This window comes from Taurulus bubalis (assembly GCF_910589615.1).
Source record: "Taurulus bubalis genome assembly, chromosome: 11".
Taxonomy (NCBI): domain Eukaryota; kingdom Metazoa; phylum Chordata; class Actinopteri; order Perciformes; family Cottidae; genus Taurulus; species Taurulus bubalis.
The window spans coordinates 24843374-24987552 of NC_136599.1; the positions used below are offsets into that span (position 1 = coordinate 24843374).

The following is a 144179-nucleotide window of genomic DNA, read 5'->3' on the forward strand; positions in this document are numbered from 1 at the left end:
CAGCATGTGTGTGTGTGGGGAGGATGGCGAGGGGGGTCGGGATGGGGGGAGATCAAACGGAATCAAACCCGATAGAAGGTGTGAAAAAAATAAAAAACGGAGAACAGGTTTTCAACGGGAGCCCTCTGTCAAATTTCAACAGTCCTTGCTCGTAAATCCGACATCCTCCACCGCCTCGACTCCATTATCAGCATGTTTCTCTTTTTTGTCGTAGCCGTATCCAGTATGTCTCCTCTCGCTCCCTCTCTCCACCTCTCTCTCTCTTTCTCCCCCCTTTCCCTCTCCTCCGGAAGATGCTGATGTTGTACTGATGACAGCGATGGAGCGCGTTCTCGTACGCGCAGGCGCAGCAGTATAAAACAAATGGGGGGTCAAAGTGCGTCTCCGCCCCCTGTTCACCACGAATCATTTGAGCAAATGATTCCCTCATGTTCGGATGGAACGGATGAGGCGTTTTCGTGACGGAGACGCGCGTGAGATCATGTGCGCGTTTAGACTCGGGGACCCCCAACGAGAGAATATGCGCGTTCACTGTGCGAGATGGGAGCCAATCATGGAATCAAGATGCGTGTGGTCCTATTACATCATATCTCCTGTTTAGCGAACGCAGTGTTGCTAAAACTGCTTGAATGCAAAAATGTGGAATGTCAAAAGTTTTGATCTTTTATTTGGGTCATTTTATTTGCATGCATTAAAAATCTTATGCAATACGTATCATATGCTTACTATCAGAAGTAAATGTACTGTGCCAGTGTCATATATTGTATATGTATACTATTGGATGATTATAACTGATGCATTAGTGTGTAAGTAGCATTTTTGCGTTATAGCTGGTGGATGTGAAGATACTCTTTTTATACTTGTCGTTAGCTTTATCTAAACAACGTATCATGTTTTATACATTTATTTTAACGTTTTTTTATTTAAAACCTGAATCGGCAACGTAACTATAACCCTTGCCTGTTAGATGAATGCAGTTCAGTAAAAAGTACAATATGGTCTTAGTTGTAGTGGAGTAGATAAATAAAACTGAAATACTCAGGGAAGATATAATTGCACTCATTAAATTCCACCACTGCATTTGTAATGTTACACGTGAGTTACTGTGGACCACATCTGCCTATAGTTCATATGAATTTGATATTTCAGGTGTGAAATATAATTCATTTTCAAACCTGACCTAATTTTTAAACGTGACAAACAAAAGGTAATTTGTCACACATGCAACAAAGGTGAGTGGTGTGCACATCCAGTTGGGTTCAGGTCGTATCAAAGTAGAAAAGGAGTAGAATGGACATTCAAATCAACAGTGCTGGATGATCAGAGCGGCGGCCATTTTATTGTGCGACATTTGCAGCGGGCTAACGTCGTTATGAACCAAACTGCCGTACATTGAGTTGCAGACTCACCAGGGTCAGGTTTTGTGGTAAATGAGTACAATTGAACAACTCAATGCTTCACCAACACATTCTTGTCCCATCCAATGTCCTGTAACAAATGCAGCATTACAGTGTGGTACAATAGCATGTTAAATAGCTAGCTTAGCTCATTTTCTGTAACCACTTCAACGCTAACATGTAGTGTAGCTTTAATGCTACACTGGTTACAGAAAAAAGCTAACTAGCCAGCCGTCCTTCTCCAGGGCTGCATCCGCTCTCTCCGCGTGGTGAGATAACACCATATCGCCCCCACGGACATTTAAAGTCACCATGACTAGCCAACAACAATCTCCATTTGATTTTGTCCAACTCTTAATGTTCACGGGAAATAGTTTGATGTACAGGTGCAGGACAAAAACAGCAAACGAAGGAAGAATAAGGATGTTTCTGTTAATGCAATGTTTCAAAGTTGCAATGGTACATTAATAAATGAATCAGGCTATATGCATATCTATGGCGTTCTATGTGATAAACTGGACTCCTTTTCCCAGGCACATTCAATGTCCCACAGCATTGAACACAAATTACAGCTTAGTTTTGCGAGTATTTGGTAATTCACCAAAGTAAGGGGCGAATCCAAATGTTTACCTCATGACAAAGTTTGACAAAAAAGTTTGGGATTTACTAAAGTTGTTAAGATAAAGTGTCTTAAAACCTGCATTCTCTGTACTGACCAGCAGGGAGGTTTAAGTTAAGGAGTAGACAGGACATAAAGGTTTAAGTTAAGCAGTAGACTGGACATAAAGGACATTCTCGTAGCAGAGAAACAAGCTCAGGGCTGCCACTAATTCGGCGTAATGGTAAGTTGTATCTTTATGCACTTTATAATTGTCTTTATGCCGGTCGTATCATTTTATTACGTCATATTTATCGCCCACATGCCGGTCCGTGAAAATATTGTCTTAGACGATACCGGTCCGTGGTGCGAAAAAGGTTAGGGACCTAAATGAACATCATGCTGTTTTGAAAAAGACTTGAAACTAGAGATTGAGACATAAACTCATGTTTACAATGAGGGAATAAATCAAGAGAGAAGTAGAGTCATTTTCTCATAGACTTCTATACAACTAGACGTCTTTTTGGAACCAGAGGAGTCGCCACCCGATGGCCATTGGAGATAATGCAAATTCAAGGCGCTTTGGCATGGCTTCACTTTTCCGACCCGGAGGTTGCAGACTGGTGTTCTGTTATCACCAGATGTTGCAATAGCTGTCGAAGCCGTCATTCTCTGTCCATTAAAAGCTCTGTTGCTCACTCTGAAACGCATCTGCACCTCAAGCTAGCACATTCATGTAAAACTAGGCCAAGACAGTGGTCCGCAAGGCAGTGTATCCTTTAGAGGTGGAACATACCGAGACGTTAGCGTTAGATTATCACTATGGAGCCTAAATGTGGGTCCTCAAATTTGAGTTTGACAAAATCAAACAAAGTCAGCGGAGATCTCCGAGGACCAAAAGCACATCCCCTCACGTCTCCACTCGCATTGCTTAACAATTCATACAGATATCCGATTACTGATGCACAAGCTCAATTCTTCTTGTCGTTCCTTCCTCTCGCCCCGAACACACGTAACACATCTGGATGCGGTCCAAACAAACATGTATTTTTCGCCTTCTTACTTTCACTGCACTCAGACTATCTTTCTTCGACCTCGGGGACCTCCTGTCATCTGTTAGCAGCAGCAGCAGCGGGGGAGTTGACAAGCTGTGTTAGTGTGTTCCTGTGTGCCTGTAGTAGCATGTGGGGATTCATGTGTGTGAGCGTGTGTGTGTGTGTGTGTGTGGTAGTGTGTGCTAAAATTGACAGAGTGAGGGCAAAAAGGTAAGCGTGGCTGCTGAAGTGAGGACATGTCAGTGGAAAGAAAATAGACATGTAGACGGCGAAGAGATGCCTCTTGGGGAATGAGAGGTGTTTTCAGAGTCAATGTCTGCATGACTGACTGCATTCGTGTGTGTAAAAATTGTCAGAGGCAGGCCACCCTTAGATTATATCAATTGTGCATTTTTTTTGACAGTATGTATGTTTAACACAGTATTTCAGAGCATGTTTCCATTGTGGTCGTTCACATGATCTTGTGTTGCCATCTGTTGGCAAAACAGTGAACTGCCAAGTGCGAAAAAAAAGTCCACAGCTGTTTCCCAGAAATGATCCATTTCAGAGCGCCTAAAACAGATCAGGAGATAAGGCTCACAATATCTTGTGAGTCCATTATTGTCAATAATTGTATAATAACAAATATTGTCCAATGAAAACACCGGTGTCTTTCAATACTTCTACTCCCTGTCCATTCATTCCTGTTATAATTATTAAAGGTATTACAAATTAGGTACTATTTTCAGCAGCTGAGGAATATTTTCAGACAAATAACTGCTGACAATACTTGTTAATGGGGTCAATTCATTGTTCATAGTTTTTTTTCTTTCCTCCCTGTGTTTGAAACAGGCCTCTTTAAGACCCCATCCTGAACAAGCAGAGTCTGCTATGATTGTCGTGATAGAAGAATATGGTGTATCCTTAAAATGTCATCAAAGGCACTGCATCCATTATTCTAAAAGGCCTTAAGTGGTATTAAAATGTCTGAAATAAATCTTTCAAAATTCTTCAAAAATGCTCAGACAGGTTTTTCTGACATTCAAATTAAAAACTCATGCGCAGTTCTGGTTCTGGTTCTCCCGTGCCTCCCTTCCGTCCAGAACGCTTGGTTCTCCAGCAGCGTGGTGTCGGTGTTGGCTCCCTTTGGGGACCAGCGGAGTCCAGAGCTTCCGACTGCATGTCGAAGGCAGCAGCGGAAACCGGATCTGGGCCGGTTCCTATAGCGGGCTGGTTGCTGACATAGAATGGGGGAACCAAATCTGAAGGACTCGTTGAATCACATGTTTTTGGAACCAGGCAGCCCATAAATAACTGACTGGGTTGTCTTCGTTGTCAGTTTGTGGGTTCACAGGCAGTCCACAAACCCAAAAGTCCCCTTTAAGAGCACCTAGCTGTCCACTGTCCGTGGTGCTGAAAGAGGTGGACGAGTACACGTTTAAGCAGTGGCGGGCGGTCGATTTGGTCGACTACGGACAAAAAAAAAAGAGTGTCCCGTGAGTTATTGTCCCGGACCAACCCACTTAATATACACGGCGAGTTCATACAGTCCACCATGTGTGGACAGCAGACACCCACTCCGCCACACGGCACCACCACGAGCATAGAGGGAGGTGTGGACAGAGGTGTGGCGGAGCTCCGCCACAGAGGACGTGCGCTTTTACGGTGCGCCATTCTGGGCTCGGGGAGGGCTCACGGGTCCGCTGGTGGTCCACCCCGGGGACCAACCCACAAAGCCACCTCAACCACCAGCGGACACCCCGCCAAGCTACGCAAAGTTACACAGCAGAGCCTCTCAGTCCGACGCCTCCAACCTCGCCTCGGCGATGTTGTGCGTCCTGACTGACAGACCTGACCAGCCCAACCCCTTAAAACCGCACCATAGACACATCAACACAACGCCACCACAGATGTAAAAACACAAAAAGCAGGAAACTTACCAGACGCTGTTCATTAAAGACAAAGTCCATCCGCTCTCCTTAAAAAAAGGTTCAGTGACGCGGCTGTACAGTTTATCAGTGTGCTTCAGGTGGCCATGTACTCCCACTGAGTGTGTACTGACACACTGACCAATCACAGCGCACGTTAATGGTCACGCGGGCCCTGTGGAGAAACAAATGTCCAGAACCCTCAAAAGACTTCTAATATAGTTTAATCAGCTCTCGATTCAATAGAGAAACAGAAGTGAAATGTGATTGGACGAGGAGATTCATCATGCAGCAGGCTGAAGGCTGGAAGCAGAGCAACAGAGGAAGACAGGAGACGTGCAATGACAAAATTATCTAATAGTAGGCGTGGGAGTCACCAGAGGTCCTACGATTCGATTTATCACGATACTTGGGTCCCGATTCGATACTATCACGATTCTGCGATATATTGACTATTGCGATTTTATTCCCTTTTTTTCCCCGCAAATTGTCCCCAAAGGAAAACTTTGTCAACATATTGTATCTAAGAAGATAATGTTTTCAGTGTGTTCATCTCACTGCATAGTCGCGTCATTCGAGCTGGACGCGCCAGAGAGGGGGCGGGGCTTTTTTAAAGAACATTCACTTGGTGTAACTGACTGATTCAGATGCTCAAAGCAGAAGATGTATCTATGAAGAAAGATTAAGGCAATGAATAACAACTCACTATTTGAACCGAGGCTTATTGTGTGCATCATCAACAGCTGTATGTGATGCCTTTAACTTTCTCTTATCAGACGTCCGTCAGCAAATGGAACATACTGCTGTTCGGGAGCAGTGGGGCCCCCTCCCTTAAGAACAGCACACACAGCAGATTAAAGGCTGCATGGCAGTGATAATATAAATCGTTATATTCTGTAGATATTCTGCATTTCATTACTCTTATGTCTATTAGAGTTCAGGTTGTGCGAGGTCAGTTTAACAGATACTGTCTGAGAAGTTTCTGTGAGAAACGTTCCTCAAGGTTCCTCAAGGTTCCTCAAGGTTCCACGCCTTGCACCACAACACTCACACCTGTTTATCAGTATGTCGACATTAGAGAAGCAGACTGGTCGTTGCACGTTCCAGTCTTGTGAGAAAAGATGAGGACACGATTCTCCTCCTCTTAGACAAGTTAGAGCCAATAGAAATGTTAGATGTTCATGACGGAAAACCGTGTGTTAAAGAGCCGACCTTCCGGCTGTTCGGGGTGTTTTTTGGACGGTCAACCTGCGTGTTGACTGGACGACTCCCTGCTATCGCGATTCCAGCGCTTGTTACTTCACTGGTGATCAAGGAATTTACAGTCCATTGTGGACTGTAAATTCCTTGAACGAGAGAAGTTGTTTGACTGAGTTCTTCCGGAGGCTACACCAGACATCCAATAATTAGCACGCACTAACAGCAGTCACATTGGGTGTGCTTCCAATCAATTGGCCGAAACATTTTAAGTAAACTCTTGAAATGTCGCAAAAAATAAATCCAAATTAGGCGCATGCATCAACTGGTTTTGAGCGAATACACTCGGCTACAGCGAAGCTTTATCAGAAGTTGTCACTATAAGATCCACGTGAGGTTAATCCAGTTAACAGAGTAGAAAAAGCAAAGCAAGTCAGCCATGTACGGGGTCTCCACAGGAGTTTCTTTCAATCGGGCAACTTGAAAAAGATCTTTCATGTTAGTTAGTACTGGGTGTGTTTCAGGCTGTCAGGATACAAAGACAATATATATATATATATATATATATATATATATATATATATATATATATATATATATATATATATATACATATATATATAATCTATCTATCTAAATATCAAAGTATCATACGTGTAAATGTGTGTGTATATGAGGCACCAATTAAAAATTTAATTTTCTTCTCCAGCTCCCCTGTCTAAGCCGATGCAGGGCTGTTTATTTGTGTTCGTACATATCCTCCCTTGCGTCTCATACACAAAGAGCTTCAGTGATCACGAGCAGGTAAACTAAAATAAATGAATGGCTTTGAATAAAACATGCAGTTTGGGGTGATTCCCGTAGGTAATTCTTTCCCGATAACGCTCGTAAACCTCTGCCAGTCAGATTGAGGCGAGAAACAACTTGAGAGTTGAGACTAGGACATTGTGTTGGCGCAATACACTGTTAAACTACACTCAACTAAAACACAGTTTTTCTTAAGTTTGCCCTAAAGAATGAGCAATTCTAGATACATTGCTCTGGTTCATGTTCATGCTTCCAGTCTTGCATATATAGACAAATATATCAATAAATGTTTCTCTCTGTCTCTAAATGAAATGGATGTTGGATGACGAACTGAAGCGAATATCCTCGTGGATGAGAAGACGCGACAAAAGCATTCCACAGGCCAATATCTGAGGCAGAACCAAATTCCATACAACATACTGTATTTGAGTTGCAGTGTGCTGCACTGAACACCAGAGGGAAGCATTTCATCAAGCCTGGCACAGTTAAAGCTCAGACTGCTCCTCATTTCAATGCATGTTTTCTCTTTAATACAGTTGCAAACACTTTGTTACAGCTTTCTGCTCTTCATATTATGTCACAGTCAGACCCAGAAACACACCCAGAAACTATACGTTTCGGAGTTCTGCGATGCTGTTCCAGTTGTCTCTTGTGCTGAATCCTCGTGCTTAGTCTGGGGCCATTCGAACACACAAGCCTTGCGAATCAAATATGCTGTCACATGATCAAAGGCCGTTTCAAACTGGGATCTGAGGCGAAAATGTGCAAATGGCAACGAGTTGCGAGGCTCGACACGGTCAGAAACACGGTAAGAAACTTCAACTGAAAGCCGTTTCTCAATGCTGCGAAGCCCCAAAATGTGGAAAATCCACATGGAAATGTCATCACATAAATATCCCTTATTTTACATAGTGCCCATGTCCACACAGGAAAAACCTATATGTACAGAGAATGTCTTGCGAAAATGAATTTTTTTCATATGTCCCGCAGGGTTGTGCACACTTAAAATCAACAAAATCTGTTTTTATGAATATGCGTCCATGCACATAGACTGTATATAAGAAGTGGACCTAACTAACTATTACATGATTTAAAATTTATTAAATGAACATCATGCTGTGATTGAAGAAGACTTGAAACTAGAGATTGAGACAAAAACTCATGTTTACAATGTTTACTGAGGGGATAAATCAAGAGAGAAGTCATTTTCTCACAGACTTCTGGTCAGTAGAGATAATGTAAGTTTAAGGCTCTTCAGCATTGGCTCTAAAGCAGAGGTCAGTTCATTCCCCTACCTTTTCACTGAAGACATTTTTGAGGAGCACCACATGGCTCTTACCCGGGTTGGCTTCTACCACATCTCCTATGTACTCCTTTTTTTAAATTCTCTATACTTTTTAAATTCTCCAGCTACCTGCATCCCCATCTCAACTCCTTCTAGACTGAATCACAGTCAAATTGTATGTGCTTGCCTTGCTATAATTAGCATGTGCTTGAGCTTATTAGTGGGTAGATCTGTGTGTTTGAACCATGAGGCATCTCACTTAGCACACTCAGACTGGGTTATCACATCCTAATCAGGGAGGATTGGGATTGTGGCGAGACTTCCTGGCTGCAGGTCTGCTTCATTAAAAGGCGTTGAAATGTTGTTGCATTATGTATATACATCTTGAGCAAGCTTATGACGAATTGTTAAAACATTAAATAAAAAGAAAATCTGTTTTCTTGTCACATTCATATTGCTTGTTTTTTTTCGACCAATACATGGGAGCAAAACTCTTTTGCTTATTAGTCTGACTCAGTATGTATCACGACTTTCCACCTTTCACGTTTCAGAGCGCAGTGACCTGCAACGGGACACAGAGGTAATGAGGAATGGAAAAAGGGAAAAAAACACCTGAAGAACTTCAACAAATTCATTTTTCCAAATACTTTATTTTTCTCTCCATTATTGCTGGAGGTTTTCTGCATTTGGACGGCTGCCTTTTTTCTGCTGTGAAATGGAAAAACTAAACAGGAGTTCTTCCTCCTTGAATTATTAGCTGTGGCTCTGCTCACACACACACACACACACACACACACACACACACACACACACACACACACACACACACACAGTTTAAATAAGTACTTTCCTCTCTCTCTCTCTTTCTCTCTCTCTCACTTCCTTTATCTCTTTCCTATTCTGCATCCATCCTTGCTCCATTTCTGGCTCACCCCCCACTCCCCTCGCTGCTATTTTTCCTCAGCCCATGAAAAGTTTAAATTTCTGTCTGATCAAATGCAAACTTGAGTGGACACACACACACACACACACACACACACACACACACACACACACACACACACACACACACACACACAAATATACACATGTACACAAAAACATGAACTTTTTTACAGTACATATATTTGTATATATACAAATAAATATATATATATATATATATATATATATATATATATATATATATATATATTTGTGATTTTGGGCTATACAAATTAAATGTAATTGAATATATATAAATAAACTGAGTCAAATATAATTAATTAAATAAATAATGAAAGAAAGTGATAGCGTTTGTATCAGAGCAGGATTAGTTACAGATGAGCATAGCAGTACTACTAATACCTGTAGTACATCACTACCTCGGTACTAGGTAGCAGGTCCACCTTCGTATGAAAGGTTCCATCTTCAGCTGTCAGTTTGCAGTCATTTCTTCCCATTACATGAACCCGTTTCAGTCTCTGACTTATGGTTGGTGCTTTGGCATCCTTCCAGTTCACAGAACCCATACACAGATTGACTGATGAATCAACCTACAGCAGATCGAGCTGCATCGCCTTGCCTTTGTCTTTGTTTTGAACACACGCCTTCCTTCCTCTTGTCTGATTCCCAAACACCTTTTGCAGCTTTGTTTTCCAAAAATACAATATTTCAAAACAACTTCACAGCTTCTTTTCTTTTTTTCCGGAGCTCGGAAATGTAATTCTGGTGATTGGGTCACCGTGGGAGGCTTTAAAAGAGTGTGTCATGATGCTTTCAGGAGAGCTGATTAATGGGAAATTACAGAGAGGTCCCTCTCCAAATTTAGAAGCGCAGCCGTCTCATTAGAATATGACAGCTTTGGCTGCTTCTGTGAGGGTAAGTGACCGCGTGTGTGCGAGCCTTGCTGTTTGATTTCCTGCTCCAGTATATGCAGTATACGATGCAACCGTTTGCTTTTACAAGGTGAGCATGGAGTGCAGCTCGGGTGTTAGAAGGGGAGAGGAGGGAAAGCAGGATGGTGTGTCCTGTTCGGGGTTTTTTGTTTGGTAAACTTCTATAGCTTTATGTGTGTGATACACATGCGGCAGCCGGCGGTTCTGCTGAGTGAGGCCGATACAGAAGTGTCTTAAAAACCTGCATTCTCTCTACTGACCAGCAGGGGACGGCTGTAGAAGTTTATGAGAAAATGACTCTACTTCTCTATTGATTTATTCCCTCAGTCAACATTGTAAAGATGAGCTTATGTCTCAATCTCTACTTTCAAGTCTTCTTCAATACAGCATGATGTTCATTTAGTGAATTATGGTCTATTTAGAGTCAAACAGACTATAAAGCAGGGGATGCTTTAGGGCGGGCTACAAGATGATTGTAGTCAGCAAAGTAAATATTGGAGCCTCATATTTTACAAACATTCTGACACAAAAATATGTTTCGTGTGTATATATAATAACACAAAAGTTCACATTATATATACAAACGTGAACACTGCCCACTTATAAAAACATAAGATTGACAAATATATCTGATGCACACACAAATCACATGAACGTATCACTAATTATAATACGGGTAGATCAAATCAAGCATTCTGATTGGTTAAGAGTGAGTCACGGGGTGTATTTTATTCAGCCATAAAGTACTGTACAGCCTGTACGTTGTGTATCGCATTTCAGTGACAGAGAAAATAGTCCCGTATGTGTATGGTGGTTGCCGCGTTCCGTTTGAGCTAACGTTACTGTTAGCGAAGAGCCCCGTTGCAATACTGTGAACACTCAAGCAATACACCTGCAAGTTAAGGAAACCAACGTATGCGAGTCGTTACTGCGGACGTTACAATATCAAAGTTTACACGAACATTTTTGGTAACTGTCAAGCTTGAAATGACAACTAATGGTCGCGCAATTTAAATCTACCTGTTATTTTAAGTGCGCACTGATATGGAACGCTCTACATGTAAACAGGCTGTACAGTACTTTATGGCTGAATACAGTACACCCCGTGACTCACTCTCAACCAATTAGAATGCCTGATTTGATCTACCCGTATTATAATGAAAAACAACCTCCCCTCAATGGTGTGTTTGCCTTCCAGTGAAACCGGGGTAAAAGACCTGGAGAAGAGGAAGCCCACTCCTGCACTGAGGTCTGTGTTGTGACTCAGGAGAACTTCCCCTTCCCACTCTCTCCTCCAGTGGGCCTTGCTGGTGCTGTCGCTGTGTGTTTCCTGTAAGAAGAGAACATCTATACCTTTCATTCTGTTAAATTCATAGATAGATGTTCTCTTCTTTACCTCTCTGGCTCCATTCACATTCAAACTCCCCAATCTCAAATTATTCATTGCGAGTAAGAGATTTAAAAAAATAAAAATAAAAACCAATAAATTAATTTAAACACACATTGGAGCTTTCCAAACTACCCAAAAATACACAACAAAACTAAGGTGAAACCCAACCAATAAACCACATTAAATTATACTAAGGTGGAAAAATAAATCGAAAGAAACGTTCACTCAGCGACTCACTCACACACTCACTACCAGCATGCACCAGAGAGAGAGAGAACTGAGAGAGAGAGAGAACTGAGAGAGAGAGAGAGAGAGAGAGAGAGAGAGAGAGAGAGCACTGAGCCGTTGCCGGTGCCTCCGGTTGGTTGCGCTCTCCTCCTCCTCCTCTTCCTCTTCTTCAGCGCCGGACAGAGAGACACCGGGGAGCGCACCGTGGACGCGTGAATGATGAATTCACTTTAAATCTGGCTCACAACTTTCACTGCCTCTCTCTCTCTCTCTCTCTCTCCCTCCTCCGCGAAACACCACAAGAACATTTCTCCGACAATGGATTAACCGCAATCACGACCCTATTGTGAATGAACGCACCTTCTTCTTCATCATCTCCTGCTTCTTCTTCTTCCTCTTCTTCTTCTTCTTCTCTGCGGATGCTCATTAGCGTCGCGAGTCGCGATGATGGCATCGATAGGGGAATTCGATCCTCTCAACACCAGAGTCCCTGCAACTAAAATAGAAGTTACCGTCTCGTGCCGGTAAGGTCGAACCCCCACGCAAATACACGCACGTGGATGTGAATGTGTAGATGTGAGATTAAAAGTGTGCATGGTGGGGAAAAAAGATGCAAAAAGATGTCAGATATGGAACCCAGATGCAGGCGCGCGACATCAAAGTGATATAAGTTAATTACATGTATGTGTGTGTGTGTGTGTGTGTGTGTGTGTGTGTGTGTGGCAGATGTGAATGTTGCTTTTCTTCTTCTGTTGAAACTAATGTGCACCTTTTAACATGATTATTGTTTTAACGTTCAAGATGTACATGTTAAGTGGCTGTCTGACACAAATACACAAGACACAAATATCTAAAAAATATTGATATGCATCCGTCCATCTATTCCATGCGCGAGTCCCTGATGTCAGGTATAAATTATATAAATACATTTATACATCAATGCCTTTTAAAAGCCTTGGTTTCTGCGGCAGGTGCAGCTGATGACCCGCTGATAGACACAGACGCACTTGCAGGTTGTTCATTGTTGCTGAGAATCAGTGTCACAGCTTTAACATGATGCAATGTTATACATTTAAAAAATGCTGTCAGTAAAATCATCATCATTAAAAAAGAAGAAGAAAAAAAACACCATATTGATGTCATCTCCCCTGTGACTAAACATCACACCTGCTCCTCTGCTCCGGGTTGAGCTGACCGGAGCAGGAACTCAGTCACGGGTTCCTCAGCCTGTCAGCCCGCTCACCGGTCCGCCTCCTGAATAAATGAATAGCAGGCTGCTCCCGTGTGGTCCTTCCTCAGATCCGCCAGGCACCTGAGTCAGAGACGGCCCCAACCTGGGAGAGGGCGTGGGCTTCCGATGCATGGGTGACGGGGTTCTTTTGAGTCTGTAGATTTCTAGACATTCCCCAAAAGCTACCATTAGATATTGCATATTTAAAAATGAAATAGCAAACTTGTAATAGAACATATGTAATCAACTGCAAAGGCTTCATGGTGACATCAATTAGTATTTCTCAAACACGTTCTGTTGACACTCTCTAAACTGTTTGGGGCGTTACAATTCTGCTGGAATTCAAATATGTAGTGAACAACCAAGTAATTGTTCAGAGATTTGTACTTATTGTGTTGTAAAAAAGAACCGAAAAGAAATCTCATTCAACCCAAAGCAAATGATAAAGACTGTGATGTTTTCCCTGATGTTTTCCCTGTGATCATACATTTTATCTCAGACTCTGAGGCAGAGCATCTCTTACACCCACCAAACTTTCCAGTTTGATTCCTCTCTATACTGAGCAGGTTTTTACAGAGGGGTTTGTTCATATATCATTCACAGCCTGATTTATACTATGGGGACGGGACGGGACAGTGAGCCTGGTTGTGTCCAAAAGTAACACAATCCTTTACAGCTCACCTATTAACATTTCTTCATCTTCATCAGACCACTACTAGTGACCGAGTGTATACTATATTACGTGGCTTACTGTGGCTCGTGTGTCAGGGTAAAGGGTTGGCAGCACGGTATTTTTAGATGTTGGTTCCACACAATTACCAAGGGAGCAATTTAAATTGGCCCATGACCTAACTTATCCGGGGCTGAGCTGAGATTGAAACACTCTGGGGAATGAAATACAAAAGGCATACAAAAATGGAGTTGAGGAAATGTAAATGAATGAATACATTGTCTCAAAACTATTTAAAAAAAGGACTGGAAGGATCCATTCTTACCTGAACTTTTGCTGTTTCTACAGGAGTCTGCTGGATGTGGACACGTTCTCCAAGTCAGATCCAGGTATGTATGTCTCGCTGTCTGAGAGGGCTTAATAATAGAATAATGTTTGTTTTTCGGCAATGCTTGTTTAAGCAAATCAGTTATTGTATTACCAAATTGGATATTTAACTGAATATCTCTGAAAAAAAACCTGGGAAATACATTTGTATTTATTTGTTGACACGTTTAGTGTCCACCGTGTATTATTTCTTACTGCGAGAATAGCAGCACTATTTAATGGATGATGCACTCTTGCACTGGTAAATAACCCAGAAGGTCAGAGCTATTGATGGGCGATACGTCTGCTGAAAGAAGGGGAGGAGGAGGAGGAGGAGGAGGATATGTCACTCTCACCTGTCTTAAAAACTTGAGAGCCCTGTGCTAACTATGACGGCCCTGACCCAAAGCATGAAGGAGAAAATGACTGGCCTCGAGGAGAGGTCGAGGAGGAATAATATACACATTTTTGGCGTACCGGAGGGCACGGAGGAGAATTCAACAGGCAAGTACCTGGAGCGCTTCCTAACCACCGAACTCGAATTGCCTAGAGACATTCCACTCCAGATACAGAGAGCGCACAGGGCCCTGGCGCAGAAGCCACCTCCGAACGCACCCCCCAGATCAATTGTAGTTAATTTCCTTCAATTCAAGACCAAGGAAATTGTGCTAAGCGATGCATGGAAGAGGAAGATTCACGTGGGAGAGAAGACGATTTTTTTCGACCATGATTATGCAACTGAAGTGGTTCAGAAGAGAAAGGCATACAGGGCCATAAAGAAAATACTGAAGGAAGAAAAGATACGCTTCCAGACCCCGCTGGCGAAGATGCACATTCACTGGCCAAGCGGAGCCAAGACCTACGACAGCGCAGAGGAAGTGGCGAGAGACATGGAGGAGAGAGGATACGAGGTGGGTCTCACGGGAGAAAGCGCCGCAACCGCAGAGAGGGAAAAGATACGAGACCGGGCAGGATGGCAACAGGTGACCCGAAGCAAGATGGGGAGGACGGCGGCGGCTGTTGCCAGGGAGAAGCTGAAGGGCTTTCAAAGAGGGAAATGAATCTGGCGCGCTGACCTGAAGGGATGTTTTAAGGGGCATGGAACCCAGCTGGACGGACTATGGGGCATGTTAACGGACCTCTACTAAATGCAATGTAACTGATGCCGAGCGAGAGAGACTGAAACGACAGAGTTGGACATATCTAGACAGAGAGGAACCCTACAGAATGGGTTTGATTTCGGTTCTAGGGAAGGGCCCTTTCTGAGAGGAAGGATTCCCCCTCAACCTACCAACGGGACTTGGGGGAGACGACTTCCCCCCCTTTTGGAATAAGGTTGTATTTTGTTTTATTGCTTATTATAATTTCATGTTATGTTTTATTGCACGTTATGCAATGGTAAATGTTCATTGTTTACTCAACCTACTGTTATACAGGTCACTTAATAGGGTTATTGACTTAGGACAAGATGGGTACGACTGTTAGTCTGGTGTCACTTAATGTTAATGACTGAATACCCCCAAGAAGAGAGACAAAGCTATGACGAAATTAAAGAAGGAAAGAGCCCAAATTATATATCTGCAGGAGACTCACCTTAACAAAGTTGAACATAGAAAGCTAAAGAGATACGGTTATAGAAATCTGTACAGTAGTTCTTTTAAGGGAGGCCCCAGAAGGGGTGTGGCGATCATGATAACAAATCAGATGCAATTCGAATACGAAAAAGAGATAAGGGATAGGGAGGGAAGATATATTATTGTAAAAGGGAAGCTCGACAATGTGAAGGTTACTCTGGTGAATGTATATGCCCCCCCAGACTGTGATAAACATTTTTTTAGATTGCTATTCGATGTTATCGCAGCAGAAAAAGAAGGGATTCTAATTTGGGGGGGGACCTGAATGTAGTTTTAAATTATAACATGGACACCAACATGGATAACGAGCCTCAAAAAATCGAAAATACAAATATCTAAATACATTATTGGAGGAGATGGGATAGGTCGATATATGGAGGTATCTTCACCCGCTAGAGAAGGATTTCACACACTATTCGGCGGTGCATAAAGTACATTCTAGAATAGATTATTTGTTTGTGGATTCAGGAAATGTACACAGGGTGAAAGATTGCCACATAGGGGGTGCAGATGTGTCCGATCATAACTCTTTGTGCCTTGACATAGGCATCAGTAACTGAAGAAGGATAACTAATTGGAGATTGAATGTGGGTCTACTGAATAATGAACAAAGGAAGGACAAATTCAAATTGGAAATACAGAACTATGTTATGGAAAACGACAATGGGATGGTGGAGCCAACGATGGTTTGGGACACCTTGAAGGCAGTTATGAGAGGCAGATTAATCTCGGAATCGACCTACGCAAAAAAAAATGAAATTAGAAACGTACACAAAAAATATAGAACAACTGAGAGAATTGGAAAGAGACTAACAGAACTCGGCGGACTTGGACACACAAAAGAAAATTAAACTCATAAAACTAGAGATAGATAAACATCTAACAGAGGAGATGGAGCGGAAGATTCTGTTCTGTAAGCAAAATTATTATGAGATAGGCCTGAGAGCCACTAAATTATTGGCGAGACGGACCCGTAAGCAACTCGCGACTAGTCAAATCCATAAAATTAGGGACCCTCTTACGAACCAATTGATCAGCAGAGCCGGAGGATATAGAAAGAATATTCCAGAGATATTATGAGGAGTTATATACACAGCCAAAATCTGCACAAAGAGAGGAGATTAAGTCTTTTTTAAACACACTAGACCTACCAAAGATAGGACAGACACAGAATGATACCCTAACAAGGGATATTTCAATATAGGAGGTAGTGGAGGCAATAAACAGATACAAAAATGGGAAATCTCCTGGGAGTGATGGATAACCGGCAGAATGGTATAAAACATTCAAAGACGAACTCTTTCCGCTGTTAGTTAAATCAATTAATTGGACATTACAAAAAGGCAAATTGCCACCAACATGGACAGAAGCAATAATAACAGTCATACCTAAACCGGGGAAAGATAGGGAATTATGCGGAAATAATCGACCAATATCATTACTAAATATGGACTACAAGGTTTATACATCTATTATTGCTAGACAATTACACAACTTTACACGGGATTTGATTAACGAGGACCAAACAGGATTTGTGAGCGGGCGACAGACGCACGATAATATTAGGAGGACTCTGCACATTATAGACCAGGCAAACAAAGAGAAAAAAGACACGATTCTGGTTAGCGTAGATGCCGAAAAGGCGTTTGACAGTGTAAATTGGACTTTCCTATTCACAGTGTTAGAGAAGTTTGGATTCAACGATAAATCAATACAGATTGTCCGGACTCTATATCAACGACCTACAGCTAGAATCAAAATAAATGGAAGCCTATCTAACAAGTTCGAGCTACAGAGATCAACCAGACGGGGATGCTGTTTGTCACCAACCCTGTTTGCATACTTTATTGAACCACTGGCCCAAGCCATATGCGAAAATAGACAAATCCAAGGGGTGACAGTGGGCGGAGTGGAACATAAGGTCGGCCTCTTCGCAGATGACGTCATTGCATTCCTTGAACGGCCTAGTGAATCATTGCCTGAATTGTTAAACATCTTGAACGCATATGGGCAGCTATCAGGATATAAGATAAATATAACTAAAACCCAAGTGCTCACTATCAATTATTCACCACCAAAGGAGATCAGGGGAAAAAAAAAAATTAAATTGGAATCTAAAGAAAATTAACTATTTAGGGGTAGAAGTGACTAGGAATTTATCAGGACTATATAGGGCAAATTATGATAGGATTAACCGAGAATTATTAAAAGATATACATAGATGGACCACACTAACATTGGATTTTAGCTCAAGGATTGAATTAATGAGAATGAATGTATTACCCAAGAAGAATACTTCCACGCGGCCCAGCTGAGATATGTGCATAATTGGTGTAAACTGGATTAGGAAGCAAAATGGAAAGAAATGGAAAAATCATTTGGAATGTATCCGATACAGAGTATAATAGGAGATAAGGAAACATTTAAGAATGTTAGAAATCAAATGGATTCGATCACAAAATTCACCTTGGAATTATGGTTCAAATTACTTAGACATAATAAGGCGTAGAAGAATGCAAATATATTGAAATGGGTGGCTTTAGATAGCAGTTTTAAACCAGCTGGACGCGGTGGGGGATTCGGACGGTGGGCGGAGAAGGGCATTACGGCATGGTGCACACTGGTGGAAAAAGGGAGGATAAGGAGTTTTCAAGATTTGAAAACGAAATATGACCTGGATTGGCGGGAATTTTACAAATATTTACAGGTACGGGATTATTATGGGAAACGGATTGAACAGGAGCTCTCTCTCAAAGTGAACAAGGTGGTGTAAGTAATGATTGATGCATATAAAGGGAATCGGGTTAGAACTATAACTACATTATATAAGGCATTGTTGGATGACAAAAACGCAACAGGGTATATAAAAGAAAAATGGGAAAGAGAATTTGACATGGAAATATCTGAAGATGAATGGGATAAGATGTGGGATAAACATAAAACAACAACCTGTTTGCGAGCCTGGAGAGAGTTTATTTGAAATTTAAAATATCAAATAATTTTTCTGAAACAAGAAAATCACGTTGGAGAAATTGTGGGTCATCTGAAGCCAACCATGCACATATATTCTGGAATTGTCACAAAATAATAGGGTTTTGGGGAATGGTCCATAGGATAACACAAGATATTCTGGGATACGAATTCCAAATTAATCATAAACTGATGTATCTGTGTATGTACACAGAGAGTGATGTACATGTTGGGGACTTGTATCTATTCAAGATACTCATGGTTGCAGGTAAAAAGGCCATTACAAGAAAATGGGGGACGGAGGATCTACCCACTCAGACCCATTGGGTGGACACAGTGGGGGAAATAAACATTATGGAAAGACTGACACAGGCTACGGCTGACAGGATCACGGATGGACAGTAAATGTAGGAAGTGGACTCTATGGCAGTTGACACAGACTTGATATGACAGCAGGTTTTTCATTTTTATTCTGGTTGTCGATGTTGTTGATGACTTGTATTGGTGTACTTATTGTTGAATAAAAAGAAAATGGTAAAAAAAAAAGTTATAGCTATTTTATAATTTAATTTTAAAATCTTTAAATGTGATTATAATATAATTTTTACAGATGCAGCTCAGTGATTGATGGCATGTAGGACAGACATGGCTGCAAACTGTAACACGACAAAGTATCGGTGGCATTCAACTGCAAGACCGTTATTCTTTTTTTTTTTTTAAATCCTTGATTCTGGTCTTTGAATTGCCGACTAATGCTTTGGAGGCCAACCGACTCTCTGCAGGAAGTGGTCTGGTTGTCACTCCGCCAGCAACTTACAAGAAGCTCTCAAATATTTATTTGATTTCAAAGCACGGCATTTTTCCAATCGAAGAAAATAAGGGAATAAAACATGAAGAGAGACAAAAAGGGCTGGATGGCATTAAATAATCGCAAAGAGCATGGTACACGCTGTGGAAGTGTTAGTTAGAGAGTGAAAGTAGGGCGGAGGATCTAAGTGCGGCGCGACAGTCATTCGGTGCAACTGTAAAACCTTACTAATCAAACTTGACTGCCTGTTACAAGAGATCAATTGATGCAGTTTTCAAGAATTGTCATTAGCGAGAACTACCTTCATCTCCAGCTGTCCATAATTTAATAATTTTTAGCTTCACAGATGTCCCAGAACAACAATGATCACAGCAAAAACTGTGGCAGGCAAGGCGGCAGAAGAGTGCCAAAAAAGTGCTTTAGTCAGAAAACTAAAGTGTGTTTGTCGAAAAACACCTCAAAGAGCCGAGGGGCCGTTTTAAAGAAAATTACAACTTCTCTTCACCTGGCAATCCAAATTGCTCTTTTACAAGTTATAGGTGTTTATCCACTCTTGCCCTCCTGACCCTCAAGCTTTCTACCGACTGAAAGTCTGGCTGCAGCAACAGAACAGCAGCGCGGTGCCTTTGAGAGACCCTCAGGTGCAGCTTTCTCAGACAAATGTTACCCCAATCAGCCAGGCAGTTGGGCCTTTTGAATGAGTTACACAAGTCACAGCTGGAGAGCACAGCTGTCTTACTCCTCGCCCGTTCTGGTCTCGAGGCTCGGGTCATAATGCCCCGTGACTGGCCGCAGATGTGAGGGGCAGCTGGAGTAGCTACTGGGCTCCAACCAGTATAGACAAGGAGAAGTGGTGCATGAGCTTTTCCTTCAGTCCACAACATAAGCCAACGGGGTGAACAGTTCCCTGAGCTGCCTGGACGGATTTAATAAGATAGACGCTGTTAACCTAAGTAACGAGGATGGCACAGGCAAGAGGGAAGAGATTCAAGACACAGCGGAGGTGCAGACCAGGCGGCAACCTCCGCTTCTGAAAAGTGAAGTCGATGCTGAAGTGCCTTAAACATGCATTCTCTCTGCTGACCATCAGGGGGCGACTCCTCCGGTTGTATAGAAGTCTATGAGAAAGTTACTCTACTTCTCACTTGATTTATTCCCTCAGTAAACATTGTAAACATGAGTTCAAGTTTATAGGAGGAGCAAGATGCTGCTACGTTTCGGTTATCTGCAAGAAAAGCTTTACTATTTTCAAAACAATGGCAAAGACGTGTTCTATCTGTGAGCCTCCGCGTCGGCAACAGTTGGATGAACTGATTAGATGTTGGTCGTCAAATGTCAAAGATGAAAGTCAAGGTGGCCTGACGTCCAACCCATTCTTATGAACACAACATCTCACCTGGAGGAGAATTCTTTGAATTTGGCAGAAATGTCCCCTTGCTGATGAACTGATTAGATTATGGTGGTCAAAGGTCGAGGTGACCTCACACAGTTTTTGACCCCAAAAAAATCAGGTCACATTCATTTCCATTTTCATAAACACACACATAATAAATGAAGCAAAGGTGTGGAGTTATGTCAAAGCAAATTCAAGGCATGAAAAAACAAACAATAATGTAATTCTAATGAACAGAAATTCATTTTAAGGAGTTCAATGCCTGGAAAGGATCTTTAACTTATCATGTTTTCTATCCTCTCTGGTTTAAACCCATTGAAACATATAACTGTATGTTTGCTAAAATGTGTGTAACACAAAGTCTGTTCAGTTCATTTACGTGTGTATTGGTACAGTAGATTGGATGTGCAATATTAAGTTAAGCATGCACATTAGAGTGTAAAGGATAACAATCACATCATCATTATGTATAGTTATGTAATTTTGGCATTCATATGCACACAAATTAGGGTGACACTTGATAATGATTATTATTATTATTATTATGACTATTAGTATTCCAGTGGTTTACGTGGGATTTGAGTGGCCCAGATAATCTACAAGGAACCAAGGACCAGCCCGGAAATGTGAACGTAACATAACTCATAAACCGCGGCTGTCATAGAAGCTTCAGTGACTTAACAACCTGCTCTCTGTTCACTTGTGTCCTGTAAATCTCAGTAGCTGCGCTGCTCAATTGATAATCCCTATTATTTCGAACTGAACTACCTTTTCTGACCTGTCCATTGCCGGATCACATAACATGCTGTTATTTCGACATGTATCTGAATACATTTGTCCACGAGTGGTTTCGTAAGCTGGACGACGGTCACAGCTGCTCCCAGCTGCTGGCGTCCAGTCTTTACGACCGCCGAGTCTCAGCCGTCGGTGATTTGGCAGCAAAGTAACACAGGAGCAAAGCATGCCGGCAGTGCTGTGACTGCAGTTTATGACAGGAAGGAAGTAATTAACAGTGTGGGTGCCGTACAGGAGAGAGGAGATTGACCCACTCAATCAGACGCTCTCTTTCCACCTCCCATGTCAACGTTTTAAATAAATTATGCTCGCTAACTCAGAGCTTCTCATATGGGAGGAACCACTGTCGAGGCTGATCGTGGAAATGCTAAATATAGTAACATCACAGGACAGAAAAGACAAAAATACACAATATAAAATCAGGCTGAAAAGAGCTGCTTGACATCACACAGCTGAAGGTGAGTTAATCACTTCATTCTTATGTTAATATTATTCAGCACTAAAAAAGTGCTGAATAATACTTGGGGTGGTTATATACAGCTGACCCAGTAAATGGGTCAGCTGTATATAACCACCCCAAGTTGGTCCATGGTAGAAGGGGTGAGGAATATGAGGAGTTGGCTTTATTAAAATATGTTATCTTGAATGGAATTTCATGGAGAGCCCTGACCGAAATAAAATCACCCTTATTAACAAACTTCCCTGATGAGGATGATGAAGCTGATGGATCTGATAAAGATTGGGCGGGGATGGGGAGGTCGAGGGGTGCGTAACGGCAACATGAATGAACTGAAGGTGGAGAGAGTCATATTTAAAAGAGACAAGATGACAGGCTAACACTGTCATTGTTTTGTTTGATTTAAACAACTGATTTCATGATTGACAGCCCCGAACAATGACAGCAAGTAAATAATGAGTGAGCATGCGCGAGGAGTGATTGGCAGATGTATGATAAATAAATGACGGGCTAAGGCATACAAGAGTATGGTCTTCCTAATTGAATTTACGCTATAGCTTCAGGAGGAGGAAAGTAACAACAATGGCTGCTCTACTTCATGTGACTACTTGGCAAGGAATCAAAGGTGATGAGGCACCACAGAAGGTCTCATCAGATAATCAAGTCACAGTGGAGGACATATTTCTATTATCTGATCACAAGGACTCTATTAGACAGAGGTCACCTGGACCGATTTTTTATATTCTATTTAGTTACACATTCGATTGATATATCATGTCAGTTGACACGTGGGAAAGTTAAATGTTACAATTTGATCGCCTACAAATATCTTATTGAGCATTCAGTTGCACTTAGCTCCACCTTCTCGTGGCAACGGCCAAAACCCGAGGCTTTCAAATGGCAGTCCATGTTGGCTTTGTTGAACCTGTTAAGGCGGGACAAACCGTGATCATTTTTATTGGTGGGTGTAGATTTGTGACCTAATAAATTCCCATCAAAGCTCCGGCGGTCCTTCAACCAGAGACTCATTTTCATGTATTTCTGTCCAGTGTTTCTGCAATTCTAAAAGTGAAAACAGGTGTGCATCATCTCTCCTTGCAATGAGTGACTGAGCTTTCCTCATGCGGTTTGCGGAAGGGTACAGCTTTCACAATGGCTGTAATAAAAAAAACGATGGGATGAATCTTGACTTAAGGTTCCACTTACTAACTAGTGGCGTCCCTAGGCTAAAACATCCTTTAGCCCCGGATGTTTTTTAATTAGCCCCGAATATTAATTAAAAAAAATAAAAAATCTTTTTTTTATTTTTATTTTGGTGATGTCATTAAATTAAACTATTGTTTCTCACATGGACAACTTATTTATAACTCTAACATGCTACATATGTGCGTGTGTTCTGGTTTGTATGTTTTCTCCCCTTAAAATTACAATCCAATAGCCTATCATCATACTTAACCTTAGGGCACTAGGACCTTGGGGAGGCTGCTGCGCTGGCTTTCTCACTCTGTAATGTCTCTCATCAACCACAGCAGGATTACACCAAGGAGTTTATCTCATAGTAAACTATACCGAGGAGTTTAGCTCAACGTAAACTACACCAAGGAGTTTAGCTCAACGTAAACTACACCAAGGAGTTTAGCTCAACGTAAACTATACCAAGGAGTACCATCATACAATATTTATCATTCGATAATTAAGATGTACTTGAAATGTTTTTATTTTTTATTTTTGTTATTCATGTTTTTTTTTTACTATTGAATGGTATGTTTGACACTGAACTAGTTCATCTTTATCTCAGTGAGATCCAAATTAGCATAAAATATCATTGGTTTGTAAAAACTACACAGACAACAAAATAGATCAAAAATCTTATTCCTTTCTGCTCAAAATAAAATAAGTAAACAACTCAAAAGTTGACACTGTCAGGTCCATTCTCCATCCATTGGATTTGGGAGTGACGTGGATATGAAAGCTAGTTTATCCGTCTTTCCTTTACAAGCAGGAAAAGTATTTCTCTCTCGTTATTTGAGAAAAGTTCATATTTATGTTCACTATGACCCTGACATTCTGTCTCTTCTATTATCATATACTGAATGAATGCAAGCAAAACTACAGAGCAAAATCACACTCTTTCTGATTGAACCAATCTATGAACTGTCTGAAACAATGGATAAATTAAACACAATGAAAAAAATTGCCGCATGAAGCGCGCGCACACATGCCAGTTCTCTAGGGGCTAAGCCCCCCCTTTCCTTGAATCCTAGAAACGCCCCTGTTACTAACTTCCTTTTTGGAGCTTTCAACCATTTGTCGTAGTTTTAATCTGGCACGGTCGCTTCCTTAACTCCAGAATGAACTTTCACACTCCAAAAGACCAAACCACAGAGAAGCCCACTGCAAGCGAAGAGTCAGAAAAAGCCAGCAAGAGCCTCGGAGGCCACGCTGATGTGAGTGCAAATTACCAATGCGCGGCTCCAAGGGATCAAAGTTAGTGATCAATGACGGAATCCACAGTGCAGAGAGATAACAACACCGACATGAAAGACGGAAGCACATGATTGCACATTTGGGACACGTACAAAAATAGAAGGAGAGAGCAAATTAGAGATGGGAACCCCCCCCCTCACCCCTCCAAAAAAGCTTCCACACTTTGATGGTACTCAGAAGATGCTCTGCAATACCCAGTGATTGATATTCACTCTCATTCCGGAGCAGTGTCGAATCACCGCCTTGTGTGTTACACCTGAGGTAGTCAGAGCGTCGTTGCCCTGATTAGATTCTCCTCGAGGATGCGATGGGGAAAATCATACATGTTTTTTTTCTTCTTCTTTCTGTGGTTTTGTGTTGCAGCTCTGTACAAGAATGCACCGAGATGCCAGAGCAAAGACTCTGAAGCACTTCTCCTTATCTAATTTATCGATGACTCAGTGTTTGCCCTTGGGGACGTTGTATCACGCTGCCTGGTCATTGTCTAAATTACATTTATTTCTCTTACTTCGCCATCAAATTACCCAATGCCTCTTGGTATCTGCCCACACGCTCCGGATGTATAACAATCAATGCGTATCCAGAGGGAGCATCCAGGAGGCTGGCTTGCAAAAAAATTCGTATTGCCGTTTCATGTTGGATGTTTGGCAAACGTACTGAATGAGAGGTGGGATACAGAGGTGGGCAATAAAGCTTCCAGTTATTTTCACTTTTCTTTCTACTCACAATTTCTTTGTGCTGCGTCACATTGCAAGTGTTTTTAGTTTTTACTCTGACGGTTTAATCTAATATGCTTTACAAAGACCATGAACTCCAGGCATGCAGTGTCCAGGGTTGCAGCGCTGAAATTGTTTCTTGGTCTCGATTATTTCTTCTTTCTCTCTTATCTCAGCCCGTCTCATTCTTTAGCCTCTGGTCTCGCCTACTACTACTGTCTGTGATCTTGCCTCTCCTGCTCAATGATGTTGCTGGGTGATTTCTCATAGAATGTAATGTGTAATTGTTACAACCCAACAGAGATTCATCACCAGCTCGGCAGCTCCAAGCACAGTTTTAGCGTCTTCAAAGCTCATTGTTTGTTTTGTTTTACGGCCGGCGGCTTGTTTTTGGTTGAGTCTCATCTACTGAGCCTACTCACCGCTCTCTTTGGCAACATAGAGGCTGTCTTACCTACTTCATAGAGGCTGCTGGGATCGTAAGCAGCCTAAAAGAAACCAACGTAGTTCGGCGTGACATTTTTACTTGACAGATTACAAACATGGCATATGCTCACGGGATCAAGATCAAAGACAACCTTCTTAATAAAAATGACGAGAAGTCCCCAGGTCACGTAACTTCATGCCGCAACAATAGGAAAAGAATGTAACGTTTAGGCACAACTAGGTTAGGTTTTGTTATGTTTTGGGTGAAATTAAAGTTTGTTACTGAACTTCAAATGAATTCTATGTACTTTTAAATAAGTTATTTTTATTTTAAAGAGACAGATATTTCCCTCAATTGAGACCAAAACAGAGCTAAAAAGAGGGGACACATAAGTCATAATGAATGCTAACTCATTATACAGATCAACTTAATAACCAGATTAAACACGTCTCGGCAACAGCCTCGACACCAACACGTGGCGTAATAATGGAATCAATCACGTGTTAACACTAATATTTTGCTCACCCAGGATTAAGGTTATGTAAGCCCTTTTTTGGAAAGCGCTCATTCATGCTGTGTACTAATTTATACTGTCAGTCAGTGTTTCAGAGTAGCTGTTGTTTTAGATGATGGATGGTTTCATTTTGAAACAAGGCTCCGTTCATAAACCATGCTCTGCCTTGCTGGATATACTCACACGGCTGTAGTCGGTCCAGTCTCAGGCCGGGTTTTAACGTATTCTGAGCATGTGTGACCTCAGACACACTGGTGTCGCCCTTGGGGAGACGTAAACGGCTCTGGTGCAAGTAAAGATCCTCTCCATTTGAACTGAAGAATTTAGATGATGGGCTAGCCAAGGGGGAGCGAAAGAAGTTCTAAGAAATTTTTGTCAGAGACAAACTAATCATTTCATTCTTTGCGAGACAGATTAAAATAATGTAATTCATGAGATATTTTCCTTCCTGTTCCCAACCTCTTAGATTTACTTCTTCTTTTTGTTTCCCTCTCACTGAATCCAACCTTTTGCGCTTCAAAAAGCGTCACTTCTGGCTCCTATTACATCACATTGATATCATTTTAGTACTGAAAAAAAAGAAAAACTGACGCTGGCTCGTTAAAACTTGAAAGTGCGAGAGTGAACACTGAGGCGATCTTTCAGCCGCTCCATGTGCTCAGTGTGCAGCTCCCGGAGCTACGCACCACTTGTATTTCTATCCAACCACCATCTAAAGCTCCACCGGGCTCCCATATGAAACATCCCACTTCTCTTATGTAACATCATTTGCCAGTGGAGTGCTGGCAGTTTTCATCCACATGCGTGAACGTCTCACTCCAATAAAACTCTGTATTGGAGAAAACGGCCTCCCCGCTCCCACCGGTCTGGTAGTTCAGATTAAATACAATTAAATGTGTAGTGAAATCAATGAAGATTATTATTCTTCCACCATTGCCAAGTCACATTTGTTATATTTCCTCCACTGCGTGATACTCCATGAACATTTCATTTTGTTGCATCTGCTTTAGGATTGTGACTCACTAGTAGGTAGGAGTTATGGTATATTATTAGTTATAGCACAGCAGGTGTGGTTTCAGCTCGGAGTTTGTTCCCTGTGCTGCTGTGGTTTTACAATGACTCACCTTGGAAGACCATATTCTGAGACATGAACTATATGATTTAGGCTGCCTTTATGTGACACACAAAGTCTTTGTCATCACGTCTGCGGTACAGCTGCGATTTTCTATACGTGCTGTGAAGTATTTGAGTATGAACTTTGTGAAAATTGCTTTTAAACAGTGGTTAAGTCGCAGAAAGTCTGTCACGGAACTCGATAACAGACCGAAGAAATGATGATCGTATTTTCCGTTCACAACACTTCCTCATCCATTGTATACAAGTTACGTTGACAAGTTCCACTTCCACAAGCAAGGTCAATTATATTTCGATAAATGCTCAGTGGCGGAGAATGAAGGCTCGAGTCATATCCATCTCAACAAAGGTCAATGGTCTCTAATTACCCTCGAGGTCTCCTGATGAGATCTGAGGACAGAGTGAGCAGCCCCCCCACCCCTGTTGATTCAGACGTCCATGGTCGTCTGTCTCACATCCGAGGCATTTAGAGGCCATATTCATCTCAAAACGTATCCCCTCTCGGTCAGGAAGGTGTTGATACACTTCACAGAGATATTACAAAGCAACATTCAGCCGTTAAATGCTTAGCTAAATTTGAACTTAATATTTCAGCTTCACAAAAAAACAAATAATGATGAACAAATGTGTGAAATAAAAGCGGGGGCTGCAGTTCACCTTTAGCTGGTGGTTGTTTTGGATGCCCTGGTGTTAAACACAGAGCCGGACAAGCTTAATTTGCTAAAAACAAAAAATAGTTGCAAGAAACAGTTGTATTTTTGTGTGTGTGTTTTTCTCTCCATCAGTCACCCACTCAAACCCATTCATACACTGATAATAAGGGCTTATATGCAAGGTGGCTCCTGCCCATCAGGGCTCTAACTAACATTCACACCCATTCATACATTTCACATAATTTGGATTTGGTTAAGTGTGTTGCCCAAGGACAAATAGACAAAGACTAGCGGAGGCATAGATTGAACCACCAATCCTCTAAATGAAGGACGACCCTGCTCTACCACTGAACCACAGTCGCCACAGATAAAGAGCCGGGCTAGCTACGCTAAGCTAGGCTAATTGACGCCACATTAGCTCTGTACTTAAGAGTTACTCCAAGGAACTTCCATTTCGTGTTGATTTTGGTCGGTCCTTCTGGGCTCCTTTCAGTCAGCTAATCCGTCACAGTGGAAGTCTTCATATTTACTATACTATACTATACTATATTTACTAGTGTTGGACACGTGGAGGCATGCGTATTTAATTGAGACAGTTCCATTGTCAGTAAAAAAGTTCCCCACAGTAACTTACTTTTCTCTCTCCCGCTCTTAACAAAAGCAAAAATGTTGTTCTCATCTTAAAGGTCGACTCCATCTGTGTGACGTAGGTTGAAGTGCTGATGCAAAGAAGCTATGCAACGTAGCCCACTGTTGTGGAAGGGGCAATACATTTTGGACCTGCCCTTTAACAATGTACCCACACAGAATTACACAGACTACAGTTCCTATCGGCGCGACAGAGCTTTCAGTTTTTTTAGTTTACTTTTGGCGTTTGTTCCAGCCTGAAGCTGTACTTTTTGAATTTCTTCTTCTTCTTTTTTTATTATTGATTAATTGTATTATTCTTTTGGGCAAAGACAAATTCCCACCCAACATCAGAACTTGATTTTGAGAATCACGATCTATGCAGCGTTACTTTCAGAAAGAAAAAAAGAAAAACCTTCAGGTTCCCTCTATATATTCGCTCCCAGCTGAGCAGCTTTTGTCATAGCTGCTCTCCTGAGGTTTAAGAACGGGTCTCAGGGTTTTGGGGCTCTTTGGCCTTATCCCTGTCTTGGCAGTAGATCAATACATCAGTGGGTGTTTGTGTGCCCACTGCGCCTCACCTGAAATGGCTGCGTGAGAGGTGGATGTGTGCGGGATTTCTGACAGACGAGCCATTCTTCTCCATCTGAAATGTGCCACCGTCTGACAGTGGATTTCCCCCCAACGTTCATCCATCTCATCACTTTACCTCCATGTCCCCTCCTTCTATGCCCCTCATCTATTTCCATATTCCTTCTCCCACCCAACTTGTCTTGTCATTCTTATTCCACCTCCCTCCCCTGCCCTTCCCTTGTTTATTATTCCATTCCTGCCACCTCTCTGTTTCACCTCACGGCGGGCAGTTTGTGCCCCCCAGGCTGTAAGTAAACCTGTGGCATCCTGTCTATGTCTGCCTACTCTCTGATTATACTCTCCTGCAGTGCAAATCCAAGAGGCAGGCTGCCAGAAATCCCCAGTCGAAAAAAGAAAAAAAAGAAAAACCTCACACAGGTTGTTTGCTGTCAGCTCGTTCGGCATTAGCCTGATGAGTCCGAAGGTGCACTCTGCCATTTTCAGTTACGCTTAACACACTGACGGGATGGGCACTTTAATACCGGCAGGGTGGAAACGTTTCTCTCTGTGTGCATGCTGGAGATTACATTGTTCTATGCATTGTCGCAGTCTGTAGAAAATATGAATTAGCTGTAACACTCATCGTGTTCAAATTCATTGATATGAATAGATTACAACTGTGGTTGTTGCAGAGATCTGCGGTGTATTGAGTGCACCTTTTCTTATTATTAATAAAATGATTGTTGTTGTCTCTGCTGCAGCACCTATTTCTGGTTATTACCACACCGTTACAACAAATACAATGCTGGTGACATCCAAAAGCTACATTAACAGAGACAGTGTCATGTGTTTGACAAGCCAGGCCGAAGTAGCCAGAAAAAGAATCCTTCACACCGCAAAATTCGGTCATCCTCTTGTCATATTACAGTGAGACAAAATGTATAGCTGGGAAGTAGACTTGTCATCACTGATTCATATCTTGACCAAAGTCGTAGAACACACAGTGTTCACAAGTATTTTCTTCTTTTGCGGTCCTACTCATTGCCTGCTGCCATGGCCTTGCTGATGCCGCCCCCCACCTACCTACTTCTGCTTCATGGATCGGGGCTATCTGGATCATGGACCATGCCTACTACTCATTATATGAATATGTTCTGTCATATTCATTGAATGTGCTGTAACGGACCACCGTTACGTTGTTCATTCTGGTCACATGACATCTATTGCTTCTGCCCATCCGGGGAGAGGAATCCTCCTCTGTTGCTCTCCCTCAGGTTTCTTCCCCTTTTTTCCCTGTTAAAGGGTTTTTACTATCTTCATTGGGGGAGTTTTTCCTGATCCGATGTGAGGTCCCGGGACAGGGATGTCATGTGTACAGATTTTAAAGCCCTCCGAGGCAAACTTGTATTTGTGATGTTGGGCTATACAAAATAAACTGAATTGAATATTTGTGGCTTTATGAGCAATTGGTGAAGAAAATTAGAATAGCATCTTTTATATTAAATTGCTACATTGCTGGCAGGCATACATTACTGACTTATATGACAATCACAAATATCCTCATCGTAATGCTTACCTGGGAAATTCTTGCTAGCTCTAGCTTTAGGCAACATGTCCTCACTCCCGCCTCGTCACAAAACGCTGCATCTGTATGAGACGCACCAGGCTTTCAACTACATCGAATATAAACCATCTGTATCTTTATTAGACGGTCAGAGCAACTGATGTAGGATAAAGAAAAGTCTGCATGGTGTTTGTTGGAATTTTAGGTTGTACGGGTGGAACAAACAAAGGACTTTCACCCAGTCGACTGCATTCCTTGTCCTGTGTGAAACCAAGTCAACATGGACTGTTTTTACTTTTAAAAATGTTTAGTAATTTCTTTTTTGAAACCTGACCAAGTACTATTTTGCGTGAGTAAACCTAAAACTAAGTCTACATTGTAAGTTTATCTTGAAAAGAGACCCTATTCATATAGCGATTGAAAACTCTTAAGTTTTTTACATTTTGATATTTACCTGTATACTTACAGTATGTAATGTTGCGCATCACATGCGCCAACGTAGAGAGGTGACAGAGGTAGAACAAGTTTCTCTTCTTTACTTTGAAGTTTGCAATTAAAGACGAGATGCATTCAACAGGAGGAACATCTTTTTTTCAAACAAAATGCCCCCAGTGCCCTGCAAAATGTCTGTGCACGACCCAGGAGATACATCTTTTTTCTGTCACCTCGGAACTTTCTTATTTTGTGTAAATAGGATCCACGTAAGAAGTTAATATGATTTTAGCTCAATTCCAAGTCATCCGTGTTCAGAGTTGCTTGGGTGGCCGCCCAACTGTTGTCAGGAGTTGGATTGGGAATCGGAGAGACAACAAATTGTCTTGTGATTCGGCCGCTTTGTGGCCGACCAGACGGGCTCTTTCCTTTCTCAGTCACTTCCCATAAAGAACGCAATCAGTCAGGTTCTCAGGACACGGCCCCACACCGCGGATTAGTCTGAGCCCACTGTCGGGCTGTGGTGCTGTTACTCTACAACCTTGGGGAAACATCAAAGTGCCATGACTTTGATGTCTGTTAAAGACACATAGTCTCTGCATCAATTCAGCTGTTTGGCCAAAGAGAGCATTGGGATGTGACCTTGAGGAAAGCTGATTTATTCCCTGGAGTGTGTTTGCCTTTGTTGTTTTCTGTTCTGTGATCTAATTGAAAGTCTAACACGTTATTCACAAACTGATTACCTTGTATTACCATTTTAAGCAGCACTTTATGCCTTCCCATGTGGTTAACAATCTGACAAAGTGCAGATTGTTTTCCTCTAAAGACGCAATGCCCAAAAGGATTGCTGCCTGCTGCCCTTTCTCTGATCGCCCCTCTGTTAATTGCTCATTAGGAGGGAAAATGTGCTTTTAATTGTCTGATGGTCCAGACAATCTGAAGTTCGTTAGAGCTAATGTCCAAACTTCACAGAGGGGTACAGTGGCTGATGGCGCACCCGTCTAGACACAAACAGCAACACTCGACCAATGAACACATCCCATAAGAGCCTTTAGTGAGTGTTGTTTATTTGCTTTAGCAAGAACTTATAAATCCAAACAAGACAACATGATGAATTTGTGGGTTATAATTGCACTGCCTATTTATGTACTTGTACTCAAAATAAAAATGTGTCCTCGGAAGACAAATGTACGGTATGGTGAACAAACCCCAGCAGGCCTTTGTAAACAGTAGAGCACAAGTAATGACTAGTCAGGGGACCCTTTCTTTAATTTAGGCTTAGAGTGAGGCAGTGGCGGGCCATGCGTTTTCAAGCTAGGCCTTCAGTGCCTTATAGTCCACATCAGGGGCGGACTGGGGGAAAAAAGTGTCCCGGGAGTTACTGTCACAGACCAACCCACTCAATACGGCGCACTGCTCAATACACGGCACATTCATACAGACCACCATGTGTGGACAGCAGACACCCACTCTGCCACACGAAACCACCACAAGCATGGAGGGAGGTCACACGGGACGTGGGGACCGACCCGCGGAGCTCCATCATTTTGAGTGAGAAAAAAAGAGACAGCCGCCGCTTTTACGGAGCGCCATTCTGGGCTCGGGGAGTGCTCATACGGGCCGCGTGGACCGACCCATGAAGCCACTTCAACCACCAGCGGACACCCCCGCCGAGCAACGCACAGTATTGCAGCGCCTCTCGGTCGGACGCCTCCAACCTCGCCTGACCTCGCCTGACCAGCCCAACCAGTAAAAACAGCTCCATAGACACATCAACACAACGCCACCACAGATGAAAAAACACAAAAAGCAGGAAACTTACCAGATGCTGTTCATTAAAGACAAAGTCCATCCGCTCTCCTTAAAAAAAGGTTCAGTGGTGCGGTTGTACAGTTTATCAGTGTGCTTCAGGTGGCCATGTACTCCCACTGAGTGTGTACTGACACACTGACCAATCACAGCGTACGTTTATGGTCACGCGTGCCCTGTGGCGAAACAAACGTCCAGAACCCTAGAAGGCCTTCTAATATAGTTTAATCAGCACTCGATTCAATAGAGAAACAGAAGTGAAATGTGATTGGATGAGGAGATCCTTAAACAGCGGCCACCGCATCATGCAGCAGGCTGAAGGCTGGAAGCAGAGCAACAGAGGAGGCTTAGCAGTTTGTTAAATGTTTTGCACCTCCCGCCAGGACAAATTCCTTGTATGTGTAAACTTACTTGGCAATAAATGGTTCTGATTCTGATTCTGAATGACTGAGGCTGATATTTTTTGGGATCACGTTTGATTGTGCCATGAATTACCCCCAATGGTATTTCGTCAATTTAAAAGATAATTGCAAGTCAAGAAAGTAGTACCATTTAGTTTTGTGTGAAACCGCTCAGTGAACTAAATCAACCGTCTCGCACAACATCCGTCATCAACACTAGCTCGCTAGGTACCGTGGCTTTGTGTCACGCACAAACATAACGTTGTCTCACCTGTCGTCTTTCATCCAGCGACTACTGATCGTTTTAGCAGTCGAGAAGCGAAAAGACGAGCCTGTTGCTACCACAAAGAAAACTAAATTGTTCGGTAGACAAACGCTTGTTTTCCGTCTCGAACTGTTGTGGTAAATGTGTATTGATGTAATAATACAAAATAAGAAAGATACAATAACTAATATTGTTCAGGCCATATGCTTCTTGATCTAAGCCTTCAAAAGTAAATCCATTTTCTTTATTTATTTTTTTGTGAATCATTCTTACAGTTATTACTTTAAAAATATAGCCTATAAATATAGCCTATTGTTGTCTATGTTGAAATCTACTTTTTTGACAATGTCTGGAAAAAAATGTTCTGGCAATCCAACGGTTGAGATATTTTGCAAAGTCATGCTGCTCCAAAAGTCCTACAAAATATGTAATTTGTGACCCTTAAGAGTGAATCATGAAGGTGTTTTCTGATCGGACACCATGACTGGATCATTTGTCTGTGCCTTCAAGAAATCTGTAAAACCACTGTTAAACCGTAAACCGTTATATGAAGTGACAGCACTGTGGTTAAGGTTTGTTGAGGTTTAGGGAATGATCATGGTCTGGGTTAAGAGGCACCAAAGTTGATGCGAGGAAAAGCACAATGATTGTCGCCGTTGTCTATAATGATGTAGCTCAAATTCTTTCGTTTCTCATTCAAACATTTTGCTTTTTATTCTCGACTTTGCTGTTAGCTTTGATAGATCCAATGAAAATAGACGTGGGTCTCATGGATTTTTCTTCCCCGAGTGTTTTAATATCAGGCCAATCACTAAAATTGAACTTTGTCTTCATTACTTTCTTTTTTTTTCCATTTTCCTCACGGTTCCCCTTCTTTCCCTTCTTCTTCCTTCCAGTGGTCGTGTTGTATTTGCAGGCCGGGGGAACCAAAGAATGGAGGGAGGTAAGTCGAGCAACCAATACCTGTCTGCCATATATGTTTATTTTTTCTTCTTTCGGGAATGCTAAATTGTCGCCTTTAAGAATTTTCCTTGGCGCTAGTTACCTTCAGCCAGGTATTAAAGAGGTGGTTTGGGGGGTGAGTTATTAAGATAAAGTCCGAAGGCAACTCACTGCAAACCCCTGAGAACAATGCTGTAGAAAATCGAAAGTGTCAACCTCATCGCTTGCCGACAGAAGTGTAACAACTGTCTGAAAAAAACCTGTTTTATACCTGACCGAAACTGATTAATTAATAGTAAAGGTTAAGGAATAAATAAATAAAAAAGGACCTCATTCATTCTAGTTTCTGATGCTTGACAAAAGGAATTTAATCATTGATATTCCTTTTTTCAGTCTCATCAAATATGCACCGTCAGCTCTTCACGACTTCTTTCCGTCTCGCCCATCTGCCGCTCTTTTTTTTTTCTTTTTTTTAAGACGGGAACGGTGACTTTACATTCAATACTGCTTCTTTGAATTTCTTCCCTTTTTTCCTTCTTTTGCTATGTCTCCCCAGCACAGATTTCCTTGTCATCTCTTATCCTCATTTCCCCTCTCATTGTATTTGCCTATGACTTTCTGTCTTTAGTCTCTGTATTTACCCATTTGCAAATTCAAAGTCAACACCGATGTGTCGGTGCGAGCTTTGCCACCACTGATCCGCTCACTTCCAGACACCTCACACCTTTTTATTCCTCGTGGCGGGGCTTTGTCAAAAAACACGGCATGAATTGCACAGCAATCATCAGAGTAAACATTGCGCTCTCAGCCCTGCACGCCGTCAGCAGATAATTGTGCTTGAATGTTTTGAGTTGGTCTTTTTTGCATCGTGGCAGTACAATATCATCTGTAAATTACATTTTGTCCTTTGAGGGACAAACCGTGCATTTGCATTCCAAAAACAAATCACTCGGCCCAAGTAGAATTTGTTTGATCAAATCGATATATCCAAACAGGATGTCTCCAGCGAGTCCATCTTCCATCCTCCATTGTGCAGTGATTATGGTTAGCGGGAAGTTATTGTTATTTTGTGCTTCTTGCACCAGGCTGTGCACTAAATTGTGTTCTGATCACAGGAGATTACATTCTTCCCAGCCAATGGATATGAGCCTCCACTCACTAGCACCCCCACATCATCTGTGGTGGCCCATGGCACTACAGACAACAACTTAAACACTTATATTCGCGATATCATTCATTTGTAAACCGATCAAACTTGATACTGCTGACCTTCAACCCCATCTGGCCGAGTATGAAGTGCTCCACTAAATCAAATAATTTGTGAACACTGTCAGCATGTTTGTACTAAATTAAAACATTTACAATCCCCAGAATAAGATGCCACAAGTTAGTAAACGGTATGGAGAAAAAAGAAAGAAGATCAGCGGAGCGATTGGGACTGTTAGCACATCTGGACTGGCTAGCATGTTTAACCATTTGCTCGCCAGCTGCAGGCGTTCACAAATAGACCGTGTGTCACCAGGCTCCTCGATCCAAACATATTGCTATCCGATTACTATACCATGCATCATTGATATTATAGGACGGCTGTGCAGCAGTAATTCTAACTGTGATACCTCGTAAACAAACTTACAAAACAAACATACCTTGTCTGACACACCTAGTTGCCAGACTGGTTGGACTGCGGTCTGCATGAACTCCATTCAAGTTACCCGAACACAAAGAATTAAGTCTTTTACAAGTCAGCACAAAACAACTGTGCACATGGGGGGATCAAACTTAAATCACAAATCCTCCTTTTGTGCACTGCTACCTTTGTTATTTAAATACATATTTATCCTCAGAGGTTAGCTGAGAAACAGCAAATCAACCCCCCTCCCTCCCCACACACACACACACCCAGTTAAAAAGTATTCACCCAACCTTCACACATGCCCCCCAGCACCTATTAACCAATGAGTGGGATTAAAAAAACAACATCCCCAGCCCCGAAATTAGAAACACTAAGGGGAAATATCATGGGATTTTCCCCGTCGAGTTGATACTCCCAGTCGGCTGCGTGGTCCACTATGGTCCCCTTGGTAATGGCCGGGCTCGGGGACGCAGTTGATAGCCTGGATTATGTGCGCTGGGCACTAAAGAAGTAAGTCGAGGTATTGAGGCAGTGCCAAGATCAATAGCTCATTACACAGTGCTGTCGAGACCGGGCTTGAAGGTGAGGCTGCCAGTCCAAAGGGAGGGGTGGGGGGATTACCGGTGTGATTGTCAGGGAGATGGAGAGACGGACCCGGACCCGGAGGGAGGCTGGACCTGGGACCCTGCGGGCTTGCAGGGTGGAGAGGTGGGTCAATTGAGCTACAATTGAGCTTTCTGATTTCTCCTGAGACAAAGGGGTTAGCACATAGCACAATGAAGCTCAGTGCGGTACAGTGTGGTCTAACCCTTTCCAAAACGAGATTCATATTCATATATTCCAAACCCTGAAACGGTCCGATGGTAATTTGGGTTGCTGCTGAATCTCATTCATTTGATTCACTTCTTTCTCTGGTGTATTCTTCTTGATGGGCGCTTAATGACATACATCGACTGGTGAATCAATGCTGTCATTACCACCAATTATCACTTTACCTTTGTAGTTTGGCAGGACAGAGGTAATCGATAACACTCGGAATCCGGATTTCGTCAGGAAGTTCGTCCTGGATTTCTTCTTTGAAGAGAAGCAAAATCTACGGTTTGATGTGTAAGTAGTCTTGACAGTATTTCATTAACTCTTAGCTGAATAAATCTCCACTCATTTCAATTTGGATTCATTCTGCTGTGCTGTGGATTCAGAGTAACCACACAAAAATAGCAACGCCTGTGATTGCATTTGAATAATTTCTCTCTCTGCAGGTCCTTCAGTTTGGTTAAAAGGTAATTTTGCCTGATCAGGATAAGTGAACGGGCTAATCACAGATTAGATTAAGTGCTGGGATGTCCAATCATGAAAGGAGTTTTTTTTTTAAAAGAGGTCACTTGCCAAGGTTGTCTGATTGCCCAACTGATTAAATAAGTGTCTGTATACCTGTTCTCCTTAATCAAAAGCAGGGAGAGATCACCTACAGGCCTCTGGGGCTGTAATCAAGGCACTGAAATGTGTTTTTATTGCTCAGTGGGGTCTGTGTGGCAGACGCCTGTATAGAGTCTGAACATTAAAATGGAACAGGGACATTGTTTGTGATGACAGCATTATACTGGTGTTGTGTACATAATTTAACCCCCCGCTGCTTTGCAGGGTACTTTCTTATTTTCAATCAAATAGGCTCTGTGAAACAACCCAGATACTACAGGAGACCTTCAAGATACTTTCACATGTTCTTTTATTCTTGGCTCTTTTGAGGCACGACACCCCAGGCCAAAAACATAATTATTTATGCATTGGCCAATTTTGAGATGTTGTGCTATTCTACCTGAATAACTAGACATCCTAAATTCACCACAAGTTAGATTGTTAACTGTCTTAGTGAATGAAATCAAGAGGGGAAGTTGTTTTGGTCATATCTATGAGTTACATTTTCAACCTACCTGTAGTGTCTTCAAAATGTATGGAATTTGCAGCGGAAAGTTAAAACAGTATACATTTTGGAAAAAAGCAACATCACGCTACAGTGGCCGACCACGTAACAGGCGTAACGTAACCATATCTGTACTACGTGAGGGACCAACCTGGACCTTTTCAGCCACTTCGCTGAATGCCGCTCATTTTCTGTGACCAATGTAGCATGAAATTATGGAATAAGCAAACTAGCTAGCTAAGTAGCCAGCCGCATAAATAGTAAAATGTAAGAACGTCTTCCACACATTCTTGTCAATATTTACAGAAAGACACGCTCGTAGGAAGCACATTGCTATTGCAATATAATCTGCCAATCGCAGCACATTACTAGCCAATCACAGCACAGTAGGGTGGGACTAGGCGAACACCATACAGAGACAACATTTATATTGACCCATTCAACTAAATGATAAAATATACTGATCAGAATCAGCTTTAATGGCCCTGTGTGTTTACACATACATGGGATTTGACTCCGGTTTCACTTAGCTCTTCGTGCTTGTACACAACATACAATAAACAAGATAAATATAAAAAAGACAAAAAAATACATTAAAGACAGTAGTAAAAAAAAGTGCAGATAGTGCAGATGGAGGAGTCTGATTAACTGTTCATCAGAGTGACGCCCAGTGGGAAGAAGCTGTTCCTGTGCCTGGTGGTTTTGGCGCACAGAGCTCTGTAGCGCCTACCAGAGGGGAGGAGGTGAACAGCTTGTGTCCAGTGAGGGGTCTGCAGGGTGTGAGGGGTCTGCAGGGTGTGAGGGTCTGCAGGGTGTGAGGGGTCTGCAGGGTGTGAGGGTCTGCAGGGTGTGAGGGTCTGCAGGGTGTGAGGGTCTGCAGGGTGTGAGGGTCTGCAGTGATCTTTTCAGCCCGCTTCCTGACTCTGGAGGCGTACAAGTCCAGGATGGAGGGCAGGCTGGAACCAATAGTTCTCTCTACAGACTTGACTATTCGAGGTGCAGTATATGGTGCAGTCCCATATTAATTGCATCATCCACCGACCTGTTTGCGCAGTGGGCAAACTGCAGGGGGTCCAGCAGGGGCCCCCCATGTTGAGGTAATATAGCATTACTGAGATTAGTAACTGCAATATAGTTAGCAGGCAATAGTTACAATATAGAGTTTTGACTGCCAAACAGGAGAAAATAAATGAAGCAAATCATTATTTCTTTTGGAAGTAAACCGTTTAGTTTTTTAAAGACTAATATAATCTCTTGAAATGCAATGTCACACGTTCTTCCAATCTTACTGCTCTATTGGGTTCCTGTAGGTACAATGTGGACTCCAGGAGCTGCAACATATCCAAACACGTAAGCACAATTTGTTCAACTCAAATGACTCAGTGCTAAATTTCCATTAGCCCTGCAAATGTATCGCATTGTATTCAGCGTTACTCACAACCGCTAAAGCTCATTTACAGGGAATGAGGTCAGCGGCTGACGATAATTTGTCATGAATGAATCTATTTGGTATTTAGAGGGCCTGTAATATAAATCCATCTTGTGACTAAGCTGTTTTTCCCCCTTTCTCAACAAATGCACTCATGTGGGAGAGCAGAAGGTGAGTGGTGAATATGCAGATTGCATTATCCTCATCAGTCCCGGCATTTTAATGGCCTATTTTTCGTCTCCTTTTTATTTTGTATTTTACATTATATATTCCAGTGACCCCAAAAGAGACTTGTGTATCATCCGCTTGAATCTTCATCGTATTTCTTTCTCCCATTCTTTCATTTCATCAAGGACGAACACCAGCGGAAAGCTTCCCACGTAGTCTCGTTCTTCCTTTTGTCTGTCTGCGTTCCATCGCTCGCTCAGGTACAGCAACTTTCAGAACTCGACTTCAAAGTGAGAGCAGGAGCCGTTGCTGAGCAGGAGCGTAATTGTGTCGCGTCATCTCTGCTTTTTTTTCTCTCCATGCTGCAATGTGTCGTTCATCTGTAGTTTTGTTGTCTGCAAACTCTGTTGTTCAATGAAAAATGCTGCTTTAAGTTATTTTTCTACCGTGAGGACTGGCCTCATGCGCAGTGTGGTGCTTTCAAGAGCAATCAGTCATCAAGCAACCTGAATACCGAACCCCACTAGGACTTCCAGGGCTTGACCTAGTTGGGTTTAATGCATGCTTGTATAAAAGACAGAATTAAACCCTAAATTGTATGTTTAATTTAAAGTGACACTTCAGTAAAATGGTATCACACTTTGATGGGACTTTAATAACTTTAATATCTGTATTGCTATCCCCATTGAGTTTGCTTCAGTTTATGAAAAGCACACCAGGTACAGAAATGTGTAGAGTAATTAGTTTAATGTTCATGTATTTTAATGAGTTGGTTCCCCCATGCTAACAACTCATGAACTCATATGTTGAAAAAAAAGTTAAAGAGCTCCTGAAATGAATGGGAATCTGTAGCAAACTAAGCACACTGCGGTGTCTAAGAGATGCATTATTCATTGCACCATGGCTGCGTTAATTAATTATCACATTCTTTCAAGTTCATTTTAAAACAATGGTCAGGTGCGCATATGAAGATTGAGACAGGTTTAACTTGCTGTAATTACTCGTTCTGTCAATCCAGGGCGTTTTTCTGTGGATATATTTCAAAGTTAGGGTCTTTTTCATACTAAATTCCCTCTATGTGTTGCCACGGCTCAGCATGAAAACCCTGTCCAGGGATCCAAAAAGATGTAATTTGGTACTAAAAAGGCTGTATAGGTGGAAGATATCATTATTTGTCTAAAACAGAGTGCTGACATACTCCCACCTGCCTGAGTTTTTTCTCAAGCTTTTTAAACTACGAAGGTTGCATTGACCGTCTAATAATTCTAAAGATGGGTTTAAGTTTAGTCAGCTGAAAGCCCGATGCGTCTCATACAGGCGGTAAAGGGTGCCTTGGTGCCACGGTGTCAGAGGTCCATGCAAGCTCCAAGATGGCGAACTCGAGGCTTCAAAACAGTCCACAAACCAATGGGTGACCTCACAATGTCTATGTCTACTTCTTAAACACAGTCTATGGTTGGGAGTGATAACCCTCCACCCCAACACCATTGTGCCAGAGTACCAGGGGAGATACCAGGAATTGTGCCATGCCACTTCTCCTGTATTGGGGCACAGGGGCACACAAACCTGAAAACTCTGCCCAATGTTTTCTGAGCCAATTTTCAAAGCTGCTATTGCTTCTGATTTCGTATGCCTCATTTATATATGCCCCTGCAAATGAGCGGGGAGCTTCGGGCGATTGCAACACAGAGGGAGGTTGAACATTGTTCATTTGCATTGTAGTGATACAAAGCCAGTGTAAATTGGCAATGTTTCCCTTTGAGGGCCATCATGTACCGGAGGAATGATTACAGCAACCCTAAACTGTTCTTTAAGTTTCTCACGTTGTATTCACCGTTCTGTAAATAACTGGACTACATCTGGGTCCTGTCATGCAATTAAATTACGGTCTCTTCTATCTTTCATCCCACCCACCCACAAGGACTTTCTGGGCCAGACCTTCTGTACCCTCGGAGAAATCATCGGCTCCACTGGAGGGCGGCTGGAGAGGACCCTCTCGTAAGTCCCCCAATAACATCCTTCCTGTCTTTTGTATCAATGAGACAGTTCTGTCCTCCTTTTTGTCTTTTCAGGTTGTTGAATCGTATTCATGAAAGAAATTATGTGCATAAATTATTTCTCGACACGAGCAAAGTGAGAATAATGCGAGTCCCCCTATCCGTCTCTTGTTCCATATTTATTGATGGCTAAGGTGGAAAATAACGCCGCATGAGTCATCTCACTAAAGCAGTGTGTACAGACTCACCACGTTTAAATGGCCTCATCTATTATGTTGTTACACCAGAGTGTGAGCGGTCAGATCAGCGTCACTGCACACTGAGCTCTCGTCACTGAAGTAGTATTGAGTTTTTCATGTCACACACAGCCGACTGGATTTTACATAATAAAAGGAGAGACTGCACTGAATCTTGGCACAAACACATATTTTGTATTGTATCTCTGCAGTGGGGAATAACACACTGTATTCTGGGGAGTGAAAAGAATGCTGGGAGACAGAGAGATGGCAGGTCAGAGAAGTTAGGAGCAACATTTGAACCTGTTTAATTGCAAGGAGAGCATCACCGGTGGAGCTCATCAGACGGGCTGCAGGGAAGCGGTTCCTCACAGCAACGCATGCTTCGGAAGCTGCGGCTGCAGCACAATCGCCTGCATGAGTAAAAGAAGGTCCTCCATAACGTCAGCTTTTTCACCTAACCAAACAACAACAGGGCTCAGTGGTGAGCAGGGTCGTCCTTCAATCAGAGGATTGGCGGATCGATCCCCGGCTTCGCTAGTCCATGACGATGGGTCCTTGGGCCCAAATTGCTCCCGCAGGCGGTTCCTGCATGGGTATGACTGGTTAGTTAGAGTCCTGATTGGCAGGTGGCACCTTGCATGTAGCGCCTGTCATGTGAACGGGTGGATGATGACATGTAGTGTAAAAGACCTTTGAGTGGTCAGAAGACTAGAAAACGTCCGTTTGCCAATGGCTATCAGGGCTGGGCAGTATACCGGTTTCAAATTTCCATACGGTATGAATTTTTCATATACCGTCATATATAGCCGTAACAACTGTTGTCGCTCTTCGGCAGGCAGCAAAATGTATTGTTCACCGCTCACGGAGCTACTTGTCTTACGTGTCATGGTTATAACTTTAGTCATAGTTATAACTTTAGTCATGGTTATAACTTCATGACAACAATTAATAACCGACAGCTAACGCATTAATGTCCTCTTTCAGGAAAGTTTAACACGCCACACAAACAGCTGAACGATGAACGAGGAGCGGTGAACAGCTGTTCCGTTGGCCGGCAGTCCTTTTCGGCGTCAATGAATGAATGTTTACTCGAAAAAAAATTATGTACCATGATGTTTCATGATGTACCATGAAACCACCAGAATCTTACAAAATACTGTGATATGAATTTTTGCCCATACCGCCCAGTCCTAATGGCTTTATAATGAATAAAGTTGAGAGAGAAAGATCAGTGTGCAGCATCACAGGCTCAGGAGACATGGTTGGTACCGAGGGAGTCATCAGGTTGTCTAGTTTCATGACACCAGTGTCTTCACTGGCTGTAAGATTGATCCGGCCACAGCCTCTTAAAGATCCAACTGAGCTTTCTCCATGACAACTGACCAAAGAGCACCCAGTCAGGCCGTGGGAGGTGTCTGGAAGCTCTGGGGGGAAAAAACTAGTGAGTGAACATTGAGTTAAGCTTTTCTTTTCACTCACAAAGTGATTGAGAGTTTTTCAGACTCTAAATTATTTAGCACTTTGTTTTCTATTCATATTTTTATCTCGCTACCGTCAACTGACCGTCAGTTAATTTGCTCGAGCTTCTCTGGCGTTTATTCAGCTCGACCAAAGGAGACAGCTCTGCCGGTAAACACATAGCAATAAGACCTCTGTCTAAGACTGGCAAAGTCAGTCTTAGTTTAGAGAGGTTTTTTTCTTTAGTTTTTTGGGGAATGGTTCAGGGTAAATGAATCGCTGCCACTGACTTCAGCTGAACCCGGTGGTGAGTCCGGTCTGCGAGGGGCCAGTTCGCGGTCCCCTGCAGCTGTCCCCTGCCAGCAGCACTATTGACATGTTTTAGAGAGCTTATCGTTCTCAGACAGACCAAACAATCGGCCGAGGTTATGGTCCGACAGCCCAAATGCCTCACAGCTGGGCTGCCTCACAGGGATGGAGAGAGACAAAAGGGGCAGTGGAGAGAGGGGGGTAAAGTATTTTACATTTTGGCATCACTGGATTGCCAAAGTAAATGTGATGCCATTGTCTGTCGACACATACACGACAGTTGCAAAAAATAGATGTCCACCCCCCCACCTTTAAAAATAAATAAGACATTGAATGGACATTTAAAGACGTAGCCAATTACTCACACTTATCACAAACCTGCCAACAGTTCCAGGCGATTAATCATCTTTGCACCGTATCCATTAATGGGATTCACCTTGAGGAGAGAAATGAGAAAAGCGACAGGTTACATACAAAAAGACCTCTGTCTGAAGGATTTTTATAATGACTCACTCTGTGATTAATGGGGGACGATGGAGCTTAAAGACACTGACAAGGGGGGATTCTCTCGGCTCAGACAACGGCCCGATCGATGGGAAAAAATTACTCGCGACATTGGAATGAAACAAGTGAACGTGCGAGTCGAAATTTGCAAAACATGTGACAGAACGTGTCAGTTTTTGAAATATTTGTTGTGTGTTTCTTTTAAATGAACAAGTACGTGCTTCTCTAGCCCAGCTCGCTCTCTCGTCTTCAACGTCACGACCGAAGTCCGCGGCTCTCGAGGTTGGCGTTGCAGGAAACACTTTGCGGATCTTATTGCACGACCATGAAACTTAATCTCAGCTCCATGACTCTTCATGTTGACTCTTCATGTTTCCTGATGATGGATTTGTTAAGCTCCCCCAAAGGATTTGCTATCTGATATTTCGGTGGGATTTGCAAAGCTTACAAGATGACATTTTATCCTCTGTGAGTAAACAAACACACCGGCTCCTGCTTTTGAAAAATAGGACTCATTAGCTTGCTGAAAGCTTCTCCATGTTCCCTCAGCTAACTAGGAGCCATTTGGTGCCGTGCAGGAAGCGTGCAGCGGGTTTATCAACATTACACGCATTCATTTGTTCCGTTTAATTCATGGAGGAATATTGATTGGTGCAGCGTTAAAATTATACCTGAACTCAAACATACATCTTAACACACTGCAGTCTACTCTGAATGTGGTGTGCCGTGCTGAAAGGAATGAACAGCAAACTCAAGCTGACATTTTATTTCCCATCACAACCAACAAAATGAAATGTATCTCGTTTCTTTTTTGTTATCGCAAATGTTCTCTACCATGCATCCAAAAATAACCAAGACAAAAATACCTGCTGGCCTCAATTCCCTTTAAAAGACAACATTTTGAGTATAAACAGCCGGAACAATACAGCCAAGATGCGCAACTGTCCCTAATGATCCCTCGACACACACCTTGTGTACGTGGCTTTGTCACAAAAAGACCTGCCCCACCCCCCTTCCTTAGCCCCTCCCCCTACCCAACACAAACAGAGCAGTTTGGCTCTCAACGGCCTGCAAGATTCAGCGAGTAGCAAAAAGTAAAGCAACCGAAAGGAACGCATACAAGAAGTGTTTCTGTGAAAATGTGCTTAGAAAAGGAAGGAAGGAGGAAACAACACTATAAGGGACCCCCCCCGCCCCCCCCATATGGTCATGGTCTCTGATGGCCCGTCTGCAGGGAATAGACAGCTGTCTAGAGCTTCTGATAGATCAGACACAGCAGAGCCCAGAGGGGAGAAACAAGGGAGGATGAAGGGAGAGTGGGGAGGTAAAGGGGTGACAAAGTGTGAAGGGTGAGTGACAATTTGGCAGACAAAAGGAGAGAGGGATGATGGGGACGAAGAACGGGAACCTAATTCAGCAAAAAAGGCAATGCAATATGCGAAGATGGAGGAGACGGGGTGAGGGGAGGGAGAGATGAAGTTGGGAAAAGGGAGTTGGTGCAATAGACGCAGGAAGATGGATCCAGGGTAGGAGACATTTCCTGAGAGAGACCCAAACAGACAGATTTGTGTTTACTTCCCAAACTGCAGAGTCAGTTATATGCAGTAGGTGCTGTCATTTAGAAGACTGTGTTTCACAGTTTGCTCCACAGGTACACACACACACACACACACACACACACACACACACACACAAAGGCAACACAGGCCCTGTGTGTGTGTGTGTGTACAAATAAATATATATATATATATATATATATAAAAATTTAACTATTGATTTTTCTTTCTGCTTTTGCTGTCTTCACACGGAGTCCAACACACATATGTCTCTGGTAGCCTCCTCGTGTTGGTGGGTGTATGCTTTTATAGGTCAACGGTTTTAGAAATGGGCTTCATGCTGCGTGGCGAACTGAGCACTCCTTTCCACTTACCTGCTTGTTGGCACGGCAACCGAGAGGGGGTCTATTAACCGAGGAGGTAAAAGTATAACAATGATCAAAAATACAATTTTGAAAAAAGAAGAAAGTGGGGAGCGCTCTGCGGGATGTATTATATGGACGCCCATACGACCACACAGCGAAGGTATTTATGGACATGAAGTGATTTTCTATGGAGAGAAACATAACTTGTTATACACACAGACACAGTATAAATAATGTATGAATGAATCTATACACAGTTGGAGGCAAAGCAGTTCTGAGCATGAGCTAAAACATTTTACTTTACAACAGACAAATCATCCATTTGTAAGTGCAATCTGCAAAAAGAAAACAAGGCCGATCTATTAACAAACCCACATGTTGCCAGTCGCCCAGATGTAGATTGATGAGGCGGACGGCGGACTGAATGAGCTGTCGTCAGAGGGACAGGGGTGTTGCTGTCCGTACGGCGATGATTACCAGCCTGTCATGAAATTACACCTGGACTTCACTGCGATGCGCTGGTCACTGTGTCAGAGGGCAGGGTGTGTAATTGGGGCCAGTCGGTGGGATGGCAGGCTGCTCTGTGAGGCCGATGCACAAAAGACCAGCACACACATATAGTCCCAAAAAAACTTGTGAGCACAAACACACAAAGTAAGAGATGTTACTGCTCTGTGAGATGAAGCAACAGCCGGTGTTGTGCTACGGAGCTGGAGGAGGCATCTGCAGACGCCATCTCATCCTGTTGCAACACACTTGTGATACAAACAGACAGGTAGGAACACACTATTCCAAAAGTGGGTCCGGCTGTATTTGGGTCTCAGTTTTTCTTTGGTCAGCTCAGTGACTTGATTGAAGGGAGATGTCCACTCGAAAATGTATTATATAAATAACTGTGGTGGGGCGATGTGATGATGTGTACTGTTGTCAGAAAGGTTGCCATATCCCTTGGCTGAATGAGGCTATTGTGGGCAATGTTGCAAATCAAGGACGGCATTGGATTTGCCACGCTAGTGGCATGGTTGTAAAGATGTCTGTCTATCTTTCAGGAGGTCCATCCACCACTGTGGCCCAGACCTTTGGTTGGAAATCATTCAAATGTGGTACAGTTATTCGAGGTGGCAAGGTGATGACTTTGGTGATCCAGACTTCCTTTAGCATCTAAGTGAACCAGCAAAAAAAAATCTGCTCAACTTGGTGGCGATATTCAGACTCCCCCATGAGGTCGACATTTGGACCACTGTTTGGATGGATCGCCGTGGAATTTGATGTGCACATTCATGTTTCCCTCAGGATGACTTGTAATAACTTCAGTGATACCATAACCTCTTCTCCAGCGCCACCATCAAGTTGAATTATTTATTCAGCCAATACTTTTGTTTATGACCAAAAATCTGCAAAACTAATGACATCCCAATCGTTCTTGATTAATTAGCACATGTAAACATGCCAACAAACTGAACTAAGATGTGTTAGCATTTACCTCAAAGCTCTGCTGTGCCCGTCTTGTTACATTATTTTTGCCTTGATTTTTCAAGCATTTCATTTGCTGATGTCGTGAATTTTTTTAATTTAATCCGTAAACATTTTCTCAATTGTTTTCCAGAAACTTTACTTTAGAGACAATTTCTAAATCTTGGTGGCAAATCACAAGTACTGAATCCATCCAAATCTTGCAGTCCAAAATATCTAATGCCCAAGTGTTCTGTTACACTGCATGGCACCCTCCAGGAGGGCATTCTCAACAGCTGGCTTTTTTTTGGCCGTCTTTTCAAGTTTGCAACTCTAAATACTCACATGGTTCGACAATACGTTGTATGAACTGGTTGCATTTCGGGCCTTCAGCAGCAAACATCAGAGGTCATGGTTGAATTAAACCAAATCCCTGAATATTATCTCAGGGAACACGGTAGCAGATGCTCCATAGATTTATCAAACATACAATCAAGATTTCCAGGACCCCTTAACTATCTGTGACAGGGTAAAAGCTGGTCCACTGGTGGAAGCAGATATTGTGAGGCATGGCGCTCTTGTTACAAACGGTAACTAGGTCAGGGTTGCTAGAGGTCCACTTTCCACAGTGTCGGGTCCAGAAATCATGGATTCATTGACTGAGATACATATTTTAAAAGCCCTAGAACTATGTTCACAAAACCAACACATTCTCACTCTCAACCTGTCAAATATGGACGTTTGGTCAGTGGCACTACACATTAAACTACGACGTTCTAGGTTCCCCTTGAGTGTCAGGGATGGCGTGTCAGTTTTTGCTTGTTACATGCACAGTCTTTCAAAATAAACTTCCAACGTGGGTTTATTTAATTTTTAGACTTTGTTGCTGTTTATACTCACTTTCTAATGATTCCATGGTTGGGTTTGCATTGGAGTTAGTTGAAAACCTGGCCTGTCTCATATGCTCAGATGCCAAAGGGTGCTAAAGGGTGCTAAAGGGTGCCACGGTGCGTTGGTGTCAGATGCCGACTGACAAAATGGTGTTATAAGAAGAGTTGGGAGTGAGGATAGAACATATTTCTGTATTAATGAGACAAGTGGCATCTTAATTGCGTAATCAAGTCTTTATACATGGGCAAAAAAGCTGTGACGGCCAAGCAGAGATGCTGATCAAAGGGTTTATTATTGAGTTCTCTGCAGGTGCGTTTTCACTGCATTCCCATTTCTTTATCAGCTGCTGTTGTGTCATTCATTATACAAGTATGTGAAGTTGTCAAGGTCATAGAGTTAGCTGAGCTGGATGTCAAGCTTAAAACACATTGCCTATAGCCTATAGAAGCTAGTTGGACAACCTACTGATCTTTAATTAAAGGTCATGGATTTCGTGCTCACCAATTAACATTTACCGTATGTTTCATTTATAATTAAGTTGTTTTCAGTCGCCTGCAGGCGTACCAGATACCCTGTAAAAGAAAAGACTCAATTGGGTTTATTATGTGACATTGTAAGTTTGGAATTTTAGTCTGAAATATAAACTCCAGTCTCAACAGTAGAAGTCATGTTGAATCTCTCTCTATTCCTAACTCGATCTGCCTCTTTCCTTCACACAGACACACTAACCAGTGTCGTCGCTGTCTGTCCCCTGTGATCTGCGTCCCACAGAATCGTCACCTGCCATCTGGTATGGCGGTTCAAGTCTCATCTGGATTGCTCTGCTGTGACAAAACACTTCTGCCGCTGCTGCTGCTCTTCTTCTGTGGGGAACTGTATATTTTCTCAGACTGGAAGTCAAAGATATGACATTTAATCTTCCCGTGCTGCAAATGTGATTAAAATATAGGTATCCTTGGCACCTTTTGGAGTTCAGTCTTGGCAAATACCACCCGTAACCAGTGATTCTCGCAGTGTGAGAAAAAATGTGTAAAGAATATGTTTGCAGTTCCAATGTCGCCATTGAAAAAAAAAATCAACCTTCACGACACAGCAGATGAATAAGCGCAGAGATTTAGAAACGTGTCTCTTCCGACTGGGCAAGAATTAGCTGTTACTTTATCTTGCAAACCAAAGATATGTTTGCAATTGGCTCTGTTTGGGAAGCTCAGAGCTTGTTTCATGCTTGCCAGGTTCGAGCATCTTGGCAAATAACACAACAACATTGTTAGGAACACTCACAGATATAGACAACACCAATCTGTTAGCAACGCCACTTGTTGCGACAACAAAGGATATGGAGTAGAAAGACAGAGTTTTTAGGATCCTTAGAATGGACATTGGGAGACAACCTTTGCAAAGAGAGTGTATTACATTTGGCCGTTGGATATAAATTATTCTCTTAAGTGCTTTTCTAATTATTTCATAATGCCATTATTTACCCAGGTATGTGATAAGTTGCAGTATTATCTTTGGACTGTCCCTATCTGCAATTTAAAGTGTCAAATCAAAATGAATCATCATTTTGAATCATCATAGCCACAATAAAAATAAATAATAGTAACGATGCAAAGCACTTAAAGCGCTGCCTCTGGCTCAGACAATGTTCAATAGAAGCACCTGTTTTTCAGCAGCCACATTTATACATTTCTTTTCAGTTTTACAAGCTTAAACACACACGTGCAGCTAATCTAGATGTTGTAACCGATGCCTTTTGCCTTCATCGAATGACAACTTTTTGTTTCTTCTAACCTTCTCGGTCATTATAAAATGTAATGAAAGCCGATCCCAGCTGCTGTCATTGACTTTCAGTTGTTTCTATTTTGTTCAACATGTCGTGGCAGTTAAATAACGACTTTATCACCAGCAGCTTGGTAATTATTGCTGGTCGGCATGGTATTTATAGGCTGTAGTCAAATTTCATACTTTCATTTCAGTTTTCTGACAACAGACACAAAACAATATGCCAACGTGTTTCCATCGGTGCACATTTACAGCAGCGGCACCACAAGTGGTCCCTGGCATGGGGCAGCTCAGCACCACTATCCTTTACTACATCTAGTAAAATGAAACATGAAGTCCACATGGTCTCACTCTTGGAAGTCGAAAGAATATTTTTCCCTAGAGATTAGCAATCTTCATTTCGAGGTTGTCGTCCTTTGTGGCTACTAACTTTTACACTAGCAATCAGAAACTACTGCAGGTACTTTGAATGGTTAAGGTTGGGCATTGACCTTGAATGGTTAAGGTTGGGCATTGACCTTGAATGGTTAAGGTTGGGCATTGACCTTGAATGGTTATGGTTGGGCATTGACCTTGGATTGTTATGGTTGGGTTGGATGTAGGGTGCAGCCTTTTGTGTGGTATCTTGACAGAGAAGGTTTGTCCATGGTTCACATGGTTAACGTTGTGAAATAAGAAACTTAATACGTGAAACACACATAATAAAGACATCTTTGTTGACTCCTGAGAGAACTTTCAGTTTCAGTGGGGTGCATTGGAGCGGGAGAATTGCAGCACATTTAAAGATCTGATAATGAGGATGTAGTGCTTCTACTTTTTGGCAAGGAGTTCATAATTGGTTCAAGAGAGGCCTTGGAAACAGAGCTACAAACAAACAACTGAGTGACAGAGATAGAGGGGAGTTGCACTGACTGAATAAAATGCATAATAAATGAGTTTAGTGGTTAGGGGCTGAGCACAGGGAGAATGTGGAATAAGCTGTTTTTAAAAGAGAAGTCCAAGGTGAGCTGACCTTCCCTGTTGATCTTTTGCTCTAGCTTCATTAGTGAGACTGGTAGGAGCAGTAAAGTCAGCCAACCATAACATTTATTTGCAATTTGAAGCCGGAGATGATCACTGAATAACTAAACTCTTATCTTAAAGGATCTGGTAATGGTGTTTGGTCAGCTACAGATATTGTGTGAGGATTTTCCATGCATATGTGGGGCGGACACAGGGACATGACCTCTCCGTCGCGATAATTATACACACTTCCTGTTTGTTAAAATTCTACTTCTCTGATCCCTTATTATAATTAATTATTATTAAAACATTGTTTAATACTTTGTATGTTTCTTGTAGTTGTACCTTTCCATCCTTAACATTGGAGGAATCTTTATTGTATTATTTTCCCATAACGAGCTTTGTAACTTTGTAACAAAAAAATGTTATTTTAAAGTGCGTTATTATGATATACAGTCCAGTGTTATGGCAGGTTGAGAAAAAATGGATGGGTCTTACAAACCCAGGACTTTGAACCACGTCTCGTGGTTGTGGTTTTGGTTTAGCCGTAACCTGTACGTAGTTATTTCAAGCCCAACCATAATGTTTTTACTCAACCTAACTCAGTGGTTTTGTAGCTGTAACGATCCCTGTTAACCCGCGAGTATCGGGCAGGACAAAGAGGGCAACACACGGTAGTTTGCAGGTACGTAATGAACTTTATTTCCGACAGGTAAGATGCAGGCATTGCTTTATGGGAGACACAGCGGCCCCCCCACACACACACACACACAATTGCACCCAGCTGAGGCTGATCACACCTCATCCCGGCACCTGTTCCCTGAGTCGCTTCTCCCCTCCCTCTCTGCAGCTGAGCTAACCACGCCCCTGCCACCACAGTAGCCTATACGCTAACTTTCATTAGTGATAGTGAAGTTTGATTGTTACCTAAAATAACTGTTTCCTACATAACTGATTCAGTTATGTATGTACGTTTTGTAACAGAAACAAGCCATGGAAATAATCTCTCACAACACCAAGCTCATCAGTGAAATCGCATTCTGCATTGTTTGGTCAGGATGAAATATTTGCACACTGAATCTTCCATGTTTGATCACCATGTTGAGTCACAGAGCCTGGACTGAGAAATTACTGTTGGGTAGCTTCCAAGAAAGAAAGAATAAAGAGGTCAGGACGCCCACGCATGGCAGTCTGTGAACCTTTCAAATGGTAGCTGTGACCCCGATGTTAACCAGTGTTCTGTCAAGAGACTACACTTCATTTCACTTCATTGATAGCAGATGGCGGCGCAGCCTGTTGTGTTTCCCGTGAGCCGTTTACGGTTCAGGATATCGCTCACAGCTGCCTGCACTTTGATGGTGTTTCGCATTGTTATTGTGGAAGATTTGGACAGAATATTCAAAAGCGATACCTTAAGACTGGCTGCTGTTTCTTTGAGATCCTACAACTCAAGCTCACAGCGATGTAAAAAAAAATCTTAAAGTGAGCTCTAACAAGTCTCTGCGGCCCCCGTATGCATTTCCTAATGAGAAACAGAACAGGCTAAATACTCTCAATATTTATCAGAGGAGCAGCATGCCAATATTATTCTGTAGTCAGTGTCCAGGCAGTTCTTGTACCCGGTGGGATGGCTGGCGGGCCTGCACTTGGACACACTGAAGATAAATTCATAAATAATTGGCCCGCTGTAGCTGCTCTGCCACAGCTGGCGGGCAGCGTGAACGAGAGAATCCATCGATTTAAAATAAACTACGTCACGGAAGACGAGGTGAGAGCGGCGGACAGACTCTTTTCTCCCCTCTCTTTCTCTTGCCTCAGTGTCCTTGAATCAATTTCACATACATGATGGCTTTTGTTTCCCCCCTCTCCCCCTCTGTCAGTTGTCTTTCTCCTTCTGCTCCTTCTCTTGTGTCAAAGCTAAATCAGCCGGTGCCAGCGGTCCCGCGGTGGGGCTGTGATTCTGCATTCTGCTTCATCGTGACTAAGACGCGGCTGAAATATTCCGGGTTAGCGTACGACGGCTCTGCCTCCTGGCTTTGCCTCAGGCACCCCCCTTTCTAAAAAGTTGAATTTGGGCACAAAGCGGCAGATGAAAATGAGACAAAATGACTCCACAAAAAGCACAAAGAGGGCCGCTATGAAAGAGAATAATTACTTATAATGAAAATTGCAAAGGCGCAGGACTTTTTTTCGGTCTTACTCTCGTACTCGTGACATTATTCAAATCAAGCTGAACTGAATTACAAATCAACTTTGAGACGCCGTGCTATGCACCATTATTTAATGCAGCAACGTGTGCTGTGGCCATGAACTCAATGCAAATAGTACTATTTTACCGACACTTGCACATGCACATTCATGTATGATGTGTGCATATATGGATATCAAGGACGAAACACATTGTGATCGTGCTGTACAATTTGACTCAGCTGTCACTGTGGAAACAAATGGATGTCTCACAATTTCCTTTTAAAAAGCAGAGATGCTTCTAGTTTGTCCTCTGTTCTTTGAGCTTCAGTTTTGATGGCAGATGTTGTGCCTGCTGAGTAAAAAAACAAATGGTGATGGAAAGCACAACAGTTCAGGGACACAAACGACTAGTTCATGATGACAAGACGCTGTTGTCGCGCCGTTACATAAAACTGCTTTAGATCCGTGTCAATTCACAGACCTGATCCACATTGTCAAAAGCATCTAACTATTCAGCCTTGACATTGAGAAGCCTGAGATAACACTGAGCTACGCCTTCTGGGATATTAACAAAACTAACTCTGCCCAGCTGGCAGTTATATTTCCATTGTTATCTCAGCGAGACTCTTTCCATAATGTTGTCCGGCTCAGATTTTTATTATGGGTTTAGTGTCTTTCAGCGTCAAAAACAAGCACTTGTCTAATTGACATACGATGACAGTGCTAAATAGCACCGATACGATTACGGTGCATATATTACTGAGTATGTAATTACTGGGTATCAATATAACACAGTCTGGTAAATTTGGAGAAAAAAAGTGTTGATATTGCATTAAAATTGGGTTGGGGAATTTAAATACCAAAAACTTGAAGTGTCCAGATGGTAATGTATAGTTAAGGACTTTAAAGCTTTGTTTTCCTCTTAAATGCTAACTAACCAAAGTAGTCAAAGTATGCATGATTAGCTGACCTCACGGAAGGATTCAATAAAATAATAACCACTGGAATGATTATGTACGGTTGTTGGTGCTATATTTATTGCTGCACTGTCCAGTTTTAACTATAATCTTACGCTTATGATGCAGTTAGCATAGAGAGAGTGGAACGTAGTAGTAAAAACACCTGCACAATGTAATACAAAATATCTGTTACCTTACTTACTAAAAGTCAGTTGTTAAACTTATTTTCAGAAGGATTTTTTAAATGTAATGTTCAGGTTAATGGTGATCCGGAGCTTTGTTTGGAATTTATATCTCACAAATCTTCACCGACCAATAAGAACTATAAACCTGTCAGCCGCGCCCTCTGCTGCTACTCCGTGAAGCTATCAGAGCTACGCTACCATTGAGCCCATACTGTCACTAACTGCACTTCCCGAAGAATATTTGACATTTTTTGAAATATCTAAAAAGCAATTCCAGAGACAAGTATTTGTTTGAAGGATAAATATGGATGTCAAACTGATTTAGCAGTAAAAAAAAATGGATATACATATATAGAAGCTAATGATCACAGTGTAAAAAAGTGAACCACCACATCACCTGGCGATGGAGATGAAATTAACGGAACAACACTGATCATGTAGGTCTCTATTCAATGTTACAATCATAAAAATTCATCCAGTCAACCTTCAGTAGCTAGCGTAGCATAGAAGCGTTAACTGATGTCTAAAGGTTTTAAGAAAATTAGTATCACTATTACAACGTTTAACCATGACAATGGCTCCAAGTCCACAAAACAAAGCTGGCCGATGTTAAGTTATGATTGGCCGGTCTGCGTTTGAGTCTGCGCTCGCCCACGCAGTCCTGACAAGGGGTCTGATCAGCCAGATTAACTGAAAACACCCTAATATAAACTGGTGGCTGTGAGTCTGTCAATCACTAGTCTCAGAAGCATTCATTTAAGAAATCAAAGATATCTTATTTTAGATACTCAGTGCTCAGATGTCAGAGCCTGGCACCAGCACATGAAAGCCCCACATGTGCTGGTGCCAGGCTCTGTTCTAGTGCTAAGTTTCTATTTTCATTCCAGCCTATCTTATGGAAACCCATCTAATATATGCATATTATTGTCAGTAACCTATTGTCTGTGTAGTGTGCAACTGTTGCTAGCATCAAAGGCAAATGGCTGCCTTTCCCATCACTCATCTGTCTGTCAAGCCTCTTTTTCATTCTCACCCCTTCCCCTCATCCTCCTGCATGTCTTTAACCTCCTTTTGTGATTCAGGAAGGTATGATGAGGCAGCAGCAACGCTTGGCCCCAACTGTCACAAGGTTCCCCTCTCGTTTTTCTTCTCTCGCTCCCAATCCGTTCCTCTCTTCCTTTTCCGCTCAGTCTACTCTTTAGGCCATCCACTTTTTCTGTTCAATTCCTCCCACTTTTGTCACGGTTCAGTGAATTTTTCTTTCACCGCAGTCAGTTCCGTCTCAAGACATACAATTCGTTTGAGTTCAAATGGGAGGGAAACAAAAGAAAAAGAAGACAAAAAAAGACCACCTTGAATACATTGTCAAAAAAAACTGAGGGTGTGATGGAAGGGATGTATACATTTGTGTTCTTGTGTGAGTCATTCCTCGGGTTTGGAACATTAGGAATACTGAATATTACACACCAAAATTATATGGTCTAATAAGATTTAAAGCGGTTCTACATAAACAATAAAAACACGCTTTAACTCGTCCCTTTATTACATCACACATTTTATAAGATTGTATACTGCTCAATAAAGCAATTGATTTGATTAAAACCAAATCCTTCCCTTTGTTTTTTTTTATTAAACCTCCAATAGAGGTGAAACTCTGCCTGAATCCCTGGAGTAAATATGTGATTGCCTTATTTGTTTCCTTTTCATGTCTCATTAAAACTACCTAGAGTTTTTGTGCATGGAGGTTTTGTAAGCCGTTCCCGTTTTGTTTAGCACGAAGGCAACACATTCCTGCTTCCTTGATGCAATAGGCCCTTTTACATCAGACATGTCACCTTGTTCTAGTGCTGTGTTCACACCAGACGCAAAGTCTCGAGCGAGTGACGCAAATAAACCCCAACGATACCGCGGTCAAGCTAACTCCAGAGAGCGGGAGGAGCTTACCTCCATGTAGATACGGTCACAGACCTTTAATACTTTGGGCAATTTCTTTCCATCATTTATTATGGTTGATATAACCACTATTGCTGCTTTGAAGTCCCAGATACATCGGAAACATAGAATTACATATTTGGGTCTCCATTTTGGTTGTCCCATTCCACTGCACAACAGAGGAAAAGGCATGTTCATAGTGGGCTTTGCACCCAGAACCCGATATGGCAGCGCCAAACAGTAAACAAACGTTTGGCGGCGTCAGCTGCAAGAATATCTAATCTATAAAAATATTGCCGCAAACATTACATAGGGTGGCTTTTAAATTAATTACTCTAGCTTATAAATATCCCATGTCTAACACCATGCAGGCAGCACACCATCTGTCTCAGCTGTCGGCTTGATTAGCTGGACTGGAAGGATTCAAATCTGTACACAAGGTGCCCCTCCATTGTTACCACCTCTGAGATGCCCTTAAGCAAGGCACTATACCTCCATCTGCTACAGTGGAGCTCCTCAGTGGCCAAATTAGATTGTTCATGGGTAGCTGCCAGCATTTGTGCTCTGAGCAATTACCCTGGTAGAAATTGAGTCATTTTATTAAGTAACTAATGCTTTACAGGCTGGAGATGTTTGATTTTCATTATCACAGTAGCCGTTTAAGCACACACTGAAAGCCCTTTCAATCCACGGTGTGATTGAGGCATCAGGCCTGATGGGTGTTTGCAAGGGTGTGTCCAAAATGTGCTTAATTTGCACATTTATGTAATGTGCCAGTTTTTTTCTGGTTGTTAAATGTGAATGTTAAAAACAAGTTAGGAAATGAATGCTTTGAAATTGAACAGACTTCACTTTGCTCAAAAGCTGCCGGGCTGCAAATTGTAAATATGACAATCTGCATGTTGGGCTGCTGTCACCTATTTCAATAACAGCTTGTAGTTAGTTGTGAATGACATCTGCTTGCCGATTGTATTATTTATGACATGCCACAATTACCTGCTTTCTCAGTCTGTCTCTACTCTCGCCCTCAGTGGGATTCCAGGAAAGAAGTGTGGAGTCATTATCTTCGCTGCAGAGGAGCTCAGTAACTGCAGGGTCAGTACACACACACACACACACACACACACACACACACACACACACACACACACACACACACACACACACACACACACACACACACTTGAACATGCATATAATAAGTATATAGTCTGCATGTTTTATTTGCCCTGATGCTGTAGTTGTGCTACGGCACACACACACACACACACACACACACACACACACACCAATACAAAAAGTGTTTCAATGGTGGGGCAATCTTTCAACGACGAAATGTAACAAAAGTTTAACCCATTAAATCCCGTCATTGGGACCCTCACTTTCAAGTTAAGCTTCTCAGTGTTGTTCAGCGCTGATAAATGCTGTATGTTGAGTTTTTCAGACTCTAAATTTATTAAAATGAACTGTCAAGATGGTTTCCAGCTATAAACAAAGTGGTTTCCTGTTCCAATTTGTCTATTCTCCTGCCACAATAATACATTACTATCAATCAGGCAGTCAGATACAGACAGAGATTTTCGTGTGTGTGTGTGTGTGTACGAGTGACAGAGGTACTTGTACATATTGGAGGCTTAAACCTTACAAATTTGAATTTTTTTAGGAAATAAGGACATCTTGGTCGGAGACGGACCCTCAAAGGCCTGTTTGAGGGTTCAGACCTTGTTTTAAGGTTACGTTTATGGTTAGGGTAAAGGTTGGGGTCAGGCATTAAGTTGTGGTGGTTAAGGTTAGGGTACTGGGCCAGGAAATGCATGGTGTCAATGATGGTCCTCAAAAGTTAGAAGTACAAGGTTGTGTGTGTGCGCCCCAGAGACCATTAACAGGCTTATCCTGGTTATGTTTTCCATCATTTCTCTGGGAGATTTTGCTCTTGACAAGATCCAAATGCTCTTCAGAAATGTTGACAAGTGCAAGTATGTGTGTGCGTGTGCATGTCTAGGCTGACAAACCCTATCTGTCAATGACAAGCATAGGTTTCCCGAGATGCCTTCCTACTGGAGGCAATGACTAAAGTGCCTCATTAAGGGCAATCCATCCATCCATCCATCTACCCTTCCATCCTTTCCCATTCACTGCAGTCTGTATGCATCGGTTATACTATCCGAACGCTCTTGTTTGGGATTCTGACGCACGGTTGCATTGCCGTTAAGCGTGAGCTTTCACCAATGACTTTGCATTCTAAAAGGAGTCTCCGTTCCACGACAAGAAATTAGTTTACGAAGAAGACAAATCGCTGACTTTTTTAATTGATGTTCCACTAAAAAGTGCTTGTCTTCTCTCTCAGGATATTGCCACCATGCAGCTGTGTGCCAACAAGCTGGACAAAAAAGACTTTTTCGGCAAGTCGGACCCCTTCCTGGTTTTCTACCGGAGTAATGAGGACGGAACGTGAGTCTGAGCACTCGTCAGATATGACCAGAAAAGGCACTCTGAACAGACGGGAACAGATTGCATGTTGAAATAAACATTGAAGCCCTGTTTAAGGGCCGTCTAAAAAGAAAACATTACAGAGCTTTTCACAGTGTTGTCAAGAGTTTTAAACCAATATCTATTTAACTATTTTAAGAAGAGAAATATCATGAAAAATCACTTACTTTTATTTTGACTCACTTTTTCATCTTTCAAAAGGTGGATTTGAGAAAAACATCATGCTTTAGATGGACAGATCGTACTTTATTGATCCCTAAAGTAAACCACAGGAAGTTGAAACCTTTAAAAAATATATTTTCAAAACAACCTGGCAACTGCCATATATTTCTTTTTGTTTAAAACATATATTTTTTAAAGGTTTCAGCTTCCTGTGGTCGTTTATCCCTGACATGTTTATGCATGCCGTGTTGATGTTGCTGGACTTCAAGAACAGCCTGAAAGCAATGTATTGGACAATGAATTCTGAGCATTTCGAAGGTGACGAATACATATCTTCATGCAAGTCATATAAAATGTCTCATCTGGTTTCCTATACAAATTTTCTCCACCCTGAAGATTGTTACCACCTTCTGCCGTTTCTTTTTTGTAGTAGTAGTAATAAAACTCTCTGCAATTCTGTCATGTCCGCCAGATATACTTGAACAGATGTACAAAATAAAAGAAAAAGAACGTAAAACATGACACTAAAATGACACAACAACCTGCAAAGGAAGCTGCAGATAAGTGATGTGGGATTATCTTCACAGGCAATATGAACGTGCTTTCCCTTTAGTGGCCCTGTGTGTGTTATTGTGCTGGCAGGTTTACCATCTGCCACAAGACGGAGGTGATCAAGAACACACTGAATCCGGTGTGGCAGCCCTTCACCATCCCCGTTAGAGCTCTCTGCAACGGCGACTATGACAGGTCAGAGAACTTTTAGCACAACTCTATTATGTAAAGAAATGAATAGTTCATGAAATGTCATGATGAGATATTCAATTGCTATTAAGACGATGATGAAGTGTACCTGTACTGCCTTGTATCTGTACAAAGTTTGTCACTAGAGCGGTGTTTTCTCATTCCCCTACTGACACGCTGGTCTCATAAATATGAAATGCTCATGCAACAAAACTGCATCATCAATTACATTTCATGGGAATCTATTTTCGCCCTAATTATGTTTGTATCTGATAAAACTTGTACATGTCCATGTAGGGACGAAGTTGGGGTGGATGGATGGGTTAAACATGGGACTTTCAGTCAGGAGACCGGTGTTTGTGTCGTGTGAAACCAAAAGTAACCCAAAAATGATGTTTTACTGAACCTAAACAGGTGTTGTTGCCTAAACCTAACCGTTATTAATAATGCAGTTCTTTAGCAGCCACATAGTTTTGGTTCATATCAACTGGTAGGAGACCCCGGGAAGACCCAGAACACGCTGGAGGGATTATATCTCCCTGAGCTGACTCATCCGGATCAAACATGTATGATTGTATCTCTCCAATATTTTCTCGAACGAAAAAAACAAACAGATCAAGGCTGAAACTATCACTGCAGAGTGGGAGCCGGTCTGGAGCTCTGCGCCGTCACCTTGATGCATGCTGTTTAACCTAGCATGACCAGCCGTGTTGGGCAGCTCGAGGCCAGATTCCCAATTTCTCAATAAGGGAGAAAGAGTAGTGGTAGTCGTAGATCTTTTACTTTTTGTGGAAAAAAACATGTTAAATAACATATTAATCATAGCAGAGTATTTGAACGTACTAAAACATGTCTGGAGGGGAAGGGCACAAGCGGACTTCTATGAGGATGACCTGTTGCTGGGGCGGTCAGAATAATGCCAGCAGTCGGTCACGGTGTCCCAGGGACCAGCACTGGTGTTATTGAGATTGACTCAGTTTTCACACAGCACTCTGTTATGATGGTGCTGAGCCATTTGGACTGTGCTCAGCCATTTGCTGCCAGATGCACGCTCCATGCAGAAGTGCATATAGTGCCACTTTTGCAAAAACTAAGGAGCAATTATCCTCTACTTCTCCTTGCTTTTTGTTAATTATCGTAGGGTCGCACTATTCAAAATGGCCTCCTTAACCCGTGTGCCATGAACCGTGTGCCATGACCCGTGTGACACGTCACTGTGACATTAAAGCTCAAAGGTTGGAAAGTTTGAGTTAGAATGGTTTGCAAGCGCAAAAATGTCCACACTTCAATTGAATAGAATTTCAAGTTCTCGTTTTATTGAAAGTATGTGATCTGATATTGAGAAAACCTTCGGGATTAAAATACCCTCTGTCTATTTCAGGACCGTGAAGGTAGATGTCTTTGACTGGGATCGGGACGGAAGGTAAAATCATCTGTGGGTAACCACTCACTGTGGCCCCATGATTCTGTCATATTCATTAAATGTGCTGTAACTCCGTTACATTATTCATTCTGGTCACATGACATCTATTGCTTCTGTGCATCCGGGGAGAGGGATCCTCCTCTGTTGCTCTCCCTCAGGTTTCTTCCCCTTTTTTCTCTGTGAAGGGTTTTTACTATCTTTATTGGGGGAGTTTTTCCTGATCCGATGTGAGGTCCCGAGACAGGATGTTATGTGTACAGATTGTAAAGACCTCTGAGGCAATTGTGATGTTGGGCTGTATAAAATAAACTGAATTGAATGATTCATATTGATGTCTTTCAAATGGCAGAGAAAAAGGAAATGTCTTGTGTACATATATTAGAAGATACTGAGAAATTGACAGAAACAAAGAATGACAATTCTCTCTCCGATTATGTAATCTGCGTTCATGCTCGCCTGTCTTTGTGGGTGTTTTGCAGCCATGACTTCATCGGCGAGTTCACCACCAGCTACAGAGAGCTGTCTCGGGGGCAGAACCAGTTCAATGTCTATGAGGTGAAACGTGACATGGGGGTGGTTTGTTGTTTATCGCTGCTTTTGTTACCTTTTTCTTTGAGGATACAAGGTGAGGTGCCAACCACTCAGTCAAATATATATTTTTTGGGACAAATCTGGTCAGGATACACCCTATCCAGATTCACATCACCTGCATTATCCTTTTTTCCTCAGTAGTAGCTGGAGTAGGTTTAACATTTTCAACACAAAACAACTATTATATATAGGAACACCTAATATGTCTTATTTTGTGTACAGTTGAAACCAAATAAGCACATAAGTCAATACAAACACCAATACTATATAAATGGTCAAACTGCTCCCCTACACTGTTTGTGGCTAAAACATACAGAAAGTAATACAGTATAATTGTTATATAACCCACGTAATCAATTAAGAGGTAATTCACATAATGGACTGTTAAAGTAGAATAAAAAGCGACAAAAAGTTGAGATATTTGTTTGCATCCTCTCTCCTGACCACCAGGGGGCAACTCCTCTGAGTGTATAGAAGTCTATGAGAAAATGACTCTACTTCTCTCATGATGTATCCCCTCAGTAAACATTGTAAACATGAGTTTATGTCTCAATCTCTAGTTTCAAGTCTTCTTCAATACAGCATGATGTTCATTTAGTAAATGATGGTCATTTAGAGTCAAACAGACCATATATGGCGTCACTACGGCCAAACACGGCAACTTCTACTCATTGGTTACAAAAATACAAGATGCAAGATGGCAACGACAAAATCGCCAAACTGAAGGCTTGGAAATGCCAGTCCACGAACAAATGGGTGACGTCACGATGACTAGGTCCACTTCTTATATACAGTCTATGGTTATATTATCTTTTCTGAGACCTAACCAAGTACTTTTGTTGCCTGAACAGGTTCTGCTCTGCCAAGGGCAGTGTAGGTGTACTGATCGCTCACGTTGCTGGACATTCGTAGGATAGCACACACACAAAATGACAGAAAAACGTTTCTTAAGACATCATACGTATGAGGATATTAAAATGCAATGTACCCTTTCACACTGTAGAATTTTATTTGACTTCAACGAGGCCAGGCAATTAGGACCAAGAACTTTTCTGATGCGGAAGTTTGAATATGTGGTAATTTTGAATAAAACTGTCCAACAAAACCATTACTTGACAAGAACTATTGATTAGTTGTGCCCATCAAAAAGCCCATCAATGCCCACAGCTTATTAAAACCGGCTCAAACGAAGAATACTTAAATTTGCTCCAAGCTAACCAATTAATGATACTGCAGCATAATGAATGAAGAAAAACCTTATTGAAATCTGTAATCTAAAGGAGAAGAAAAAGTTAAGTCGGATTTGTAAAGGATGGATGGTTTAATCTCTTCACCTCCCGTCTCTACTCTCTATACTCTATATAAACACAGTTAAACATAACATCAGTCTCCATTCGTGGCCTCTTATTATCAGGAATCTGTTGAATTATTCATGCAAACATTGTTCCAGGGTATGAAGTACCCGCCCAGTCACTAACTCACTTTCCACCATCGCTGGCAGGTTTTGAATCCCAAGAAGAAAGGCAAAAAGAAGAAATATGTCAATTCTGGAACTGTGAGTAGGCCCACAGCTTTGATGTCCCATTTCATGTTTTACATATTTCCATAGGTAGCATCACCTCTTCCATCCGCTTCTCTCTTGCCGACTCCGCTGCTGTATGGTCACCTGTTTGTCTTATTCCGTCCCTTCTCTGTTTGTCACTTGGTATGTGTGTGTGTGTGTGTTTTTGCCAGGTCACTCTGCTGTCCTTCAAAGTGGAGTCCGAGTATACCTTTGTGGATTTCATCCGAGGAGGGTGAGTGGAATAACAATAAGCCTGCTCTCGCGAGGAGTGTCAACAGCCTTTGCCGTTGTTTGTTGCGGCGACAAATCTGTTAACAGCATCATATTGTCTGGACTCGCCCTGCTTATGGCACAAAATGCAAGGTCCCCATGACGTAAATCATTACATTTGAGGGTGATGACTTGGTTTAAGGTTCGGGTAAGGGTTGGGCTAATAGCGGTTGCGGGAGGTGTGAGTCATCAGAAAATGAATGTAAGTTAATGTAATGTCCTCTAAAGGGATTTGTTTGTGTAGAGACACTTGATTGAATTTCCCAATAGCCCCTTTGTGAGTATCACTCTAAATTCATATTAGCTATGAGTTTTGGGGTAAATTTGCATTTGTTAAGAACTAATTTATTCAGTTCAATCCCTTTTAATTACTGGTTACATTTGTTTTACCTAATTAGGCCTTCGAGATAGCGGAGGCAATATTGTCCTGACCCACAAATTTTTCGGTGAACCAGTAAACTGATTGCTTTGCTCTTAATTGTATGCATTGGAGTTACAGTGTGTATTAAGTGTTCTGAAGTGTGTGATCTTTGCTGTTTTTTTCCCCTCTTTGATTCCCATTGTCTTTGCAACAGAACACAACTCAACTTCACAGTGGCAATAGACTTCACGGCATCCAATGGTACGTCCCGTACTGTTGTGTTATAGATGAATGCCTTTGTCTTTTGCATGTATTTTCAGTCATTATGGCGAGCATGTGTGTTTTATAATGCAGCGTTCACACGACGAGTGACACAGCATCAGGCTCAGGCATTGTTACTGTGGCTCAGTGGTGAGCAGGGTCATCCTTCAATCAGTGGATCGGCGGTTCGAGCCCCGGCTCTGCTAGTCCATGTCCATGTGTCCTTGAGCAAAATTGCTCCCGTAGATGTGCCTACGGTGTATGAATGTTAGTTTCTCCTGATGGCATGTGGAACCTGCCATCAATGGGTGAATGATGACAAGTAATATGAAAGAGCTTTGATTGGTCGGAAGACTAAGTACAGGTCCATTTAACATTTCTGTGGAAGCTGGCGTTGTGGAGTCACAAACTGACACTAGAAGTGTGGAGCACATTCTGGCCAATCGTAGTGTAGCACTGTCCCGATCTGACGAGTATCCTGCTTTGCTTTCATGCAATTGTTTCAAATTTTCTGAATTAATACGCAATGTTTAACCATAAATATTGTAGTGTCACGGGTTGTCCCTACGGCAGGCTAGAGTGAGGCAGTGCAACAGAGAGCTGAAAACGGGCACAACCAGACGGTATAAATAAAAGTGAAGGTTTATTTTCCGTCCCAGCAGCAAGGTCATTTCCATAAATAAAATAAATAAATAAAAAAGTCCATTAACAAAGAAACAAAGCGTCATGGAGGAGAAAGTGGTTATTGAACCAAAACAAAACTCAACACTGCAAAGTCCTGGGTACAAGGTCCTCCTCCTCCTCCTCCTCCTTCGTAGTCCTGTAGTCCTTTTCTCCTTTTCTCCTCTTCCACCTCTTGCACCTCTTGCACCTTCTGCACCTTCTGCTTGTCCAACTCCTTCCAGCTCCTTCCTCCTCTGTGCTCTCCGCTCTGCCCTCTATTAAGCTTCCCAGCCCTGCCTCAATTAGGTGCCCTAAGTACCTGCAGCTGGGTGAGTGATGAGGCAGTCTGGCAGATGTAGTGTCGACCCTGGCGGCCATTTTGTAGTGTGGGCGCTGATCATGAGTTGGAATGGAGCGCCTCTCCACCACCTGTCCCCTTGTGATGCCACAATATTCAGAACATTTGATAGTCGTTAGCCGGAGAGGTTGGAAGGAGATATATGTATATACATAAGCACCTCTATACATAAGCACCTCTATTCCACGCTAGCTACTGCTTTAATGATTGCAACTGAATAATAATACATGGCTTTATAGGAACAGTGATCCTTAATTTAATTGTATTCTGTCTTTAATTACCAGGTTATGTGGGTGGTTCATTTCTTCACTGATCTGTAGGATTTAGCTTCTATCTTTTTTGATTTCTCTTCCAAGATAATCATGCAATCGCTCGTTTCTGCGCGTTGCCGTGATTGAGTGTGCACCTTGGTGTCCGTCCATGGCTAATCTTGCAATCTGCCTGAGGAAACTGTGTTATATTTTGGTTGCCCATTTATGGCTTGTGTTCGCCGTGACTCACTTTCTGAAAACCCCTTTCTAGTCTTTTGAACTGATTTTCTTTGCTGAATCAATTTGAACTCCAGAGTATATCCTTCAAACACATATTGTAGATCCTTCTGTCTGCTTATCTTTCACTTCTTCAGGAAGTGCATTTAGTGACAGTGTGGGCTCCATGGATCACTGACAGCAAGGGGCGGAGCTGTTTGTGTACAGGTGGAACAAACAAGATGTAACGCCCACATTTAGAAAGCTTTAGAGGGTTTTGTAAGTGTATTTTGTATGTGTTATTTCTTGGCACCACCAGGTTTGGGGTTTCCCCTGCTTCCAGTCTTAATGCTAAGCTACTCATCTAGCTAGAGTCATGCATGAAGTTAAACAACCAGGTATTTTTTGCTGAAGAGATAGGGACCTCCAACATGACTGCCAGGCAGTGTGCAATGCACCATATGGAGTGTGCCCTCCACTTGCTATATACATGTGGGAAAAACTTGGGTTTTGTGTTTTTTAATTATTACATAGTAAAATATAACAATTCAGTGTGAAAAGCACTTGTCCCTTTCCCCCTCTGTAATGTAACATGACTTTTTCTCCATTTGTCATGGCAGATACGTGATGTGAGCCCACTGCCCTTTTGGAATAGATTGTTACAATTAGACTCTTATTTTCACATGATGGAAAGGGCAGTCGACCGTGCACGGGGCGTGGCGAATGTGTCGGTACACCTGCGGAGCAGTTTGGAAGCGAGATGGGATGAAGGGGAATACATTATCGGTAGATGCGTTTGGGTTTGGCAACGATCGCGGCTGATCATGCCCTCTCCTTTCATTCCCTTGAAAGTAGGCCGATTGTTTCAGAATGGAGGAGGGATCTGGAGAACTGCTCATCTCAAGGGGAGAAGTCAGAGTTGGCTATGTTCCATGTGTGTAACACTATTTATACTGCTTCAGGTGTTGAAATAACTGCGTCAGACATTTACATGACGGCGTAAACCGATAACTCCCCCATAATAATTATGTTAACGACTTTTTTATTTTATTTTTATTTATTTTTCTCTACCCATAAGTATCAAATTTGACCGTCATGCAGTTAATCGCAGACACAACCTGTCTCTGATTCCAAAATGCTCGACGCGACTTTTGTGAGAACCTGTTTGAAAGTAGGAGGTGAAACCCACGGTTAGCGTGACACTTTGTATTTTGCAGGTGAAAGAGAGTGAAAAAGAGACGTATTATCATTCACTTCATTTTGTTTGTGTGTCTTCCTCCAAGGTAACCCCTCCCAGCCCACTTCCCTCCACTACATGAGTCCCTACCAGATGAATGCATATGCCATGGCCCTGAAAGCGGTAGGAGAGATAATCCAGGACTACGACAGTGACAAGCTCTTTCCTGCCTATGGTTTTGGAGCTAAGCTGCCCCCCGACGGCAAAATCTCCCACGGCTTCCCACTGGTAAGACACGCGTGTGAGCGCACAAACACACACACACACACACACACACACACACACGCGGAAAACGCATGAATTCACACATACAAAGGCACACACGCCGTCCGCCCGTATAGCAGGGCGTGTGTCTTGGACCAGCAGTTGTCGCCGCGACGACAGCTGGCCGCAGAAGTTGAGGAGTCGGCTCATCTGGCTGCCAGCGGGAACCTCCCAGCATTCCCCCAACACTTCCTCCTCGCATCCTCCTGAGGGATCAGGGCGACCAGTTAGGAGCCGCTGGAAGCCGAGCTGAAGGGAAAGCCAAGTCTGGCTCTTAAGACGCGAGCATGGCCTCTGCTGCTTTGCTCCAGATTTTTTTTTGTGTGTTGAAACTCATGAGTCCCTGTGCAACACTAAATGGCAACACTAAATCACAGAAGTGACTCTTTAAAAACTCCATCTTAAAACTGTGTAGCATTATAGATGAATTGAGTCCTGTCAGCTGGCCAGTAAACCAAGGTCAAGACACATCTCTGTGTTCATTTCATTGTGTGAATTGGATGAGTTTTTGTTGGACATGATGCTATCCTTGGCTCGGTGGATAGCAGCTGCCCTTCCTCTCTCATCCCCATCGCCTTCTCTTTTTCTCTCCGCCCTCCTCATCCTGTCCCCCGTATCTATTCCTTCTCCCAAAGCTGAGTTTTGATTGACAGAGCCGTTTGATTGATGTCTCTCTCAGCCTGCATAGGAGCTATCCGTCAAAGGATGACGGTCCGCGGATGGGTGGCATTGATCTATAGAAGCAGTCTACTCGTAAAGCCGACTAATTATCTGAATCACACCATGTAGGGACTTAGCTGCCCATCAGGTTCCCTCCCGTTGTTGGTAGAACGCACACACACACACACACACACACACACACACACACACACACACACACACACACACACACACACACACACACACACACACACACACACACACAAGCAATGGCAAGACTCAGATAAGCAAGTCAGTAATCTTCTTGGCATCATATCTGCACCAAAGTATTTTTAGCCAATTATTTCACAATTTTGAATATAGACACCTGAGTAAAAACAAAATGGCGGACCCCCGGTGATCTCACTGATTGGGTCTGTACTTGTGTGAACTTGACAGTTGAAGTGAGAACATGCAAGCTCACAGAAACTCACCCAGGATTTTTTTCCTGAGATGCTGAAGAGAGACACATTTATTTGTGGCTCGCCTCTTGAGTTTTCTGGATGTGTTCTTTTTCATGGCGGGGGCCAACTCTTTCCTTCTTTACAGTGTACCACATAGCGCTACGTTAAATTAGATAGACCGCGTGCCAAAGCAGCATATATGAGATACATTTAATTATCTTTAATTGGAAGAACTATGTCAATATGTACTCCGGAGGGAGTGATGCCCCTTGTTTATCACACCGCCCCATTAATTATACTGTCTGTACACGGGATGTGTGACTATACTCTTCATTAGCGTTGTGTGTGCTGTCTGTTGCAGAGCGGCGACGCTGAGAACCCAAACTGTGTGGGCATAGAGGGGGTTCTGGAGGCCTACTTCCAGAGCCTGAGGACGGTGCAGCTGTACGGACCCACAAACTTTGCACCTGTTATCAACAAAGTGGCAAAGTAAGTTTGTGTGTGTCTGTGTGTGTGTGTGTGTCAGAGTGCAAATATACCTTTTTAGATGAAGAGGACAATTCTGGCATTTTTGTTTTCCGTCAGCAAGTACTGAGGTGGTTTTTGTTTTTTTGTATTTATAACCCTTGATCAAAGCTTATTAGTGACATGACTCATAAGAAGCTTTTCCACCAGATTAGAGATTTTATTTTATTTATGAACAGTGGGGGGCACGTCAACATGTGCAAGATTAAAGCAGGTTACAGCATCCCGTCAGCCAAGTTTCCATTTTTTTTATCCCTCAAAGTGTGACATAAGAAGAAGAAAATACATCTATCTATCAATTCAATATTGTTTGAAAAGTCTTAAAACACAGAACAATTTAACAATTCAACAGTGAAATTGCTGATGTGGGACTTTCACATTTCTGTCTGTGGCCCTTAAAAAACATTTTTCTAAAACACATTTTACAACTTTTAATTATATATCCGTTATTAATTGATGGGAGAATCCCTTTACGTGTAAATATAAAGCCTTTTTGTGTAGAATTTTTTTTTTTTCAAAAGAGTTTCTTCTGCACCTTTATTGCATTGTAGGTTCCCAAAAGCTTTATACTTTGTTAAATTGACAAAATGATGTATCAGACACAATACAATGATGTATCAAAGGAAACATGCTCATGGGATAAAGGCCTTTTTCAAAAGTGCTAAACGAAAGCTAAAATGAATACATAGAACGTTAACCTGGAGTCCAAAGATACCCCATATCTCATATTTACAATTAAACACAGAGATTAATCAAGCATACGCTCCAATCCATGCCTATGCTGTGCAGTGTATCACCATATTCAAGAACAGATACAAATGTGGACTAAACTATATATTTATTTCTGCTGCGAAGGAAACTAATTTCTTAAATATGAATGACATGCTTAATCAAGGAATAATTTCCTTTACAACGTCATCGATTTCAATATTGAAATTTAATTTGTCATTCAGCAATATTCCAAAAACATTTGTATGAAGATACCTTTTTAATACATTTGCAGCTCTTGAAGAGTAACGTCATATTCGTTTAGTATACGTTGGACATGATCTCTAAATTATGCAAATTAAAGATTAGCTTTTTATGTTCATTACCACAAGTTATTTTGAATTGGTAAAAGGATAACTGTGGAGGACAGTGATTTAGACAATTGGATGGATACTTCACATGGAGGATTGTTCTTTCTTCATTGTTTTGTAAAATGGAAAACAGGACAGGTGCTATGTTGCGTGTGGTACAGCTGTTTTACCTGAAGCATCAGATGGTTACAGAAGCATCTGAGAAGCCGTCTTTGGAAACGGTTTGGAAAAGGGCAGGATATTTCAAAAGACACTTGGCAAGTGATTGATTGAACCATCTGTCAATCAAAATATTGCAGAAGGCAGTCAGGAGTAGAGCGAAAAACATCCTTTCCTCTTTCAGTGAAGAAATACTCTCCAGTTCTGATATAATTGATTTTGCAGAATTTGCGCTCACCTCTTCGGGAGCTGCCATTGTTGTTCTGATTGAAGGAACAGTCATCTCCGGCAGCCTAACATAATTGCTTGTCAGCGCACACACACACACACACACACACACACACGCACACACACACACACCAGACAAATAGCAAAGCAGACAATTGCTATGCCACCATGGAGAGGCTTAGACTGTCTGTAAGAAGTGGACCTAGTCATCGTGACGTCACCCAATGGTTTGTGGACTGCTGCTTTGACGCCTCTAGATCAGCGATTTCATCGTCACCATCTTTGATTACGGCCGTCGCCATGTTGTTGTTGTTCCAATATTTGGAACGCGATGGAGTGACGTAGAGATTTGTCAATCAGTAGCCCCGCCCTAAAGCATCCCCTGCTTTATGGTCTGTTTGACTCTAAATTACCATAATTTACTAAATGAACATCATGCTGTATTGAAGAAGACTTGAAACTAGAGATTGAGACATAAACTCATGTTTACAATGTTTACTGAGGGAATAAATCAAGAGAGAAGTAGAGTAATTTTCTCATCGGCAAAGATAATGCAAGTTTTAAGACACTTCTGCATTGGGTTCACTGCTGCCTGGGGTTACCATGCAACTCCTATCCTGCAAACCAGCCTTTGATCAAAGTCTCGAACAACACTGCTCCAGAACCGTGTCCTCTTCTATCGGAATGTCCTGCTAAGCATTCGTACATGGCGTTTTGAGCGGAACTTTTATCAGACACCCTATTTCTATTCAGATTTGGCCACAAAATAGACCTTCTGAGTTACGATTGAAATGACATGATGAGGAAAAAAAGCTTGTCCTCCTCAACCTCTATGGCACTGGTGTCAAACTTCGCGGACCCGTTTTCAGTGAATCGCGGACCTTTGCATGGGTAAAAAAAAATCTGTGCTTTTATTTTGAAGGGGATTTTTCATGCAACGGAGTGCCGTGCATTCACACTCCTCAATGCTGTGTTCACAACACGCTTTACTTGCCTGAGTTTACACGTTGGACTATTTGTGATAGTTAGCTTCATTACTGACTTTTTTATTTCATGTTTGTGCATGAAAACACTGAGTCTGTTAAAAAAGGCTGTAATGTGGGTTTCTTAACCCTAAATTAAATGGTGCCACGAGCAATTCCATGTTTTTGCTGTGAAAACACGGATTAACCTGCTTGCTAGACCAGAACGGTGTTGGACATTTTACCCCGAGTGTCACTGCGCAGAATAATGAGTTCTTCGGGTTTTTTTAATCCCACCCCGTGTTTGACACCACTGTGTCAGGCGGCGAGAGGCGTAGAGGTGGCATAGGTCACGCACTGAAAAAACACACATGCTCATCCTACTATAACGCAAGGCTAAAATCCCCCCTCCACACACACACACACACACACACACACACACACACACAGAAATATAGACTAACAGATCGATGTGATGTTCAGCCAGGTGGAACAGCTAAGTCACTGGCATGGGACACTGTCTCCTTGCAATAAACACACTAACAGCAGGTGAAGGACACACACACACACACACACACACACACACACACACACACACACACACACACACACACCTACGTGTTGAAACACTCAACACTCAGGTGCCAAATATCAGTTCAGTTTGGAGATGTGGATATTTCTGTTTGTTTTTCTCATCGAGCCCCATGTTGGAAAGGGAATGAAAAACAAGAAGCAGGGTCATCGCGGTTTCCTTCATGCCGGGGTTTTCGGTGCTTGTTATTTTTTTGAAGGGTCTCTCTTGTTGCTGAAGGTTGTGTTTTTAGGTGGTAAACAACTCTGTGAACCAAGGGGTTGCCATGGTGTTTGTAAGGAGATCAAATCCGTTTTAAATGAGTTTTTAATGTCACTTTCAATAAAATGTACTTATAAATAAAAAAACATCTGCGGTATAATACTGTTTTTTGTTTTCATTTTATATTTTTTTAATAACCAATTAACAATGTGTTTACTCTTTGTCCTTGTGCATTTGCACAGTATGAATATATATGTGAATGTATTGTTTCACAGACAACGTTGTCTCAAAACAATCATTTCAAAATAAAAATATATTTTTCACATGGAGAATGGAAAATGTACGTCGAATATGAAAACCATCACGTTGTACAGTAGTTGCACCTTTACTAAATTTGCATTTTTAAATGTGAATTGCGGAATAGCTATTTAACCTTAGTGTAGTGGACGCTATTATAAAAAATGTTTGGCCTATAGGTTTACTGTCCAGTAGAGAACACATGATAAAGAGCCATTCTGGATGCCCTTTCAGTGAAAATAGATGTGACTAGGTGGCCTCTATGGAGAACAACTCAATGCAGTGTACATGCTGTACATTGGTGCCCCACCGCCTTTTTCTGCCCTTGTCCCTCAGACAGCCTGAGTCTGCCACTGTTGTTGCTCAGTACAGTACATATTACAGTCATTTTGGTGCCATATAGTTTGGGAAAATTGAAAACAAATTTTGAATAGTGATGTCCTCATGGGACCAGAGTATTCTCGTAGTCTGCAGGTGCTCAGGTAGAATGTGGGTTCTAACCTGGGTTCATTTGTGTCTCTGTGTGTGTGTGTGTGTGTGTGTGTGTGTGTGTGCGTGTGTGTGTGTGTGTGTGTGTGTGTGTGTGTGTGTGTGCACGTTTCCCAGCTGCGCCACAGAGATTACAGATGGCTCTCAGTACTTTGTCCTACTGATGATCACAGATGGAGTGATATCCGACATGGTCCAGACCAAAGAGGCTGTGGTCAATGTGAGTAAACAAAGCACACACACACACACACGCACACACACACACACACACACACACACACACACACACACACACACACACACACACAAACACACGTAGTCTGATGGATGTTCACCTCAGTATCCTCTCTGGTATTTAGTGTGGAGGGCAAAAGCTCCATTATATTTCTGAAGAATGCTTTATATGATGTTTGGATAAAAGCAGCTTCTCAGTATTCTGTGATAAGTTCAAGACAGAAGGAAAGGAAAAGTACCAAAGTCAAATTCAGGGAGAACAAAATATATATTTCCTCTAATTGTGACTGATCTATTTCACTTCTGTGGAGAGATCAATAGTTCTTTCAATAGCATGTCAAATTCATATTTGAGAGGTGCCTGATCCAATTAGCTGGGTTCTGAGTGATTTATTTTGTGGCAGGCGGTGAAGAATATTAAAAGAAAGTTATTTGTTATTTTCTCCCTCCTAATTAAAAAGCTGAAGTGTCAGATATTTGCTTTAAATCCCCCAAATACTACCACTTCTTACCTGTGGGGTTTTCTCGAGGCGCTCGACTTTTGATTTTGTGACAAGGAGAGTTACGGTTTGGAAAATCAAGGTAATTGCTGCAAGTTTAGGATATTGGGTCAGGTAAACAGCTCCACCTTTCAGATTTAAAAAAAAAAGTAACGAATTAATGCTTAATTTATTTTACGCAAGACCATACTCACCACACCAAATCAATTTAAAGATGCACTATGAATACATGGCCAGAAGTTCAGTTTGAAACATTCAATAAACAAACTAACATTATCACCAGAATGTGGAGAGGTAACAGTGTCACAGAGTTTCGCTACATTAGAATCGTCATTCAGTTGGATAAACACTGTCCTTGGTCATTCAGCATGGAAAAAAGAAAAAGAAAATCAGAGCTGTCTAGCAGCCCTATCGCGTTGCCAACATTTAGCTAGCTCCGGCTAACTTTACACTCGCTGCTAGCGCCCTGCGCTCAATTACAATTGCCTGCAGCCAGAATGCACCTGTGAAAACACCTGGAACCAATTTGACCAACTTGAACTATTAGTTGGATTCAGGTTTGCTCTTTGTTTGCATTTGTGTTCATATGGTCTATATTTACAGCATGCTACAAATTAAAATGGCGATAATGTTTTTATACTTGGCTCTCTCTTCATGCCAACTGGACACTGACGCGCTATTTTTCAGTTGATACCGTTTTGAATGAAGTGTTGCTTTTGCAAGAGATGCAAGATATTCTGCATTTTCTGTGTCTTTTTAGGTTGTTTTTTTCAACAGAGGATCCCTAGTTTCAGTTAACAAAATGGTTAAACACCCATGGTGTGTGTGCGTTTTGGTTCTTTGTTTATTGGATTACATTTAAACTGTCAGAAAGTAGAAAACAACTCGCAGCGTTGCGTTGGCTCAATTTCAGCCAATGCAAGCCCACCCCCCAGCACCGGGGGTCCGATCCCAGGGGAACGCCCAGACTTCTGGTAGGCTCTACCGTGGTCCCATTGTTGCCCTTACACAGGTCAGACCCAGCGCTCTAGCAGCCCGCTGCAACTCCTGGTGCTGGGGTTTGTGTGCTGGCTGAATTTGTGAGTCCATCTCATTTATTCTACTGAGGATTTAGTCCAATAAACAAACTATTGAAAGGGTACAGGCATCCTTACAGATGGAGTCTGGCTAACTTCAAGGCAGACATGAAGATTATAAGATAGCGACATTATTTTAAACCGTCTCTCAGAGTTTTATAGTTTAGTTTTGCTTATCCTGAACCTGCTGTTAGATGGTAGTCATATACAGTACATAAATATATATATTTTTTATTTCTAGAAGAGGTGAAATGCCACCACATTTATTTAAAGCTTGTGGCTTCATTACACGTTGCACCTTTTTAAAGCTCTTTGGTTCATCCAAAGCTAATTCGATACCTTGATGTGTCCTAAGGATCTAATGAATCACTTGGACTAAACGTTCGTTGTCTTTGCTTTTGTCTCCTGCACAGGCGGCAGGACTCCCCCTATCCATAATTATCGTAGGCGTTGGACCCGCTGAGTTTGATGGTGAGTGTTCCATTATAGTAACGGGTTCCGGGATGTGGCACGTCAACGTGAGTTAACAGACAGAGGAGAGGACAAAAAGTAATCTTATCTGCAGAGGACGAAATTGTTTAATCTGCAGTAGAGTCATCTCTTCAATCACAATCAGACACGTGATCCACTTTAAGGTGGCTGGCTTCACACCCGGTTGAAGCAGTTGGCTGCCAAACAACAAATGAGCATCCAGCATGCTAATACACATAATCATAAACAGACACTCTATAGACAAACTGTGACAGCGGTATCTTTGAGTGTTTTCATTTTTATATAAAAAAAGGTGGACAAGTGAGGGTATATTCAATATCAATTACAGAAAGAACACTGGATTATATTATTCATTCACACCATAAAGATTTCATGGTGTACATCTAGAAAAACTCACTTTCTGATAAATATTCTTCAACACCTCTGCCTCTGTGACTCATTTTTTCAACACCGATGCATTTTTTTATTTCATTCTTTCCTTTAGAGCAACCTTGTAGTACAACAGTATGAAGCTTTGCAGATTTTGTTTTGTTTTGATATGGCCAAAAGCAAAGATATAATACATTATTTGTATCTGCCACCTGATTTATTTTTTGTGAGAATCCATATGCACCATGTATATAGAGTTATAGTTTTCCATGTAGCACACACTTGTGTGTGTGCTACATGGAAAACTATTTTACTAGGCTGTCCTTTTTTTGTTTATATTATGATGAATATTTAATATTTTTAGTAAGGCTACCTACTAATACCTACCAAATTCAATTTGTTTCGGAGATTAGATCTTAAAGTCAGACTATGAGAAAATAACCCTTTCTCTCTGATTTATTCCCTCAGTATTGTAAACATGAGTTTAAGTCTCAATCTCTAGTTTCAAGTCTTCTTCAATACAGCATGATGTTCATTAAGTAAATTATGGTCCATTTAGAGTCAAATAGACCATAAATCAGGGTATGATTTAGGACGGGTCACTGCTGCTACCAGAGTATGCCGTCTCTACGTCCCTCCTCTGCATTCTCCCGTTCACTGGTTGCAGGAAAAACACGTGGCGACGGCCGTAATCCAAGATGGCGATGAAAAAATTGTCGCAATCGAGGTTTCAAACCGGCAGTCCACAAATCAATCAATCAGGTGATATCACGATTGCTACGTCCACCTATTATATACAGTCAATGGTCCAGATATCACTAACCTATCTGCATTGGTTGTTGTGGCAATGACTAAGACAGGGGTCAGCAACCTTTACTATCCAAAGAGACATTTTACTCTATTTTCCACCAAATCAAATTTGTCTGGAGCTGCAAAAGCTATTTGATATCACAGCATATAAAATGTTATATATAGTCATATTATATATACAAAAGCTATAGTTTGTTGTATTTATGAAATTATAGAACCAGAATGAAGACAATTCTTCGTTATTTTACCTGTTATAGCAATATCAACCTCTTATGAAGAGGAGAAAAAAAATCCACTATCATGTGGAGGCCTACATTGAGGTCATCACAACTATGCAGGTCTTGAGCGCAGATTTGCACATTAGTATGTTGAAGTGTCCTTTAGCAAGACACTGAACCCTGTTGCTCCCCGGGCGCTTTAAAGCAGCCCACTGCTCCTAGAATGCTAAGGACGGGTTAAATGCAATAACTTTTTAAATAAAATAACTCTGAAATAAATAGGTCATGTTCACACTACTACGTTTCCATTTTAAAACGCATATCTTTTGCTACGGAGGAGTTTGGAAATGCTCCCGAGGACAGATACGTTTTTACTAATGGATGCCTCGCTATCTCATGAGCTGGCACAGAACCAGCAGCAATAGTTGAGTTTGAAGACTGGATCCACTTCCTGAAAGTACATTTACTTTGCTCAGTTTTCTGCAGCAGTTGAGATCTGCAGCGTGATACTTTTCAGCCAATGCCGTGTGCTTGTTCTGGACGTCTTTCAACATCTTTTGTTGTTTGCTAATTTCTCGCCACATATCACGCATACAGGTAAGCCAACATCTTTGGCTACATTTGATTAAAAATCAGAAAATTCAGATAGAAATTCAGAATACGGACCTGGGGCCCGGTACACTATAACAAATATAATTCACTGTATTGTTTTCTAGGTTGGATGTGAAAGGCTTTCAAATGAGTTTAATTTAAGTTTCTGGTTTATTAATAGGCTTGAGTCAAAGATGGCTGCTCCATCTGGATGTTCTAGTCAGAGATGAACTTCTAAACTGTGATTTGTGTTGGCTATCAACTGTAGAAAAGTAAAGAATCTTTTCCTAAATTCAGGACAATAAAATAGATTAATTTGCCAGAGATTGTGTTCTCGGAGTTTTTACCGTTTTCAGCATTTTTACATAAAATACAAATGTATAAAAAATATATATGTGTAATTTGTTTATTGAATTTCAATGTCTGCTCAACCCTCTTGTATTAGAAGTATCAAGCAGCATGAGTAATATAACATCACTACTGCTGATGTGTTTCAATTTTTTTAATTTTGAATGAGCCTCGGGTTCGAAACACCTACACTGCCATCAGTGGCCAACCCATAAATCGCATCTGCTCCATTATCACAAATGTCTTTAGTGGGAGGAAACCGGATCACCCAGAGTAAACCCTAAAAGAAAACTGGATTATGACCCTGGAGTCAGTGCTAGCCACTGAGTCGCCCTGCCGCTGTGAAGGAAATCATAGATGGGGATATGTGAAGTTTTGTGCTTGAAGTCGGCCGGGACTTGCAAGTCTTCGTTCTACTACTTCTTGGTCTGATTGGACTTTTTCCTTGTGCTTTTGGATGGAAGTGCAGGTGGCAACGGACAGATTTTTGTTCCCCAACACTGAAACGCATCGGGGAAGGGAGAGAGTGGGGAGAGCTCAAGATTTAGGTGGGGCTGGGTGGCAACTGCAATGCCGGGGCAGCTTAGGAGATGCAAGGAAGACGGGTGAGGTGTGGACGGAGTGGAAAGCAAGCGTGGATCGATATGTACCCAATTTCAACCCGTTTCTAATTTCTTCACCCCCATGTCTGTTGTATGTCCTCAGAGGTAAATTGAGAATTGTTGGGAATCGGGGACAAGGGATTCTGCATTGATTGTAAATGCTTCAACACGACCTTCCTACATTTCTTTCTCAGCTGCTCGCTCTCCTCATGCTCCTTCACGTACTCTGCATTTTCAGCCACGAGGATTTCCTGTGACGCCTTTAACTTATCCTCTTGCGCTTTGTACTCCTGCAGCAATGCTTTGTGCCGCTGCAGCTCCTTCTCAAACTCCTCCTTCTCCGCCATCTTCTTCTTTCCCAGCTCCCGCTCATTATCGGCGGAGGTCAAGCAGACATCAAGGGCCTTCTTGTTTTCGATGCTGCTCCTTAACCACGACCAGGTCGTCAATCATCACATTGGTCTCCCTAGCCTTTTGTCTGATTTTATTCTGTAGCTGTTCAATCATTTTGTCCTGCAGATCGATATTCGTCTCAGCGTTCCGCCAGTTTTGATTGTTGAGGAGGTCTCTCTTAGCGACAACTTCGTTGTTCTTTTCCTCAAAATCAGTGATCAGATTCTTGAGATTGATTATCTCCTGATCGATGGAGCGTGAAACTCGGCAGTCTATTCTTGTTCTTAGAAATTCAGGCACATTTGATCTAAAATTGGCTCCAACCAGCCCTTTATCAATGAAGGCAGTACCCAGCAGACTAGTGGCTGGTAACGTAACAGACACACACATTAGGTTTCTCACAGCCCACCTCGTGCAACAAGCTCTGGAGACACGGAGATGTCTCGTGCCACACAACACGCTTGTCCCACTGGGAAACTAATAATAATACATTGTCAATGATATTGACAAATTTAAGAGGGAATAATACTGACAAAAGTAAGAGGACATAATATATAATGTTAGGGATTAGTAATAACAGTAATAATAGCAAATAATGGCCAGTCAGTGATGGCAAGTGGAATAATTAACTCTGTTACATGCAAAGCAGTTCTCTCCTGATTGGTAAAATACCACAAAGGTGGGACAAAAGGCGTGACAGGGGGATCTTTGCTGATTGGCTGGGTGAAGACCACATGATTCTTGAATTAACTGATGAACGCCATAAAGTACAGCGTGCGGAAATTACCATATATGGTTAGACGCACCATAAAGGGTTTTAAAGAACTGCAGAATGGAGCAATACTCTTCTAATACTATGCAGATACTGTTTTCATAAAGAGTTGCTGCAATGAACACAACTTTATTCATTCATTAATGGTTTATTCTATATTGACAGCTTCATCATACTGCACACAGGCAAGCTGTAAATAGCTATCTGACGTATCAGAGCTCACTGGAGCCGAGGCGTTACCAATGGTGATGTCATTCATCTTTTCCAGTCACCTCACCTTCATCTTCATTACCTGCACAAAAGGGTTGAGTAAATACGCGTAGAGATAAATGTAGAAATAAAGCCAGTGAAAGCTCTCGTATGTTCACTCCATATCACTTAGTGTGGCTCCTACACACTGGCTTATAGATGAGACCCCTGGACCTTCCAGACTATATAAGCTGGCCCATGTGCTCGCTTTCTCTCTTCATTCAGCGGCTCCTGAAATAACTTCACACTCCATTGTTCATTTGAGTTTATAATGATGTCTGTTTTTAAAGCCCTACTCCCCTGAGCCAGTTAAAAACAACCCAAGGAGCTGTCAAAAACCAAAATAACGATAAATAGGACCCACCAAAACAATGCATCAACACAACAGGGTGTGTGCCGTGATTGGACATTGCTGGAGTTTAGACAATGAGTTGACTTTCTTCACATGTAAAGCTCCTCACCAATGTGTTGGAAAAATAGATCATTTTAGTTGTGCTGTGACCTTTAAGTCACAGAAGGTTTGGTATTGGAGGGATGTTTCAGGTCCTATCTTACTTCTCTTATTTGCGACACCACTTCTCTTATTTGGGACACCAGGTGTACCGTGCACCATGCACTTGGTGTCGAGCACCTGTGTGTGTGTGTGTGTGTGTGTGTGTGTGTGTGTGTGTGTGTGGTATATATATATATATATATATATATATATATATATATATATATATATATATATAGCATTATTAACGTAGGTAGATCTTTTGACTTGGTCATTTTAAAAGTAGCTTGCAAGCAGTTGGAGCATTTGTTTTCTGATTCTGTGAGTACCTGTTCGCTAAATTAACCCCTGCATTGCACTCGGCCACCTCTCCACGCAGGCTGTTATTTTCCCCTGGCAGAGTGACTCCAGACTCCAGATGCTGCCGCAGGTGCTCTTTTTGAAGACCTCTTAGAACGGCATCTCCATCGGAGAGCAAATTTAGAGCAAGCGCATCTTCCTATGTTTGGCCAATATTGAATATTGGCTGTCTGAAAGCCTGCTGAGCTTTCTTAGTGACTGGCCCGAATGATTTTCATTTTCTGACCTCAGGTGTAACCGTGCATCATTTTTGCTTATGAAATGTCATTCTCGTTTGAACCATTCTCCTCTGATTACCTGTTCTTACTCTACATGCTGTGCTCCACATCAGCAAATTACGTTATGAAAATACAACAGAACATCCTGTACCCTCTAAATTCTCCCTCTATGGTTCCAGTATTGAGTCATGCTCTGTCTGTCACTTTCTCTTCTTTTTAGCTATGGAGGAGCTGGATGGAGATGAAGTGAGGGTGTCCTCCAGGGGACGTCTTGCCGAGAGAGACATTGTACAGGTACTCACCATTATACTGTTTAATGTCACTGGTTAAACTGGAGCATGTTTCTGTCTACAGCAGCTGCATAGGAGGATTTCTTCCAGTATGAGGGCGGCTTAAATACATGACACACACTCAAACAGAAACTGGGGACTGCCTCATACAATATTCTTCACAATATTCGTCTATGGTGGGCCACTAGACAAGCTCTGAGTCTTGCTCAAGGGCACAACACCGTGATTCTGGTTTCACTTGCCCACACAACTCAAAAGTACACCTGTCCAAGGATAACATTTATCCAATTTTCATCCTACTTTTCTGTCCGGCAGCACAAGCCCATATGTAATGCAGCCTCCGGGTTCTGCAACCTTTGTAAATGGGCAGCGGCTCACAGTAGATTTCCGTGGTGGCTGCAGAAGAGCAAAAGTCTCAATGTATTGGAGAAAAAATATTTACAGAATTCACAACATGTTTTTCTTTTCAGCGAAACATTTATCTTCAATTTATATACAGCGGGTAAAATATGTATTGAACATGTCACCATTTTGCTCAGTAAATATATTTCTAAAGGTGCTATTCACTTAAAATGTTCACCTGGGCCCTATTCTCCGTAGCTGGCTTAGGGAAATTCACTGGATAAGCTGGCCACTCCCACCGGACAAAAAAGGCAGCTCCCTTCCTCATTGATGAAATAGCGATATTAGTTTTATAGGGAGAGAGTTCTTCGAGATCGCCAAGATCCGTTCTCACATCATCATGACTTCCTGTACGAGCGCTATCGATTCTGCCAAAAAGGAATCATATATTTACGAGAGCTTCTCAAGCCGCGGACATTGATCACCACAGGCGCAGCCGATCACCCGTCTCTCAGACACAGACTATCACCCGCTGCAGGCCGTACTGTTCTTAAGTTTATTTAGCACTTAAGAAACGTATGGATGTGTTGAAAGCACTCATAATTATATGACAGTGTTATTAGTACACCATACATATCATTATTGTAGAACATGATTAAGGTGGACTCATGACGAGAATACAGAGAATCATACACAATTTCTTTTCACTGCTTCAATTGATTGAAAGTCTGATTATGAATAATACATACGTACTGATCCGCCCATACACATATTCAAACTCCTAATTATATGGTAATCTACACATACATGAATATACACATATACATACGCACATACAGTACATATATCCTCATAAGTATATATCTATTCGTATACTACTGCCAGCAGGCACATTTAAACAAATACAATCTGATTTGATTTGGGTGATGAAGCACTTAAAATTAGCCCATACATTTTCCCAACACTGACACATTTAACATGTCTGATATATTTGTGACGCTTATGTCTCGCAGCGGGGGCGCTGTTAAGCTGCGTTCACATCAACAACGTTGCAAAAACGTTGCAAATTGTTTGCTGTGAATGCAGCATTAGATTTTGCCATGATTATGGTCTTGAATTCCTCATGCATTCATGATCATCTCCTTCTTCTCAGCAGGGAAAATAAAAAGGTTCCGCTGAGTTTATTTGCCATTGTACTGTTAGAACATTGTGGTGTCAGTGCTCGATTATTATCCCTTCTGAAGAGGAACAGGCACGCACATTTATCCAGATGACTGACGTCTGGTTAGAATTAACGAGACCGTTTCAGCACAGATCTGCCGTGGAGAAACCGAGTTAGCCTGATGTCAATCATCTCGCTAATTTAACGTGGATAATAGGACATTTGCTCGACTTTGTTGAGTCAGGTATGAAGAATAGGGCCCAGATGTCCGTAACAACCCAAACAAAAACAAATACAAATACATTCAACAATGAAGTTATGTGCAATAAAATGGAATGACAAATGGAAAAAGCATCGAACACGCTGATTGAAATGTATTTAATGCTTGGTACCAAAGCCTTTGTTGGGAACGATGGCTTCTAGACGCGTAGAAACTAGTCTCATGCATTGTTGAGGTGTGATTTTGGCCCATTCTTCCACACAAACAGTGTGCAATACTTATTTTATCCGCTGTATGTTGGTGTTTATTTAGCCTTTCAAGAATTACATTTTCACTGAAAAAAAATTGCTTTTCCATTTGGCGAACCCGCCAATACAATGTAGGTGCACCTGGCCTTCAAAGGGAATGGGAGATGACGCTGGTTTAATTTGCGTTACGCCCAAAACACACCTATGATTATCTTAGAAAGTTACTACAATCCCTTTGCCCCTTGCATCTTACTTTACGCTTAGGCACCGTGTAACCAGTGAAAGAGATGTAAATGCACTGGTACCATTCACTTTAGACCATGCACTATGGATCATTTAAATAGGGGCCTGTGTGTTATCAGAATCAGAATCAGCTACCTCCACTTTTGCTTCTGAAAGAGAACAATCATGAAACATGCAATATGTTATTTTCAGCATCTCTGAAAACATAAAAACCAGGCAACAAAAAGTGAAAAACTAGCCCCTATCTTTGTGGCATATTGCCTTGTGGGTGTTCTTGGTAATGTTGCAAGCAGCCTCTGAGGGCTCATAGATGATGTCCCAAACCGTATCCAAACGAATAGAGATAAATCACATTCAGGATAGTTTCAAGTATGTATTGAGTTTCTGTGTAGTACAAAATATAATAATACTAGGCTTTCAAAGTTGTATACCAAAAATGTTTTGTATCTATCTAATAACATTCAGTATGACCGTTCTGCTGTGAATGTTTGGAAAGTCCATCCTCACTTCAAAGTCAACCCCAGGACATTCATGGCTGTGGTCATGTATCTATTTCCACTCAACAGACGACACTACTCTAATCCAAGCCGCTGGCCGAGTGTATTATATGTAGCATTTTACTTATCAGTGACTAAAACCGGCGAGACATTTCCTTACTATCCTTACATTTCCTTAGTATCAAGAAAAAACAGCTCTTTCTTGAAATTCAATGAAAAACGAGCACTCACAATGATAAATGTATACGGTCTAGAGGAGCCATGTGAGTATGTAAGATAGCACAAATGTAGTTTTTGCAAAATGGCATTAGCTATTTACTGCAAACCATTGATGTCCTATTTTTTGGCCTAAATTAGCAGTAATCATCAATATATTCCTAAATACTTCAAAAGGTTTGACTAAATTGCTTTTGTTTTGCTACTCCAGTATAAGTGAACATTGAAATGAAATTGTTTCGATAAACTTCAATGTTACATTTTTCTCCTGTTGTTATGAATTAAAGTCACAGTGTTAGACCTCCACTCGTGCACCATGAACCAGGAGCTCTCAACATTTTCTAACTTGAGGGTCACTTTAAGTTGTTAGAAAAGTTTCCCATGAACTAACTTCCTAAATTAATGAGAATAAAAAACAAACTTTCAGCTGTGATGACCAAATCCATCACTGTCTTCCATTATGAATAAACAATGAATGTATGTATAGTATATTTCCTCACAACACAGTTTGTCTCCCCCATCACTCTTTACTTATTCTTTACGCTACGTGTCACTGCGCCCTAGGGAACATTTGTCTTTACCTAGCAAGAGGTTATCTATTTTGAAAGACTGTGTATATAAAGACTTAGTATCCACCTGCATTACCAGTTAGAAAGCTTTGTATGTATTCCGTGTCCACTATATTTACCTGTGAGCAATTTGGACAGGTGGGCGTAATTATTGGTTATTGCAGTGACACAAAGTACATTACTGTTCAAATATTTCTTGATTGCACTTGCAGTATCCATATATACATTCACACTTGAGTGCGTGGCACAAGACGGCTGCTTCATGGACAATGGTGGCGTGCGAGGGATTGTTCGATGCACAGCCTCGTACACGGATGCATGGACGGTTAACATACTTCTTCCTCCACTCTGAATATTTTATTCCCTGGAGAAGTACGTATTCTGAGAGGGAAGTGAACATTTATGTAGGAGGGCTTTAATCCCCGACCTGCCTGACTCTTAAAGAAGAAGGAGTGCACTTCCCTCTTAAAAAATGCCTCTTGAGAGGGTACATTTAAATAACTTCAATCAAAGTGCATTTGACCTGGGTTAAAGCGACGGCACCACCTCCAGGGATCCTCTCTGATTTGCCGCAGACAGCAGGTGACAGAGTATAAAACTAATGAAAGACTGCAAACTGCTTGGTCTATCTATTTGTTTTGTACCGGAAGTTTTTTGGGGCGGGGGATGTCTTATGGATTGTCTGCAGAGGACTGTAATTGATAAACCTATTGAAGTGGTTTATGTTCCTTCTTTTCGTGGCCGGTCTGAATATGTAGGTTTCCTGGAAAATCAACTTGACAACAATCTTCTTTGGTCGGACAGAGTAACTTTTTCACAACACTTCCGACACTTCAAATCTAAATTGTAAACAATAAAAATACCTAGTTTGATGCAGGCAGCCCTGAAATTAATGATTAAAATATGATGCCTTATATTAAAGAAAAAAAATCGATTTTAATACATTTCAAAAACTAAGTTTGTAAAATGGGTTTTCACCTATTTGGTGCAGGGCAATGCACTTTGAATATAATTATTTACATACAGTAGTGTGAGTGAGCAAATTACAAAAATACAGGTTTGCAACAGATCGGCGTCAGATAAAGGATGAAAGATTTATGAGAACATAATTGAGGGGGGGGGGGGGGCACTGAAGGATTATGTAAAACAGGTGTTGTCTGACTTTAACAGGCAGGGATTTCATGTATTTTCTTTCTGTCCAAAACGGGCAATGATTATACATAGACCTGATCTATATACAAAGTATATCAAAACAACCAAACTATTGTCTACCCCTGCTTCCAGTTTGTGCCGTTCAGAGACTACATCGACAGATCTGGCAACCAGGTCCTCAGCATGGCCCGGCTGGCGAAGGACGTCCTCGCCGAGATCCCCGACCAGCTGCTGTCTTTCATGAAGAGCCGGGGGGTCGAACCCCGACCGTCCCTCTCCTCCTCGCCACTACCGGAGCTGCACCGGCACATCTGACCTCACCCCACTCACCGTCTCCGCTCACCTCCCATTCAGCCATTTGTCACTTTAAAACAGGAGCAGAGGAATCGACCCGCCGATTTGACCTCCACCTGTCTCGTCGCCGGTGAAGCTAAACTTGCACGTCAAAGCGGACGCTCATCCCTGCCGGATCTTTTCTTCTTTAACTCACACCGTATATATATATATATAGATTACATTACTTTTTGTTTACTGTATATGAGAGAGACAAAAATGTTTTCACCGAAAACCTTTGTGCACAAAAAGTTTCCATTTGTCCTCAGCAAGGTGTTGACTCCAGTCACATCTGGCAGCGGTCCCAGGAAGTGCGAGACGGTAAATTAAATTGAAGCCAGTCCCCGAATGAAAGCAGAGCTTCTTAATGGGCAATATACGGCAGCTTGTATCAGGTAATTCGGCAGGGGGGGTGTAGTGGAGGAGTATTTTTGGCCCCGCTTTGACTGTAATCTGTTTGGGGTACTTTGTCGCCATGAGGACAGGTGTTTCTTTTTTTTCTACCATCGTTGTTATCATCGAGCTGTGCCAAATCTCTTTCAAACTGAAATGGGGGCTGACAAACAATTAGTTCGGTCCAAAGGGTTCTCAAACTGGGAGGTGTGCCTCCCCTGGGGGAGTTAAAGGGGTGTGCGGGGGGAGGACGACACGGGGCAAAGAGACAGGTGGATGCCGGCGTTCTAAAAGCAATGTTATTGCAGTTCGGCTCGTTGACTTGTTTGATCCGCCACAGTGGCTGTGACTCGCAGCTCATGGAGGCCATTAAAGCCCTTCGAGCGCCCGATTGGCACAATTTGCGTCCAACGACACGAGTCCGTCGCTCACTGGAATCTAAACGCAGACATTTTAGTCCGCGTTACTTGCACCACCAACGTCCGCAAACCTTTTAGCTGCAGAACTTGCCTGAGAATCTTCACGTTTTTGAAGTTTTCCTCCATAACCAAGTACTCCAGCGATAGCTGTCTGGATATGCGTGAGTACATCGCGAATAGAAGCTGCTGATGGTTTATTCGGCTTTTAATGGTGTCAACTCGTCGCCGAGGCAAAAACAAATTTGTAACTGACTTGTAACCAATCTTGTTTACAGCCCCCGGAATTATAGGAACTGTAGCTTAGTTCCAAACATTAGAGCCTGGTTATCCCCCAAATGAAAGTCAGGCTTAATGTCTCGGTTATCTTAATTCAGTTGGAAACCCCTGGTTTCGTTCAGCTGGAGGATTTAGTGACGAGAGGAGAGACTTTCAGATGAGGGGCGTCATACAGAGGCGTTGGGGGGGTGTAGCGTGGGGGTTCCACTCACGTGCTCATTATTACCAGTCACAGGCCTTCACACACACACACACACACACACACCTGTGTCTGCCACGCCACACCCTCCCTGTGCTCAGCGTGGGCCGAGGCCGGGTGCAGATTCCCCCTCCTGCTGTTCGAGAAATGCCAGTCCCTCCGGCTGCCCTGCAGGGAGGAGGATGGAAGGAAGGAAAGAAGGAAAGAAGGAGGTGGCAGGGAAGGTAAGGTTAAACGGAAAGAAAAATTATTCGGTGTGAGGACGAAGGAGAGGAGGAAAGGAAGAGGAGAGGATTCGTTGGATGACGCCAGTGGGGAAGGACACATGGGAGGAACCGGCGGTGGCAGTTGGGGGTGGTAAAAGAGAGGAAGACTAATATCTCAGTCTCTATGAGTTTTTGCTCCGGCCGATAAGTCTGTGTATGCATATGTTTTGGGATAGAACACCTCAAAAGAAGGATAAATGCACATTCTCCGAAAAGCAATACCCCCCAGTATGATGTTCTCCCTATGCATGTCCCTCCCTCTCCCCTGCCATGACTTGACATGCATACCGGGGCTTTGTGCAAAGTGGACAGAGTCTGCCACCCAGTGGTCACCGTTTGTATAGCAGGCCTCCTTTTATTATGCATGACTACTGTACATTCCTACATGGACTGCAAGCTCCAACATGTGTTCTCATGTGAAATCTGGCGCGTCACTTTTAGAAGACGTCTAGTCATTGTCAATGCGATGATGATGATGATGATGATGATGATGTGGTGGTGGCTAAGAGGCGTGTTTATGCAGTTTAATGTGTTGTGTAAGTGTTTATTTTTTATTTTTATAAACTTGGACAAAGTATAATCGTGAAGTTGTTGCATGTCGAGGAATAAATGCCTTCCAGTGTTCAAGTAGTTGTTGTCTTTGCAACTTGACTGTCATAAAAAAAGAGGGTATATCTCGAAGTAATATGCATTTTTCTGGTGTGACTGTAGATTTTAATTTGTAGATTTCAGAACAGCCTAGAATATATTTTGGCATTGTACTGTGAGTTTGTACCACAGGATGCATTGAATGTCGATGTTGTTGAGCCAAAAATATGTTTTCATATCAGCTTTGTGTCCCGCTTGCAGAAACGCACAATGCCTCGTATTTATCAACGTTGTGAAGTAATGGTTTTTCTTCCAACAATAACCAAGTAGTTTTGTTGCCCAAAGATCATGGTTACAGTTCAAATATTAACTTATCAAATGTAGCGTATCAACCGTAACTACAGTTAATAAATACAGTAACTCCATCCTGCCTTGGCTGGACCTTCTCTCTACGCAACTTTCAAAATAAAGGTTGCTGTATTATCTACGTCACTTTCGCTGCCTGAATGCAAAACGCATCCATATTTCACAGATCCCTGGTTTACAGAAACATTCTCGTCGACTAGGCTGTTTAACTATCTCGTCTTGCAGAAACCCGTTTATATTCAGTAAGCGGGACTTGTGAATTTCCCCGTTGAGAAACATGTATTTTTGATATTTTGCATCAAAAAGTATTCTGATGGCATGTTGTGTGATTTTGTTTTTTGTACAAGAGCATTTTTGTCCGTCTCTTATCTTTGTCTTAATATATGTATATTTCGCCCACAGTGTTTAGGAAATGGTTCTTTTCATTGTATATACAGCAGATCCCACGATAAAAAATGTTTTCCCCCTCGTTTCCTTACAGTAGAGCTATAAACGTCTTTTACATTTGTGTCTCTAAGGATAAATCTATATTGTATGTTGACGTTTTTATGAATGTCCAATAAGAAGAATGTAGACGTTTGAACTAGAAACCCATATGTCCTGTTTTGCTATGCGGTTTGACTGCGTTTGTGTTCAATCGTAACTCAAGTTGATGAACTGCATTACAGTAAAAACCAAACATGAAACTGCACTATCTGATTTATTGAATGCTGCTGTTTGTCCCGTGGACAAGTGATTTAAGGAACATTTACAGATCCATCCCAGCTCCTGGTGTTTCCATCTTGGCTTGAAAAGAAACACAGGCCCAATTCCCCACTCACAAACTTTAGGCTCCTGTGAAGTCCTTGAGGGTTTAATCTCCGTCCCATTGTCAAATCATGGAGTGCTTGAGGGCTCTATTGCAGACATTTTGATCCCAAGGGAATTACCCACAATTCATAGCAATGTGAAAACACGGGGTAACCAGTGGAAGCGTGGAGACTTAAAACAAGTTCAGCCTGGTGTTCAGCCTGGAATATTACATTTATACAGAAAACATTAAGGATTAGAGATGGAACATAAGAACACATGAAATCAGAGAAATGGAGGCAAAGATGATATTACACATCAAACATTTAATTTTGTGATCATTAACTTACTAGAACTAAATCGATTATATAAAATGACCTCTCATCTAGTGAGCAAAGAGCCTGGAAGATGAGAATAAAAAGTATAAAATAAATACACACTATTATCCATAATATGTGTTGACGTCATGGTCATGTGATATGTTGGAGCAAAGTGCGGTCACATTAGTATTCACACCGTTTCAAGCCCTGACTCTCACACATCCCTGAGGGTTCTGGGTTTGAGGCCTTCGGGGCGACATTGGGATTGGGCTTCAGTACCTGACAGAGATTTGTGATGCAAATAAAAATGTGATACCAAGTCTGAAATTGCATTTGTGATTGTAACAGTCTATAAGCAACAATGTAGTGAAACCCTTTCTTTATGTTTGCTCTGAATCTACAGGGGAAGAAGTCTGGATTAAAATGGCATGTTTAGGATCCACATATTTCATTCAGAATCGTCAGATAATATCTTAAACATTTAGCACACTTTCAAAATGATGGTGGATCCTCTGACTGGCATAAGAAATACAGAGAGTTAAAAGTAGGTTAAGAAAACCATTTTAATAAGGTCATGATGGTCAATCAGGCAGGAAGAGTCTAATTCTCATATATGGTTTTAATGTTTAGATTATTAGATTATAGACCTTACCAGGAGGCTGCAGCCTTTTCAAACAAGACAAAGTAGTAAACCACAAGCGACATCCTACACAATACACTTGGCCATTTGCTCCATTGATCTAAAAGTATTGATCACAGCAGGTTTACAGAGTCAGCTCATACACACACCTTATACAGTATGTGGTCAAGTTTTGCTTTAATTCATTCATTTTCTGAGATCTGTTTTCCTCGAACGCAATACAGTTGCGAACAAATTGTATTTATGACACCCGAAAGGCGACGATTCCAACAAGCGCGAGGTCCTGGACAATCTGCACTCCAGGTTTCCTTTTTGGGAACGGGTGGAAAGTGTCCACAAGGCGGCGCGGCGCGTCTGTCCTCGATGGCACCAACAGGGACAGTTTTCATAGCCGCCCATACTCACCTTACTGCGATAATGACATGGTAATGACAGTGATGGATTACAAGCAAATTTTACACTTTTTGCGAATTGATTTTCAAGCCGTGCGGAGAAAGACTCCGGCTGTCCGGATGGCAGGAACCCAATGGAAACACTTTAGTTTCATCTGGAAAATGTAATACAGTATTAAAATGTGCATGTGATTCAAATCATGGACAAAGTCCCTGCACAGGGAAGCGTAAAATAAGCTGTTTATTATGATGTCAATATGTAGACACTCATGACTGAACAGATATCAGAGGAACAGATGGTGCCGGGTCCGAGTGCGGGGCCTGTTGTGGCTGGAGGAGCCCGGGTGTAAACACACTGATGAAGCAGCTGCTTTCTGAGCGGCCAGCAGTCGAGGAGGGTTCGCTCAGAGAGACGGAGAAGCGGCTCAGGAAGTGAAGGAGCTCATTGTGGAAACTCTCCAACGTGGTGGTGAGACGGCAGAAGGACTGATCCGCATCTGTGACTCTGCTCCCATAATAAACCCACGAGCACATCACTCTCCCGCAGCTCTGCGCAACAACAAGCACGTTCTGATGTCATCGCAGAGTTCACACACACATTTATTCTTTTATTTTTTTACGAGTATGTGGAAAGAAGCAAGGAACAACATCTGGCTAGAACATGTTTTTTTTCTTTTTTCTTGAAGGGACTTGAACAAACCCGGTTTTGTAGGACTTTGGGTAATAGGTCAGAGAGACTGAGCTCAGGGAAACTTTGGGCACACAGAAATTAAAAGAAGGGGGAAGAAACAGGAGGCCCACTTTAAGTTTTAAGCGGGTTGCTTAAGGGCTTTGGACTGGCTACTGTAGGACACCATGCACAACATTTGTATAGAATATTGCTTGTAAGTCTCAAACAAATGATATTTGTTGTCAAAAGTCCAAAAAGATTTCCTCAAACATGAACAAGTTCAAGGCCACACGATCACTTACGAGAGTCTAGAATAACTGCTCTTTAATTCAAAGTGACAGCTTCGCGCTGCAAATGAAGACGTAAACGTGTCGAATGTTAAAAGCCTAATAAAAGTAGCAGTGGCGGAACCAATAACAACAATGTGGCCTTTCTGCTTTTCCACTTACCTCAGCGCTGAGCTGCTTCATGAAACAGCTTTTTGTTGTTGTTATGCTGTCACAGCTGAGAGGTGCAGTGGACGGAGTTACGGACCGAAGAGCAACGTGGCCAAAATCAGCACAATCACACGCTGTGTAAATCCGTGTGATGAAGTCGATTCCTTTTTGAAAGTTTTATGAATACACAAATTTTCTTTCTTGCAGAGATGAGCAGATTGATGGCAATCTCATGTCTGTATGACAAACGATCTCCGACAAAATGACGTTTCCATGCAACTAATCTGCGTTCTCAATTATATAGAAAGAAAACAAAAACAATACAAAACTGCTCGGTCATGTTTAGGCAACATTTCCACTTGGTTAGGTCTTGCAAAACATTTGGTTTTGTTTTGTTCTTTATATAACAGAAGTAAATGGAAATACAGTCAACATTGACTTGTGGTTTCACACAGGACACAATCAAAGGTATCCTGGGTGAAAGTCCTGTGTTGATTCACATGTTAATTCCAACATGTGTGAACATCTGCATACTTTGATTCAGAACGTCAAAAGCAAACGTAATCTGGGGGAAGATATTTTACCCTCAAAATGTTATTGGCAGTTTTGTTTTGTTCTATTGGATCGTAATTTAAAAGACTTTACAGCCGGTCATTTTCTACCGACATGTCGTACCAGCTTTCTGGAATTTCATACCGACGCATAAGGCACCCTTTAGCTTTTTTATGAGACACACTGGGCTTTTAAGTAACTCCCATGTCATCTGTGGCAATATTAGACGATCAGAAGAAGTGGGCTGTAAACCAGACTAAGTAGGATAAAGAGTGACTGCTTATGACTTTCACCCAGAAGACCGCTGTTCGACTTATTCACGGCGGAAACGTAGCGTCCGTAGGCTACGTAACTTAATTTACCCAAAAAACTCACTTAATTTAACCCGAAACCTTGACTTATTCCTAAAGCCAACCAAGTAGTTTGGTTTGACGAGTCAGGACTAAGAACAGATTGCTTTATGCTAAATATGAAGCTGCTACCGGCGACCGATTAGCTTAGCTTAGCATAAATACTGGCAGCCGTATTTACCTAATTAATGAATACACCTCCTAAATATTATTTGAATACATTCAAATGAGAAACATAATTTATTTTGCTATTGTAGAGGCCATATTTTTTTCTTGCAATGTGATACTGTAAGACCAAATTCAGCTGCACCTTCTTGCTATAACGTTATTCACTTACTGTAACGTGAGCTGGTGGTTTGGATAAAATCATCCACTGAAAGGCTGCTGTGCTTTGCCACCAGGGCCGCTACAATTATGCTAACAGCATACTTGGATGACATTGCATCTTAGATGTTGTACTTTTTCTCAATTCACTTAATTCCCTTGAATCTTCCCATGACTGATTATCTTAATGTGAGCCGGCAGTCCAGTGTTTGACGATACATTTCTTCCTCATCGCATAGTCGCTTAGACTTTCCCCCTGTCACTGGGATCTGCAAATAGAGACGTGACTTAAAGCCAGTAAATTATGAGCTGGCCACCATTATGTACGTGCTGAAGCAAACCATTTTTAGCTCGGGAACAGAGAGGGGAGCAAGGGGATATATAATACCCCTGTTTTGGAGTTTGAATAAAGGCAAAGCTTTGTTCTCTGTGTCTGTAAACGGTTTGGATTAAAACTACAGATCCAGGACTTGGAGGCATAGTATTCTCTGCGGAGCACGGCAGTAGCCATGACAGCAACACCAAACACTGCAGCCTCTGTCCTTTAGAAAACCAGCAGTATCTGGGACCTGGGTGTTTTTGGAAGACAATGGTGGGGATGATTTAATTATTTTTAATACGTTTTACAGCGTAGGAGTTCCCAGCAGCAAAATGTCATGTTTTTTAAAGAAACAAAAGTTCAAGACAAACAATATATACTGTGTATCTACACAATTTGCTTTCCTGCTTTACTGTCAGAGCTGCTTAAGGTGCGTTTGCTGCCCCCAGTGGTCATTGTGAATGAAACTCTGGGACTTTTTATGCAAAGCTAAGCTAACATAGCTTCATAATTAGTGGACAGAAAAGAGAGTGGGATCAAATATTTGTATTTAACTCTTGACAAGAGAATGGAATGAGCAAATTTGAAGCCAAAGTCAAATGAAAGCCAAACAAGAGCATCTTTTATGCACCTGATCCACTTGGCCACCAGCTAGTAGAAAGCATTAGCAGAGACAACAAAGCCGGGACATTAATCTCACAGCAGGCATATGGGGGATTTCGAATATGTTTGGTGCCTTTCGTGGGGGTTTTGTCGGAGTATCAAACACCCACTCACAGAGAGAGCAGATATTGCATAGGCCTCTTGTTAAATAATCAGTAAAGAAATCTACATTTGGAGAGGAATCGGCTGTGAGAGATGAAAGATAATTGTAGAGTTATTAAAAAAAGACAAAAAAATGAAGGCAATATAAAAGATTGCCTCCACAAGCAAGTGTGTGTGTGTGTGTGTGTGTGTGTGTGTGTGTGTGTGTGTGTGTGTGTGTGTGTGTGTGTGTGTGTGTGTGTGTGTGTGTGAGCGGCAGGTATTTGCCAATGAAAGCCCCGCCCCCGAAGTTCGTTGACGACAGAGCTGGTTCACGACCTTGAGAGGCAGGTTTTGGACTCTGGCCTGGACATGTTTTTATGGGTTAAAACAATGTGATAAACAGGGGAAGAGGAGTCAACAAGTGCCGGACGTATGGACACGGAGTTACAGCGCAACGGTTAAAAATATGTCATGAGCGCGGCGCAAAGCGTTGAACTCTGTTACATGTCGTGTGCGTCATTGTGTCTGAAGTCACAGTTCATTCACCTGCTGCTCTAGCTTTCCCTCTCGCTGTCTAGCCTTGACACATACCTGGACTCGCTTCTGAACAGTGTCATGTGTTGCTTCACTCTACATCCACTGCAGCAAGAGCCCCATGTAACTGTACCATCTACTCCTACCAACTATTGTGTCTTTGATCAAATTCAATTAAAAAACGCTATTTACACCTGAAGATGAAATCCTGTGAAAAAAAAAAAAGTAGAGCTCATTTTTTGGGTCTGGTAGCAATAGCTCACAGTCCTGGTTAAGTTACAATGGAATAGCGGTTAGAGTTAGACTTTTCCATACAATGCTGCACTGTAACGTTAAAATCATAGACTGTAAAAAAGAAATGTAGTGAAGGGTTTTTTAAACTTTGTTTGTCACATTTGGACTTGCACATCTATATAGATTATTGTTTATGTGTAAATTACAATGCATGAAATATTATAATTAATAAGGGATATTATTTTGAAGATTGTGTAATTGTATGCATATGAAGGTCACTGTTTTTATCAATGATTAATGTGTGAATGGAGTTTAAAACAGCGTTTGCATAGTACATGTGGATGCCAGGGTACTGTTGTATTAGAAGGAAGTGTAGTTCTCTAGTTCGCCTGAGGTGGCGGCGCTGAACATTGACTTTTGAGATGATAGAATCTACCCTTTTTCTGGAGAAGAAGAAGAATAGTGCCGCCCCTGAATCTGTAGGCGAATGAATGAGTAAAAAGGCACGAAAAGGTGTGAAGTAATAGAACTAACCAATGGAAGGGCCTTATGTAGCTTTGTGAATGTGTGGGATAAACTAACACAGAGACTGGAAGGGGCTCTCTTGGACGACAGAGGCGGCAGCTAACTGGGGGACGGACTGTGAATCTGTGAGCAAGGGAGGGCCTCAAGCGAGAATGCATACGCTGTTTTTGTGATGAACCTTTTATTAAATACTTTTTAATTATACCTCATCGAATTCCGGACTATTACTTCCCATGATCACCCGGGATTTAAAGAATACATTTACAGTAGTCATGGTGACGTCACCCGTTGGCTCGTGGTCTGCCGTTTTTAAACCATGAGTTCTGCAATTTTGCTGTCGCCATCTTGGATTACGGCCATCGCCATGTTGTTTTTTCGCAACCAATGAACAGAAGTTACCATATTTGGAAGTGACGTAGAGAGTTTTTGTTAGCGGCCTCTCAGTAAGCTCGCTCTAGCATACTCTGCTTTATGGTCTGTTTGACTCTAAATGGACCATAATTTACGAAATGAACATCAGGATTGAGACCATAACTCATGTTTACAATGTTTACCGAGGGAATAAATCAAGAGAGAGACTTCCAGGAGGTTTCCACCTGGTTAAAACGAGGGTAACTAGATTCCCTGCAATACAGCCACCATGCTGTTTGATGGCTAAAGCTACATGTCCCAGGCAAAAGACATGGAAATCAATCACATTATTTTCCATTTTTTCAGTGTTCTTGAACAAAGACACTCTTTAACGTTAATTAGCTGGCTGAAAAGAACGCTCTGGCACAATCTTATTGAGCTAGAGGACGTGGCTGTGGAGAAGGATGTCTGGCCTAATCTGCTGCACTGCAATTCGGCCAAGATATACTGTTTGCCGATGATGATACATAAACTAAAAAACAGCCTTGTCTGCAAAGGCTGCAGCAGTATGTAAGCAGAAGACACTTTTAATCCATCAAAGAGGATGAGAGTGTAACTAAAAACCAACTAAACTGTCTAAGAAGTGCATTACACATTGTTGGTGTCAGTAGTTGTGGTGGTTGGTTGGTTGGTTGGTTGGTTGGTTGGGGGTGGAAGGATCGAGATCCTTTGCAGCTTCATTACAAGCTCATTGCGCAACTCTTGGGGGAATTATTTATTCCCAACAACACGCTGGTTGACAAATATGTTACAATGCTGTTGGTACCATGAGTCTCAGGGGAGTGTCTGAAAATAGATAGTGTGCTGGGTAGTGGGGGAAAAACAGCCACTTTAGGCAAAAGGGTGAAGTGTCCTATAATAAATGTCATCTCCCACGGAGACACTTTTCTTGGAAATGTATTATTATCGTCTCAAGGGGGGGGGGGCGAACAAAATGCAAAAGGCCCCAGTTGGATCGTGTTTTCTCCACTGACACGCACAGATTGGGTCATCTCACAGCCATCAGCGCGTGTTAACCCCCCGATCCCATTCACATCCCCTCACCTGACGCTACACACAGTGGAATAATCCGCCCGGACACCGGCAGACCTGCTCCAGTCACCCAGTGAACTGCTGCAGCTTCCTGTTTACATGGCGGGGGTCCAGGGTCAGCTGGTAATGCCAAAGCTGGTTAGAGGCTTAGAAGTTGGTGACCAAAACTGTGCTTCATCTAAATATCTCCAAAAGGAGACGCAGCTGCCGCTATGGCCAAAATCACTAACTGAACACCATGGGTGATTGAAAAACATCCTTCGGAGGTTTGATTCTGTTTTGGACAGGAATCCTTAATAGAAATGCACAGCGTTGAGTTTGTCACATTACACCTAAGTCCTCCACTTATTTCCTTGACCTCATGACGTTTCTCATCAAGGTCAAGGAAAAGTGTTTAGGAAAAGATGTAGGAGTGAAGCTGATGAGGTGTCTTAAAACGTGCATCCCCTCTACTGACCAGCAGGGTCAGCTCCTCCGGTTCCAAAAAGACGTCTGGTTGTATAGAAGTCTTTGAGAAAATTATTCTACTCCTCTCTTGATTTATTCCCTCAGTAAAAATTGTAAACAGGAGTTTATGTCTCAATCTCTAGTTTCAAGTCTTCTTCATTACAGCATGGTGTTCATTTAGTAAATTATGCATATCCATTTAGAGTCAAACAGACCATAAAGCAGGGTATGATTTAGGGCGGGGCTTACTTTGATTGACAGGTCACTGCCGCTATACGACGTCTCTACGTCCCGCCTCCGCATTCCAAATACGGTAACTTTTGTTACAAAGGCCACACCACTTGGACTATTCAAACTCACATCTATGAGTGGTATGCTCCACCGCCCCCTTAGAGTGGTATGTTCCACCGCTATGTCCCAAGGGAACGTGTGTTACTGCCTTTGTTTGACTGTTGCGTCCGTCCATTGAACTGGAGATGCATTAAGTTACATATTGTTATTGTGTTTGTACCATATTTACCCCTGTCAAGGTGAATATTGTTCAGTTTATATTTCTGTTACTACTGGTCATGTTAATTAGGCTGTGTTAGCTTCCACCTGTGTCAAGCCTGCGCCTAATGTTACAACATTCATTGTGCCTTCGTTTGGTCATTACTCATTTGTAAACCCATTGTTGGGCTGAAATCATAATGAATCTGGAAGTGTAGTCAGATACTATGTCCACAGGTTAGTATTGTTTTATTCACAATCTGTAGCCTCTGTGTCCTACCTGTGGTCTCGCTAAGCATAGCAGTGCGTGCCATGTCGTTCTTTACAATGCTTGGGTTTAATATTTTTTCCCTATTTCAGAAATCACACACACACCTACTTACAAACACAAACTACGAAGGTATTTCTGTCCACCCTGTCAAGCTAAACTCAGCAATAACATTTTCTATCTGGAACTACTGGACTATTTGTGATTTGACCTGTCACTTCAGTGGCGGGTGGGGATTTTCCATGAACTACGTTTTTGATAAAAGCCACTGTCAGCCAACGTCTTTCTTATACTTGCCTTCGTTGGTCGTGAAAAAAAAAAGCACATGGCGACGGCCGTAATCCAAGATGGTGACGACAAAATCGCTGAACACGAGGCTTCAAAACTGCAGTCCACAAACCAACGGGTGACGTCATGACGATACGTCCACTTCTCATACACAGTCTGTGGTCGGTTGTCATTTATTTGGCCCGGAGCCTGCTGCTGCCTAGAAAGTATTTACCCCTAATTTCCTGCCCCTTGCTTTTTGCTATCTTCATAAAAGAGTAACGTCAATGATCATTACAACCTTACAAAAATGCGCCCAAGGAGCACACATTTTTTCCATTTCTCTTTTGGCCGGTTGTAAACATTACCAAGTGAAATAAATCAGTTTGGCTCATTAGGTCCATCTGGAGTGTTACATAATATGCACAAGTGTAGGTGTTTGTGAGTTGGAATGGAGCAGCCGGAACCAATTAGTTTGTGGGGCAGAGAAAAAGAACCTCTGTGGACTTCATTAGACCATGTGGGTGACTAATCACTGCGAGCGCTGCATTTCCTCCAATGTGACTTCAGATCAGACCTAAACCACACACGACGTCTCGGGAGCTGAAATGGGTCACGGAGATAACTTATGGAGTCGAGCACAAACCAGACACCAGGACTTCCTCCCGTGTCCAACGAGCTGACTGTTGATATGAGCGACGGACGTAATCCGTGAGGAAAAAACTGTGAAGTGTTGACTGGATGCAGAGAACAGCAAGCTTCACTTTAAGCACTCTGTAACCAACAACCTCTGTCTGATCTCAGGTCAGTCCGAAAACGACAATCTGTGGGCGTATCTCTAAGTTACATTACATTTAGCTGACGCCTTTATCCAAATCAATTTACAATAAGTGGATTCAACCATACCAACTCAAAACAACAAGAAAGTACAATTTCTTCAAGAAAGCAAAAGTTCTATAAGTCAGTGCCATATCAGTGCTACTAAAGTGCTAGTTGTTGTCTTTTGTCAATTTAGCCACCCTGCGCCTATTATCAGACGTGAAAATCTTCAAAAAAAATGTAACGTTTCCTTAATTATCTCCCTGGAACCACAGCGTTGTTTAACTTCATTTAAAGTTCTACAATACCCTTGTGAGAATATATTATTATATATACATAATTAAAACAATAATTAAAGTAACCGTTAAATTTGAGTACTTATGACCCTACGTCAGCTTGCCACGGCGACCAAAACGGTTTCACAAGATCCTACATAAGAACCCATTACAATGTTGGATTTCACTAACAAACACATCTCAGTAACCGTACGGGCTTGTGGGATTCTAACAGAGCAATCCATAGCCTTATAAACCCCCTATAAGTACCTGAACGATCACACAACGGCATGGTCGCTTGGCCTCAGACTTCCGTGTCCTGTGCTCTTCGTGTCGCCCCCATCTTTGTAAAAACTCGTCACAGCGCCAGAGGGAAGGCTTATGCAAATTTAAAGATCCAGCAGCCCTCGGCAAGAGAAGGCTTTCCCATAGAAAACGTGATTTTTCCATTTTTGAACCGAACAACATGAATGAGTTCAGTTGCAAAACTCTAAACACATTCTCAGTCTCAAAACACATTCTGCACTCTAATGCACATGTCATCCATACTGGTAAACACAAGTGGCAACAATCAAATACAAATAGAGAACACATGTCATTGATTAAACACAATCACTCAAAATTGATTTCACTTGTATAAAATGATGTGACACAAGCAATATCAGCCAGTTTAGAGAGCAAACAGGTTGAAGGTGGGAAGGAGAAAGTCTGAGAATGGATAGAAGAAACAATGTGAGAGGACGAGTGCGTATGCAAGGTGGGCGACGAGGAGGAAGAGGAGGGCAAGAAAGAGGAAGAGGAGGACGAATAGGAACATTGATGACATGTTGACTCCTTTGATTTTTGTCCCTTTTACTGTAGTATTGTATGCTGTAGTCAGCCTACAGTGCATGTATAATGTACAATAAACAAATTGTATGGCCTTGAACATGGTGCTTTCTGTTTGTTACAGTAACAGCACTGACGGCTCAATAGATGCTGACTGGTTGCAGGTTCATATCAAAAGAACCAGAATGACAGCATCACAGAGACAAAGGACACGTTGGTGAGATGCAGGTACAGTACTGTAAACATAGGGGTACAAGGAGGAGGAGGAACAAAAGAAATTGCAAAGAGCAAAGCACAGCAGTGATTTCTGATCAATTTTGAGCTACTGTAATAGAACGTTTTCGTTCATGTTTTCATTCGTAAAAATCTACTTCTCCCTGAGAACCATATGTTTTGAACAATGTGTTTTCTATTTATTGGTGCATTGTTTACTGACTGCTTGATAGTGTATATTATTTTGATCACTTTGTTTATGATTTGAGAGCAGTGTTTGATTTTGAGCACAGGTAAATCTGTTTTGATGCGAAAGTTTCATTTTGCAAGAGGATTCAGAGGTTTTGTAAATAGTGCTTGAAAATGAGGTTTTGTGTTTACAGTTCTGAGAAAATGGGTGACCGTTTCAAGAAATGTGTCTTAGCAATCGAGAAAAACTGTAAAAGCATTAATCCTTCACAGGCCATTTTCTTTGCACTGCGTTTTTTTTTTCAGAGAATAATGCAGCTCTGTGCGCCATTTGCTGACGCCATCAATCTCGAGTATGAACCACAGGTTATTGTTGCCTTCACCTAACTTCCTTTGAAGACAGAAGTTTGCTTTGAAAAGACTCCAGGGGGTGTAGCGACCAGACACGTCCAAATCCGACGCCAGAAGATAGAGCGTCATGGCTTGAAGCTAAACTATGACGCTCGTATGTAATGCACTGGGGGGATATGTTGCAATAGCAGCGCTTACAGCAGCAGCAGCAGTAACGACAGTAGCAGTGTCAGAGTCCTGTGGAAAACAAACCCCCTCAGTGTGACATAGTGTATCCTTTTACACGGGGCGGCAATAACAGCCACTGACTCTGTGCCGGGCTTGAGCACACACTCAAACACTCCTGTGGTGTTTACAAGCAGGCTGAGAGTGGATCATTTCTCCGGACGCGCTGAAAGGTAATCTAACCTACGCAGGCAAATGTAATTAGGCCGGAGCCGGTGGAGCTACTCGGGTTGGGCGGAGGTCTTTATACGAGGCCCGCTCAGCTGGAGTGAAGGCAGGCATCTTGCTGATGTTATTACGCATCATGTAAACACACTGGAGGGCTCCCTCCGTCACTGCCACTGCACTGTGCTTAAGGATTAAACTAAAAAGAGTCGAGGTCATCAAAGCGACTTTTACCACACAAGGTCATATCAAATGGAAATGATTTATTCCTCAAGGCCAAGACCAATATTACATTATACTCCTGTTGTAAAAAACACAATGTAAAAAAAAAAGAAAGAAAACTGCTTGATCTTTCCAAGTCCTATATTTATAATAAGGGTATGATGGAAGGGATTGTATGATCTGCTCACACACACACACACACACACACACACACACACACACACACACATCTCCTGAGGCCCGGCCTCCCTCTGCCGCAGGAGCCAATTGTGGCGCACCGAACAGGCGAGCCTTCACGAGCCGAACCCCCACAACCCCGAATGTGACTGGTAGAACTTCCCCAGCTCCGATCATGTGACGGCTAAGCGAGCAACCAGCCTGTGGGGAGAGAGAGAGACAGAGAGAGACAGAGAGAGAGAGAGAGAGAGAGAGAGAGAGAGAGAGAGAGAGAGAGAGAGAGAGAGAGAGAGAGAGAGAGAGAATGTGGAGGCGTACAGCAATGCAAAGACCGTGTAGCGGAGGTACATCGCCATTACGCGCTATTACGCACTGACAGCTGCTCACGGAGGGGAGCGCACGTCGCAAGAGGAGCAGATTATTTTTGCGGGACTTTCCCCCCTCACACACTTTACGCGTGAGTCTGAGACGCGGAGGCTGCTGTTCTGTCTGTTTGTGCCTGCGCGTGCTTGTCCGTCTCTCTGTTGTGCAGCACAGCGTGGCTGCGCGGGGCCGTGCGTGGAGAGGCGTCTGGTGGCTCACGCGTATGCGCGCTCCGACGCGACGCCTCATGCTTCGTGCACCATGCTATCTATAATCATGTAAATATCATATTTTGATTTTTTTTGTCTGTGATCTGACTGGTCACGGTGTGAAACGGCGTCATTGATCCCCGTATTGATTACGCATGCATGCATGGTGGAGAGCAGGAGCGCGACGAGCCAAGGTGTTCCCAAACTCTTTTCTTAAACTTTTTTTGGTTTTCCCACGAGGGTTTAGCCAAGACTCTCGTTCGCCCGATGTCATACGCGTATATGAGTGGAATGTTAACATTAGATCACTAATTACATAACTCACCGAAAGTGGTGGGGGGAGGGGGGGGGGGCAACAACAGTGGCACAATACTGTCAATGCGTTTCTAACCGCCTAACAAGGTAAATTAGTAATAATAACAATCAAATGAATCTGATTCTTCTCTGTGAGGACATCTGGAGGTCCTCGGGCTTCACGGCAGCGTTTCAGCCTGACAGAAGAGGGCGCTCAGACATTTGTTTTTGTTTCTGCTTCAGGCAAAACACACGTGGCAATTTAGTCATGTTTAAATAATCATCATAATACGCGCATGGCATCTAAGGGCATTCATATTGTCTGGCGTTTTTGTTTGTGTTGTTAATCCATGTTACATGTAGATGCTTTGTGTCCAGGCTGTTTGCTTGGATAAAAATAGATACTAAATCCTTCACTCTTCATCCCATCGAAATCTGTTGATCTCGACTGAATGACTGATGCAATATAACGCTTATGACCACTGTGCGCAGGAACCTTTGCAGTTTAGTTCTAATTTCCGAGAGCACATTGCTGTGAATGTCTCCAACGGTTACATAGCATTACACTTGTTTTGTTATTGTTGTTTGTTTGTTTGTTTAGTTTTTGTGGAGTCTAAGAGCCGCTTAGAGGGAAAGGGACAGACCAGACCACTAAATGAACAGCAGGACCATGTGGTTTTATGTTAGAAGCAAGAGAAATGGCAACTCCCGATTGTCAGTGTGAAGTCTGAACCAGCAGCTGCAGTGTACACACACGCACACACACACACACACACACGCACACACACATACACACACACACACACACACACACACACACACACACACACACACACACACACACACACACACACACAGTCTTCAAATTCCACTTCCTTCACACGTGGTTGACTTTCCTTTTGAAGTGCCATCAGCTGCAGACCTCTTGAACCGGCAGCAGGTATTGTGTGCAGAGACCAAAACAAAAGGACACATTTTCCGTCTTGCTGCTGGTTTACTTATTGCGCTACAGTATAATCTGGAGGGGCTGTCTTGTAGAACTTTGACCTTGTATCTCAGACTAACCTGACTTGACTGTTGCCATGCTGTTTGTGTTGGGAATGATTATCACCTAGTGCACAAAACAGCTAATGGGGAAGTTTTAGTCAATTGAAATGTAATTGAAATGAAGCAGAGACAGAGTAGGTGTTTGTTTTTTTTACAAACACAATGTAGTTTTGTGATGTAGTCAAATTCAAAGACTGCATAATACAACTCCTTTGTCTTTTGCAGAAAGAAGACAGAAGTTTTTCGTCGACGCTCAGCCGATCTCCAGCAGAACAGATTGATCTTCGGAGCAGAGCACAGGAATGGTGGATCACCTGCCGCTTGGTGAGGAGACCTTCCTGTATTACACTGGCTCCCCGGGGTCGGACTACAACTGCCTCTGTCACCACGCGAATGGTGGCGGGTTGTCGGGTATCATGGTGACCGACGCGTGCATCTACAACCACCACCACCCCTACCAAGGGGTGACGCTCTCCTCCTCCCCTCGGCCCTCTGAGGATGACCTCAGCGACTCCTCCAGCCCTCGGTCCTCGCTCTGCTCCAGCCCCGAGGCCTCGTCGCCGACGTTGCGGCACGTCCTCGGTGCCAGCTATGAAAGCCGGGGCAGCAGGAGCAGCGGGAGCTGTAGCTCCTCGGGAGGAGAGAGTCGGGACAGCCTGCTGGACCTCCTCCTCTCGCAAGCCTCCCTCCCTCGGAGCAGCTCTCACTCTTCTTCTCTATCTTCCTCCCTATCTCCATCCCCCCCGTCCTCTTCTTCTTCCTCATCTGCCCCTCTCTTACCCATGGGCCTGGCCTGGGAGTCCAAGAGGGAGCAGCGGCTGAATCTCCTCCAGCAGCACGCCAAAGAGGACTGCTACGAGTTCCCCGTTTTCCTGGACGAGATGCAGGATCCGGCGGCGCTCTTCTTTCAGCCCACGTTGGAGGAGATTGAGGAGTTCCTGGAGGAAAACATGGTGGTGGCATTGGGAAAAGAAGAGGAGGAGAGCGATGAGGCGATGTCGCCAATGCCAGAGGATGCTGAGGCGAAAGGTTCAAGGACTATAGCAGGAGAACTCGTATCATTGTCACATAATTCGGATCAGACTTTTGCCGTGGCTCATTCGCCCTCCTACACAGAGACCAAACACACACCATGTGCGTCAGACATGGACAGTCCGCCACCAGCAGGGAATTTTAGTTCTCTTCGTAGTGTTGACGAGATCAAACATGAAGATTGTGGTTCACCACCGGCCTCATCAGAAGGTACCGGTGCCTCCAGCGTGCCTGTCATCCTGCAAATCCAGCCCATCCAGATCAAACAAGAGCCCAACCCCAGTACCATCTCAGATGCTGCCACCCAGCAAACCCAACCCCCCAAAACCCAGCCAGCTCAGGCCTCGTCGGACATCAAAATTGCCCAACTCCTGGTCAACATCCAGGGGCAGACCTTTGCCTTGGTACCACAGCTGCTTTCGGCGACAAACATTGCCAACTCGGGCAAAAACGGGAGCACCATGTTGCCCAAATTTGTCCGGATCGCACCGGTGCCCATCGCCGCCAAACCCACTGGGCTTGGGGCAGGCGGGGCCTCAAGTGCAGGGGTTCTCGTCGGAGGTCAGAGGTACCAGAAGAGCGCAGTAGCGGACTTAATCAAAATGCACAAGTGCTCTTTTCCCGGCTGTAATAAGATGTACACCAAGAGCAGCCACCTTAAAGCCCACCTGAGGAGGCACACGGGGGAGAAGCCTTTTGCCTGCACGTGGCCCGGCTGTGGATGGAGGTGAGCAGAACCAAGTGTCCTTTTTTTAAATCAAATCACATGATGTCAATGAGAGCAGTCATGAACTGGAGAGATGTATTTGAACACCCTTCAGATTTACACACATTGCAATCTTGAACTGATCAAAGTCTGGTGAATGAAGACGAATGGATAGAGGGTTTGGTGGATAGAATATACAGTATGTAGAAGGTGCAGCTGAATGAGTGTGTTCTATCTATACTACAGAGATTACAGCAAGCAGGGCTATCAACTTCCGCTGTGGACTCATGTACAGATAGCTGTTGATAGTCTGTGTAACCCTTTACCCACGTGAGTAGACTTTGAAGAGATACCCAACATGAAATGAGTTTTCCAACAGACAGACCTCAATCCACCATTAGTGCAATTGGATGGAACAGTTTTATTGTTTTCGTTGGACTTGACTCATTGGAAGGTTTTCATACTTTTTTATCGAACAGGAAGTGGGCAGAGAGTGTCTTTTATGTCACCACTTTTAGTTTCATGGGGGCATGAATGTTTTCAGGGACACATCAGGCAAATAACAGTTTTTCTTGCACTGTTCAACTTTCGAGGGTTTAGGCTGTTTTGCTTCCATAACATTCCCTCAGACTAGCGGAAAGAAAACATACAAAATACACATCGCAGTGTTTATTTTACAACCTTGTTTGTTTGCGTCTGTAGGATTTCCCTGAAATTCCACAAAAGTTAGATAATGGCATCTTTAAACATAACATTTCAGATAACTTTTAATTAGAATAAGTTTAAAAAAGTAACTACGTTGCATTGTTCATGTTTTTTTTACCCGATTCACCTGTAGTGTCAATTTTACAAAACCTTTTTTTACTTTTTTCTTTAAAGGCCATATTTTCCATTTCCTCTTCAGCAGCTCTTACATACAGCAACCTTTCCAGTCTCATTCCTCTCAATATTCTGAACGTTTTTACAGAGGGGTTTGTCTCTATATACTTCAAAACCTGATTTATACAACATTACATTCTTATGCACATGTTGTTTTTTTCTTGATTTATGGAGTGATATTTAAAATTCCTGCCGTAAAAACCTTTGACTCTAATATGTCAACAAAAGGAAACAAACATTTCAAACCTGACTTTATCCAATGTTCATATTTCTGTTCTGGAAATGTATGAACATTAGCACATATTTAACAAGATACTGACTCGTGCAAATATTACATTTCAGAAAACCTTTTAGAAGGCTTAGTTAATGGATGGGAGGGGATGGTGACAGGGTCCATTTTACGGAAACTACACTAAATTCTATTCAACAGTCACAACTTGTTCTATTCTACATGCCGGCTGTGTGTCTCCACTATCGGTGTGTGTTTTTTGTACCATGGTTCAAGTTGTAGATTAGATAGAGCTCCTTTTGAAGTTTTCTGCATGCAGACTTTGCCCCCTGCTAGATATTCCACTTGTTTGCTGACTGTCTGCACCCACTAAACACACACGCGCACACACACACGTACACACATGCGCACACACAATGCATACACACACACACACACACACACACACACACACACACACACACACACACACACACACACATACATTCACGCAGCCGAGGATCAAGCTCAAAGTTTTTTACTTCATACGCATACTTTTCTGTCCATCAATCATTGCTTTTCATTTGGAATCCTGAACTGAACTCGTCCCTCCAAAGTACAAATTCCAACTTTTGGATTCCATATCTATACATGGAGCTCTTGTCCGAGAGTGCATGTGTTTGGACGGAGGCAGGGTTGTGTTTGGCCAAGCATCACGCTTCAGGTTAAATTGAGTATAACGGTGAGGTTAGAATTTGCATTAGCTTCAGGTGAGGAGAGTAAATGTGCCGGTCCCACCTCAGATCTCTCTGCACTGAAAACCTGCAGACACTTATAAACCCTCCAGATGTGAAAAGTTTTTCACAGTGTGTGTGTGTTATGTTTGGGCTTAAAAATAAATGAGAAATCATACGACCCTTTATGCATTGTTTAAAGCTGGTTCATGGCAAACGTGTGTTTTGTTCACATAAAGATATGATGTATGCATTTTGTAGCATACACTTCCCCCCCTGTGTAATGCAATCAAGATGATGTTCAATCCAAGCCAATGGGACATTTTGGGAAACACATTTAGCCATCTTATGCTAAGCTAAACTAATTGGTTCAAGGTCCATAGGAACAGATATGCGAGTATAAAACTATATATAACTATATACATAAATATATATAACTATATACATATATATATATATATATATATACATATATATATATACATATACATATATATATATATATATGTATATACATATACATATATATATGTATATACATATACATATACATATATATATATACATATATATACACATATATATATATATATATATATATATATATATATATATATATATATATATATATATATATATATATATAGTTTCTGCAATAAAAAGACACAATTGCATTTTCCAAAATCAATATATCTTTTGCTGACACCAAGTCACCTGAAATTAATTTGGCATCGTAAACTTCTGCACACCACGGAAACGTGGAATGTGGACGTTTTGGCATTCAGGCAGAGCCGGTGACGGAGTAAGTGCGGCAGCCGTTTTTGAAGGTTCCGGGTATAATAACAGGGCAGAACAAACACGGGACAAGACAGAACAAGATGAGGGTTGTTTCATAGTCGTTTGTTGTTTTAGCTCGTTACTTAACATAAGAAAGTCCCCCTGCGGGCGGTTGGTATTTATTTACTGTAGTTTCGGTTGTTTCCATTTTACAAATGTTGCCGTTGTGCGTTTCTGCAAGCATGATACAAGGCTGATATGACATATTTATGAAACGCTTCCATGGTTTGCAGAAACATACAGTGCCGACGTTTGTTCTGGCTGGGTTACATTCCTGTCCTCCCCAAACTACACTTCTGCAGGCTTCACATGACAGTGACTGTACTCTACAGTTGCCCTTTCCTTGCTCCTCTCCCCCAGGAAATGGAGGTGAGCTTGGGAGTAAAGCCCCTCTTACCCTCTGTAACCGTAGAATTGATCCATGTGTTTGCCCCCTTGGGGTAGAGAGGAGTGGTATTTCATTGGATTCATATATAACTCAGTGGAAGTTGTATTTCTTCCCTCTTTTTTTCCAAAGTCTTTTGGTATCCCTCTCTTTCTCTCTGGCAGTAGTTTATGGCCATGCTCATGTAAATATCTGGCATGGCAACACTTAAAAGGAACCCATGCAGGCAACAGATCAGAATCCCATGTGAGTTGTTATTTATTTTTATTTGGAGTCGGATCGATGCATCCGTCGTTACAACAAGACAATGTTGTTGGGTCACGACAGAGCTGTCGCAGTTTGATTTAGCACCACACTTGGACACTTAGAGCTCAGCTGACCGTCAGTCAGTTGTGATACGCTATCGCCGAAAGCAGACGGTGTCCTGCTTCGGAACAAATTCAGGAATTCAGCTCCTCTGGTTTAAAGAAATCCATCTTTGGGAAACTAGTTATTGATTAGTGATGTCACACGTTAAAGTGATTCCCCTCTCAATTTACACAGAGTTGAAATTGAGCCGCTCATAAACACGGTGACGGGACTAACTAAACAAGGGCAATAAAAGACGACAGATAAAACTCAGTACAGTACGTGCGCTTGCCAACATCTCCTGTTATTATAATTTGCCAACCAACCTGACGGCCCCGCCCTTACGCGGCTGTTTTCAGAGAGCTCCGTTTGGCTGCAGAGCCGAGACCGCCGTTTAGGAACAAGCCAGAACAGAGCCTGTACATGTGTTTCCCACGGCGCCCACGCTAAAATGGATACGATGTGTTGTGCAGCCCCGCCAAGACGCCCCGAGGAATGAAGGTGCAAGAGAAAAACTATGAGAACTGGCACATGATCAATTTCACCCCCACAAACCCCCCAAAGAAAAATTTGAAGACCAATCAGTCTATTTGCACAAGTCCTAAACGCATGTTGTGTTGAAAGATCCTCCCCCACAGCAGTATGTTGAAGTTGGGTTCAGGCCCAGTTTGAATCAGCAGAACAGCTGCATGGTTTCTATCATGCCCTGGCTTGAAGCTGCTGTAGTACGGCTGTAGGGGGTAATGTGTGCATGCACGTCACACGCACATTACCATAAGGAACTGGAGAGTGCAGAGCATGAAGAGACTGATGTGGTTTCACACCTTTACTTCAACAGCGACATACCTCTTGGTGTATGAAAACATTCAGAACTTTATGAAAGCTTTGCATTAGTGCTTACATATAGACATCAATGACTATAACTTTGTTCAACTGGAAACTACTGCCTTCAAACAACAAGAAAATCAACAAGAAACAACAAGAAAATCCTTCTTCTGTTCCTTATATTCGAACGGCATTGATTTCAATACAAGTAATGCATATCTACATTCCATACATAATGGATAATGGTACATAGATAATATTGAATGGTGAAATGTTGGCCATTAAATACACCCCTCTGCTGTTCGCGGATGATGTGGTCCTGTTTGCCTCCTGGGACCGTGATCTCCAGCATTCACTGGGCGTTTTGCAGCCGAGTGTGAAGTGGCAGGGATGAGAGTTAGCACCTCCAAATCTGAGGCCATGGTGCTCTGCCGGAAACCGGTGGATTGCTCCCTCCAGGTGGGGACAAACTGCCTACCCCAAGCGAAGGAGTTCATGTATCTCGGGGTCTTGTTCACGAGTGAGCGGGAGATGGACAGGCGGATCGGTGCGGCTGCAGCAGTAAAACAGGCGTTGCACTGGTCCTTCTAGCTGAAGAGGGATTTAGAGGCATTTACTGGTCGGCCTACGTTCCAACCCTCACCTATGGTCACGAACTCTGGGTCGTGACCGAAAGAACGAGGTCTCGGATACAAGCGGCCGAAATGAGCTTCCTCCGTAGGGTGTCCGGGCTCAGCCTTAGAGATAGGGTAAGGAGCTCGGACATCAGGGCCCCATTTCTCGTACCTGGTTCAACAAAGTCGATCAAATGTCCTATTATCCAGCTGAAATTACCGCGATGATTGACATCAGGCTAACTTGGTATCTCCCCGGCTGATCCGTGCTCAAACGGTCTCGTTAATTCAGTCATCGGGATAATTGCGCGTGCCCGTCTGCTTTAAAAGAGGGGGAAAAAATCAAACACAGATTCCATGATCTTCTAACAGTGTAATGGCAAATAAACTAAAAGGACCAGCCACTTTTTTCTCCGCTGACAAGCAGGAGATGATCATGAACGCATATGAGGAAGTCAAGACCGTAATCATGGCAAAGTCTAATGCTGCATTCACACTAAAAACGTTGTGAATATTCACAACGCTTTACACCGTCACCGCTGGACATAAGCGTCGCAAAATATCAAGTTAAATGTGTCAGTGTTGGGAAAATGTATCGGCTAATTTGAAGTGCTTCATCACCCAAATCAATTGGATTATATTTATTTAAATGTGCCTGCTGGCAGTAGTATACAAATGAATATATACTTGTGAGGATATATGTATGCGCATATGTATCATATATGTGTACATACATGTATATGTAGATAACCATATAACTAGGAGTTTGAATATGTGTATGGGCGGATCAGTATGTATGTATTATTCATAATCAGAAATTCAATCAATTGAAGCAGTGAAAATAAATTGTATTGTGTATGATTCTCTGTATTCCACCTGAGTCCACCTAAATCATGTTCTACAATAATGATATGTATGGTGTACTAAGAACACTGTCATATAATTATGAGTGCTTTCAACACATCCATAAGTTTCTTAAGCGCTAAATAAATGTTACAAACAGCACGCCATGCAGCGGGTGATAGTCTATGCATACAGTCTGCATGCAGTCTGTGAGATGGTCAATCGGCTGCGCCTGTGGTGTTCAATGTACGGCTCGAGGAGGTCTCGTAAATGATTCCTTATCGGTAGAATCAATAGCGCTCGTACAGGAAGTCATGACGATGTGAGAACGGATCTTGTCGATCTTGAAGAACCCTCTCCCTATAAAACTAATATAACTAATATCGCTCCTTCATCAATGAGGAAGTGAGCTGCCTTTTTTGTCCGGTGGGAGTGGCCAGCTAATCCAGTTAATTGAAGTAAACCTGCCCTGCAGCAGGTTAAGGGATTTCGATGTGTTGCTATGGTGATTTATCCAAACTTGCTTCATGGAACCGAAAAGCCTGACCTACATCATCTTATCCTGAAAATTATCCAGCTAACTCAGTAAGCCAGGTACGAGGAATAGGGCCCAGGAGGGAGCTTGGAGTTGAGCCGCTGCTCCTTCGTGTTGAAAACCTCAACAGCTTTTGAATTGACCTTTGTACCAACAATCATGGTCCCCAGAGGATGGACCCTATAGCTGTACAATGTGTTTTCGTGCTAATTAGCAGCGGTAGCATTCTAACACACAAAACTGTGATGGTGAACATAATAAATAGAGCTCCTTAGCTTCAGGATGGCCGCATTGTCATCAGGGACTTCAGCCAAAGACTTTGAGACAGTCAGGCTTGAAGGCTTAAAGTGTTTTGGCAATAAATAATAACTGTTCGTATCCTCCCTTTGCATTACAAAATATTAGACAGGCCCAGTCAGGCATCTCTGTACTGTCTGTGGTGTGGCCGTAGACATCAACATGGAACCAGATGGTAGACGACAGACGGGCAACACCTTCTGGGCAATACAGGAAAAAAAGGTCCATCTAGATGGCAGGACAAAACAATAGAATCGTACTTAATATATTTATATTCCTTTGCAATAGCAACATATATCATCGTGCGTTTTTTTTGTCTGTTATTTTCACGTAATTAGTCATTTTACAGCAAGATTGCTGTCGTTCACCAAAATGATTCACTGCCCGATTCCATGTGAACGCAGCATTAGTCTGGTCACACTGGTGACTGATTATCTGTACTACTTGGAGTATTTTGAGCTCCAATGATAAGAAAATATCCTGGACATGTAAAAGGTCAATAGATACAGGGCTACAAACGAAAGTAATCCTTAATAATCCTTAATAATCCTTAATCCTTAGTTAGTAGTCATTGGAAAAGATAATTTCTGGCTTTCTGACTATCGGCAAGTCAACAAGAAATGCAAGTTAAAACAAATTCAATACAAATCAATGAACCAAATGACTCTTCAAGGCTGAGTGTTACTTTTTGAGGTTCCTTGCTTTTCAGATTCCACACTTGGGCTTTATACGTAGGCTCTGTCAGTTATTTTTATTTTTATTGGGCCATTAAAATGATGAATAGGCCGGTTGTGTAATCCCTGTCGAGAGTGGAAATGCTTTGAAATAACTGTGAGCGACATCTTTATATTTCTGTGAGTTATCTCCTTCATGACTTCAGCCTGCCGGTGCTACTGGAAATGCACCGGGAAATAAATCCATGTTTCAGATTAATCTGAGTTTAACAGCTTTACGTATATATATATATATATATATATATATATATATATATATATATATATATATATATATATATATATATATATATATATATATACACAGGCACTACGCTATCAACCACTTAAACCTTCACTGTCATGAGACCCAAAAGTTGGCCTGGAGCCCATAGAGACCGGAGCAGAGCAGGCCAGGAATAGATTGGGTTTGAATCTAAGCTAAATATGGGATGGCACTTTAACTTCACAGAGAAGATGTAGAGCAAAACACTTGTACAGTATGCCCTAATGGACATGGACTTTTGATTTTATTTGGCTGTTTAAAGTGTGACTATAGGAAGTGCAGTATCATTTAAAGATAGAAGTGGTCGTATTTCAAAATGACAGTCAAGTTCCTCTGTGAAATTCCGTGAGAGTTTTGATCGACTGCGATTATGGAATGAAACACACAAATTGGAAGTAACGAGTGGGATTAAAGCGATGCTTAATCTTCCAATTTTCCTTCCGGCAGGTTCTCCCGGTCCGACGAGCTTTCCCGACACCGGCGCTCCCACTCGGGAGTGAAACCATACCAGTGCATCGTCTGTGAAAAGAAGTTTGCCCGGAGCGATCACCTGTCAAAACACCTCAAAGTCCACCGCTTTCCACGAAGCAGCAGGACAGGGCGCTCTGCAAACTGACTCTTCTGACCCCACTTTGACAGACTGACGCTGAGTGGGGATGGGGGGAGGGGTATGTGTGTGTGTGTGTATTTGTGTGACGAAGGACAGCGGAGGAGGGGGAGGTTGAAAGTCCAAACACCTTTTTAAAGGGGTCTGTGCAGGACTCTTGAGCTGGTGTGTGTTTGTGTTTAAACATGTACGAGTGACGTACATCCATGGGACTGTTATAATTTATTGAGTGGTGAGGAAGAGACTGTAAAAAAACCTAAAGCGAAACAGAAAACTGTTACTTGACACAACACCCTCACAGGTGGAATAAGCTTCTTGTATATAACAACTTTTTGTTTTTTGTCTCACTTAAATCTTTTAGCTGATCTAATTTGACAAAAGATTTGCTACTCAGAGTATTTTTCCACTTTGAGATGCATGTTATTGTTGTTGCTGGAGTCAAAAGCCTTATATGAATAAAAAAAATTGCTAAGGGGTCTGCTACTATTTAAAACCCCCTTCTTTATTTTTTTACCTTCCTGGAGCCAAATGTTGTTTCGCAAAAACGCATCGCTTGATGGCTTGAAATTCAATTTGTTGCCCAGCAAAGCTAACTGAACATGGGGAGCAAGGGGCCTTGGCTTGATTCCTCCCCGATTGACGGCAGACAGAATGAATGACGCGTCAACATTCCCGTAGCTTTGAATAAGTGTCCTTGTTGCCTTTGAGTCTCATGACAGGGACGATAACAAAACACTGAAGTAACCCCAAACACAAGAATCATGATCATGTCCAACGTTGAATTACCACTCACCAGCAAACATCATGTCATACGTAATTTGCACTGGCTCACGTGAAAAGTTTATATTTCTGGCCTTCTTTTTGTCTCATCTGGTCCAGAGTATTTCTTCACAACATTTTAATGTTCATTTTTTTTGGGGGGGGGGGGGATCAAAACTAAATTGGGGTGCAGCCACATCCAATGGTTATCTGCCAATTAGTTCAATCCATTGTTAAAAACAAGCATTTACTGAGGCATGTTTGTTCTATTGTCTTCAACTCGTGATAGAAAATATTTGTGTTCTGGTTTTGATGTCAAAATCATTTCTTTATTAGTCACTTTACTTCATGTCACTGCTGTCACAAGTGACACAAGCAAAGGGTGATGGTCTTGAACGTATCAAATCACTTGCCTCCTCTCCTGTCGAATCAAGCTTATTTTGTCTGTCTTCTGTTTAATGAGATGAGTTTTACGTATCAAATGAAATAATTTACATATCAAATCTACGTGGATTCTTTTTTGCACTTGCTAATGCTGGAAATATGTGTGTTACAACATCAAATGACAATTTCACCCGAGATCAGCTGAACAGCGGCTCTCATTGCCACAAATAGCAACTACAGGATTTACAATAATAGTGAAGAAGAGACACAAAGTATTAGCCAACAATTGCCACCGTAAGCTACTGGTCAGACCAGACCAAGTAGAGGCTCGTGTACACCCTCTGATAACGAAATGTATCTATTGAATTTAGAAAGGGAGTGCTTTATTTCCTATAAATTCAACTTTTCTTTTGTAAAAGAATCAATGTGCTCTGTTTCTTTCAAAAGTTACATCAACTTGCTTTAATATGAGTAGGGTTTTGTACTTTTGTAAGAGGCAAGTAAAATAAGGCTCTTCCACTGAAGCCTCTTCTCTTTTTAAAATCGTCAATTTTATTTCGACACATTGATTTAATAAAATGAAAAACGAAACGGTTATTATAGAATATTTACTTTGGTCTTATTACTAGTTACAGCGTATTCACCAAAGCAGATTTATTCTGTCCCTGGTCTTGAACATATCAGACCTCTTTCCATGAAAAGAGGTCTCGTACTGTAAGGGAACTGTGACTGTTTTGCTCTTTTATTCTTCTCATAATACATTTACCTGTATGCGTGTGTCATTGTGCATCGTGTCGTGGGAGGGACGCAAAATGCCTGCTGCACAGAGTTCAGACGTGGTTTCCGTGTAACCATAAGGTTGAGGATCAGCTGACGATAATCCGCGCCGATATGTTTGAAGAGAGGAATGTTGAAGTTTGAGCGTTTGATTCGCTGAAGCCTACATGGATTGATGAACCCCTCGAGTGATCGGTACGCAGTGGCTGATGGAGACGGCGATTGGAAGAAGTGCAACAGCGATGTCAAGCATTCCTTCCGTACGATCAGGAGAAACACTTTTCTGAACGGGTGTCACGTGTGAGCCCGTGAATGTATGTAAATACTGTATATGCATCTGAAAGGAGATCTGAACTATTCTTCTAGTGATTTCTGTGATTGTGAAAGATTATTTGTAAAGAAAGAGTACATGACATGATGATTCAAATATACAGTGAAAATGTGGTAACTTGCTTTTTCTTGACAAGTGATTATGAAATGCTCATGAAATGTTTCATAACACATCCATGGATCAGAATTTACAACATATTCTCCAATATGCATCTCAAACTTGGTCAGGTGTGAATTGCAACAGAGCATAATGTGTTATGAATCATGTGATGAGTAAGGTGTGCTCTATAAACACGTTACAAGCAAAGAGTTGCTTAAAATGTTATATTTTTGCTTTTGTTCCTACGTAAAACACATTTACAATAAAAATCCCAAAACCGATTAAATGTTTTCTGTTGTTGTCTTGGAACTATTCAGTCATGGTCAGCATTTATCACACAAGTGGACCAGATAAATGCTCAAATGTATGGGAACAATAGCACGAGTAAAGAGGAGTGACATGGTCAGCAAACTGACTCAGTAATGAGTTATTAGGCTCGCTCGTTTTGCCTTTTAATGATTGTTACAGTGAATAACATAGAGGATGCCGACAGAGATTCACTTTTTTGTTAAAGAGTAAAATCCTTTTTGTTTAACCCGGAAATTGGCAGCCATATAAATACTCTAGACTCCATTGACATTTTTTTTAAATGAAACATGTCACACTTAATTAATTACATCTTGACAACAAAAAAAAAAAAAAATTAAAAAAAAAATCATCTTTTGGAATTAGGTAACACACAATGTTTTGATTATTATGTAACAAATACACTTTTGCACCACTGAATACAGCAATATATGAACCAGAAATACATCGGCCTTAACAAGAGTCCTGAGAGTACAGCCCTGACCATTCAATAAATGACATGATGCAACGTGGGATTGTTCCCGTTCTAGCACAAAATGCAGCTGCTTGCTTAAATTTGAGCCATATCAACTTTATAATGTGATAACGATATGTCTGAAGTCACGCCCTCATTAGTAAAAGTGCACTTTATGTATCCTCCTCCATTTGTGTATCCTGTCACAAAATACTAAATAAAAAGTTTCCATGGCACATACACTGCACTTTCACTCCCACAATCTCACAATACAGTGTTTTGCATTGTGGGATTATGTAACTCTACCTGCCGGTGATGACGTTAAACGACTGCAGTTATAAGCTTCTATGAAACTAGAGATTTTTTTTTCTTTTCCGGTATATATTCTAAAGGTCAAAATAGAAATCTCATATATGAAAGTATGGTTAGGCGACTCATATGAACATATTGCTCTTGAGCTTTTTATCCACATATAGCTCACAGAGTGAGAGAGGAAAATAAGTGTTTCCCGTAAGGTTGCATGAGGAATATAAAGCGTGGCAATGTTAGAAATATCAAGATTTGTACCACATGACAACACATGACTTTCTGCTCTCCCTTCATCCAGACTTGTCCCTGTTCACCCCACCACATACCCCTCCTTCCTCACAACATTTTTAAATAATGGCTATGGATGCTTTTCAGCCTCTTAGAGTGTTTGCTGAGTCATTGAGAACAAACAGAGTGGTAGCGGCTAAGCGTCTGCATGCACATTGTTTGTTATGGTTATAGATCATGTTGATTTGTGAGACAGTGCCGTCTCAGAGGCATTCTGGGAGGCAACAGAAGGATTTCATTCAGCACATCTGGATCTGAACGTTTTTGCTCGTCTCAGGTTCAGCAGCGAGGCTCCTTTTCTTCAGAAGATTTTCTGAAAGAAGAAAAAAAAGGTTCGACACCGATTACCTAGATGTACTTAGACACTGATTGCTTGGCATGCTGTCATGCTGAGCATGTATGAAGATGCAACAGCAGAATCAAATGCAGTCCATTACAAGGAAAACAAACTCTTGTGGCCATCAAGGTCTTTAATGCAGTATTCATTTTGATTTTATAAAGTGACATTCACATTCTACAGGGGGTTTCTATTAGACATTTTGTTGCATTCCCACATAATCAGAGTCGGTGTAGTGCGGGAACTGTCAAAGAAGAATCCTTTGACAACTGAATTGCAAGAATTCTTCCTCCTCAAATCCCACTGAAGGACTGCTCCAGTGTCAAAGATCCTTTTTTAATTCTACCAAAACCCTTTGTTCTGAGGATTTTCCAGCAGTATCCTCTGAGCTCCTGAAACACTCACAACCCTGATTTGGAAAACACTCTGATTTGGAAATAAACCCACTGACAAACACTCAGTTGTTTCACCACAGGAGACCACGAACGTCTGTTCATGAACAAATTTGAGGCAAGAAATTGGCAATCCACAATTTGCAGTATTGCTGAATTCTCACTCATATTAGGTCTACAAGCCCCAATTCATGCAGCTAACCCATTAATGTTCAAATATTAAAGTACAAGCACAAAGAGGCCAGCAAATGGCCTGGCAGAGAGAGAGAGAGATGGCGGGGTAAAAGGAGTGCATAAAACCAGCATATTTTTTACATTTAACGCTGTGAATTAAGGATTTATTTTGACCAAACCTTTTGAGAAAAAGTGTGTTTATGTTGTTTTTATACTTGTTTAAGTGTAAAGTCTAGGCTAACCAAAACAGTTAACAATCGCCACGGTAAAATGGTTGTGTTTTTCAATGGAGTTTGATAGTATTGTAATTTCATGTTTTGCACCATAACAAATTACTTTATTTATAATTGTCCAAAAACCTGTTGATATTATTTATTCCTAATAAGCCTACACAGTTTTATTGACCAACTGTTTAGAAGGGCCATCAGAAAGGAAGATGAATGCCTTCAACAGGTCTCTTTGTTGTACATCAAATATTTACTTGGTTATATTTCTTATGACTTCAAGCTACTATGAGGAACTCTGATTTGATTTTGGCGGAAGCGGAAGTGTTTCTGAGCACCAGAGTCCCTCATTTTCCTTTAGCAGGTTTTGAAATTCTGCCGTGCACAGTCCTGGTTCTGGTTCTCTTGTGCGCCCTTTCCATTCAGTGGACCCATCAATACAGCCTGGGCCTGCAGCAGCGTGGCGTCGGTATTGGCAAAGCTCTGCTCCTGGCTGAAGTTGGAGCCACTGTTGACCGGTGAGGAGCTCTCGGAGCTCTTGCAGGAGCTAAGACTGCAGGTCGAGGGCGGATGTGTGTTAAAATAGAACAAAAAAATGCTCAGTTCCTAAAACGTTGCTGAAACACTAATCTGAATGTCAGACGCAAGTTACTCTACAGCCAACTACAACATGCTGATTGGGATCCGATGATAACTGTTAAGTAACTGCTGACAACTCTCAGCCAAGTTCAGGCATGTGTGTGTGTATGGATGTGTGTGTGTGTGTGTGTGTAGGTGTGTGTGTGTGTGTGTGTGTGTGTGTGTGTGTGTGTGTGTGTGTGTGTGTGTGTGTGTGTGTGTGTGTGTGTGTGTGTGTGTGGATGGGTCGTTATGTGTAGTTACATTACTAACTCTACTTTCTTTTTCCATGGATCGTGGCTGCCTGGAACCGGTCCTGCCTGCTGCCAAAGCCCTGCTGATGACCCCCCCCCCCCCCTCTACCTCCTTCTGCTTCATGGATCGTGGCCATCTGGATCATGGACCATTCCTACTACTCATTATATAAATAATTTCTGTCATATTTATTGAATGTGCTGTAACTCTGTTATGTTATTCATTCTGGTCACATGACATCTATTGCTTCTGTCCATCCGGGGAGAGGGATCCTCCTCTGTTGCTCTCCCTCAGGTTTCTTCCCTTTTTTAACTGTGAAAGGGTTTTTACTATCTTTATTTGGGGAGTTTTTCCTGATCCGATGTGAGGTCCCGGGACAGGGATGTCATGTGTACAGATTGTAAAGCCCTCCGAGGCAAACTTGTATTTGTGATGTTGGGCTATATAAAATAAACTGAATTGAATTGAATGTGTGTGTGTGTGTGTTTGAGAGAGATAAAGTAATGAAATGCTGCTGAAAGAACAATTGTGAACACGTACTGTAACAAGTGCCGTGAAACATCACAATATATCAACAAACGAGACTTACCTTCACTGCTGCCTCTACTGTACTTTGTCACATGGCAAGACTTAAAGGTTTAAAATCAAAGAAGTATAAGTGATGTTAAAAGACAGGACGGGCCGGCGCTAGTTGGTTAGCACGCTAATTTCCGTAGATACCTTTGCAACCCAAAACCCAGCGTCAACACTGTGTCCTCTTCAAATTCTACACACGTAGAAAGACACGTCTTTCACTAAAGTGGTGGCCATGTCTGACACATTGCACCTTGAACTTTCCATAAAGCCCCGTTATCACGGTTGTGGTTTTTCTCATTTTCTCAAGTACCGAGAATGATTCATACTTTCTGTTGTGTGTTCATTAACCATTAGCGTAAGCGTTAGCATGCTAACCTGCTAAACTACGATTGTGAACACGGTAAACATTGTACCTGCCTAACATCAGCATGCTAGCATTGTTGTGGTAAGCATGTTAGCTTGCAAATGTTAGCATTGAGCGCAAACCACAAACTAAGCTTGTCCATAATTCTATTTAATAAATCTTAAACTCCACTTTCTACATATTTCCCAATATGAATTAACTGAGGTTGCCACCCTCTTATTATATTTAACATTATTAGAACTATACCTACAGCGTAAGGGGCCGTTCACACCAGACGCGACTTTTAAAAGCGCAGCCGCTTCAAAAACGCCTTGGCAAAAACGCACCAGCCAAACAACAAAAAACAGCCCGGTGCGCCTGTGGAGCAGGTCTGCGTGCACAACCGGGCGATAATTAACTGCCGGGCGGTAGCCGGGTGATTTTCGCCCGGTTACCGCCCGGATCTTTCTGCCGGGCGGTAGCTGGGCGATCTTTAACTGCCAGGCGGTAGTTAAAGATCGCTAATATTAATACCTCGTCGGAGTTCATACCACACGAAAACAGGAAGGAAGTGGTGAAGTAATAAAGCCCGCCTCTTGCTTCATCCGATTGGCTGCCCTGGCCGAGTGTGACATTGATGAGCTGTACGACTCCGCGCAAGGCGTTTAAAGTTGAGAATATTTCAACTTTTAAGCGCGCCGAAAAAACGCGTCGCGCGGCATTTAAAAAGCGCGCATGAGAGGCGCGCCGTACCATAGGGAAACAATGGTTTTGCTAGCGACGCGTTTTTGAGAGTCGTGTCTGGTGTGAACGGCCCCTAATGCTGTAAAAAGTAAAATAAAGCGAAAAACAGGAAGCAATAAGGAGCCGAGAAACATACACATAAGATAACATTTGTTGATATATTTTTTATTTTTACATTGGCCTTTTTCATCTAAAACGCTATAAAAATTATTATTAAAACACCAGAAAAAGGTGTCTTACATATGGTGGCTCCATCTCAGGCACGCACTGTTCTTTACGACGTGACCATGCAGCATGCTGGGATGGGTCTCCTAGGTCCAGTGAAACGCCAACACATTTCATTTAGACTGCAACAGCATGATACTTCATTTACACGCAGGAGCACAAGCAGGATGAAACCCAACTTGCACACGTTGTGCAGCAGGCTTGCAAAACAGACAGGTCAGTAATTGTTCACATGCTGCACACACACTCACGTGGAGCAGGGAGGAACTCTCCTGTGGGTCGACAATGGCTAACCCTGCCACCTGAGAGCCAAGTTTATGACAGCAGGAGGGGATGGATTCCACTTTCCATCAATTTGGCTAGCCATGTGTTCCAAGGAGCCCACGTCTTACATCACCCCCACAGGACAGGAAACTGGCATTTTAATGTCTGACTTCTGCTCTCTGCAGTTCCTTGTGTGTCTGTGCTCGGTACATGCATTGTCTTACGTGTCACAGCGTCTTATATGTACAAAGAAGTCACTCTGTTGATAGACTGCTGCAAAGAAAAAAACACTCCTTTGGGCTCCGATCCCAAGTGAGTATCAAAAACACAGTGCTTGTTTATGTGCAAGATCAAACACTTAGAAAATTGCACTTCATACAGTCAAGACATGAAAAATTGTCCGAGGCATAAACCAGTGGCCCACAGTAAAGGTTTCGGCTTGCTTGTTCAAAACAGTTTCCATTGAGACACTTAAGTAGAAAGTAGTCCCCAATGACAGCTGTTGACAGTGAGGTCCGTGGATTTATCAGTGTCAGTAGATTCTTTACAATATTGCATTACTGCACTATGAAAATACTCCATTTGCGAACAAGTAAAAGTACTGCATTGAAAAAGTTACCAGAGTAAAAGTACTGTTATATTTGTCAGCAAAAGGTTTTCAATGTATCAAAAGTAAAAGCACTCACTTTGCAGCAGAATCCGTCATGTAATTATTTAGTCATTGTATTATTTTTGTTATGATGATGCATCAACAGGAAGCATTTTAATGCCGTTGCGGGTTGAGATGGCGCTAACTTAAATGGGTTTGGATGCAATTGGGTAGTTAAACCAGAATTTCACACTTCAAACGTGTATGTCAGTGTTGTATTTTGAATAACTAGAATGTGTCGGAAATATAGTTGCCTCAATGCATTTTATAGGATGCTATATAGCATTATGAACTTGCCAGCCTGCGTTCACCAATTGGGGTGAGAATTACAAACCAGGTTATATTTGTTTCAATATTTTTTTTCTTCTAAAGTTAAATGTGTGATTGTGCCACATAATTTCCTGTTGCATAATTTCCATACACATTTTAAGCAGTTCACATACTTATTTTAAGCCCGACCATGATGAGTAAGGAACAAAACAAAGAAAACTCAAAATCATATTCATTTTCCATTTTTCCTCCTTTCATCCCCACTGATTCGTTTTCCATGCCACGATTCTTTGAAGGGATGATCCAACTCAAACTCCCCATCAAGTAGCGAAGCGCGGTGACAATTTGGCACCGAGGTGATTGACACCCACCGACTGGGAGGGAGGTGAAGTCAATGGAACCCGCAGTTTTCAAAGGAGTAGAAAAAGTGTGGACTGTCACTTTAAGCACTCGTCTCCCTCGGGCAACAAGCTCTCAACTCACCTTGGAGACGAGTTTTCCTCCCTCACTTTGCTGCCTGCTTTCGTTTCACATACCAGTATGGCACACACACACACACACACACACACACACACACACACACACACCTGAAGGCCAATGTTCGAAGCTCTTCTGGGCAGGTAGCCCCCACCTATGAATGGAAAACTCTTGGATGTATCACTGCTTCTACATCCAATTTTCAGTAACACCATCTGTCACCATTATCTAGATGGAATGCTTTTTTTTCTCTATCCGTCCACATTAACACATGTTTTATGTTTCAGGCATCTGAAGAGCGACTTCCAACCAAGGCAGAGTGGAGAGGAGGATATCAATCACTTTTTTCTTCTTCTCCCATTTCTCTCGCTCTGCCTCAGCCGGCCGACTCGTAGACAGCTAGAGGTGATTTTAATGATGCAGAACAAACTGGCAGATGGCCAGAGAGGCCGCGGCACTCATGAGGTTGGGATTGGGAGCGTGACCGCCAGACCCCGAGCTGAAGACGTTCAAAGCATTTACTAACCAGTGTGACATACTGTGGTGGCAGCACAGGGGAACATTGATTGCAGTTGTACTTTCAACTAGTCAAATAGGTCACTGCCGATTACCTGCTTGGCAGCTGAGAATGTGGAATCCCAAAAGATGTTTTAACTTAAACCTGCAATAACAGACTGTTTAGGTATGGATGAAATGCGAACAGTCAAATAATGAGTTGATGCGGTCTCTATTGACTCGTTAAATAAACATCTTTGTCTGTCAATGGCTGGCAGTCTGTGGATTTATTTTCCTCTAAAAAAATCCCCACAAGCGATCCCTTTCAGATAAAAGTGCATTATTGATTTTTGAGCGACAACCGCATTGAGCTAGCATCAAGTAGATTCATATTTACATGTACTTTGATAAAAAAGAGCAAAAAGTATATTGGCTAGGCAAAATATTTCATAGCAATTAATATAAGACGGGATGACCTAACAAGTTGCATTTCAGCACGCTATAAGGACTTTTGAATTACAACTTTTGAGCTTCAAGACAAGTGCAGGAGATAAAAAAAACTAAACATGAAAAAAAAATGAAATGAAAATGATCATGAAAAACAAAAAGGTGAAAAAATGTTTTCTATAAATGCAAAATATAGATTACAGTAGTCAACCATCTGCATACAGATGGACAGATGATAAGCAGTCATTGTAGGACCGAGATGATTGATGTAGGCTTAACCGCCCTCAAACAGTCTTGTTCATTCGAACCAGACGTCAGTCGTCTGGATAAAGGGGAAAGAGTCGAACACAGATTATATGATCTTCAAACGCTAAAATGGCAAATAAGATCAGAGAAAGAGCGTCTCTTCTCTCCACTGACGAGCAGAAGATGATCATGACTACATATGATGAATTTAAGTCCATAATCATGGTAAAGTCGAATGGTGCGTTCACATCCAAAGCGTAGCGAATATTCGCCAACACTTCCTGTTGTGAATGCAGCATAACACCGCCTCCGCTGGTCGGGCTAGAGTCACATAAGCAGTGCAGAATATCAGACAAGTTAAATGCGTAAGTGTTGGGAAAATGTATTGGCTAATTTTAAGTGCCTCATCAACCAAATCAATCAGATTATATTTATTTAAATGTGCCTGCTGGCAGTAGTATACAAATATGTTATATACAAGTATATAATATATACTTGTGAGGATTTATGTACTGTATGCATGTATGTGTAGATAACCATATAACTAGGAGTTTGAATATGTGTATGGGCGGATCAGTATGTATGTATTATTCATAATCAGAAATTCAATCAATTGAATTAGTGAAAAGAAATTGTGTGTGGAACCGAAAAGACTGACATGCGTCATCTTATCCTGAAAATTATCCAGCTAACTCAGGTAAACCAGGTACGAGGAATAGGGCCCTGGTGGTACTGATGAATTTAAGGATGGGTTTATACTATTCAAATGTTCTTGGATTAGCCAGCACGCACCAAAACATGACCCCGAAACCAAAGCAGCGAAACGGACTTCACAATTTTATTATTTGTGTTTCTACGACTGAAAGGCCAAAATGTCTTCTGAGAAAGAAAGGCCGTTTAGGCTGCAGGAGTGGGTTGAAAGGTTTATGTTTTTTCATGGCACAATTGAAAAGCCATTGTCCCTAAACTAGCAGCGGCTGCTGAGCACATCAAGAGAGATTTCCACTAAATCTACTGTATTCTCAGTGAATGTGATGTGCCAAAAATGATAAATAGCCTTGTGCTGTAGAAATGTCAAAAACAGACTCTTGTTAATGTCAATTTACTTTTAAGAGATTACACTTTTGTTTGATGGGGTTAAACAGGTAAAAGTCAGACGTTCTGGTTTGTCGTTCTTGGCTTACGGAAAGTTGTATTGTGCGGCATCAGAGTTAGGTAAAAGGAGCCTCCAAAAAAAGGACTTTAGAAGGACGTCAGATCGTTACCTATAAGACGTCATGATCTGTGTCTCTAGTCCACAGCACTGTCCCGTGTTCTGGCAAACATTTAACAGGCTGTGATGTAAATGTGAGCGCTGGCTTCAACGTGTGCTTATCGAATGAGTCATACCCCCCCTGAGGGAAGCCCATGATGACTTAATCTCTCCTCAACTGCAAAGAAACACAGTCTGTGTTTGAGCATTAGTGTGTGTGAGGTGGTTGGTGTATTTCGGTCTGTGAAAGCTTCCGTGTGTTTGCAAGCACGGACATGTTTGCCAGCAGGCCTGTACAGTATAATCAGTTCTGGTGTCACTGGCAGAGCAGCAACCCTCACCTCCAGTGTGAGCCCCCTTTGTTTGCGTAATTAAGCTTCAATTCAGCACTGACACCTTCTTCACGTGTTTCTGATCCAGCGTGTGTTTTCATTTTCTCTCTGTTGCGTTTCCAATTATTCATAGAGCGCCTATTTAGAATGAATGATTACGTCTTCCATAGCGGTGGAAAAAAAAGTTTGCTTTCAAGTGTGGGTTTTTTAGTCAATGTGGGATGCCAGAGTAGCAATAAGTAAGAAGAATAAGAAATTGGACGATTCTGCAGCTTTCAAGTTCGACACAACCTGCGTCTTTGTTTATATCATTCTTTAAATACTTTTTTATTATTACTTTATTTACATGTATTCATCATCATTCATAAGGTGTTGATAGTGGGGTTGTGGATGCCATAGCTTGTCCAACCTTCACTCAAGAGACTAGAGTTTGGCTACCCCAAGTATTCTGACCGTAGTCACACTATGGTTACCAAACGCAGATCCTATTCTAGAAATAAAACATGTTGGCCTTGGGTGTTAAAATACATTGTAAACATTAGTTTCTAGTCTCAATCTCTAGTTTCAAGTCTTCTTTCAAAAAAACTTCCAAATGGTCATCAGTCAAGGTGGAACGGTGTTTGGACTTAATATTTGTATAATATTATTATACAGTCGGCCTTCTCCAGATGCGCACGGAACAGCCGTCTTTGAAGAGCTCTCACTCGAACAGAACAGGCGATCTTCGTTGCCACATCCATGATCTCTTTCATGTTTAGCATTTTAGCGCATAATGCTTGTCGGTGTATTATGCAGTGGTAAATAAGGAAGTCGGGGAAAACATCGTCCTCCCTGTACTTGGTAATAAATCTATTCAAGCTGCCAAACATTGCGGGCGCATGAGCCAGTTCTGCACAGAATCGATCAATGCATGCCGGTTAGATTTGTGTCCGATTTGATCTGACATCATGCACACGTGGTCAACGTTATTCTCATGAGAGCAAGGCGGCTCCCGATTTCAGAGCCAGGCGTTGCAGTAGCTCTCCACCGACTGTGTGGCGCAGTGCATGGTGGGAAACGCCTGGCTGTCGCTACCTCAGAGAGCTGATTGGCTCTTAGATCTGACAGCAAACACCTATTGTAGAAAATCCTTAGTTTATGTGTAGTTGTAATACTTAACACTCGATTGTTGACTATTACTCTCATGTTTAATCTAAAAACATGTCTTGTGTGGTTGATAATACAAAATCGTATTTATACAACACACATCAAAACCAGTAGTAATGTATTTCACAGGCAGACATAAAAAGAAGAAAGGGTGCAGCTACATGCACATTTCTCCATAAATATAGATTTATAAACACATATGAATAAATCCAAACGTGATCTGTAAACTACTAGAAGCCTAAAGTTCTGAACTAACAGGAAGTCATTTTCTCTGTGACTTCCTGTTACTGACTACTTTGAAGTCAGCTGAAAACTGTCCGATTTGACCACAGTTTTTTGACTCCGCCCCCTGCTGCTCCCGCCTGCTCTCGTCTGGATTCCAGGTGAGGCGCAGCTCTTTCGAACGAGCCTACTCATCTGCATACTGGGATTTGCTTTTTGTCGAGCGGGTCGTGCGGGTTTGTCTACCCGCACTACCTTCGCAATCGACTGGTAGATCTGTTATTACTAGAACTGGTATTACTGTGCCACCCTGTGGTATACGTTGTCTCTTCTCACTCCTCTGCATTCCAAATATGGTACATTTTGTTCATTGGTTGCAAAAACAACAACATGGCGACAGCCACAATCCAAGATTAGATTAGCCAATCAGTCTGTGGATTCTACCAATGAGGTTGCACCAGCTCAGCTTCCCTAGGTATTACATCCATATCTGCTGATGCCGCATTTCACAATTTCAGTGCCAGTAAAAGTAGGAGGCCCTTTGTGTGGGAAAGACTTTTAATAGACCTCTACAACCTCCATGACCTCAGAATGCTAGCATGTCTGAAAAAGTGCATTAAAAAGATACAGTATAATGTACATCAACCTGGTGTGCTTCTTTAGTCTTTCACCTCAGTTCTATTAACTGCTGAATGTGTCAATTGTACAAACCCATAGTCTGTGTAGTCTATCAGATAACATTGTAATATTAGCTTGCGCAGTCAGCAGTAAACATGCTAGCAGATTAGCACTCTTTGAGAGGTGCTAGCTTGGCTGTCCCAGGTGACATCCATCTTCTGATATGTAATTTCAATTACAGGCCAAAATATTTTAGAGGAACAAACAAGAATGTTTTGAAGTGCTGAGTTTGGCCTGAGGGCCATGGATGCGGAAGCCTAATTAACCCAATGATGCATGAAAAGCAATCTTCGGCATCATGTAAGTTGAAGCCTGGATCTTTTGCTAGAGGTCATGCCATTAAATTTGAATTTCCACGAAGAAGAAAGAAGGGGAAAACACATTTCTGTAAAACACAAACTTCTCCCACCATGCAGTGTTTTATCTGACCTATGATGAAGATCTTTTCAAAGCGAGTTTCTGACGTTGGATTTGAGCCGGCTGCATCTATGGCTTTGATTCAAAACTGTCCAAAGGTGTGTGCCGTAATCGCCCCCGATTCATCACGTCTGATGTCAGCAGGTTTATTTGGCCTTTTGTTTCAAGTGCGACCATTCAGAAACACTTTTGTCTTTAGTTTGAACTATTTTGCACGAAACTTCATAAAAACTAATCCAAAACTGATCCTATTACTTGTCATGGCTGATAGTGACCATTGTATAGTCTATGAGACTTGACTCTACTTCTCTCTTGATTTATTCCCTCAGTAAACATTGTAAACATGAGTTTATGGCCTCAATCTCGAGTTTCAAGTCTTCTTCAATACAGCATGATGTTCATTTAGGAAATGATATAGACTATAAAGCAGGGTATGCTTTAGGGCGGGGCTACCTTGTGATTGACAGGTTGCTACCACAGCATCATCAAAGGTATTTTTGCGATATCAGGATATATTTACAATGATTACACCCAAACACTTCAGAAATGTTCCCTCACGTTTGTTGTGTTGCCTTGTCAGAGTATGTCAGTGTAACTCTCCATCAATAATGTTCATGGGAATGGCAGGGGCCAGCAAAAGAAAGGGACAAAAGATGTTGTGTTTCGGAATACTGGGACGTTTGAGTTCTTAGGGGGAGAGCGGGTTAATGTTGTCAGCATGTACCTGCAGAGTCTCAAGTAGACACGGTGAGAGCAAGGGCCCCTAGTGTAACCCTCAACACACGCTGCTTCCCTTACGTAATCATGTGTGTGTGGCTTGGTTTACATAGATACGAGCATATTGCTGCACATGGGAGCCATAAAATACAGCAGCAATACATTCACCGCCCTCCCACCCCCACCACCTTTTATCGTGTGGTATTTACGGCTACGTAGGAGCTCTGCGGCTACATTATACTTATTTACACTCACTCTAACAGCACTTTAAGAAAAGAAGCCATGAATTAGAGGCGCGCATGCACACACTTTTGAAAGGCACAGGAGAGCGCTGTAAAAAGGAAAGCGGGGGGAAACATAACTCACTTGTGCCGAGCGCTCTCACTCCGACTTGCCCTCAGGTCTTGTGAATGTAAGGAATTCACAGCGAGGGGTGGAGGGAGAAAAAAAAGAAACTGTTTGATAGCGTCGCTTCTGCTGTTTTGCAGATGGAGAGACGTGTGACACACATTCAAATCACACACACACACACACAAACTACATGCAACAGGAGACCTTTTAAGCTAACACATAATAGCTTTCATCATCTGGTTTTGCCGAGTGTGTTCTAACACAAACCATCATCTGTCAACTGTCAGCGCTGTATCACACACTGCAAGTGCAGTTTTACCCTCAAGACAAACGGCATCTCATTATTGTTCAATGAGAAGACCTCGTTCTCATGAATTGCACACACATATATACTGGGATTTTACATATTCTTTTTTTATTTCTCTTTCTCTGTTATGTGAATGTTTCTGTCCAACAGCAACGTTAACCTGTCAGCGCTTTGTTGGCTCATACAGTGGTTGGTCAAGTTTTCCCGTATTTATGATATATATGTCTATATACACAGTGTAGTAGCGCTGCCATAAAGAGAGCAGGCCCTACATCAGAGTGAGTCATGGTAAATTGAATAAAATTGCCGTGTGCTATTGTAACAATCTCCCGTTACCGCAGTGAGTTTCCCCTCAGCACAATGACACAGCACACCAGGGTTCAAGTTTCGTAACCGGTTTATTTTGGTTCCTGCTCTAACGGACCGTCTTGCGTCGGTCTGCCCATCTCTCGAGTGTCTACCTACTCCTCCTTATGTTGGGACAAACACACAATCAGTACAGCTGAGGCCAATCAGGCCTCTTCCAGGCACCGCCCCCCGAGCCACCCACAGCCACACCCCTCTGCAGCTGAGCATAACCACGACCCCGACACCTCAGCTATATACTGTATATCTTCATGAGTACCCTCAACCCATCATTTTGGGTTTGAATCATATCACAAAATGATACACCTATTTTACATACACTATATATTAAAAAGATAAACCAGTCAATGTAATGATTCTGGTTACAAAAAGAAGTCTGATTGTATAGAAATCTATGGGAAAATTATAACTAAATGGCTGATAGTGACCATTGTATAGTCTATGAGACTTGACTCTACTTCTCTCTTGATTTATTCCCTCAGTAAACATTGTAAACATGAGTTTATGTCTCAATCTCTAGTTTCAAGTCTTCTTCAATACAGCATGATGTTCATTTAGTAAATGATGGTCCATTTAGAGTCAAACAAACCATAAAGCAGGGTATGCTTTAAGTTCGCTACACCAGAGCTGTCTACGGCGTCTCTGCGTTACTCTTCCGCAGTCAAAATATGGTCACTTCCTTTCACTGTTTGCAAAAAAACAAGATGGCTACGGCCAAACCGCCAAACTCCAAGCTTCAAACTCCACAAACCAACAAACCAACCAAATGGTTTAGGCATCTGTTCAGACTGAAATGCTGAGCACAGCCGCAAACCGAGCGAGCGGTCGCTCCTTTGAAATACAGTGAGTAACTACGGCTGATCATAATTGCATGCACTGGTCATAACTACTGTATGCTACCGCTCACGTCTGTTGTTCTCTTTGTACCACCTGGTCCGCACGGACAGTTGATGAGACACCACCAAAGGATGTCGCAGAAATAGTTTTGACATTTCTGCTTAAATGTGGCTTGATGTAAAAAAAAAAAAAGCAAAGGTCAGCGGGGTCGTGGAGGTCTGTGCATATAAGACACTTCTTCCCCCATTAGCACTAGGGGGTAGCTTTTCCTTTCAACTTCTGGCGTACTTGTTTCATGAGTGCTGCTTGTGTTCGCTGAGTTCACAGAGTGTGGTGGAAAATAAAGTCAAAACACAAGCCCCTTTCATAGGACACCTTGGGAAGTTGACTTTTTCTGTGTGTGTGGGAGGGGGTGACAAGACGAGAGAGAGAGAGAGAGAGAGAGAGAGAGAGAGAGAGAGAGAGAGAGAGAGAGAGAGAGAGAGAGCTGTCTTCATGCATGTGCAAGTGAAATTCTTAGTACGCACACGCACTCACACGTGGGGAGTTGAAGGAAGGGAGCGTTTTGCCTAATAAATCTCATCTGGTCGACTTTGTTCCGCGACTCAAATTACCTCACAGTCATTTACTGTAACTCGGTGGAGTTACATTGAAATTGAGCACTGGTTTCCTGAACACTCTGCAGGTTGCCAGACATGTCAGAAATCACAAGACAACTGAGACTTGCCCCCGAGTCTTTATTTACACACCAAAAATGCTGGCAATGGATTAAACTCAGTCACCATGACCAGCCAGTGTGTGTGGAGAAGATACAAAAGTATTTATTTGTATTTGCTCGTAAGAACAGAGCTCGCCGCTTTAGCCGGAGCACGGCGCTTTGCGTAGTACCCAGGCGGCAAGTCTCACTAATTACCAGCAGGGGGCGACTCCTCTGGTTGCCAAAAGAAGCTAGTTGAATAGAAGTCTATGAGAAAAAGACTCTACTTCTCTCTTGATTTATTCCCTCAGTAAACACTGTAAACATGAGTTTATGGTCTCAATCTCTAGTTTCAAGTCTTTTTCAATACAGCATGATGTTCATTTAGTAAATTATGGTCCATTTAGAATCATGACCATAAAGCAGGGTATGCTTCAGGGTGGGCTTATTGTGATTGACAGGTTGTTGTCACTACCAGAGACGTATACGGCGCCACTACGTCACTCCTCCGCTTTCCAAATATGGCCATTTCTGTTAATCGGTTGCAAAAAAAAACCCCTTCTTATATACAGTTTATGGTAGTATCCAGGTTTAGGCAACAAAACAAATTGGCTAGGGTTATAAAAAATAACCATCATGATTTGGGTCAAAATAACTATACTTGTTGCGTAAATTAAGCTGCCGACATTGCGTCATGTGACATGTAAAATTCAGGTTTGTTATAACCATCCAACAGCACTCCCTTCAACACCTAGCAACACCTTACTTACTATAGATACTACAACCCTTGCTCTCAGCGCCTAATAATGACGCGGATGGGTTTACATTGGAGTTGGTTGAAAAACAGGTGCATCTAATTCAGACGCTAAAGGGCATCTTGAGAGGCTGAGGGTCACTGACCAAGCGTCGGTATGTTGACGCCCTGGGAGTACGACCTGGCTGCTGGCGCAGGGTTCCAAATTCAACGAAGAGAAGAGAGACAAGAAATGGAAACCCTGCTAAATGCTTTGTTGCTGTGAAATGCAACAAGCTGTTCCAACTCCTCCCCTCTGGTAGGCACTACAGAGCACTGTAGGCCAAAACCACAGACACAGAAACAGCTTCTTTCCACCGGCCGTCACTGATGAACAGTTAACCAGACACCTCCACCTGCACTAATCTGACTCCTGTTGTCTTTAATGTCTTTTTTGTCTTTTTTATATTTATCTTGTTTATTGTATATTGTGTATAAGTAAAAATAAATGAGTGAAACCGGAGTCAAATTCCATGTATGTGTAAACACACATGGCCAATAAAGCTGATTCTGAAATGTGACGTCCTGGCTCACAAGGAGGCGAATAGAATAGATTGTTTTACATCATTGACACTTTCTGTGAAAATATTGTAAAAAAAAACATCTTTGGTGATTTTCACGTCTTAAATTGAAAGGGTGGCTGAAACTCTTCTCTATGAATTGAGAAATATGCGTAACAAGTGCTGGTATTTTGTGGATCCTGAGTAGGTAGCATGACACACGTAGTATCCCGCCAACAAATAAAAGCATATCCAGTTGCATGAAATTGAACCTGTTAAATACTGCAGCTTGGTCAGTGCCTCTCTGCATCTGATCCTGACGCACCGGGCTTTCAACTAGCTACAATGTGAACTAGACCCGTCAGACCGTTCCTGCAATCTTTCCAGAAACAAAGTCATACCCACTAAAGCTGTCTGCAGCCCTAGCAGCGGCAGAGTTACAGAGAGGTAGAGCACTGTCTGAGTACTGGTAGTTCTATCGTGGCTGTTGCTCATGGGTAGAGTGGGCAACCTGCAACCGCAAGGTAGCCGGTTCAACCCCTGGTCTCCCCATAGTTTACATGTAGAAGTGTCCTTGAGCAAGACACTGAACCCCCAGTTGCTCCCTGGGCATGCTTCACAGCAGCCCACTGTTCCTAAATTGCTAAGGATGGGTGAAATGCAGAGACTAAATTTCATCTCTGTATGTAAAATATGTAATATGACGAATGTAAAAAAAGTTAAAACTTTTAAGTCGTTAGCCAAACACGTAATAAAATCAATGACCAATGGTCTGTGAGGCATCATGAAACACACAAGTCAGAAACAACCGTCGATGAATAATATAATAGGTTTTATACAATAAAATTAAAGTCCCCAAAAATGTAATAAAAATAGCTGTCACGTAGCTGTCAAGCCTCTTTCCCTGCAGGCGGCTACTCGTGATTCAGAGCCCCGCCCTCGCTAAACTATCAACGGATAAATAAAGAAAAAAGAAAAGTCACGGAGGAAAGTGGAGCGTTTAATTTTGTGTGGACATATTAATTTGCTTTCACTGCCAACGATGCTGCTGACCTGTCTACTTGATATGTGGTGAGAAAATAGCAAAAAACTAAAAATGTAATGTTGAAAGACTCTTCCAGAACAAGCATCTGCTGAAAGGTGTCAAGCTGCAGAAGAGCGATTCCTCAACTGCTGCAGTAAACTGAGCAAAGTAAATATACTTTCAGGAAGCTGATCAAGTCTCCAGACTCAACTCCTGCTGCTGGTTCTGTGGCCGCTCATGAGACCCTGAGGCGTCCGCTAGTAAAGACGGATCCTCCTCCTCCGTTTGCGGAGCTCACGTAGCAAAAGATATGCGTTTAAAATGTAAAACTCACGTGAAGACAGGGATCAAACCTGCTACCTTGTGATTACAGGGCAAATACTCTACCACATGAGCCACATTTATAGACAGTGTTCAAGGTTTGCATAGTTGTGCTTTTAATTGATCTCAATGTTGCCCACACACGACTATTTTTTGTCTCCTCTTCATAAGAGTTTGATAGTTATAAACAGATAAAATAGCAATACAATGTCAAACATTGTCTTTATTCTTATTCTATAATTTCATAAATACAACAAACTATAGTTTTTTGTAGAAGTTTTTGGAATAGGTGGTTAGGTGGGTCAAACAAACACATGTGAAAACAAGTAAACGTTGAGTCATTTACCATAGTTTTGTAACGTAGCTTACCTAGCATACAAACATAATTATTTTTGACCCAAAACTAACTAAGCGCTCCTGTTGCATAAATAACCCTTGGAACTAAGTAAACCTAATTTGGAGTTTCATTTTGAAAAGCGACTGTCTGCATGTAAAGTAAAATGTACTTTTTTCTTTTTTAAACAGACTTTGAGTTAAATGCATGTTAGAGAGATTACTTGTCAATCACTTGTCAGTTACATGTCATCTGTGGAGTAAATTTGAGTTTTTGTAGTTTGAGCTGTTTCTTTGGTAAATATTGCTACCTACTAATCACCAGAGAGGGGTTTTTTTTCCAAGGAAGAGGCTCACTAGACACTGTTGAACAACTTAGTGGAAGTTAAACAACTAGATGAATTGGTGAGGAAAAAAAAAGAGTAAACTGTAAAAAAAAGAAGGGGTTTTGACACTTGGGGGCAGCTTAAACAAGCTGTAAATACAACATATTGTAGGGACTTATAGGACAGAATACACGGGGGCCCTTTAAGAGAAGGGGCGTAACCCTGGGCCCTATTCTTCGTAGCTGGCTTACTGAGTTAGCCGGCTTATTTTCAGGATAAGATGATGTAGGTCAGGCTTTTCGGTTCCTTGAAGCAAGTTTAGAAAAATCACCATAGGAACACAGCCAAAAATGTTAACCTGCTCACGCGCAGGCTTTCTGAAATTCACTGGATAAGCTGGCCACACCCATCGGACAAAAATGTCAGCTCCCTTCCTCATTGATGAAGGAGCGATATTAGTTATATTAGTTTTATAGGGAGAGAGTTCTTCCAGATCGCCAAGATCCGTCTTCACATCATCATGACTTCCTGTACGAGCGCTATCGATTCTGCCGACAAGGAATCATGTGTTTACAAGACCTTCTCGAGCCGCGGACGTTGCCACATCCATGATCTATTTCATGTTTAGCAAGTCGGGGAAAACATCGTCCTCCCTGTACTTGGCAATAAATCCATTCAAGCTGCCAAACATTGCATCCGCGGTGATTGACAATAATAGGTTCGTTCGAGATGAGCCAGTTCTGCACAGAATCGATCAATGCATGCCGGTTAGATTTGTGTCCGACTTGATCCTGACTTGATCTGACATCATGCACACGTGGTCAACGTCATTCTCACGAGAGCAAGACGGCCCCCGATTTCAGAGCCAGGCGCCGCAGTAGCTCTCCACCGACTGCGTGGCGCAGTGCATAATGGGAAACGCCTGGCTGTCGCCACATCAGAGAGCCGGCTCAACGAAGCAACAGTCCTGGACTGCTATTCGCATTCGGCCTCAAGAATGCAGCACAGACGTTGCTACTCCTAATGGACACGGTGCTGAGGGACCTGCCGTTCCTGTTTGTTTATCTGGATGACATCCTGGTGGCCAGTTCGTCGAGAGCGGAGCATATGGTGCACCTCCGGACTCTGTTTGGGCGACTCAGCCAGCACGGGTTGATCATCAATCCGGCTAAGTGCCAGTTTGGATTAACCACCATTGATTTTCTGGAACACCGCATCACGAAGGACGCCGCGGTTCCCCTCCCGTCAAAGGTGGAAGCGGTGAGTAACTTTACACGCCCACTACACCATTGTGTAAGCCACAAATCCGACCGCTTTAAATCATTTATTATTGCATGCCTTTTGCTATGGGCAATATAACCCTGACACCTTTTTTTTTTAAAGATATCTTGCACACAACATGCTCACATTCCCTAACATTCTCTTGATTCAACAATGTCTGTGTTTACAAAAGTAAAAATGTGTTTCTGTATAATAATCCTAAAATGCTATTATTAGCTTCTAATAATGAAGCGGATGGGTTTGCATAGTATCAGACGCCAAGAGGCACTGACCAACCTTTTGTATTTGACCAGTTGGGAGTGAGACTGGGTTGCCTTCTCCTACTTATCCGATCCATCATATCAGTGTCATCAACCCTGTTGACGTTGGCGACAGAAGAGTGTTTAATGGCGCAGCTTGCTTTTTTGACCACCCAACCAAATAACAGTAATGACAGTTTTCTGTTATTCTCCAGCAATAATAACAAAGGCAATAAAAGCTTACCTAAAAAAAAACACATTCAAATCATCCACAGTCTGCCTGGCTAAGACCTCGACCACACCCACAGAACCAAAGACGTATTTGTAGCGAGACTCTCACGGTCGGCTGCGCCCCGCGGGGAGGACGAGCCATAATTGCGGTGTTCATTCGCAGACATTTGGCCCAAATGGAGAAAAATTATTTAAAATGACTGTAATGAAGGTCATTATTTGGCTCTCAAATTCGGTCGGTGCTCACAACCCAATCAGGAGGCCACAGGCTATCCGAACACATGCATACAGTAGTAATCTAAATACACCCGCGAGGTGCAGTTTATCTGCAAATTCCCGTGCGCACATACACACAGAAGCACACTGTGACGGTGCGGTTAAATAAACACTACGATGTTTACTGGGCGGCAGGGAGATTTACACGGACTCCATGAGGAAGTCAGTCATCTGAGAGAGAGCTTGAGATCTTTCACAGGGATCAGTGAGGCTGATGGGTTGCAGGCAGGATAGCCCAAGTATCCTTTTCCTGACTGAAAAGTCACTGTTGTTATTTTTCACATGCATACAGCCTCAGAGACACATTCTTAAAAAGAAAAGAACTGAACTCAATTCATATTTCTGGAATGACAGAAATGCAATAAACAAATAGACTGCTCAATGTGGGAAGCACATAAATCCTTCCTCTCTCTCTAGATGTGATGCAGTAAGCTGTAGAGGCACAGCTACAACATTAAAAGGTGAATTTAAGAAATGATGTAAAATCCAATGCAGTTGGAGAGGGTCATTTCCCCAACTTGTACCCAGAGAACGTGACCCCAGACCTGGGTACATTTAGACCATGTGTGCCCTGGAAGTCATCTTCCTTCAAATCACCCTCATGTTCCCCAGTGTCCCTGTTGCTTCCCCTAACACTGACTCAGAGTTCCATGTACTTTGATAGGAGCATTTCCCCAACCGTAACCCAGAGAAAGTGACCTCAAACCTGGGTAAAGTCAGACCATGTGTGCCCTGGAAGTCATCTTCCGCCAAATGACCGTTTAGTTCCCAAGTGTCCCTGGTACTTTGCTAGTGGGACTTCTTTGTCCAATGCAGTTGGAGAGGGTCGTTTCCGCAACGTGTACACAGAGAACGTGACCTTAAACCTGGGTAAAGTATGACAAAGTATGCCCTGTAAGTCATCTTAAACAGGCTGTGCAGTTTCCACCAGGCCAGTGACATTGTCACCCAGCCAGGAACAGAGCAGGACTCAGGGCCCGGCCAAGCCAGGGGGAGATACGGCCAATTACTGATGAAACAGAAGAAAGCTCATTGACATTTCCATAAGAAAATCCTGCCAATACACACACATTCATCATGTTTAAATATGGTACAGGAAATGTCACTTTTCAGACCACATCCCACACCGTCTCAGTTTGTTTATTTTATTTTGCTGTGTGTATATATATGTATATATAAACTCGTGATTATACGTATATCGTCATAGTTATATTTTCCTTAATATTATTATCCTATTTTGTTAAATCTTAATAAACTGCATTTCACATACTATTTTATCTAATATATTTTATTCAAATTTCATTCAATAATTTCTAGTATCTTGTGAAATGTCATCTTATTTCATCTAATTTCATCGCATCGTAACAAACAAACAAACAATAATAGAAATTAAAAAAGCACATTCTCTGTTTCCACATTCCTTTTTTTCAGTACTTCATCCACATTGGCTTTTTCTTTTTTTATTTTATGTATCAGTCCCGGTTGCTCTCAGAGCGATATCTGCTCTGCTCTCTGATTGCAGGACCTTGAAACATGCCAAAATAATGGTCCCGTCTCCTTTTGCGCAGCTGGAATATTCGTACAGTCTCTACGGTTACAGACGTGGTACTTTGAGCGAAATCCGCTGTTGTTAGGGGTACTAAATTAGTTAAATAGTGAAACGTTATAATCGCTCAGTCATGTTGAGCTTACGTAATTATAAAAATACAACAATCTTTTTTTTAATGTAGTTCATCGTTTCTCTTCTCACAAGGGTTTACAGTACTTTAGCCTTTTACATTTATTAAATCGGACCTGTGGTTGATGATCTAGAAGCATTTTAGATTTTTAAAACTCATTTTGGAAAAAAAGGTCAAGTGCGCACTGATATGGAACGCTCTAAATGTAAACAGGCTGTACAGTACTTTATGGCTGAATAAAACACCCCCCGTGACTCACTCTCAACCAATCAGAATGCTTGATTTGATCTACCCGTATTATAAAGGATTTGTAAATATCTACAGGGTTCCAGCTCGTTGATCGCTCCCCTCGGGGATAATTGAGCAATTATAGTTGGCCCTGACTCCTCTCTGATTTTACGATATGTGTGCATAGATCTTTTGCGTGTGAAGTTGCATCTTGCACAGGTATTTGCTGCACTTTACAGTTCTGCTTTAACAACATTATTTAACTGAGACAAGGCGTGTGTAAAAAAAAACTCGTAAAACCTTCACAAAAGTGTGTTGCAAAAGCAGGTTATGACAAATGAGGTCCACAGAGGCTCTGTGGCTTCGGGTCCATTACCGTAGGCTTTATTATAACTGGAAGGGACTCTATGGTCTACTGTAAAAGTGGTGTTTGCACAGGCAAGCATGTGGGAGAATCTGTTCTGTTATAATAACTAAATGCATCTTACATACAGCCTGCACTTTGCAGCTGACATGGATTATATTGGTTCAGGAATTGCTCAATGTAGCATTATGCAGCGACATGCCCGGCATTTTACTTATCAGCCCCACAATCTTCTCCTACGGTGTGTATTTGACTGGATGCACACACAACGTTACCTCCAGCATTGTTATTGCACCTTGTACAAGCACACGGTGTGTGGCAAAGTCGGTTTGGATATGTGAAAGACTGTGTGGGTTGCCAATGTCCCCGCTCTATTCTCTGCTTTTGGGTTAATAGTTGACTTTCTCTGTTTACAGCAGAGGGCCTCCCAGCTTGCTTTTAATGGACTGAATTTTGACGATTGGCCAAACAGCTCCACCCCGCAGTTTAAGGTGCTAAAACTGCCATAACACACACAGACAGTCTCTCACACACACACACACACACACACACACACACACACACACACACACACAAAACGGCCCGGGCAAAGATGTGCAATTTTGGGGTCGGTGGGGTGATTGTTGAACTTGGGTGGTGCCTTTCAAAATGCAGCTCATTACAGTTCACTGACGACCTGCGTTATAGTATTTAATCCACTGGAACGAGCAATAGCAAACAGAAACGCTTGCATTGACCAGTTTCACCGCTGTCATCAGATAAAGGTTGTCTGTGGACTTTTGCTGTGATTTGAACATCATTATCGATTCCAGCTATTTGTCCCACAATCAGCTTGAGATAAGGGGGTTGATATTAGCGCGTAGTTGGGCTCTTTACTTTTTGAGGTAGCAATACCTCAACATCAAATACCCCACGAAGTCCTGCATTTCATATTTTTCCTTTTGAGTATTATATCCAAAAATTGCTTAAAGTTCCTATGAGGACATTTAAGTATGTGTTGATTTTGGCGGTCCCTGTGGACAAAGGTGGTAGTGTTTTGTTTCCGAGCACCAGAGTCCCTTTAGAAAACTTCTCATTTTACTGCAGCAGGGTCTAATAGTCTGCCCCATCATGCAACATGTCCCTTTTAGAGTGCTTGTGTCGTCATATTATTGCATTATCATTTTTGATGCAGTAGCATGTATAATGTGACATAGGGAGATCAGGGAACATCAAACTACTATAGATATATCTAAACGTATAGTAATGCGTCATATTTCACAGGCTAATTAGAGACGTTTCAGCGGCTACTGCCCTGAATAACATCACATTCTGCATGCATATTCATGGTCTCCTGAGGATGATGGTCACCATTGTCAGTTCAACATTTCCCATTGAGCTTTCTGGTCACCCTTCACATTTCCCCTGGTGCTGTCATGACTCCAAAATGTCCACTTGTGTGCAAGAAACCAAATCAAAATCGAGTGGCCAAATTGCAACGACCTCTCTCAACTTCCCTGAGCTCTCCTCTTGAGCCGAACTCAAGCCAAAGTTTATTTTTTTGCTTGTTTGTCTTTTACGCACAAGACATCCAAGCACATTCATGCTCCCACCGAGATAAACCCTCTTAATCTGATCAACCACATAACTGCTCCTCTAAAAGCCGCCCCCACAGAACAAACTACTACTTGTAAGGCAGTACATTGAATTGAATCACTACATAAACATCCAGGCAACTACGCATCCAAATCCAATCCAAGTGCTGACTGGGGCTGATTAGAAAGGCATTGCCTCCGTGTTCTAAACAAGAGTTTGGGCTCAGTTGCAGCAGCACACGAGGCCAACGATCCCAGTCATTAAAAAATAAAGCAACAGTAAATTATATCCTGAATGGCTGCCATTCCTTTTCTGCTTTTTTTCTCTCTCTGTTTTTCATACAGATATCCTGCCATTATTATACCATATACATACAGCATCTGGTTTCCATTTGTATTGTATGGGGAAGATGGTGATTGCGGTTCTTGTCAGCCAAGTTTCTCCCCCCCCCCCATTCCTTTTGTTTCTGCATTTCTATGGTTTCTATTCAATACTTCGATACAGCAGGACAAAGTGTCAAACCAGAAAAGAATGACAACCCTGTGAAGCCTCTAACCGCTGCTGGCATCCGCCACGGAGAAGAAGAACGCAGAAGAAACTGCAGAGACTAAACTCAGCAGAGAACAAAATATACTCTTATTATTTAATTTCTCAGCTTTTCTGTCTCCATCTGCTCAAGCGCTGCCGCAAAAACACTCATATGTGCAACCAAGCTTTTGGTCCAAGGCCTTGAGCTTTGTTTATACTCACGCTTGGTGAGCATGCACGCGGTGTTGATACTCTGTAAACCAATCTCCATACGTACACAGTACACCCCAAACATACAAATACAAGTACATATGTTTCCCCTCCAGATTGAGCTGCTGTGAGTTGCTTAGTTTCGGAGAGAACTGCCGTCCCTCCAACATAATGGGACTCGGGTTGTGGTGCTCAAAGCACCAGAAAAAATGCATTTGAAAAACTAAACAGCAATATCTCTTTTCCAGAAATCATGACCCGGTTACTCAAGATAATCCACAGACCTTGGTGTGAGCAGTTTCTTGTACGGTTGATAGCAAATGGCACAACATTTTAGATTTTTCTTTTGGGTAAACTGTCCCTTTAACAAACAAACAATGAGAAATGGGCTCAAACAAATAAGTAAACCAAGAATCGAGAAGGTAAATTAAATCAAAGACTGATTCACTCACATATAATAATATCTGTGTGTCTTGTGTAACTGTGCCATCTTAATACATGTCTCAGGTTGAGTTCATTTAAACCATGCACCAGAGGAAGCAGACAAAGAAGATCATAGTCCAGCAGATGATCCCCGCTTGGATTATGAGGGCAGTCTGGCTGATTTCAACATTTGCCAGTATCTGTTATAGTTTAACAGATGTGCAGTCTGGTTACTATACACACACACACACACACACACACACACACACACACACACACACACACACACACACACACACACATACGCACACACATTAAATGCTCACTGAGGCCTGCATGAACACACGTGTGGTGTGCTACGTCAGAGGTGAAGCTGCATCTCACGTGCATCTTTGACTGAATGTGCTGCTTAATATTTGACGCTGGCGATGAAGCAGACTGTCCACGACCTCGTTTGAAAGGCTGTAAAAGACCTGTGATTAGGTTCAAACCGGCTTTGTAGAAATCATGTTCACTTGTTTTGTTAGAACCCTTATTTCACTCGCATTACATTTGTTACCAGTGGCGTTTTTATTTGAAGCCAATGTGGAAGTGTCTTAACACTTGCATTCTCTCTACTGACCAGCAGTGGGCGACTCATCTGGTCATCATCAGTTGCAAAAAGAAATCTGATTGTATAGAAATCTATGAGAAAATGACTCTACTTCTTACTTGATTTATTCCCACAGTAAACATTGTAAACATGAGTTTATGTCTCAATCTCTAGTTTTAAGTCTTCTTCAATACAGCATGATGTTCATTTAGTAAATGATGGTCCATTTAGAGTCACATCTTTACTTCTGTGCATTCAATACATGGACACTTCCATTTATTGGGTGCGGAAAAAAACAACATGGTGACGGTCGTAATTCAAGATGGCAACTCCATAAACCAACGGGTGACGTCAAGATAACTACGTTCACCTCCTACAGTCTATGTCTGTGCCTAATGGCCAGTCACCGTTGTTTGTTACTATTAAAATGTGGTAATATTTATGTCTTTTTAGCCCTTCAGTTGTGGCCGGCGCATAAGGTTTTCAGGTTGTCCATCCGGTCCATTCTCAAGAACGCAACATCCAGGGAACACCTAGAGCGAATTCCTTCACATTTTGAACAAACATCCACTTGACACTCAAGGATGAACTGATGAAATGTTGGTGGTCAAAGGTCAAACGGACAAGGTCAATGTGACCTCATGTCTCGTCCATTCTCGTGAACGCAATGTCTCGGGAACGCCTTGAGCGAATTTTTATCACATTTTGCATCAAAGTCTAATCTGGATTCCAGAAGCTCAACTGATTACATGTTGGTGGTCAAGGTTCATTATAACTCAAGAACTCATACACCAATACCTATGACAATTTCACACAAAATTGATTAAATGATAAAGTGATGAAAGAGGTTGGGAATGTCACACCTTCGTGGACACTGCCGTTCACAGTTGCCGCTTTGATTATGAACATAATGAGGAAACATTGAACCTTCTGCATCTTGATATTGAACATATCTGCTGTGTTCACTGACAACATATTTTATGCTGTCACTAGTATTTTGATCTAATCGTAGCAACTAAAGCATGATTAAACTCTCTAATTATTATCGGCTATTATCTACTGTATAGGCTAAATATGATCTAAATAGACTGTGTGTGTCCTTGACAAAGAGTCATATTATCTGTCCTATAATTTATTGATTTACAAATCTGGCTCTGCACTTTGAGTTTCCCCTCAACAAATGTGTTTATTTCCGCCGCCTGATTATATAACCGAAGCTCCAATCTGCTGCCAGCATGTCCTGTCAACAGTGTTTGTCTAGACATGGCTTACACAGAATGCTTCCTGGCATTAATTGGCTCTGAGAGATGTTTCAAAATGTGTCTTTGTTAGTTACTGTGTTTCACTAGTTAGGGTTTCATTAATCATTCATACATGTGCTGGAATCTGAAAATATAGGAAAAAAATCAAAATAAACATCTTTAGCGTGAATGGTCAGAAAGAGGAGCTTTCATAAAGCTGCTGAGGAAACAAGATGAGCAAACGCTCTTTTCTCTTCTCTGTGTTCATCTGCGTCTTGTTCTCGTTCCCAGAGCGTCAAATACCAGCGCTTTTGTCACATCTCAGCGTCTTACAGCAACGCTAGAGCAACCCTTTAGTCCGCACCACTCTAAGTAACAGCGACGTAAACCAATTAGTGTCATTATTAGACGCTCAGAGATAAAGCATCGGGAGGGCGATGGCGTGCCTGGGGGTGGATGGGTGAAGCAAACTGAGACTTTCAACCAGGAAAACTAATTCCCAAAGTGTTGACCATAATGTACTAAATGAACATCATGCTCTATTGAAGAAGACCTGAAACTAGAGATTGAGACATAATGTTTACAATGTTTACGACGGGAATAAATCAAGAGAGAAGTAGAATCATTTTCTCATTGACTTCTATACAACCAGACTTATTTTTGCAACTAGAGGAGCGCCCCCTGCAGGCTCCGGCTCAAGCAGCGA

The 144179-nt window shown here is 42.1% G+C and overlaps 2 protein-coding genes across 2 annotated transcripts; both read left to right on the forward strand.

Moving 5' to 3' along the window:
* Positions 1-12185: 12185 nt before the first annotated feature.
* On the forward strand, positions 12186-86046 carry LOC306743735 (copine-9-like; the record flags this gene model as incomplete). The annotated part of the gene is made up of 20 exons (XM_079226283.1): positions 12186-12265; positions 13991-14031; positions 34564-34610; positions 37246-37349; positions 39474-39513; positions 41679-41758; positions 57613-57676; positions 58929-59032; positions 59876-59980; positions 61356-61397; positions 61877-61952; positions 63490-63543; positions 63723-63784; positions 64398-64444; positions 67216-67397; positions 68898-69025; positions 73186-73288; positions 75291-75348; positions 81013-81086; positions 85864-86046. 20 exons carry the CDS (start codon positions 12186-12188, stop codon positions 86044-86046), a joined length of 1674 nt encoding a protein of 557 aa, XP_079082409.1.
* Positions 86047-103997: 17951 nt separating this feature from the next.
* LOC306743875 (Krueppel-like factor 15) lies at positions 103998-113575 on the forward strand (the record flags this gene model as incomplete). Its single annotated transcript, XM_079226440.1, has 2 exons — positions 103998-105454; positions 113385-113575. The coding sequence occupies 2 exons, from the start codon at positions 103998-104000 to the stop codon at positions 113551-113553; spliced, it is 1626 nt and encodes a 541-aa protein (XP_079082566.1). The 3' UTR covers positions 113554-113575.
* Between the last annotated feature and the right edge of the window lie 30604 nt (positions 113576-144179).